At 35.1% G+C, this 138,837-nt stretch overlaps 21 protein-coding genes across 33 annotated transcripts; 11 read left to right on the top strand and 10 right to left on the bottom strand.

The window, feature by feature from the left end:
* Positions 1–12,020: 12,020 nt before the first annotated feature.
* Positions 12,021–20,693, bottom strand: LOC108556190 (hexokinase-1). 2 transcript variants are annotated; one of them, XM_017912185.1, is made up of 10 exons: positions 20,506–20,693; positions 16,463–16,566; positions 14,165–14,318; positions 13,761–13,979; positions 13,111–13,430; positions 12,919–13,031; positions 12,676–12,834; positions 12,458–12,597; positions 12,252–12,385; positions 12,021–12,174 (listed from the first exon to the last, which is right to left on the bottom strand). In XM_017912185.1, exons 2-10 carry the CDS (start codon positions 16,544–16,546, stop codon positions 12,085–12,087), a joined length of 1,413 nt encoding a protein of 470 aa, XP_017767674.1. In that variant the 5' UTR covers positions 16,547–16,566; positions 20,506–20,693; the 3' UTR covers positions 12,021–12,084. The 2 variants fall into 2 exon arrangements, with proteins under 2 accessions (XP_017767674.1, XP_017767666.1); XM_017912177.1 differs by lacking the exon at positions 20,506–20,693 and adding an exon at positions 16,783–16,927.
* Positions 20,694–22,327: 1,634 nt separating this feature from the next.
* Positions 22,328–26,365, bottom strand: nompB (intraflagellar transport protein 88-like protein nompB). The gene is made up of 14 exons (XM_017911814.1): positions 26,228–26,365; positions 26,101–26,151; positions 25,834–26,009; positions 25,552–25,747; positions 25,250–25,467; positions 24,923–25,154; positions 24,492–24,649; positions 24,227–24,413; positions 23,969–24,155; positions 23,762–23,909; positions 23,572–23,683; positions 23,138–23,498; positions 22,874–23,068; positions 22,328–22,497 (listed from the first exon to the last, which is right to left on the bottom strand). The coding sequence occupies exons 1-14, from the start codon at positions 26,360–26,362 to the stop codon at positions 22,382–22,384; spliced, it is 2,472 nt and encodes an 823-aa protein (XP_017767303.1). The 5' UTR covers positions 26,363–26,365; the 3' UTR covers positions 22,328–22,381.
* Positions 26,366–27,237: 872 nt separating this feature from the next.
* On the top strand, positions 27,238–30,893 carry CenG1A (Centaurin gamma 1A). The gene is made up of 13 exons (XM_017911756.1): positions 27,238–27,403; positions 27,545–27,777; positions 27,909–28,050; positions 28,159–28,290; positions 28,494–28,651; positions 28,720–28,862; positions 28,961–29,159; positions 29,243–29,345; positions 29,440–29,667; positions 29,759–29,876; positions 30,072–30,284; positions 30,364–30,508; positions 30,585–30,893. Exons 1-13 carry the CDS (start codon positions 27,238–27,240, stop codon positions 30,759–30,761), a joined length of 2,157 nt encoding a protein of 718 aa, XP_017767245.1. The 3' UTR covers positions 30,762–30,893.
* A 515-nt stretch (positions 30,894–31,408) lies between these two features.
* On the bottom strand, positions 31,409–34,087 carry LOC108555995 (protein zwilch homolog). Its single transcript, XM_017911900.1, has 12 exons — positions 33,959–34,087; positions 33,830–33,884; positions 33,627–33,762; positions 33,300–33,534; positions 33,070–33,234; positions 32,833–33,006; positions 32,546–32,750; positions 32,400–32,479; positions 32,068–32,306; positions 31,738–31,968; positions 31,559–31,671; positions 31,409–31,479 (listed from the first exon to the last, which is right to left on the bottom strand). The coding sequence occupies exons 1-12, from the start codon at positions 34,085–34,087 to the stop codon at positions 31,409–31,411; spliced, it is 1,833 nt and encodes a 610-aa protein (XP_017767389.1).
* A 370-nt stretch (positions 34,088–34,457) lies between these two features.
* On the top strand, positions 34,458–36,431 carry LOC108555896 (leucine-rich repeat protein soc-2 homolog). The gene has a single exon (XM_017911767.1). The coding sequence runs from the start codon at positions 34,599–34,601 to the stop codon at positions 36,429–36,431; it is 1,833 nt and encodes a 610-aa protein (XP_017767256.1). The 5' UTR covers positions 34,458–34,598.
* A 2,913-nt stretch (positions 36,432–39,344) lies between these two features.
* LOC108555853 (uncharacterized) lies at positions 39,345–40,342 on the bottom strand (the record flags this gene model as incomplete). Its single annotated transcript, XM_017911694.1, has 4 exons — positions 39,345–39,446; positions 39,515–39,662; positions 39,723–40,060; positions 40,190–40,342. Coding segments are annotated over 4 exons (741 nt in total), but the record flags the coding sequence as incomplete, so codon positions are not given.
* A 425-nt stretch (positions 40,343–40,767) lies between these two features.
* On the top strand, positions 40,768–41,520 carry LOC108555843 (zinc finger CCHC domain-containing protein 10). Its single transcript, XM_017911682.1, has 3 exons — positions 40,768–40,842; positions 40,993–41,142; positions 41,220–41,520. Exons 1-3 carry the CDS (start codon positions 40,808–40,810, stop codon positions 41,518–41,520), a joined length of 486 nt encoding a protein of 161 aa, XP_017767171.1. The 5' UTR covers positions 40,768–40,807.
* Positions 41,521–42,021: 501 nt separating this feature from the next.
* On the bottom strand, positions 42,022–45,786 carry Mcm2 (DNA replication licensing factor Mcm2). The gene is given in 15 exon segments (XM_017911803.1): positions 42,022–42,150; positions 42,221–42,376; positions 42,459–42,641; positions 42,710–43,009; positions 43,109–43,273; positions 43,327–43,577; positions 43,651–43,882; positions 43,953–44,120; positions 44,191–44,383; positions 44,463–44,674; positions 44,749–44,931; positions 45,005–45,096; positions 45,143–45,279; positions 45,351–45,517; positions 45,715–45,786. Coding segments are annotated over 15 exon segments (2,571 nt in total). The 5' UTR covers positions 45,718–45,786.
* Positions 45,787–46,134: 348 nt separating this feature from the next.
* Positions 46,135–46,638, bottom strand: LOC108555837 (coiled-coil domain-containing protein 115). The gene has a single exon (XM_017911669.1). The coding sequence runs from the start codon at positions 46,636–46,638 to the stop codon at positions 46,135–46,137; it is 504 nt and encodes a 167-aa protein (XP_017767158.1).
* Positions 46,639–47,038: 400 nt separating this feature from the next.
* Positions 47,039–48,209, top strand: MrgBP (MRG/MORF4L binding protein). Of its 2 annotated transcripts, none has more exons than XM_017911888.1 (4): positions 47,039–47,196; positions 47,353–47,474; positions 47,549–47,906; positions 47,974–48,209. In XM_017911888.1, the coding sequence occupies exons 2-4, from the start codon at positions 47,373–47,375 to the stop codon at positions 48,126–48,128; spliced, it is 615 nt and encodes a 204-aa protein (XP_017767377.1). In that variant the 5' UTR covers positions 47,039–47,196; positions 47,353–47,372; the 3' UTR covers positions 48,129–48,209. The 2 variants fall into 2 exon arrangements, with proteins under 2 accessions (XP_017767377.1, XP_017767369.1); XM_017911880.1 differs by having other exon boundaries at positions 47,039–47,200.
* A 278-nt stretch (positions 48,210–48,487) lies between these two features.
* On the bottom strand, positions 48,488–48,939 carry LOC108555943 (40S ribosomal protein S28). Its single transcript, XM_017911837.1, has one exon. It carries the CDS (start codon positions 48,887–48,889, stop codon positions 48,692–48,694), a length of 198 nt encoding a protein of 65 aa, XP_017767326.1. The 5' UTR covers positions 48,890–48,939; the 3' UTR covers positions 48,488–48,691.
* A 1,407-nt stretch (positions 48,940–50,346) lies between these two features.
* Positions 50,347–53,650, bottom strand: LOC108555883 (stromal membrane-associated protein 1). Its single transcript, XM_017911744.1, has 8 exons — positions 53,213–53,650; positions 52,470–52,603; positions 52,202–52,369; positions 51,925–52,129; positions 51,570–51,845; positions 51,203–51,498; positions 50,976–51,125; positions 50,347–50,901 (listed from the first exon to the last, which is right to left on the bottom strand). The coding sequence occupies exons 1-8, from the start codon at positions 53,328–53,330 to the stop codon at positions 50,785–50,787; spliced, it is 1,464 nt and encodes a 487-aa protein (XP_017767233.1). The 5' UTR covers positions 53,331–53,650; the 3' UTR covers positions 50,347–50,784.
* A 1,819-nt stretch (positions 53,651–55,469) lies between these two features.
* Positions 55,470–72,132, top strand: cora (erythrocyte membrane protein band 4.1 like coracle). Its single transcript, XM_017912166.1, has 15 exons — positions 55,470–55,701; positions 63,582–63,749; positions 63,836–63,983; positions 64,058–64,352; positions 64,442–64,780; positions 64,862–65,034; positions 65,150–65,289; positions 66,126–66,212; positions 66,741–66,975; positions 69,189–69,391; positions 69,915–70,022; positions 70,217–70,324; positions 70,812–70,916; positions 71,481–71,690; positions 71,763–72,132. Exons 2-15 carry the CDS (start codon positions 63,591–63,593, stop codon positions 71,940–71,942), a joined length of 2,490 nt encoding a protein of 829 aa, XP_017767655.1. The 5' UTR covers positions 55,470–55,701; positions 63,582–63,590; the 3' UTR covers positions 71,943–72,132.
* A 3,081-nt stretch (positions 72,133–75,213) lies between these two features.
* LOC108555826 (protein phosphatase 1 regulatory subunit 42) lies at positions 75,214–76,632 on the bottom strand. The gene is made up of 6 exons (XM_017911657.1): positions 76,492–76,632; positions 76,120–76,425; positions 75,823–76,057; positions 75,631–75,753; positions 75,429–75,566; positions 75,214–75,341 (listed from the first exon to the last, which is right to left on the bottom strand). Exons 1-6 carry the CDS (start codon positions 76,630–76,632, stop codon positions 75,214–75,216), a joined length of 1,071 nt encoding a protein of 356 aa, XP_017767146.1.
* Positions 76,633–76,825: 193 nt separating this feature from the next.
* Positions 76,826–80,698, top strand: IntS8 (integrator complex subunit 8). The gene is made up of 12 exons (XM_017911827.1): positions 76,826–77,000; positions 77,099–77,516; positions 77,593–77,830; positions 77,914–78,150; positions 78,221–78,466; positions 78,544–78,793; positions 78,876–79,286; positions 79,348–79,602; positions 79,668–79,920; positions 79,985–80,103; positions 80,166–80,515; positions 80,579–80,698. Exons 1-12 carry the CDS (start codon positions 76,883–76,885, stop codon positions 80,696–80,698), a joined length of 3,015 nt encoding a protein of 1,004 aa, XP_017767316.1. The 5' UTR covers positions 76,826–76,882.
* A 350-nt stretch (positions 80,699–81,048) lies between these two features.
* On the top strand, positions 81,049–83,789 carry Mad (mothers against decapentaplegic homolog 1). The gene is made up of 3 exons (XM_017911718.1): positions 81,049–81,803; positions 82,153–83,464; positions 83,542–83,789. Exons 2-3 carry the CDS (start codon positions 82,218–82,220, stop codon positions 83,699–83,701), a joined length of 1,407 nt encoding a protein of 468 aa, XP_017767207.1. The 5' UTR covers positions 81,049–81,803; positions 82,153–82,217; the 3' UTR covers positions 83,702–83,789.
* Positions 83,790–87,854: 4,065 nt separating this feature from the next.
* toc (toucan) lies at positions 87,855–108,443 on the top strand. 3 transcript variants are annotated; one of them, XM_017911980.1, is made up of 12 exons: positions 87,855–87,989; positions 88,221–88,325; positions 94,571–94,781; positions 94,877–94,979; positions 95,414–96,278; positions 96,366–96,799; positions 96,879–96,988; positions 100,984–101,109; positions 102,353–102,442; positions 105,532–105,698; positions 105,814–105,988; positions 106,620–108,443. In XM_017911980.1, exons 2-12 carry the CDS (start codon positions 88,317–88,319, stop codon positions 107,828–107,830), a joined length of 3,501 nt encoding a protein of 1,166 aa, XP_017767469.1. In that variant the 5' UTR covers positions 87,855–87,989; positions 88,221–88,316; the 3' UTR covers positions 107,831–108,443. The 3 variants fall into 3 exon arrangements, with proteins under 3 accessions (XP_017767469.1, XP_017767463.1, XP_017767456.1); XM_017911974.1 differs by lacking the exon at positions 87,855–87,989 and having other exon boundaries at positions 88,044–88,325; XM_017911967.1 differs by lacking the exons at positions 87,855–87,989; positions 88,221–88,325 and adding an exon at positions 94,397–94,474.
* A 1,393-nt stretch (positions 108,444–109,836) lies between these two features.
* LOC108555817 (E3 ubiquitin-protein ligase RNF8) lies at positions 109,837–111,655 on the top strand. The gene is made up of 4 exons (XM_017911645.1): positions 109,837–110,132; positions 110,202–111,054; positions 111,139–111,555; positions 111,627–111,655. Exons 1-4 carry the CDS (start codon positions 110,004–110,006, stop codon positions 111,653–111,655), a joined length of 1,428 nt encoding a protein of 475 aa, XP_017767134.1. The 5' UTR covers positions 109,837–110,003.
* Positions 111,656–112,126: 471 nt separating this feature from the next.
* Ufd4 (ubiquitin fusion-degradation 4-like) lies at positions 112,127–124,179 on the top strand. Of its 9 annotated transcripts, none has more exons than XM_017912057.1 (22): positions 112,127–112,372; positions 112,945–112,990; positions 113,168–113,307; positions 113,377–113,611; positions 113,678–114,018; positions 114,105–115,158; positions 115,348–115,470; positions 116,223–116,616; positions 116,907–116,942; positions 117,138–117,404; positions 117,482–118,942; positions 119,032–119,318; positions 119,483–119,743; positions 119,825–120,032; positions 120,326–120,526; positions 120,688–120,944; positions 121,090–121,248; positions 121,322–121,537; positions 121,614–121,858; positions 121,934–122,501; positions 122,600–123,639; positions 123,721–124,179. In XM_017912057.1, the coding sequence occupies exons 3-22, from the start codon at positions 113,168–113,170 to the stop codon at positions 124,001–124,003; spliced, it is 7,776 nt and encodes a 2,591-aa protein (XP_017767546.1). In that variant the 5' UTR covers positions 112,127–112,372; positions 112,945–112,990; the 3' UTR covers positions 124,004–124,179. The 9 variants fall into 9 exon arrangements, with proteins under 9 accessions (XP_017767546.1, XP_017767537.1, XP_017767568.1 ...); XM_017912048.1 differs by having other exon boundaries at positions 121,078–121,248; XM_017912079.1 differs by lacking the exon at positions 115,348–115,470.
* Positions 124,180–125,289: 1,110 nt separating this feature from the next.
* Mdh1 (malate dehydrogenase 1) lies at positions 125,290–127,501 on the bottom strand. Its single transcript, XM_017911730.1, has 5 exons — positions 127,324–127,501; positions 126,787–126,982; positions 126,248–126,570; positions 125,791–126,168; positions 125,290–125,715 (listed from the first exon to the last, which is right to left on the bottom strand). Exons 1-5 carry the CDS (start codon positions 127,324–127,326, stop codon positions 125,614–125,616), a joined length of 1,002 nt encoding a protein of 333 aa, XP_017767219.1. The 5' UTR covers positions 127,327–127,501; the 3' UTR covers positions 125,290–125,613.
* A 919-nt stretch (positions 127,502–128,420) lies between these two features.
* Sac1 (phosphatidylinositol-3-phosphatase SAC1) lies at positions 128,421–131,029 on the top strand. The gene is made up of 8 exons (XM_017911794.1): positions 128,421–128,519; positions 128,607–128,698; positions 128,771–129,111; positions 129,213–129,324; positions 129,416–129,762; positions 129,842–130,219; positions 130,296–130,463; positions 130,556–131,029. The coding sequence occupies exons 1-8, from the start codon at positions 128,482–128,484 to the stop codon at positions 130,832–130,834; spliced, it is 1,755 nt and encodes a 584-aa protein (XP_017767283.1). The 5' UTR covers positions 128,421–128,481; the 3' UTR covers positions 130,835–131,029.
* Positions 131,030–138,837: the final 7,808 nt, after the last annotated feature.

The following is a 138,837-nucleotide window of genomic DNA, read 5'->3' as shown; positions in this document are numbered from 1 at the left end:
TCCCTATCCCGCGATACGTGAAATACTCCATTTTTCCCCGGTACTAGGAACAGGAGATCGATCACGCTTCTAAAATCGAAAACAGGTTACCGGAGAAACGGCGAAAATCGTAGAGCAAGCTATATCTTACGTTACGTATTACCGACGCCTATGTTGGTACGGACTGTGGCGAAATGGCGGCGGAGGGAGGAAGTACGCGCGTATGTATACACGAGGGTGTAACAGGATAAGTCGTTGGCGAAACGGTGGGTAATGGACAGACACGCCGATAGGTGAGTTGGGCGGTGACGAAGGGTCAACTCGGTGGGCCATGTAAAAACGTGGATCGACTCGCGCTTTCGAGGAGAACAGGTTTTTCACGGTTCGCCGTTTCTTCGCTCGTATAACACCGCTCCCGTTCCGCGCATAATACGTAGAAACCCGCGGAGCGCCTATGCTCGCGGCGGAGCCGTGAGAAAGGACACGGAAGATCGACGATCGCTTGTAAACATCGGGAAGAGTTGCGGAAATTTTCGCACGACCCTGATATTTTACGGCAGACCCGTGCACGTGATCTATACCGCGCCCACGTACCATCCGCGTACGATTATTTTCCCTTTGGCCCGTTGTTTCCGTTCCTCTCCGGCTCGGGCCTCTCCTACACCCGCCATCCAGGGAGAGAGAAAGCCGACGACGAGCTTTCGATGCGATACGGCGCAGCCTATCGCCAGGGAAAAAAGGGCGAAGAGGAGAGAAGAGGAGAGAAGAGGAGAGAAGAGGAGAGGAGAGGAGAGGAGAGGAGAGGAGAGGTGCGGCGTAGCCGAAGTTTAACTTCGTTAAGGGCTTAGACAGGAAGTTCGGACGACGGTATTTGCAGGCTGTCGGGAACACGAACGGGTTAACAAGCCCCGTTGTTCCGAGTTCTTCGCTACTCGCAGCTACAGGGGAAACGCGCGATGGCGGGATCGGAATCTCGGAAAACTCGCGGCGCGAGTTCGCGACACTTGCCACGCGCGTGGTAATCAGAGTCTCGCGTGCTCGCGTTTGCATATACGGTCAACGACGTCTCGAACGTCGTAAATTATCGCAAACGTGGTGGTAACTCGCGATCAGGATGCGCTATAGGTATACGGGTATGCGCGTGCATGGGAAGATCGCATGGGGATAGGTCATGAGAGTGGACGGGAGGTCGGGAGAGGGAAATATTCCGGCGTTGTTTACGAGACGGTTTCCCCGCGGTTGATCTAGGATAGATTCAATTTAGCTAAATCCCGTGGTTCGAGTATCGCGAGAGGACAAAGGGGAGGGAGGGAGAGAGAGAGAGAGAGATAGTGCTTAACGCGCAATCTCTTCATCTAAATGAACCCGTGGCACGAAAATTACCCATTGTAACCGAGGCTATTTTTCTTGCACTTCAAAAGCCCGCGTTATAATGGAAAGAAATTCGCACGAGCAGAGTCTCTTGTGCGATCGCGCGGTGTACGCGCCACGCATACGCACGCACGTAACGCGCGTAGACACGCGTCCACGCCCACACGCGTGCAGGTGTGTGCGCGCGCGTGTATCCTGGATGAGAAAGAAAAAAAGAGCGAACGGGAGAGCGAGGGGGTGGAAAGGCGGGAGAGGGAAAAAAAGGAACGTGTATTTGCGCGAACAATCGTACACCGTCGCGCAAAGAGGAGCCGGCATCGTATACGAGGAATTAAACAATCGACCGATTGTTATCGGGCGTGACGTCTAATAAATATGCAACGGGAATGCACCTACCCGACGGTCTGCTGAACAAAAACATCGGAGGGTACCCCGGAAATTGTTTAATGGCACCGGTAGCTCGGACACGCAGACAGCCTCCGAAAATTTCTACCTCGCGAACACGCGATTTAAAAGCGAGTCTAATTTCTGCGCAAACAATGAGTTAACGTTTATTACACTCGCCCCTCCCCTTCCCATCGGCCGGTTCAATTGACTGCAATTGTAAACTCGTTGAAGGAGGGAGAAAAAAGATGGGAGGGAGAGAGAGAGAGAGAGAGAGAGAGAGAGGGAGAGCGAGGAGGGAAAAGGAAAAAAGGAAATAAGAGACGAAGAGAAAAAGGCTAAAACGTCAATGTCAAGGCTCGCGATCTTTCCGTCGGTTCTTTTTTTTCCTCCCTTTTTTTGCTCGTTAAAACGAGAAACAACGAACCAGCGGCGTTTCTTTTAATGACCTTTCCATGCTGGATACGTAGCGAACACGTGATTAAAAAGACGTACGCGTGTAGTTTTGAAAAAGGTACACGCGCAACTGAACCCATCGTTGCTACTAATTTAAACCCCGGGATCGTTATCCGGGGAACATCGTTACCCAATGTGTTGCTCATAAGGTCACGGATCCCTGTTCCCCGGATAAGGTCAAACGCGCGTATTTTTGGGACATTGAGAGAAACCCGATTATTAATAAACCGGCGGACAAGTATATCGTTTATTTTATCGCGACGCAAATGAACGCGACTGAGTCAGCGTTTAAATCGCTCCTCGTGAATGTTTAACTTGACGCGAAACCTATCGTGATCTGTCAAATGATCGGTAGTAAGAATGATCGAGGAAACGGAGTAAAAAGTAGCTTAGGAAAATGGAACACGAGATGATATTGCAAAACCGATTATACCGATATTTAAAAGCAAAATGGCAAAAGGGGGTGTGATCGAAGCGACTCCAGGAAATCGAATGCGAAATTCCGAATTAACGATTTAAAATTGTTATTTGGGATTTTCTAGATTACACCATTGTCGAGTGATACGATATTTGTTCCGCAATTATCCGAGGCAAGGAAAATTCGCGAGGAACAGGGGGTCGCGAGCGCGAAATAACGAGTGCGGATCGACCCCAGGAAATCGAATGCGAAATTCCGAATTAACAATTTAAAATTGTTATTTGGGACTTTCTAAGCTACACCACTGTCGAGTGATACGTCCAACGATATTTGTTCCGTAATTTTCCGAGGCAAGGAAAATTCGCGAGGAACAGGGGGTCGCGAGCGCGAAATAACGAGTGCGGATCGACCCCAGGAAATCGAATGCGAAATTCCGAATTAACAATTTAAAATTGTTATTTGGGACTTTCTAAGCTACACCACTGTCGAGTGATACGATATTTGTTCCGCAATTTTCCGAGGCAAGGAAAATTCGCGAGGAACAGGGGGTCGCGAACGCGAAGTAACAAGTGCGGATCGAATACGAAATTCTGAATTAACGATTTAAAATTGTTATTTGAGATTTTCTAGATTACACCACTGTCGAGTGATACGATATTTGTTCCGCAATTTTCCGAGGGAAGGGAAATTCCGCGAGGAACAGGGGGTCGCGAGCGCGAAATAACGAGTGCGGATCGACCCCAGGAAATCGAATGCGAAATTCCGAATTAACAATTTAAAATTGTTATTTGGGACTTTCTAAGCTACACCACTGTCGAGTGATACGTCCAACGATATTTGTCCCGTAATTATCCGAGGCAAAGAAAATTCGCGAGAAACAGGGGGTCGCGAACGCGAAATAACGAGTGCGGATCGACCCCAGGCGCGGGTTAGGCAATTTTGCGAGCCTCGATTCAACCGGCCTGCCTCGGTCCCGATTAAGCCAGTTAATCGAGGTCCCACTGTAATTCGTATCCACGTGTTCTCAGCGGGAGAGAAGGAGAACGAGACGACCCGAACGACCGCCGGAGGTCCTCCGGAGCTCGCAGAGCCACCGAACGGAACGCGTTTTCGCGTTCAAAGACGCGAGACCGATCGTCGTCGTTCGAACGGAACGAAATTTCCAAGGGGAGGACAGGAATCGGAAACGAGCTCGCCGAGCTTCCGATCGGCGAAAAATAGTCCTTCGAGGCGACCGATTCACCTGGAACGCGCTTTATTCCGGCCGCGAGCGAGAATAATCGCGCCGGCCACGATATCCTCTAGCGTGCATCGCCAGCTCGCGCCCTCGCCGATCAAGTTCAACGACCGTAAATTTTATTTACGAAAATCCCACAGCCCCGAAGCCCGACTCTGGCGACCGAGCTTCTTCCACCTGCACTTGACACGACTTTAACGCGAGTACCGACGTGTCGGGGGACCGTTTGCCGAGGAAGGCTTAACGAGTCTGACCAAAGACGCGATTCTATAAGACGAAAATGATCGAGATCGAGGATTCCGCTCGATCGACTGGTAATCGCGAGAGATCCGAAAAGGTTGGTTAAGCATATAGGTGGTTCGCGAGGTTACGCATATTGCACCACAGTGGTTCTGTCCCGTGGCTAATTCGAGGATTCGAAGCTCAGTGAGTAACATCGAGTACCCTTTTAGCTTACTCAACTTCGCCGCCTCTTTGAATTTCGCGCGTGTATAAGTCGCAGAGAGAGATTCGTTTTCGGAGAATGATTAGGGAATAATCATTTTAGGGAATTTCTTGGGACCAATGTGTACAATGTGTACAATGTGTACAATGTGTACAAATGTTATTGCATGTATATATGTAACGGAGTATTTTCTTGTGAATGTGAAAATCGGCTGCCTACGGTTTACAGCTTTTCCTGAAAGCTTCACCTGCTTGTGCGAACAATAGATGATAAATGATAAAGTGATAAATGATAAAGTCAGGTACTAAAGAAGAGGATGCTATGTGTTTTTACCTTTACGCAATCGATTTTTGCTATATTTCTGTATACACGTTGGAAATCATGACGTATGCTATCATTTTATCACGCACTGTATTAGTCATTCTGAATTTATTATAGATAATCGCACCACGTGGAACTTTGCACGGATAAAAAAAAACTAGACTATTACACAATATCGCCGTAACATGACAAATTTTATACGAATGAAAAAGTACTCGAAAGTTCATAAATCGACTGTTTGCTGAGTAACTTAACTAGTATTCAAAATTGTTAAACCACAAAGAATTCCATACGATTGGAAAGGATACTCGAAGGTTCGCAAATCGACTGTTTGCTGAGTGACTTAACTAGTATTTAAAATTGTCAAATCACGAAGAATTTCATACGATTGGAAAGGATACTCGAAGGTTCGTAAATCGACTGTTTGCTGAGTGACTTAACTAGTATTCAAAATTGTCAAATCACGAAGAATTTCATACGATTGGAAAGTATACTCGAAGGTTCGTAAATCGACTGTTTGCTGAGTGACTTAACTATTATTCAAAATCGTTGAATCACCTAAAATTTCGTACGAATGCAAAATATACTCGGAGGTTCGACAATCGACTGTTTCATGACTGACTTAACTATTATTCAAAATCGTCGAATCACGAAAAATTTCGTACGAATGGAAAGTATACTCGAAGATTCGCAAATTGTCTGTTTCGTGAGTGACTTAACTATTATTCAAAATTGCCAAACCAAGCAAAATTAATACGATTGAAAAGGATACTGGAAGTTTGCAAATCAACTGTTTCATGAGTAACTTAATTAATATTCAAGATTGTGAAGCCAAGAAAAATTTCATACGAATGGAAAGTATACTCGAAGGTTCGCAAATCGACTGTTTCGTGACTGACTTAACTATTATTCAAAATCGTCGAATCACGAAAAATTTCGTACGAATGGAAAGTATACTCGAAGGTTCGTAAATCGACTGTTTTCTGAGTGACTTAACTATTATTCAAAATCGTTGAATCACGAAAAATTTCCTACGAATGGAAAGTATACTCGAAGGTTCGTAAATCGACTGTTTGCTGAGTGACTTAACTATTATTCAAAATCGTTGAATCACCTAAAATTTCGTACGAATGCAAAGTATACTCGAAGGTTCGCAAATCAACTGTTTCCTGGCTAATTCGACTGTCATTCGAAATCGTCGGGAAATTCAAAAAAGAGGGCTGGAAGCCTGACGAATGGAACTTATCGAAGGATAAAAGAAAGTGGTTCGGAAACGATGGGAGTCCGCGTGAATGAATCTCACAAGTCGTAAGTACGTGATACGGAATCTTAACGAGACTTGTCTAGATGTAACGATTCGCGATGGCCGCGAGAACGTCGAGGTCGCCTCGAATTGAGAAACACTGGGGTTAGCACGGCCACTCGCAGACAGCGAGGCGCACAAGAGGCGTTCGCGCAATAGTGTGTCATTCGAGATTGAATAATCGCGTTTCACGATTCGAAAAGCGCAATCGATATCGCCGGGGTCCGCGAACTTGATAACCGATAACGCGATCGATAGTTGGATAGATAGATCGATAAATAGAAAGTTGCTCTCCAACGAACGCGAGCTTTCGCCTATCGCTGGAATCGAGACGGCGATCGATCGAGATGCTCGATCGAGAGGACTCGAAGTTGTAAAATCGATTTAAAATAGCTGTACGTTCTCAAAAACGAGAGATCAAAATTTCAAATAATTTCGATTATGTTAATCCCGTTGGTACAAAAATTTCGAATCACCCTCTATATTTTTAATTATTTACACGATTACGTAAAATCAGTTCGTAATCGTGGTTCATTATTAAAGACTAGAAATTAAATTGTCTAATAATTTTGACGACTATAACTCAATCTTAATCCGATTGATACAAAAATTTCGAATCACCCTCTATACTTTTAATTACTTACTTACACGATTACGTAAAATCGGTTCGTAATCGTGGTTCATTATTAAATACTAGAAATTAAATTGTGTAATAATTTTAACGCCTATAACTCAATCTTAATCCGGTTGATACGAAAATTTCGAATCACCCTCTATATTTTTAATTATTTACACGATTACGTAAAATCAGTTCGTAATCGTAGTTCATTATTAAAAACTAGAAATTAAATTGTCTAATAATTTTGACGACTATAACTCAATATTAATCCTGTTGATACAAAAATTTCGAGTCACGCTCCACATTTTTAAATACCCATTTACTCGATTACGTAAAATCGGTTTGTAATCGTGGCTCGTTATTAAAGACCAGAGATTGAAGTTTCGCTTCACATTTTTAAATATTTATTTATTCCATCACGTATTCGATTACATCGATATTATTTGTCAAAACGAGTTATAACTCGAGAAATAATTCACTGCGAAGCTTCGAGTGGGACACCCTGTATATACGCACGAGACTTGGCGAGTGCAACTCGCGTAGTTAGCCGTGGAAATGGAAAGCTCGCGAAACTGCGATCCTTTTCCCCACTCAAAGTGCTCCAAGAAAATCTAATTAATCTATACACTTCTATTTTTCATGTCCCGTCGTTAAATGCTCCTAATCGCGTTATTGCAATTATTTACATTTTGCTTAGCGCGTTAGCTTAAAATAGTCCGTGGACTTCGATACACGTACCGACGTCATTGCGTTGCTGCGAGTGTCCAAAATGGAAATTCGAAGCGGAAAATTCGTGTTCGACCCGTGAACCTAAGAACCACGAGATCAGCCGGTGTGCGTGCAAACTTAGGACGAGGTAAAGATGGAAATAAAGACGATCGCGAGCGACAAAAACTTTCTCGCGAATAAAATGCAATCAGCTCTGCTGGACAAACGTATTGTCCCGAAGCAAAACTCGGCCCGGAGAACAATTCGGCCCCGCTCCCTGCCGCCCACTTTTTTCCACGATTTCCTGCGTTACTAAATACCGACAGCGTGACTATCCGCGTCGAATCGATGAATTCGATCGATTGAATTTCGACAAATGTCCATTGTACACCGAGAGCGCTATTTCCGAGGGAACCGGCAGCGCCAGAAGCGACAGCCACGCGACAATGCAACGAAATCGCGTGCCCGCGATGGCAGGCTTGCAATTTCGTGTCATTAGATTTGTAGAGAACCGCAATTCCAACGGACCAAAGCTTTTCCATTTTTTCGCTAACCCGAATTCCCGCCGAATCTGCCTGATTCGGTCCCATCGTCGAGATAATGCTATAAACGATAGTGTTCCGCGGTAAAAAAGAAGATGGAAAATATTTGAACCCGTGCAACTCGAAAACCCGTATTTTCATGCAAAATCTTCGCTTTAGAGAGCAATTGCAATTAAAAATTATTATCATTCCAATTTTTATTTGTGTCCCGATGTGTTATATTGTATATGCACGTTACATTTTATCATCTGCTATCGTGCTAAATTCGGCTTACGAGTAATGTGTACCAAGTGCTCACAACCCTTCAATAACCGAATAAACGATAAACGAAAAGCTGCCATTTTACTTGTTCCCGTGCACATAGAGACGATAGGACTTTAACTCGGATTAAAATTTAATCCTACAAAATTTGGCTCGAAAAATATTTCCGCCATTTTCCATATATCAATCTAAATCGACACATTTCTTTGGAGAATACATATATAATCTATCTATGATAAACAACAGCGTTTAAAATTGAATTTTTTCCACTCTCCAAATCTTTATTTAACACTAAACCTACCGCGACCTAACCTAAAAATTCCGTACTCGACGTTATAATATTTCCTTATTTTTCTTATATTCTTTTAATATTTTTCCTTTCGCATTTTTTCAGATACCTTCTTTTATTTTTTCACATGCCGGTCATTTAACCGATCGCAATAGATTCACCGTTGGAGTTAAAAAATATTCCTTTTCCCACAAAGATTTTTCCAGCGAATTTCCGTTGATTAGACCTCGTTTACTCCCACTCGAAAACCTCGGTAAGTCGAAACTTCCATGACTCGAATATTTTATACATTTTCCCTTGAGGCTCGAGTTACCGAGGTTCGACTATACCCGGTGCTGAACGAAACGGTGTAATGGTAATTTCTACTGGTCCACGCGAGACGACGCGAAAAACCGGAAGCGATTTCGAGGATAAAACAAAAGGCACAAAGAACGCGACAGAAAGATTCTCGAGATCGAAGCAAATACGCCAGGATAAATGAATTTCGTATATTCGTTATTGAACAGCGTTTGAACAGGTGATCCTTTAATTATTTCGAGCGGTGTGCAGCAGCTTCGCGTAATTACATTACAGTTTACCACCAATTATCGTCGTATTGTTCCACGAGCTCGGCATTATCGGACCCACTACAACGCTCGCAATTAACCGGCTCGTCGTGCAATCGGTTTAAAACGATAAACGCGCTGCCGTGCGATCCCGTGACCCCGCCACGCTTTGTAAATGAGAATTTTATTATATACAGGGATTGGCGGATAAAAACGGTAACGGCCGCGTGCCACTGTTGCTTCATTAGCCGATCGGGCACAATAAGAAGCAGCGAGGCAGAGTTCGCAGCCAGGTGACTCACGCGGCGTACCGAGCACGCGAGACCCGATTGCTTTTAAATAGCGATGCATATTATACGCGAGGAAGGTCCACGCGCGCCCACTGATAAATTACGGCCCTGTATAGCTCGCGCAACGCGAGTCAACATTTGCAAACCGCGATCCTCTACTTGCGCGATCTTCTTCTCTTTTCCCCTTTCTTTTTTCCCATTTCTCCTTCCACCTTTTCTATATTATATGCCATTGCTTCGGTACTGCTCGAGCACTGTGTGAAACTTTCTTCGCGAATAATTCATCGTCGGCCGGCGTGATAATATTTCAGATGAAAAAGAGACTTACTTCGATGAATGACGATGAAATTTAGATCGGAGCGCGAGGAACGAAAGACACTTATTCATTATCGTTTCGGAGAGAGAGAGAGAGAGAGAAATCACTATTTCTGAAGGACCGACGTAGACCGGTGTAATTGTCAGAAGCGAGTTCGTTGCCGTGTACGACACCGGCTGACCGCGGCAGCAGTGACGCGCAGGGACGCGCGATCCTCGAAATACGGTTTTCAGAAGTAACGCTGTGCACCCTGAAAAAATGGCGCGCGCGTTGCACCGTGTCGTGTCACCTTGAGACACCAGACCAGTATCGTGGTGCGCGGAGAGCGCGCGGGTTGAACGTGCCGCGAAGAAGAGACGCACAAAAGAAACGGTTCGGAACTGGTTCGGCGAAGTCGAGCGTTCTCGGGTGCGCACGACGTACACCACGAACAATACGATTTTCTAGGAGGAAACGGTGCAGAAGAAGCCGGGATAGGAGGAGGCGGCGATGGGGAAGGAGAAGGAGGCGAAGGAGGAGAAGAGAGGACAGCGAGGAGGGTCGCGGAGCACGTGAAAGGCGATTTAAAGGGAAAAAGAAGGAGGTGGCCTTTAAAAAAAAAAAGAAGGAACATGGCGAACCGGTCGCAGCCTCCATTCGTCAGCTGGGAGCTCAGCTGCAGCCGGGCGCGGTGACCTCGACGGAGCTTCACGGAAAACCGAGTCAATTTGCAAGCAATAACGGTGTCATGCCGCGCGTCGTTTTCATCCGTGATTTAACGCGCTTTTGTATATTCCGCACGCGCCAACACACTTACGTTTGTTCATTTTTTTAACGCCACACGCACACAACGACACACCGGCGAGTTTCTTTCGAACGAGAGACCCGCCGACACTGCGAAAACGCGGTCATCGGTCGCTTTACAGGTGATCGAAAGTACCCCGACCGACTGACAGTTCAACGACATTCGTCTTTACCACTGCACGGGAAACGCGTTTCCCTTCGGAAGCGTCGTGTTAACGTTCCTATCGATATCGATCGCACCTTAGATCCGACAGATTTCGAATTCGATGAATCGTGGCATTATCCGAGTTCGATACGAACGACTCGTATCGTTCACTTACTCCAACGATCGATTCCTGTCTGTTTACCGAACCTTTCATTCATCACTCCCGGTTTTAATGTACACTTGAAAAAAATATATACCGAAACATGTATAATTCCACCATTAACATCCACCTAACAGAATGCCCATCGGAATGTCCGTGACGGTATACCGGACGACAGCTACGAATTTTTCGATTCACTGACAAGTTGTATACGAAGAACGAGATGAACTGAACGATCGAGAGAAATAAAAGGTTCTCCCGGACTGTCACGATTAAAGGTAAAAGAGGTTACAGGATAGGATCGAAGCACCTCTCGGTATCGTAAGAAAACTACGTCTATTTGAGTTAAGCAAAGCTCCCGAGGAGTTATCGCGTTGGCAAGAGGTAATTTGAACGAGAAACGAAGGCAAAGGAAAGGGATTACAGTTTTTAAAAGAAACACGGTAAACCGGTCGGTGCGTCCGTTCATCAGCTGAGAGCCCAGCTGAACCCAGCGGCCGCTGTAACCTCAACCTTTCTAATAGGCTGTATTTCATGAAAAACGATTAACCCTCGATGTCCGCGAGTACTGTATGTAGAGATAAAGCTAAAATACCTGACATTCGACTTTCATCTACGGGCGAACGACGGAACGCACGAAAACACTGGATTTTTGCAGATAAAACTTTTTGAAAGCCCACTCACAATGGAATCTTCCAGTAGACTGGCCGAGCCGGCAAGCCGTTCTCTTTTGCGTGCACACCCACCGTTTCGCGCACTGTCTCGCGTTTTACACCGTTAATCCTTCTTTCGTCAACCGTTTCGACTTTTAGAACATCGAAAGACTCCACGAAGAGGTTTAGCCGTCGTTTCGATCCGTTATAAAGTACTTATTTGCAGCAGAAACGCGGCGGTATGCATACCGCTGACAGTTCGAGCTGTCACTTTTTGACGACCGCGTATGTGCCGCCATCTGATGGCATTACCATCAAACATCACGTAGTTTGAAAGAACCGCGCTCAGATCACCTAGCAACAAGATCAATAGACTAAGTTACAGTAAGTCGAGCAGTAATCGACGTGCCTATAGCTATTCTATTAATTATTTAACAAAAGCTAAATCAGTGAACATAAAACTCTGTCTTTTTTTTTTTTTGTTTTACCGTTCTTGTCCAATACTTTCTGTCTATTACTGTCTCTTTGATTTCCGCGGTTTCAAACAGAGTTCCGCCTAATTTCAAAACTGAAGCTACATAACAAGATAAAATAACTTCACGACTATTTGATTTTTACTTCAACTTTTATTATAACAATCTCGTTCTGCTAGTACAAAAAACCGGACGACCACACGGAACAAAATTACATTCACACATACCACGCTTCATTGTTTTGTACGCCTCTATATTGTATAACTTTCGCAACGGTTTAACGTCGAGTTATATAATACCTCCGATAAAAATTATCGAATTCTAAAACTTCATAAAAGGCTAAATGTCGATCAGTACGACAATATATTTGAAATTTTCAGCTAGTACTAGTTTAATCTTTTCTGCAGCCTTCGTGCAATTGCAGCAGTAAGTGCAGCACCTTTTCCACTTCCATCTTCGGCATGAATCATCTTAAACTGTACAATTGGATTACTCGATTAATTAATCTCGTAAAAGAAACGTAAAAGAACCAAAAACATTTGTAAACGCATACTTTATGATCAGGAGCTAACAATGAAATATACTGTTTCATCCATATTTCTAGTCGAGGATGATGCTTGTAGAGAGATCCATCTACAGCAATTGTGACGTGATCCTTGTCTATTCGTTTTAACAAAACTGCTAAACCTAAACCAATTAATTTAATTAACGATATAATATTACTTATTTACCAACTAATTTTTCCATCCAAGAACTTACATGACGAAACAAGAAGGGCCGCACGATTAGACAGTAATTCACAAACATACTGTACAACTTTAACATCCTCTTCGTCCGGAACGATACCGAATTTCATTAGAATTTCTTTCGTATTCCTATCACCACCGTCCACAGAGTCTCTAGATTTCAATATTTATCGATATTAAAAGTTCTAACAAGAAAAATATGTTATAATGGTCGTCTAATTGCTAGCATACCGCTCAATATCAGATACTAAATCACTGGTGAGATTGCCCGGAACTAAAAGAGATCCAGTTGTATGGTCCTCTGTGAATAGAAGACCTTCTTTGGTTAATTTTGCGAGCACCACTCGCACTATCTCACCCAGGTATTCTCCACTAATATATTTCTCGAACCTGATAATTTGAAAAATTACGATTCAATAAATTTATCAACAGAAAAAATTTTTACTTTTCGCATTTAGGAGAATTGATACTCACGTAAATGAATTTACCATAAGCGAATTCGCATCGTTTTCGCGATCATAATCTGTCTTTATGAAATCTAGAACACCGTTATCTCCAAATGCACCCCACTCGATATCGATAATGACCTTCAATAATAGAGAACAACTGTATAGCTAGGAATCAATATTTGTTCTATATCAAAACAAATCATGAAAAGACAATCACTTCACGTTCTCCGTGTCTCTCAGTCTCCCAGTGCTTGACTCTGTCAGCTCGTTCAAGATAACAAGCGTTGCTACCAGTGCCTAATATAAGTCCAATTGCAGTATCCGGGTCTAAGGTTGATCCTTGCATCAATGTTCCTGTGGTATCGTTCAAAATTGCTACGATTTTCACCTTTATGTCTCCTCGACGATCCAAAGCTTCACGAAGCAGTCTAACGACATCCTTGTTGACAACGTCGGGACAATTGAATGTTTTAGTCCAAGTCACTAATATCCCAGTATCCAGCGAATGTTGAATCATCGGGAAGGAGAAGGTAAATCCTAAAAGATAAGGAATTCCATTTAACCACGTCGTCTGTTTTAAGAAATATCACGTTTGAGATCAAGATAATCTTCCTTTAATCAACGACGAGTATCGACCACTTGAATTCGCAAAATCAATGTAAAACATAATACTTGAAAGATAACACTACAGAGTGCTTGAAAACATGAGATTGTCATGCTCAAATAGAATTTTTGAAGCAATTACTATTATTCCAGAATCATCGGTAATTATCTGTGGGAAACCACAGAGCACAGACTTGGCAATTAAAAGTCTCACACGTGATTCTCTCGACGCCTCAAACGTTATGTACATTGATTCCAATTTACCAAGGGGAAGCTCTACATCCTGAAGACCTTGTGCAATGACGAAATCGCTGACGCATTCTGCTATATAATCAAACAGATGAATCCCTGAGCCTACTCTCAAAGCAAAGCTAATGTGGTATTTCTTCACTTCTTCGCGTATAGGTGTGCCATGGGCCAGTTCCAAAAGAATCAATCGGAAATTTGTGCCTCCCAAATCCAACGCCAAATATAAGCCTTCTTCTAAAAATTACACAGAAATAGATTCCTTAGCACTATATAAAAATAACTACTACAATTTTTCAGCATGTATACGTTACATTTAATATCTTTAGAGACGTCACACGATTGCAACGACTTTTATCAGTCACATATCGCGGTGTAATACTTATCACTAATGGTATTGTAAAAGTAACTGTTTTAACAACCTGTTCCATCGAGAAGTTCCGGCACGTAAGTGTTCTCCATCTGCAGCGACGATGGCTGTTGATGAATTCCTCTATTCATTTCCGAGATGAAAACATCCTGTATCTTCCTTATAGTAGAGGCCGAAAATTGTAGTTGTGCCAATTTCTGCTGGATCTACAAATAACATACATTGAACTATATCATCGTATCATACATGTGATAGTAAATATAAGCATCTGATCGAGACAATGTGGTCGGAAAATTTTCCACCAGTCATAAATCTTAATAATCCTCTGACAAACGTTAAAAGGAATTTTCGTGTCTGTTATACTCTCTGTTACGTGATCTCCAATGGCATTCTAATAAACAAACCAGAGGCGGATACCGCGATCACGCTAGATCGCTGATCGCGATAAAAAAAAAAAGATTAAATTCGCGACAATAGATAACTAGCCAAAGGAATTTCTAATCGAACATTACGATCTCTTGCACGTCCGACAAAACATTTTTTTATGTTCGAGTTTATGTAAGAAAGGTGACGACGAATAAGCATACTATATGAATCGTTTCTATGACTCTTTTTTTCTCTTCCTGTTCTCAGTGACTTCCCGACTATTTTTCTATCTAGTTTGGAGTTCGACGTACGTACTACGCAAGTCCAACGTCGAAAACAGAATTTTTACGATCAGGATAATACTAATATTTCACTTCCTCGAAGGTAAACCGGTTGCATTCACGCAAACATCACCGCTAAAGCGAAACGTAAAAATTCTGGAAATCGATATTAAATCGGCGGGTGAAAGACAAGACAAAATATGCCGATCGCGTAATACCATCTTGTTACACGAAGTAAGCTCGTCGCTATGAGAAGAAAAAATAGCCGGCAACTATTTTGTTCTTGCACGTAAACAGTCTCCGACGTTGCACGCGACAAAAGGTATTAAGCTACATGACAGTTTAAGTGGAAAGAAATTTATTGCTTGTTTCATGGATTGAATTGTCAGTGCAAGAGCCGACGATAGCAATAGATGAAATTATTGCCGTGTCCTGTTCTCGTGACGCTTATCTGTTCTGTATCGATTCGAAAAGATCAGGAAAAGAACCCAAGTCGGCAGTCGAGGTGAAACGAGGGTAAACAGAAATTGACGGTGACATTGTGCGGTCTACTTTAATCAAATGCAAAAAGAGCGTGTGGGTGACTTGCCTCTGTATCTATCAGTGTAACATTCTCTGCGCGAACATTCGTCGTACGTACACATGCGTTATTTGCATTATCGATTGTCACGAAATCCCATTGAAACGAGGAAAGAATGAAAACTTCGATACTTTTAAGCTGGCAATTAATTGTTAAAGCGAAACAATGAGGCCATTAATTATTCGTTTACCATTTGCTCTATCGCCACGCGAAACGGCATATCTTCGTCGATAACTTATTTGAAAATCGTGAACTTTCAGTTAATAAAAATTGCTCACGATAAACTTATGGCAGAGACTACGATAAGCGCATGATTTACGACTGGCTTGCGACTAAACGCGTGACAACCCGTCGAATTCAGTTTTATCGAAACTGCTCGTACGTCTAGTTCTATTGTTTATAAGGAAAAGTACTGCTTTCCCTTCCCGCCTTTGAATTTTTATCAGGCTTCGCGGAAGGAAGATACCCTTGAATTCTCATTGAGATACAGCATAGATATCACGGCGAATTAAACGATTTCTATACAAACGACGAACGGCTTACGTAACTAATTGTACATGTTCAAGAAAGGTGCATATACCAGACAGAATAAATTGCACTTGGTAAGCATTGCTACAGAGATCAGCGTGAGCAAAAGTGAAAGTATGTGTACAGGATCGATCCGTGTCAGTAAACTCTTAACGAGAATGTCGCTAGGTTAAAGACTCGGTGTTCGCCATTTCTCGCATCGGGAATGATTCAATCTGGTTGACATTGATCGGTCGGATATCGATCAATTATACAGAAAGCGAACAGACCTAGCAGGGAAAAAAAATATGTATAATGCTTGGATATTATTTAGCTCTCCGATGACGTTCCGCTCGACAAATTCTTGGAATGGTTACGCGATCAAATAACATTTGTAAGCAATAACCGTGGTAAGTGTTTGAATCATTTTCTATAACTTGGCGTTACTTCGTTCAGCGTCATTCTTATGATCGCGCGCGCGATTATGATGGGTCTCCCAAGTTTCCCCTCTTTCTCACAAAGTTCACTTGGCCAAGAGAAGAATCGCTTAAATAACCACGCGGAATGTCGTATTGGATGTCAAAACAACTAGTATAAACGTTTCGTCTTCGCTTACCTTCCGTTGTCTTATGCCATCCGAAAGTACCAACGGTAGTACCTGTATAGCCTCATTAACAGCATGTTCCGTGGGTACGGCCATGTCTGGAAGATCTTCTTTCTCTAAAAAATAAGAAAAATCGTGATACGATATAGCACTGTAGAACCACGGTACTCGTGTGACTAGGATAGTGAAACACGAGAAAAATAATATAACGCGGAAGTTCAATGATCCAACGATACGTTGCAACGATGTGTAATGACACATAACGAGCGTTTTAAGGTTCACGGGCAACAGCTCCGTTGGAAAACTCACACGCGCGAAAATCCCATAATTACCTGATTATCGCGAACGTTATCCTCGGATAGAAGTTTTTTGAATGAAAGAAGTCACGCTGCGAGACAAACGTGAATGAATTTTTCTGGACGTATGATAAGGTGTACGCGACAAGACGAACCGTCGCGTGGTTCTCCACGAGCACGAGAGACGTTCTGAGAAAGAATTAAAGAGATCACCCCGTTTATTATTACTCGCGTATTTATTTTCCCTCCTTCCGCCCTGTCCCTCGACATTCGTTCACAATTGATAACAACACAGACTCAGTATTAAACGAAAAGTTGAAAGTCCACAATATTTTATAACGTTTGATAAGATCACGTAAACAAGTCACATGAATTATAATATCGTCCCGCCTTCAAAAACTGGTAACCCAATGTTCGCCCCTTGCCTCGTATCGGCCTACCGTATAATACACCTAATGATTTACATCGTACGATTGCATTGCTTAGATTAATTAACACGTTGACTACTGCGCGTAATTTGCTGGATTTGCTTACAGTGCTGTGGAGAAATGGCATCTTAGAATCGTATCTTGATAATATATTACACTATATGATGACGCCATGAAAACAAAATTATCGATACGTATATGTTGTACGTGATCTCATTGCTATTAACCCATTCTGATATTAATTACATTTATAAAACTGCAAACGTGCCTGTTTCCGCGTTTTGCACATTTTTATTGACACGATTGTGCTAATCATGGTGTCTGTCGGCCATCTATGACTCACGACCACCATGGTAATCAACGTGTTAATGATGGCTGCAGTGATAACAAATAACACGTGAACATTACATTCGATGAATTTTGTCATTGCGAAGACAATGGCAGGTGCATCTGAAAAAAAAGTTAACGAGCAATCATACAGTGTGCACGGTCGATAATGTCGATCTAAAAAACAAAGCGGTTGCTACCGCAAAGAAAACACCGTTAGTTAAGCTTACGAGAGGGCAGGGTCACTAGACCGATATCATTGCCAGACGCTAGTTGCTCCATAGGCCATCAAACATCGTAACATTATCTCAATGTTGATTGATAAAGAGGAAATATACGGGTACTTGTGACTCGTATGTACATTCTTTCTGACAATTTCATGATACGCCGTGAATTCATGGCCAAAACATTTTGCACGTGTCACTCTTCTTACAGATGATATCAACCGAATGAACTGTCGAAAAGATAATGAAGAATCATGTGAACTTACAGCATGTTGCAATACCAACGGACAAATGACATTGGTCACATAATTCGAAGAAATTCCATCAACGAGAAGAAATCTTTTGTGTTCACCGTTCACTAATTCATCCCTGTCAATATTCTGATATTCCGATTTCTCCGGCACGGTGAAGGAGAAGTATGACATAACCACTGGTCGCAATTTTTGGATAAAATTCTCCATGCTTTACTTTTCGTGTGCTACGTTTATTTGGTGCAACATGTCGCGTCGTCAGCATACAATAAATACACGCGCATATGAAGTACGCACTGCGCATGCGCAGCCTGTATTGCAAGTACAGTCTTGTGCATAAATTGATCGTTTCGATCAATCGAATTGTTCGTTGAACTTGCTACATGAAACGATTAATTCGATTTAAAAATCTCAACCGTAGAATTATGTAAACATCGAAATATATTGGAGATATTCTCTATAAATAAGACATTCGATGCACTAAAAAAATCAAGATCGAATTCCAGTTTCAGTAGCAATACTAAGGACGTGAAAAAAGTCGAAGAACCCGTTTGGCAAGTAAGATTCGCCGAGCTACGTGTCACGTCTCTAACATACCACTGATGTGTATTATTTTTTTATCTTTCTACTTATTCTCTTTAATTTATCTCTGCATCTATTTCACCTCTATATTTTCTTGTCAATATTTCCAATGTTAAGCATAATTATTTGCAGATAAGAAAAAATGAAACGTGGGAAAACGGGGTGAAGGGAAAGCATATGTTAATTTACAAATGAACAGCCAACAGCCTAATTTAAATATCAGAACTCGCGTTCTAACCGCATAAACGCAAACTCGATTATTACGCCCGTCCTTTCGAGCCTTGATGATAGACGAATTGGTTCGTTTGATCGATGATCGTTTAAGTCTGCTTATTCACGATAGGTTTTTCAATCGCCGGAGGGGGAGAGAAGACGTCGCGAAATAACTACTAGAATATTCTTCAAGTCAGCAAAGTTGCTTCGAACGAAGCTCTATTAAAATCAATTGGATAATTTAGCCACTAGCCAAAGCGACAAAAGGATAATTTAGTCATTTGACCTGACGTGATGATTCTAGTCCATAGTGCAATATGCACACTGGTTACAGAATCATGTTGACCGTCACATTTCAAACGACACCTTCGAACGATGGTATCACGCATATGAACATATCTTATGATTACCTATCGCGATTTATGATCTGTCTTGTGTTATTTTTTATCCATCGTTTCACTATCGGTCTATCGGATTAACGAATGTGACGTAAGTAGAATGTCACGAAGGTTCGACATATGAATTGCGTGCACAACAATCGTAAAGCGTAGTGTTTGTGTAATCAATTTCCTGTAATACTAACACAATGAGCTGCTTTTGACCGAACGCTCTCTGTACATGATAACGGACTACCCTTTCGGTTATGTATGATCTTTACCGCTTGAATTATAGAGCTTCCGTGAATTATGTATCCATTATCACCAAGGTATCGAATAAATCTTAATCGAATAAAATTCCCTCGAGAATTCAGTAGTTCGTCTTTCATTTCGAAACATTGAGACTTATTACCTAGTAACTTAAACAGCATATCGATTGGTGAATCTAAATCACGAAATTTTTTCTCCATTATTAAAGGATAAAATCATTACCTATTTTAACGATACCGTATCGGAGTAAGACACAACTAACCCAGATAACATAATTAACGTAATTCAAATTTTGTAATTACGCGACAAATTTGCAACGGTATCATAAGTCCATGCGATTAATGGGTTATTTTTAAAGACATTTTTGTAGGTACAGATGAGGTTAGTAGAGTGCAACACGTTGGTAGACACGTGTTCCTTGAGATAGCTGTCAATCTTCTCTGTTGATTCCTCAAGTTTCATGTGCATGTGAAGTTTGATGCACTGTGCATACATGTGCAAGGAAAATGAAACAGTGCTACATAATACATGTACAATAATACGGCGAAAGATAAAACACATGATTTTAATTCCTAAGGCATCAAAGATGATGTAATCGACTCGTTGTTACGCGATAAATTTATATTCCTCTCAGCATGCCATTTCGCAAAATTAATTTTCGCGATAACAATCGAACTAGACGATAAAACGTTCATCGAAAATAGGTAATATTTGACGAATGTAACGTGGTACGATACATTATTTGACATCGTGAGTATCGAGGTATAATCGAAACAAAAAAAAAAAAGTGTGGCATGAATATATAAGAAACATGACGATAATAATTTCTGAATGTTAGTAAACACTAGAATACGCGTCTTTACGCGTAAATTATTTCCCATTGCGACAATGACATGAACGTTTGAAACCGGTTACAGAAATAATAGATCTACCATCAATCGACTCGAAAGCGATACATGGTATTATGATGACACCGAAGCTGTTTGAACAAATCAAACATACTCTCTCATTGTCAAAGATCAATGTGCCCGATGCCGCCAACTAGCGCGTGCGCCTTGTTCTAGGAAAATCAGAAACGCAAGCTCACCTTAACACTTTCTACGTACGACTGCCGACTCCCGCGATCGCTCCAGCTTCTGATCCTTTCCTATCCTTTTCTGGATCCAGTTATCGGTCAATGACTGTAAATTTCTCGGAACAAGCACGTGAGTGGGATACCGCGAAATATACTCCGTCTCCAAACAGCAACTGGTCGAGCCTCCAGATCCTCGCTTACCCCACTGCTCGAACTTTAAAACCATATCGGTGCGTATTACGTGCGCGCGTCTTTGTGTTCGTACACGTGCTTACATGTTCACGCACGCGACTCACTACATGTGAATTACACTTTTGTATTTTCGCAAACAGGCTGCTGATAGTCCGTGATGTATCGCGTGAATGCATACACGCATGTTCTAGAATATCGCGTGCATCGATACCACGTGATATTGTAGTCGCGATTCAAACCGCATAACACGAGCATATAAGTAGGGATTTCTCAAGCGTATAGTCGCACTGATAGCTTTTTTCTCTGATCTCTTCTCTGCTTTCAGATAAAAATTTGTTCAAACATACACTTGTCGGAAAAGGATGAAAAAAGTCATGGCTACATAAAAAATAAGTATATATATGTATAACTATTATGCAATAAAGAGTTGTGCAATATAAATTTGGTTAAATGTATGGAAGTTCTGAACGACACGTTTCGAATATCTTTGCAAATTTACATTATGTCAGTTGAATAGAGTTTGAATATAGCAGTAATAAAATAACGTTCGTCTCCTAAACTACATAGGCTGAATAGAGTTTGATTAACCCTTTGCGATCGAGTGTCGGCAAATAGCCTCCCAAGTCTTTTTACCGTTGCGGACGAGTGTCGGCAAGTAGCTGCCCAATTCTGTTTAGAGCTGTTTAGAGACGTATTATGAAGCAGCTCGCGTACATTTGCCTTTCTGAGTGATAAAATACGCATGGTATACTAAACAAATAAATAATGAGAAAATCAAAAGAAATACAATACAAAAAAATTAATGCATTTGCAATTTGTACGTCGCTTGGTGGATCAATTAGTTGATTTTCGTTACGCTAATCCCAAAACTCCTTCAATTTCTGGAACTGTAGAAAGACTGAACGGCCTTTTACATATTATTCGATGAGATGACACAGGAAGGAGTAAAGACTGTCTGGTATGTTCCAATCGGAAAATCAAAGATGGAAGAAGAGAATCAAAGTATTATTGTACTACTTGTTCAGCTAAACGGTGATAATAGGTGATTGCTTCGAACGATACAATACCATGCACAAATATAAAACGTGTCATAAACATAACATAACTAAATGTTTTTCTTGGATTTTATTAAAAAGTTTTAATGTATATTTTCTCTATTACGCGCGTCAATACCTCTAGTTCACAGTGACGCTCGCTTGTCGGGCTGCTCCGACCGCAAAGGGTTAAATTGTTCAGTGTGTTTAAATTTAGATCGTTACAATTGACCGACCCTCATGGTTTCATAATGTATAGCACCATCCTATAGACAACCAACTTGCACTTTGGAATGATAACTAAAAAAAAACATAATTTTATATCAAAACTTGATTTTGAAACGTGTAGGGACCAAGTTAATAGCTGAATTTCTAAATTCATGTTTACGACATTAAAAGAGTAGGTAAACACGTGCGTGAGATTTTTAATACCAGTTTAATCATTGATCTCGAACGTGATTAACTCAAATGAAGAAATATGTAAACTTATATTTCTATTTTTATTTATTTCTTGTATAATTTAATTGCCACAAAAATTAAAACACGTGCAATGTTCTACGTTATACTTGATTTTTGACAAATTTCCACTCTAATTTAACTGGTGTTTACGTTTGTCAAAATAGTAAGATAAATTATAAAAGTAATAAATGTAAAGATTCACATTATTCTGGTAACAGATCATCACCGAGTTCTTCATCACCAAAATCATCGTCTCTCTTTCCGGCAGACGTCATAGGACGAATAGGTAATGGACCAATGGGATCAACATAAGGAGTGCCTATAGAAAGTATTTTATACGCACTTATAATTTAACATTATTTTGTGTAATATTTCATTAAAAATTATTTTAAAATTTGATAGTAAACTACAGATTACTTATACAAGACAAGAAGGAATCATTGCTATATAGAAAGTACAAGAATAGATTGTTCAAAATAGGTAGACTCATCTATCATCTAGTCAATCCATTAGGGTAGTTCAACTATCATCTGTAGATCATTCTTATTAATGTTCATTTCAAATAAAGCTACGTATTTCTGAGACTTTAATAGCTTTAGTAAATGCTCAGTTTGACACACACACACACACACACATACACCAATAACAAAATTTGTTATTTTATTATAATGTCTCCTATTATAAATACTACCTACCTGTTTGCTCAGTCATATCAGATGCCACTTCCATAATATTTTCTGTTGCGGAAACTCGATTGGTCCGTGTAATACCGGCACTACTTAAACCTTGATTTTCTCTTCTATTAAAGGTAGGACTTGACCTACGATCCGATAGTACACTCATTCCAGAACCAGTTCGTGACGATGTCCCACTATTACTTCTTCTCGAACCTGCACATAAATATTAAATATTAGCGCAATGTTATGCTTTATGTATCAAAAAATATACAACATGCGCACCTGGTCTTGCCGATCCTTGTCTATCTTTCAATTCTTTCGCTTTCTCTGCACGCTTTAATTCTGCTGCGTATACGTGCGCTTCTTTTAACCCAAGATCGCTACATAAACGAACCAAAAATTTTAGACATTCAACATTTTCGGGAAACTTGTTATGAATGTCTTGATACTCTAAAACAGCTTTATGAAATTGACCAATTCGCCTTAAACAGGCAGCTACTAGTAATCGCCATCTTGGTTCCTCTGGAGCAAGTTCTACTGCTTTCTTAAAATAAATTAATGCTTTTTCGGCAATTTGCATCGAGACAAAATATGATCCGAGCCAATCGATTACTTCAAAATTGGCAGGAAAAAATCTATAAGACTATATAAAGGCAAATTTTAATATTATTATACAATAAAATGAAATAAAACAAATGTACAACATAGAAATTTACATCACTATAGAACTGATATGCTTGTTGTTTATCTCCAGCAGCATCATGCATTTCACCTACTTTTTGCAAAACTCCAGGATCACATGGTATTATACCAAGTAATTGATTGTACCTAACATAAATTTATAGAATAATCATTCATATTGAAATCAATTATATTTAAAATACATATAAGAAATATTCATAATACCATTCTGCTGCTTGATCTATATCATTCATAAGTTGATATAACTGAGCAATTTGATATAATATTTGTGGATCATGTCTAACGATATTACGAACTTTCCAAAAGCATTCTAATGATTCTTCATACATATCTTGTTTTTTATATACTAATCCTATTAAATGAGATTTTATAAGAAATTTGAAGTTTACATTTTCATGTTAATAATATTACCCAAATTATACAGAGCTTGTACATGACTAGCATCCGCATCTAATGCACATAAAAGAAGTTCTTTAGCAATATTTAATTCACCCTTTCTGATTGCACATGCTGATAAATTAACATAAGCAGCTGCATTATAACTATCTGCATTTCGAGCAATTTCTCCACATTTTTCTGCTTGATCATAATCCCCTTGCTAAAAATATTAAAATTATTATATTTTCAATGTTTTATTCTTAATTAGTGAAAATAAGTATTATTTCTTACAAGAAAATAAATAAATGAAAGCATAGTCGCAGCTGAACTGTTTGCTTTACTTTCACGATTTTCAAACATCTTCAAGGTATCAATAGCCAGTTGAGTTTCCCGATTATGCAAAAATACCATAGCTTTACTTATTTCCAAATCAGCAGCTAATGGACCATACACCGAAGACTTTATAGTATCCACACACCTTTAAAAAATTCGTTTGGAATTAAAAAATAAAAGATGTTATTTCAATGTAATGTATTTAATAGGCTTCAAATTTTACCAAGCGAAACCAGCAGTAAGTGTATCTTCAATTACAGGTGCTATAAGTTTTGCAGCACAAAGAATAGTTCTTTCTGCCTCCGATTTTAATTCCTTTTCTAACTTAGATAAATCATCGTTTTTTAAAATTTCATTCAATATGTTAAAAGCAACATCATCCTACAAAACAAAATAGCAAAGTTAAAAAAAATTAAAATAAATATTTTATTGAAAGTCAGTGATGTACATTTACACTGTGCTCAATGGGTACAATATCAATAATAAATATAATTATTATACAACAGTGTTAGTGCATAAAATCATAAGCTTTTTCTAAATATATATTTCCCAATATTATTTAAAGCTAGAATGAGTAGTTATATAGCTATTGAGTGTGGGCAATATTCAAAAAAGCACTTTATATAGTGATATTTATAAACATGCCCAACTCACTGTACTTATATTATATCTGTCCTCCTGATCTATGTTAAGCTGAACTTCTAATAATTCTAAAAATGACCTTTTCATTTTATCCCTATGAGATAATGCAAAATGACATAAAACAGCATGCAAGCCTGCTTTAAATTCAGCTCTTTCTTTCATGACCCATTCAAAACTATTAGCTGCTTCTTCCAAACGACCCATTTGTACAAATAGCATTCCAATGTTATGCATTATTTTTATTCTGCGAATTATGTACTAAATTAATATTAATATAAATAACAATCATAAAAATACAGTATCTCAACAACTTCTTATTGCAACACATCATTTTATTACCTTAAATCTTTATGAGCTGCTGGTGCTTGATCAAATGCCATTCTATACATTTTAATTGCTTGAGACAATTGTCCCATTTTAACATATATATTTCCCATGTTTACTTTTAATCTAGCACTATTAGTGAACATTCTATTTCTTGTTATAGCTTGATAAGTTGCTATAGCTTCAGTAGACATATTGTTGTTAGTGTATTGAATTGCCAAATTAAAAATGACCTGAAAAATATAACACGTATAAAACATGTGTAATCTCAAGTATATGTTACAAAATACAATTAAAAGACAAAACTTAATTCTTACTGCAAATGTTAAATCTACATTATGATTATCACTAAGCCCAGCTTGTTCTTGTAATCTAATAAGAGCTCTTTCTCTTGAAGAAGCTTCTCTAGCTCTCTCTAAAGCAACTCTTGTGTTATTTTCATATGCTGCTTCTATTGAACTTTCTATTAATTCCATAATTTTTCTTTCAGCAATTTTTATTTTTTCTTCAGGCCTTTATGAATAAATATTAAAATATATTGTTTTTTTAAATTTTGTTACAAATAAATTTAATTTAATTTTCAATTGTTGTGATTTTACGTGTCTTCCTTTCCACTTTCTAAAGGTGGTGCAGGTCCTTTGGTAGAACTACTCATATTTAAAGGATCAAATGTTTGACGATTACTACTAGTATAACCTGCTCCTCTAACAGCAGTCATTGGTCTAACCCCACTAGTAGTAGGTCTCATAGGTACACCGGTACCACTTCTATGAAACTAAAAACATTGAATTCACATATTATCAAAATATAATAAAATACTGATGAAATATAAATAAAATAGAATATAACATAATGCTTTTACTTACTCCAGTTGAAGTACCCAAACGCATAGCACTTCCTGGAATTTTTGGTGTGAACTGTATAATTAAAATTATTTTTATTAATTAAATCTAACTATGTGGTTATATTATACATATATTTATTACTACTTACAATTGATCTTTTTGTATAACTTGTATTGAGTGTTTCTTGAAACAATTCATCTTGTTCAAAGTCTTTAATGCTGTATATTGATGGATAATCATTATATCCATCATAAATATCGTCATCAACATGTATATTAGTCATTGCTAATATTTTCATAAACTATCCTTTTTCTTTATAAAAGAAATCTACATATAAAATATTTATTAAAGTATATTTTGGACAAAATAACTGAATAACTTTTATAACTTCTATGGTAACTTTAATATTTAATACTACTTTTTCCCAATTTTTTTCATACAAAAATCATTTTTAAGAACGTACAACAAATGTCATAAGAGAGATTAATTGATTCATGTGCTAAACCATAAACAAACCTTATCTAGTTATATCTATATGTGAAGTATTAATGAATTTAGTTGCTTTTATAATATTATAAAGTATATTTTATGATAAATGATTAATTAAATAACAAGTTTTATAATTATCAATATAATTATCAATAGATATTAGATTATACAGTTATTTGGAAATAAAAATATACTAAACTGCATTTACATTCAGTTGCATTCTGCAGCAGAATCTAACATTTATTGGTTGGCAATGTAGGCCTTCGTCCACTTTTTGGTCGACAGATCTATAAAACCATGAAGTTTTATATAAGCTTCACGTAAAAACGATATTTTAACAATAAATAACATTTTTTACAAGCTTTCTCTTCCAATATAGTTAAATTATAAATATTTATTCTAATAACTTTTCGTTTTCAATTTGACATTACATTCTAATTTTGTTTCCAAAAAGGCGGGGTTATTTTATGTAGAAGTGCCTAATAACCTGTTTCGTCCATATAATAATGTTGATAAATAGTCGAATTTGACATGTGTTACGTGATAATAAATAAGTTTCAATTCTTGAAATCATGTGGAAACATTTTAATCGTTGATTCAAATACAATACAGTTCAAGGCTGTATCTGTAATGTGATTTCGAAAAGTAATTTAAAGCAATTTTAAGAAAATGACAACTGAGCAAAGTGGACACGATCATTCCCTTGCAATTAGACAAGAAATACAACGTTTTGAAAGTGTTCATCCATCAATTTATGCTATTTATGACTTAATAGATCTTATATCTGATACACACATGGCAAAACAAATCCGTGAACATGTTGTTGCAATTGAAGGTATGATACATATTACTTTAAAAAAGTAATATGTGTGTATATATATATATTTCGTAATATTTTTAAATAGCCTTTTACATACAAAGATAAATATTTGAAATATTGTTTTTAAATTTATGAGACAAAATCTTTTGTTAATAGATTCCTTTGTCAATAGTCACGAATGGACATTAGCTAGAGATGTTCCAGAATTACATTTAGGAATTATTGGTTCATCTGACTCAGGAAAATCTGCTTTAGTTCATAGATATTTAACTGGTTCATTTATGCATGAAGAATCTCCAGAAGGTGGTCGCTTTAAAAAGGAAGTCTTTATCAATGATCAAAGTTATCTCTTGCTAATTAGAGATGAGGGTGGAGTACCAGAATCACAAGTATACAAAATATATATACTATATAAATACACATATATTTATATGTACATATGTTAGGAAACATATTATACAGATCATTGTCATAATATTCTTTACTTTATGATATTTAACACATATATCATTTATTCCAGTTTTCTGCTTGGATAGATGCTTTATTACTTGTATTTAGTTTAGAGAGTGAAGAAAGTTTCTCAATAGTTTGCAGTTTTTATAACAGAATGTGTTCATTTCGAAATATGTCAGAAGTACCAAAAATACTAGTAGGAGTTCAAGGTAATATCTATATATTTCATTTATGCTTATGTTTATAATAAAATTTCTTACATGTTATATAATATATTAATACATTTGGTATTACATTATATTTATTACAATGTATAGATTCAATTAATGATTCTAATCCCCGAGTTATAAAAGATGTTAGACCACGAAAATTGGCATGCGATTTGAGGTGCCCTTATTATGAAACATGTGCTATTTATGGATTGAATGTTGAAAGGGTATTTCAAGATGGTAAATAATTTAAAACAATATTATCTAAATATTTGATAATTTTTAATTTCACTAAAAAATGTTTTATAATATTATAACATAATTTGTATATACTGAGTTCCGAGTATAAGTATCATTTATTTTTATTATACTCTTTTTAAATTATTATTAATAATATATTTATGACTTTGATAAATATTCTGAAAATATCATGCATATTATAGTGTGTCAAAAGATTATTCAACATATATCTGCAAAACATTATCGATGTAATGGACAGCAAGCAATAGACAATGAAACAAAATATCCTGTTGCAATGATTGCCAAAAGTACACAACTTCTAAATAAAGAAATAGAAGCAACAAATTCGTCAAAATTAAATGTGAGTTATTATCTTCATCTAATATGTTAAATTAAAAGGTGTATGCGTAATATTTTATATTTGTGCAGACATCTGATAAAGATGAAGATTCTAGATCATTTCATAATAGTTCTACTCAAAATGATTCTGGAACAATGAGTGATAATTTTCATAATGCACAGAATCAACATGGAGATTTTAGATCCTCAATTTTAACACCAACTACTATCAGGTTTAACTTTTATAAAAATATTTCATTCTTTTAGCTTAGAAGAAAAGAACTTCTATTTTTATTTACATTTCATCTACCTTTCTATTTTTATGATACAGGAAATTTAGAAGAAAGTCTAACATATTTACTCCATCAAAAAAGGAAAAATATAATATGGGTGAAATGGGTGTTGGTAGGGAAATACCTGTAAAACAAGGTTATTTATTTAAACGCAGTAGTAAGTCCTTAAAAGAATGGAAAAAAAAATATGTTACATTATTGGAAGATGGTCGTTTAACTTATCATTCCAGTTTACATGTAATTGAACATAATTTTTTTATAATATGGTGACTTATGTATTATTTAAAAGATGTATGTATATTTATTCACACATATTTCAGGATTATATGAATGATACTAATGGTAAAGAAATATTGCTACAATATGTAACTGTAAAAGTGCCTGGAAAAACGCCTAAAGGTTCTAAATCATCTAATGCTCAAGGTATTTTATTAAAATTTAAATTTAAACTACCATACATTTTATTCCTTAAATTCTAAACAGATTAATTATATTTTGTATATATCTTAATTTTCAGAAGATAGTTTTGAATTTTCTATAATTTCCTTAGAAAATAAGACATGGCATTTTGAAGCAAATAATGCTGAAGACAGAGATAGTTGGATTTCTGCTATAGAACAACAGATATTATCAAGTTTGCAAAATAGTGATGGTGACAAAAAAAACGAAACTGATGCTTTTAAAATGCATTGTATAAAGAACAAAGTGTCAGGAAATGATGCTTGTGTAGATTGTGGAGCACCTAGTAAATAGCTTCTAAATTTATTTGAACAATATTTTTGATTTTATCTTTGATACAGTTCTTATAAAAATTTTCAATTGTAATGAAATTTTAGATCCAGACTGGGCTAGTTTAAACCTAGGTGTATTAATGTGCATTGAATGCTCAGGAATACATAGAAATTTAGGTTCACACATATCAAAAGTTAGATCCTTGGACTTGGATGATTGGTCGTAAGTGCGATAGCTACTTGTTTTATCATATAAAATCTTGTTATCTATGTAATAATAAATATAGTAAAAAATAATAATTTACCAATAAATGATTTGTTTTTAAACATCTGATTGTATAAGTCTATGTTATTAGTATTACGTATTAACAATGTGCATATATGCAGCAGCATAAAATAGCCTTGACATTAATTTTAGCGCAGGTCAGTTAAGTGTAATGTTAGCCCTTGGTAATGATATAGCAAATAGTGTTTGGGAATACTGTCTAAATGGAAAACAGAAACCAAATTCAGATTCTCCTAGAGAAGAGAAGGAACAATGGATCAGATGGAAATACGAAGACAAAATCTTTCTGCCGCCTATTAATCCGAATATTTCTTTAGGGAAACTTCTTATTGACTCAGTTTGCCGGTAAATATTCTTAGATTTCGGATGAGATATATTATTATAAATAATTGTTAGATGACTTATTGTGTTAAATATAATGTAGGGGTGATATGAGAGCATTTACATTATGCTTAGCTAGATGTAGTTACGAAGATATTAATATGCCAGTCAGTATGGAAGATTTAAGAACACCTCTGCACTTGGCTTGTGCTACAGGGAATTTAGCTATGGCACAACTTTTAATATGGGTATGTATTTACCCTCGATTGATTATGGTATATAAATATAATAAAAATTAAGTTATATATTATTGAATAATTACAGCATAAAGCAAATCCACAAAATTTAGATCATGAAGGACGTACTTGTATGTCATATGTACGAGCACTTGAAAGAACACTTGACAATTCATCGGATTCTATGGAAATGCAGAAGCTTCTTGAAGTACTTGAACAAGCTAGTGTTTCTGGAGTAGATGATGTAGAAACTTCTCAGTATTAAAGTTACGTTATGTGTTTACATTATGTACTTATTGCATGCAAGGCCATGCTTTAATTAATGGCTTAGAGTTGATATAACTTTTATTATTAACAGTACTGATACTCAGAAAGACAACCAAAGTATGTTAAATGGGTTCAAAGTATAAAACGGTCTATTTCTACAAAATAGATGATTTACAATGTATGTAACAGTATATATCCTTTTTAATGCTGGCTATAAAGTTCATAAGAAGTTTGACCAGATATTTTAACGAATATAACATACTTTGCATATATATTTGTACATTGAAAAGTAGTTTGAATTAAACACACACACACACATATACACATACAGAGACGCGCACGCGCGCGTACACACGTATATTTATATATATTTAACAAGGTTTAGGTCAGTGAAAGTAATGTTTAATAGTAAATTGGAGTGTACATTATCAATGACTGAGAGTACAAACACTCATAAATCTAGTTATATTTATACACTGAATACATTTAATGTATTTGAAAAATGCTTTTATAATTTTTATTTTATTAATTATGAATTAAACATATAATTACCTCGCAATATAATTGAATTACTTCTAACACCTGACCAACTAAAGTTCCGAATTTTGCGTTGTTTTTTCATTAAAATTTTTTCAAGTCATTATTTTACTTGTATTTATTAGATGAACAGGTTGCAGTTATTACATGATATCCTTCATCTAATATATTTGAATTGTCTAAAAAGAATGTTATAAAAAATTATATGCATGTAAATAACAAACTAAATATTACATTTTTAATCTACAAAATTTTTACCTAATGGATATATGCTTTTAGGAAAAATTGGTAACTGACTGTAATATTTAATTGTTGTTAATTTTGTCAATTTAGACTGAGATGAAAGTGAAATCCTTCGCATACTCGGAATTCTAAAAATAACATGTAACTACAACCACATAGAAAAATGTGTCTTATTAAAATAGTAATAAACTTACTCAGTATTTAAATTACTAATTGCTGAAACAGGAAGTGGCAGAGTTAAAGTATATATTTTGTTTTGATGTAAATCATGATCATTTTTCACAGGTGACATTTCACCAACATATTGTTTGAGAGCACAACAAAATAATGTTCTAAGATCCTCACTTGAACATCCTAAATTATTTTGTATTAAAACAATAAATTCCAAACATATATGAATTTGTACCAAATATATTAATGTTTCTCTAAAATCATACACACATGTGTATACATGTATATGTATACATTTATATACAATAATGCTATAGATTAAATATAATACAATTAAATTTCATTACACATACCTATATGTATTAACTATAAACTCATTACAAGATAAATTTTTTAATTTTTGTTGAATGTCATGTAATTCACCAAATCCTGTATTTGCTAAAATGCATATATAATCTTTGCATAACTTCTTAAAACCCATGTCTATAACATATTCTAATGGTAAACTACCAGATAATAAAGGTGAAATTATTTTTTGTTGGTGTGGATTAGTAATAATCTTGGCAAATTTTGTTGAATTTGTATGGTTGATCTAATACATAATAATTACATACTTATAAACATTTTTTAAAAATTGTGTTTAGTACAATATAAAATAGGTTCTTTCTTAAAATTTATACTGTACCTGTGGTAAACAGTTATTTATTATAATTTCTTCAAGAACTATGTGAATGCATTTTGTCATTTCAAAATAATTAGAATTCTCTGTAAATATTAATATTATTTTATACATAAGCAAACAAATATACTTAAAAAATAATATATACTTACGTATCAATAATTCCCATAAAAAATCTGTAAAATCTAAATTGTGTCTAAATGGGAGACTTTGTACATATTTATGAATTTTTATGTCATTTCCTAAATTTTCCTCATTTAAAAAATTTATTTTCTCTTCCTCAATGTCACTATAATTGTTAGAGCTGTAATCTCCATTTAACAAAAGACTTAAATTGTTCAGTATTATACTATGTTCCTATTTTATATAAGAATTAAAATAATATTACTAAAATTTTTAAATGAAACATAAAAATTCTAGATATACAAATTTGCAATACCTTTTTGTATGGATTTATAAAGTCATGTGGAAATTGCAAAGGAACTGAATTATAATGAGTATTTACATTCTTTCTATAATCTTCTATTATATTCAAATATTGATTTATCAATAATAATTGTTTCCATAATTCTATCATAGAACTATGATTTGTATTTGTAACAATTTGAGCAATCTAAACAAAACATAAAATAATTAGAAAAGATATAAGTAATTGATCATTATTAATTCATTTTACCAAATTATATTTAGATGCTCTTGTATGTGGACATAATAACAAACTACAACTATCTACTTCTACCCTTAAACTCCCTTCAAAATTACTTTTTAAATTATTATCCCAATTAATCATTTCTTCCATTGTTCCAAATAAATCAAAAGTACTAAATGCAGAGACAGTCACCTAGATATATAAATCAAATTATATTATACACATAAATATAAATTATTGAAAAAGATAATACTAACGTCTTGTTCACAAACATGCGAAAGCTCCAAATGTTGTTGAAACATTTCAGAAGAAGATTCGTTAAGAGTTTCAAGAGTTTCAGTACCAGATGAATAAACTTCTATTGTAGTAAACCATTCATCATCAATCATTATACCTAATAATCTACTTTTCTTATTATCTTTGCCATCACAAAGTGCAAGTATTGGTAGAAAAGGAACATTCATAAATTCAACGCAAATATTCAATGCATGACTAAAATAAAGTGATATTGTAACTCATACCATACTGTAATTCAATGAATTTATCATCAAAAATAACATTTAGTATGAATTTTATTGATTTACCATGCTTCTATTCTATTTAATGGCATATATTTTTCTTCTTCTTTATGCCAATTTTGTTTTATTAAAATCATACTATCCTCAAAATCATCTTCTTCATCAAACGAATACTTCAAAGGTGACCCAATGACCTCAAATTCTAAAATAATTAAACAGTTTGTATAATATGAATAAGAAAAAAAAATTGATCATATAAAAAAACTTACGATTTGTTTCATCATTATCGATAGATTTTGAATGATCAACGATAGATTCAAATGCCTTATAAAATAATAAAAATACATTTAATAAAATATCAATCCTTTTTGAAAGGAGATAACAAGTATTCGACTCACTTCTTTATATAATATAATATACGATGCATCTTTGAACTCTGGAAAAATTCGAGTCACATATGATAAACAAATTTTATCAATTTTTATAGACGAATCTAAAATTTTTCGCAATAATTTAAATTCGCTCATTATGGTAATTATTTATAATTCACATCTGAACTTTAAAAAAAAAATTATTTATTCTGCTCTACAATTTCTTGAAAATATTTGAATTGGAATTTTAAACGTACTTGAAATCGTGTTCAAAAATGCATCATAATTTCACATCTAAGCTTTATTTACATGTTATTTTATTGCATAGTACTAAAAATTTCAAATGATTTTAATTTTAAAAAATTGACGTTTAAATAATTTTAAATACGTATCTACATACTGTAAATATAATTAGGAACATAATGCATTTAAAAAAGTATATATAAAATACTATATGCTAGAAGATAATATTTTGTTGATTTTTGGAACGGTGCTAGGTATTCGTTGCTCTAGGCTTCGGACAGCCGTTTCGCGTTTGCGCTACTTGCAGTGGATGACATCGATATGTCAATACTTCTAAAGTACGAAATTTTTAAATAGAGTATAATGTTGTAGATATATAAAAAGATACTCTGAAAATAATCTTTGTTACGATAGTGATTAGGTTATGAAAAAGTCGAATAAATATTGGACAGGTGTGGGTAACATTTCAACAGTGTGTTTGTCCGAGGTAAAGAGGGACCGTGAGGACCTCGAAGATAGTCTTCCGACCTTTTACATGAAGGAACAAGATATTTCTGAATATTTAGAAGGCTGTGGTTTAACCACCTGTACAGCCGGCGATATGCCTGAGGACGTAGACGTCCTACGGGATAATAAAGAACAGGCAAAAGAAAAAAAATTATCGTCCGCGTCCATAGCAGGACCTGATACTAAAAAAACAGTAACTGTCAAACATCCCGAATCGAATAAACCGAAGCCGACTATTAAAAAAGGCAAACCAATACAAGCAGATTTAGACGTTTCTAAAGAATTTATAAGATGTAGAGAAGAATGTTTAGAGCGACTGGATTTAAGTAAATCCAATATTACTCATTTACCTAGTACGGTACGAGACTTGACGCACTTAGTCGAGTTTTATCTTTACGGTAATAAACTCGTAACATTACCGCCAGAAATCGGTTGCCTTGCAAATTTGGAAACATTGGCTTTGAGTGAAAATTCTTTGACAAGTTTTCCAAATACATTAGAAAATTTGAAGTCTTTAAGAGTTCTTGATTTAAGGCATAACAAGTTGAGTGAAATACCTGATGTCGTTTATAAACTGACGAATCTTACAACTTTATTTTTACGCTTCAATCGAGTTCGATATGTAAGCGATAATATACGAAATTTGACGAATTTAACAATGCTGAGTTTGAGAGAGAATAAGATTAGAGAACTTCCTGCTGGTATCGGCAAATTAGTCAATTTGATAACATTTGATGTTTCTCATAATCATTTGGAGCATTTACCTGAAGAAATTGGAAATTGTGTACAGTTGTCTACACTTGATTTGCAACATAATGAACTTTTGGATATTCCAGATACAATTGGAAATCTAATCTCATTAACAAGACTAGGACTTAGATACAATAGATTAACTAGTATTCCAAAGTCCTTGGCAAATTGTAAATTAATGGATGAATTTAGTGTGGAAGGAAATCAAGTATCTCAATTACCAGATGGATTGCTTGCAAGTCTCTCTGACCTGACAACAATCACATTGTCTAGGAATGCTTTTACTGCATATCCATCAGGAGGACCAGCTCAGTTTACAAATGTTTATTCCATCAATCTTGAACATAACAAAATAGATAAAATACCATATGGTATTTTCTCTAGAGCAAAGAATCTTGCAAAATTAAATATGAAAGAAAATCAATTAACTGCTTTACCATTAGACATTGGTACATGGGTCAATATGGTGGAATTAAATTTGGGTACAAATCAACTGACAAAAATTCCTGATGTTATTCAATGCCTTCAAAATTTAGAAGTCTTGATACTTTCAAATAATTTATTAAAACGTATTCCTGCCAGCATATCAAACTTACGTAAACTCAGGGTGTTAGATCTTGAAGAAAATAAAATTGAATCCTTACCTAATGAAATTGGCTTTCTAAGGGACTTACAGAAATTAATTTTACAATCTAATCAGGTAACTACTTTGCCAAGAGCAATTGGTCATTTAACAAATTTAACATATTTGAGTGTTGGAGAAAATAATCTAAACTATTTACCTGAAGAAATTGGTACACTAGAAAATTTAGATTCGCTTTATGTAAATGATAATGCTAACTTACACAATTTACCATTTGAATTAGCTCTGTGCACAAATCTCAGTATTATGTCAATTGAAAATTGTCCACTTTCTCAAATACCACCAGAAATAGTTGCAGGAGGACCCTCTTTAGTGATTCAGTTTTTAAAAATGCAAGGACCTTATCGATCTATGTAACATAATTAAAACAATTATTTCTTCTATGACTTAGATGTCGATTCTTAATAAGAGTGATACAGAAACAGATGATATTTGATACCAATATTTATTAAAATTAAATTCTCACTGTAATGATCTCACATTGCTAAAAATTATATAAATATTATGAATATATAATATATGAAAATGTGCATATATTTGTATTCTCATAAAGTGAATAATGAATAATCATATGTCTGCGATACATTTTCAATATGAAAAAAGAAACATATATATAAATATATTGTAAAATTGGTGCTGACTTGAAAATATGCACAACAAATAATAAATCTACAAGGAAATGAAGTCATAATGAGATATTTTAGATACAGTAATGGCATAAATTATACTCACATTTTATTAATATGATACGTATAATTTATGATACTTCATTCATTTACTTTATTTACTTTATGTATATTATTTAGAGATATTTTAAAATGTAATATATTTTATTTTGCATGCACTGTACTGTTTTACTATTTTATGTTATAGTATTATATTTGTCTTATAATTTCAAAAATTGATTTAGTATTTAATTATGCTATGACAGATTCATTGAGTTTACAGGTTTGTTACATACTGATACCTGAAAAAACTATTTTTAGGTATATAATTATTATTTTCAGAATTTATTATAAAGTAAACTATAAAGGAGTGAGATAATATTATTCAATTAAAGGAATATGATTAAGAATCGGCATCAATGATTTTATGTTTCAGTTACTGCTATTCATTGCCATAAAAACAAAATATTTTGATGACAAAATTGAAACAATCTTTAGTAATAAGTTTACATTGTATCATAGTATGAAAGTATGTATTGTTAGTTCTTTTATGTTATATTGTCAGCTATAGGAGCTTCAATTGTAAGAGATTTTATAAAAAGCCATTCTTCCAAAATACAAAAAGATATCTGTTTATATAATTTAGCATACTGTAATGAATAATGTATTATTTTCTTATTTCTAAAATTAAATGTAAACAATTCATATTTAGGCATTCTGAATCATTAAAGAATATTTTTTTCATGTCTCTTTAATAAGTTGCAATGTTCAATGGCAATTATAAGTTACATTTCATGAAACAGATAAAACTGTTATGACTTTTTTAATCAATTAATTCAATTATAATAATTAGTGCAATTAAAACTTTTAATTGTATCATTAGTATGCTCTCATCAGATGAAGGAGCTGCCAAACATAAGCATACTATAGTTTTAGTATTGTATTACTATAAGATCATTTCTTGCTAAGTTCCATAGGTGCTAACTTCTAATATAATTTTAAAAAGCAAGTATTTTTATTATTCTTAAAACTTTGTTATTTTAAATGCACAGAAATATAGCCCCCATATCAATCATAAATAATTATCTAATATTTAATCATAATATTCTCCCTTATCAAGTATATACAAAGTTATCTGCATATGTTTACTATTGCATTTAAGGCAGTAACAGTTCATTGGATCTTATTTATAGCTAACAATATATTGATTTTTTAAACATGTTACATATTTTTATCCACAAGGAATATAGATATATTACTTTTTTGTTTAGAAACTAATAATGCAATAATAAAAGTTTGATTTATAATCCATTTTATTATGCAATGGCTGTGCAATAAGAAATTAAATAATTAGCACAATTCTACACGTGATAATTGTAATTCAAAATAATATTGTATTAATGTATTATAAATTAGTAAACACGTATCTTTTATTCTTTAGTTAGTATTATTTTAATGTATTGAAAATACTGATTATATGCTTATTAATCAACTGAGATTATAAATGTTGAAACATTGTTGTGTGTAATGTAAGGAAATATTAGTATAGGTCCTATGATTCACAGATTCTATTTCAATTGTATTAAGTTACAATACTTTATAAATGGAAATGCAAAAATATTAATTTTTAAATAATTACTACATGCAATGGAACTTAGCAAATTTTTAATTATAATTCAGCGAAAGTATGTCTCTTCTGTAATTACTCACTGATGTATGTAAATGTATGATTTGTTGTGTGTCTATTTACACAGTTTTTCTATACTAGTTATGTTTCAAATATAATATTATGTAATGTATTTACATTAAACTTTGTCTTTCAAACTTCTACAAGTTGTCCATGAAATAAAGATCGATAATAATATTGCACAAATCAGAATTTACCTAATTTCATGTTAAATTATTTTTCTTTATGCAATACAAATTTTTTGTTATAATATAAATTTTAGACTATTAAATAGTAATTTTCAAGTTATTGGGAATTATAATTATCAATGCAAATTCATATAAAAAACTTATCTTTGTATTATCTATTTTTATGTTATAAACAATAATAGTTGTGTATATAATTTATAAAATATCATACATTTATCTTCTTTTTAAAGAGATGTACAAAATATTGCAATTAAGATATCATTTTCTTTTAACAATGTGTACGTGTATATTTAACACATAAAACTATTAAAGAAGTATCAAAATATGTGCAAAAGTTGCCAAAAGGAGTGCTACAATACAAATTGTTGTGATAAACTGTTCAACAGTTTTAAAATATATAAGTAACACACTATAGTATGATTGGAAAATGATTCAATTTATATGGAAATTTTAAATAAATTACTTCTCAAATTATAATCTTGTTGAATAGTCTATCAAATGCGACATTACGTATATAATTTTAAAATCATGATATTAATGTAATTCAATGTATATGACTATATAGGATGATGTATATTTCTAAATATATGAATACATTATAAATATTTTGGGATTTTGAATTTAATACATAAGATACTTTATTATATATAAGTGTTTTTCATTGTATTACAATACACTGCATTACTTTGAAGATGTTAAATACTTTTACAAATATAGTAATTTGATTCTTTTATGATGAACTCCTTAAATTTTTTTCAAATTTAAGAGAAATATGACTTGGTTTCTTCATAACAAATCGACCAGGTTTTATATTACTTCTGATGTTATAATTCTACAATTTAAAATGCAATGAAAACTATATCAATAAACCATATAACAAATAGTGAGTGTATTATATACTTCTTTGAATTCTCCAATAGTTCTAAATGAAAGAGGTAGATACTTTTTTTCAGTTAAGGTACTACCATGAAAATTATATTTTTTATATAATTTTCTTGCACTTATAAATTCTGCACTCATACATGTACCTGACTTTTGATTTATTATTCTTATATATTTTTTAAATTAATTAACAGTAAATTATTTTCAATTTAATTAATAATAATACCTTATGAGCTTTAATATTTCTTCTGAAAATAATTTTAAATTATCTAATGTATACTTATGACATTTTAAATCTTGCTCTGTAATTTTATTACGAATGAGTATTATCTCATTATTAATAATATTAATTTCGTTTTTTAATTTCAATATTTTGTTATATATATTAATGTTTCTTACATCTTCAGTGATCATCGTATTATATTTACATTCGTGAAATTTATTTACTTCCATAATATGCAAATTTTGATTAAAAAAGAGATTAAAATTATGATTCAAAGAAAAATTCCAAATTTCATTACAAAATTTATCTTCTGTAATCCACACATTATAATTTATATTATCCTGCAAAGTACAATAGTCATAAAATAAATATATATCATTTATTACTAAATATATATATAATTTAATTATAAACATATATTCATAAACAAGTGAATTATTGTTATATTTCTAAATTTATTAACACTTTACCAATTCTTCATATTTTTCTTTGAGTATTTTTTTTCTAAGTTGAAGTACATTATTCTTAGTATCTAAAATATGTCTAATAATTTTAAATTCTGTACTTTTATTAACATATTTTGTTAATTGTAAATCTTGTTCTTCATTGTTTGAAATCATAATTTTTTATTAAAATATCTAAATATATATTCATATTAATTATTAAAAAAATGTATCATTTATTTCGCTTATGACTTTTCATATTTTTTTATACGTCTATATATCATCAACTACGAATATTATTTTTTTTTTCTTAAGAAAATTATACAAATATCTATTTTTTATAAATTATATGTTAAAATTATAAGAAATATTTATTGAAAATGTAAAATTAAAAAATATTGCATCTTTCCTTTTTTTTTATTCTTTAATATTATATATGATACCTGATTGGTAATTTCCGTTAAGGCCTTTTCAAATAACCTACTATACACCATCGAAACCAATTGCATTTTGTATTATAGCGTGTTGGAAGCTTATCTAGTAAAGTAACCTATTTCGTATGTAAACAAATTTTTAAATTTTATTCACCATTGAATATACATCATTAATGGATTAAATATTATAAAGTATGAATATAAATATAACATGAGTTCAAACGGTTTAAAAGTATTAAAGAAAAAGTTAGTATAAAATTGAAATATTTTATGATTTCTATATACGTTTGCTACATTTATTTTTCATGAAAGTTGTATAATTGGAGGATAACAAATACGTAATAATGGATTATCATAACTGGTTTTTAAGTGATTTTTTTATCATAATATTTACAGCAATTCTTACCCACAAACGATACGATGTCAAAAATGTCTAGAAATGGGACATTGGAGTTATGAATGTAAGGGAAAACGGAAATATTTACATAGGTCTTCATGTACGACACAACTGAAGAGAGCTTTAAAAAAGCAGCAAGAATCTAATGGGTAAATTTGTAAAACATAATTAAATTATTAAATGGTAGGATTTCAAAAATCATAATCTTAGAAAACTATATTTACAGTGAAGAGCACAGGAAAGAAGTGAAGAAAAGTCGTTTACAGAAAAAAATGAAAGGAGAATCTAGTAGTTCCAGTAATACAAATTCTAGTGCTGATAGCAGCAGTTCCAGCAGTAATAATGATAGCAGCAGCAGTAGCTCATCTTCAGATAGTGAATCAGACTCTAGTGATAGTGTTTCAAGTAGTAGCAGTGGCAGCAGTAGTAGTAGCAGCAGCAGTAGCAGCAGTAGTAGCAGTAGTAAAAGTAGCAACCGTTCTAACAAATTTATTTTACACAAAAACATCCTGTCTAAACAATTTTAGATAAGAAACAAAAAATCTTACAATAGATATATTCATTTTTTAAATATTTATGAAATACTTTACTGATTCATTTATGATAAATATAAATAAATAAATAAATATATATATATGTATGTATGTATATGTATGTATAACTTCTTTGTACAAAATTAAGATAACTAAAGTACTTATGTGTAACATACATTTTAAATAATAATTTATATAATGCAGCTTGTAATAAAATTTTATTAATATTTCGATACCAATAACCCCCTAATCACATTAAATGTTTGTAAATAAAAAAAGATCATAATTTTGTACTAAAAACATTTTCATAAAATAAAAAATATTTATTATACATATAAAAATATAAAATATAAATATTAAGTATTTAATTAAAACATTATTTTTTTTATTGGATTATAGATTAAAATATAATTCACTGTAAAAATGATATTTAAATAATAAACAATATTATGCTGTAAATAAAATTATCATTGTGTTATTATTTTTTGTATCTCCTTAGTCATCAATACCTTCAGGAAGTGTTTGTATTATTACTCTTCTCTTTGAATCATAAACAAAATTATTTGATTTGAATATGTCACTTTCATAAAATGGATGAAGGTTGAATATATCAATTTGTTTAGCCTAAAATAAAATGTATATTTGAATGCAATAAGACATAACTTTACAAAACAGAAAAATAAATGCTTCATACCCGATCCAATAAATCTTTTTCTGAAATTTCAATTGTCGTAATACGACTTCCGTGTATAGCTTTTTGAAATGTTAAAGTATCTAATGTAATCTGCCTAAGTATATAATATAGAAGTTCACTGTGATCTTTTTTGTATGATAGATATTTCTGGAATGTCTAAAAAAATAATTGAACACTTGTTACAATTTTGATAAAATCGTTATATATACGTATTATGTTTATTAACCATTACACTTACCTGACGCATGCTTTTCATTACTGAATATTTTTGTGTTTCTACAAAACTATCAAGCATCATTCTGATGGCAAGATTAATGTCATTTTCTTGAACGTGATCACGTAAATGAATTTTAGCACTTGCCTCAGCCATACGTAAGATACTTTCTATGTGTCGTACCGTAATTGGTAAACTCCCAGTAGCCTATTAATTGTTAAAATAAATGCTATTATGCCCTGATAATTTTTACATTACAAATATTTCCAACTTACCAAACTTTCTTGTCTCAATTGACTGTATAATTTTGCTACTTTATCTTGATCAATATTTGTTAACTTAGGATGAACATTTTGTCGTGCATATACTATGTATTTTTTTAAAAGATCTTGTGGAATAGATATATCATGTGTATTATCTGTGGTAGTTGTTACTTTTCCTGCATTTGTAGGATGATGTTTAATATGAGAGTTCACAACAAATTTAGCTAAATGCCGATCTTGCATAGGGTCTATTTCATCTTTTATTACACAAAGAATATCAAAACGAGATAAAATTGGTTCTGATAAGTCTACCTAAGTAAGACATATTATGATATACGATGACAAAAATTATAATAATTATTTTAGTTTAAATCTATATCTATTATATTACTTTAAATATTTATATCTTACGTTTTCGGAAAATGTCATACTAGCATCATATCTTCCTCCGATAGGATTGGATGCAGCTATTACTGAACATCTAGCATGAAGTGATGTAACAATTCCTACTTTTGAGATAGAAATACTTTGCTGTTCCATAGCTTCATGAATAGACGTTCTATCTTGGTCATTCATCTAGAAATACAATAACATTTATATTTTATCACTGAAATTTTATATAAAATTACCTTATCAAATTCATCAATAAGACAAATTCCATGATCAGCAAGAACTAAGGCACCAGCCTCTAACGTCCATTCATGAGTACTTGGTGATTTTCTTACAAAAGCAGTTAATCCCACTGCTGAAGCTCCTTGACCTGTAGTAAATACTGCTCTTGGTGCAATTTTTTCAACATATTTTAAAAATTGAGATTTAGCTGTTCCTGGGTCTCCACATAATAACACATTGATATCTCCTCTTACTTTATGCTTATTACCTATATAATTATAAAATTTTTGCTAAAAAACATTCTTAAAATGCACAGAAAGTAATACTAAAAATAATAATACCAGGGTTTTTTGATTCCCCTCCAAATAACGCTAAAGCTAAAGCTCTTTTTGTATATTCATGAGCATAAATTGAAGGAGCAATACTTGCAACAATGCGATCAATAATTTGATGATCTTTACTTAAAGCAATAATACTAGAAATATCTTCTTCGGTTAAAGATTCTACAATTTCTTTTGAATCTTTTACATGTAAGTGGTTAGCAAGAAGAACTGTTGCAAATACAGGAAAACCCTTAAATATGAAATAAATATTAATTAGCTAGAATAAAATGTTTGAAATAATCATATACAGTGCTATTTACTTGTTCTGTATTCAAAGAACCATCATAATTATTTGTATAAATAGCAGTAACATCAACTTCATCTCCTGGTTTACAGCGATCACAGAGATCTGATAAAAGAATACATTCCTTGCTCCTAGGAATTCTACTTTTCTGATAGTTTCTATATATTGTTTGCTCCATATTAATCTGTAATTAATATTATTGTACTGGTATACACTGTATATACAAATAAGATGACTTTAATACTTAAACATACCATAAAAGGTCCAATACTTTGACATTCGGGACATGATCCAGGCTTAACTTCAGTATTTTGATTTTGTACAAAAGGTCCAAGTACATATCCACATTTTGTACAGTCATACTTTACAACAGACAATTGTGGTAATACTCCTGTAGTTGCAGTAACAACTCCTAGAGTACGTACTAGTTGATTCAAATGTAATTTCCTAATTTTTATTATAAATATTATATTACTTTTTTTTTTGTAAAATAAAACATTTTAACCAATGTATAGTTATATTTTACCTAAATGTACGAATTTCTTCTATTAATGGCAATTCTGATATTCTGACATGAATTTCACCTGTAACTCTTTCATAGCTAGGAAATATAGTTAATACCAATTCCTTTGCTACTTCATCAAATATTTCTAACATTTGAAATGGTGCTTCTGGTAAAAAATATGCCAAAACATGCTCTTTGCTAGCAAGAATAGGGAATTCCACAATAAAGCTAGACTATTAAAAGATAATATAAATATTTTCTACATCTTAATATTAACATTGTTACAAATAGTAGTAAAAATTAATACTTGATTACTCTCGCACATATGACGAATACGTTCTTTATACATATATTGCCCTTTTGAGTTAGTATGTGTACGAAGAAAACTTTTAAAACGATTAGAAATTTCAGTCTTAGGTCCTAGCATAGCTACCCAATCTTTAACTGAATGACCTTTAGTATCTTCTAAATTCTCTATAGATTCAACCATCTAGAATAGAAATAAATATTATATGACATAATAAAATATATCATATATGAAAAACAGCAAAAGCAAATCTTACTTCTGCGTCTTCAATTTCACCTGTTGCTGCTTTTTCAGCCATACGTCTTTTACGGGCTTGTATTTCTTCTTCATCACTTTCATCTTAAATACGTAAAGATACTATTATGATATATTTATAAAAGAATATTAATTATATTATTTCCTGCTGCACGATCTCTTTTACGCATAGTAGATTCTGCAGCTACACGTTCGCCTTGAGACATTTCTGAATATTCTTCATCATCCACTACATCTGGATCATATCTATCTAATGCTGGCATGGGACGATAATCACTGAAATATCACGTAAAACTTAATACCATATATACTTCAGTGTATAAAATAAAAATAAAATAAAACATTACGCTTCCATATTGTCCCCAAATAATTCTTCTCCTTCCTCTTCTTCCTCATTAACATCATTATCATTACCCAATAAATCAGATTCATCCTCAAATGGTTCATCTATTTCTGGTGCAGGAGATGTCATTGCCTCTGTATGTCGATCAGAGTGTGCTGGACTACTAGAATCCTAAAGAATATATAAAACATAAAAAATTAATAAATTAAAAAATTTATGAAAATAACATAGAAATAAAAAATAATAATACTATATGATATATTTCATTAAATCTGTTAACCATATTGAATTGGAATTTATGATAATGTATGTATATAATATTTGTCTAAATTTAAAAATCATATGCTTTTTTAATTGTAATATCTTACCATATTTGTATCTAAAAAATGAGACTTTAATGGCAGTTAAACAAATTTGTGAATAAGGATATAACATAAATCTGAAATAACACTTCTTTCTTTTTATTTTGAGGCTTGAACCAAAAATCACGAATTGGCGGGAATTTCTTTTAGATTATACAGTGCAATATACAACAGTCATACCAACAATTCTTAATAAATAACTGTAATTAACCAATAGAGAATGTTCTTTATGAGAAATAAATAAAACTTTTAACTCGCATTGGGTAATTAAATTATTTACATATATTTCCATTAATTACAATTAGTTTACATAATATGAAATTTGCTAATACAGAGATTTACGGGCTTACAGATAGATTAAACAATTTCTTTTACGAAGATGTAACTATAAAGATAACAAAACAAACAGAAGCTTAAATATTATTTTTATTTATTATTGACATTTGTTGAACAAGAATTATGTTTTAAAAAATATAAGGATTGTAATTTATCTATTACAGAAGTAATTTCTGCTTGTAAATTTGCTGCTCTTACGATAAGATAAAGAGATTCTTGAAAACGTTTCTGTGCAAAGCGTAAACTCTTTGGAACTAATATACCAAACCATTCTATAGGGTCTTGAATCTCATTTCCACTGCTATTGAATTTGTTTAAGCTTATGTCAAAATTTGGGATTATTTTGCCAGTTTTTTCATTTAATTTTGTTTCTAATTGAAATAATGTATGTACACTTTCAACATCAACAGGAACCTGTAAAATACTTATATTTTCTTTGCCATGTATATATTTGGCTTTAGCTAATTCAATGTAACCATCGCGTAATGTTCTTTCCATTTGGATATTAATATTAATCTTCTCTTCCATTAACTCTAAATTACGCAATAAATTTGTATCAATAGCTTTACATATGTCATCTATACTTTCATGCATATTGTATGCTATTAATATAAGAGTGTTGAGTTTATTATAATATATAATATTGTGGAATGTTATCTGAAATATACAAACACAAAATATAATGTATGATATGTACCATATTATATACCTTATACTGTAATTTTGTTAATGATAATATTAACTTTAATGCTTATCGATTTAATTCTTACACCTTTGTATACAAACCAAGTATGAAAATAATCCTAATTGTAATTTAATAAGGAATTTATATTATTTTTACAAATTATTTCAAATTTTATAAAAACAACTTGTTTATACGTGATTATAATTCTATATAATACTATATTTTTCTAAAGCAATGATATGATACACGATATTATAAAACTATTAGATTGGTTACATTTGGCTACACTGCTTGCAGTGCTATTAACTCTAAAGAATGTGAATGCTACAAAATTGACATATCGAGTAATCTTACGAATGTTAACAATGGCAGTTAAAGAAAAACAAACAGATGCTTCTACAGATGAAATAGAATGGAATGTTGAAAATGAAATTCAATTATTCTTTGCTATGAATGGACATAAACCCGTTGGTAATATTTAAGTTTGTATGACATTACTATAGGTTATGTTTACATTGATTACTGAAACAAAAACAGTAGTTTATAATTTTATTTAAATTGTACAAGCTTATATAAAAGATATCGTTATTTAATTAGATTTCATTAAACGTTTCTTTTTCAAGGCATTAATAAATATTTTCACATGGTCTGCATATGGGAAAAGTTTCGTGCCGCTATTCACAAGGATGTATCATTAAAAACAATTTGGGAACATTTGGAATCAATGTATGATCTAATGGCTCTGGTACTTACTATTGCTTTAAAAAGTTAATTATAATTGTTTAAAATAATCTTGGAGATCTATTCAAATTATTTTAGGATGACATGGAGGATTTACCATTTCCTAGTCAAGAGATAGATTTTTCTTTACCAGAACAAGAATTTTTGGGACCACTTAAATCTCGTAAAAGAGATGAACCAGAATTAAAGTTAAAAGACAGAGAAAAATTTAAGGAATTCAAAAAAGAAAAAGACATTAAAGATCCTATGAAAAAAGATGCTATTCTTCGTGATATAAAAGGAAGTAAAGATATTGATAAAAAAAAAGAAGAACTTAAAAAATATGTTAAAGATATGGAACTAAAGAAAGATAAACTCAGAGAAATTAAAGATGTTAGGAAAGATTATAAATCATCTAAAGGACGATCAAAAGGAAAGGATGATCTTGAAGAAACAGGTATATGTACATTTGTTTTTTGTATTTCTAAATAATGTTTAAGAAATTAAATAATTGCTTTCTTTAGCATCAAATGGTAAAAAAGAACGTAAAGATTCTGATTCTGGTCGTGAAAGTTTAAAAAGGGGTCCGAAACGACCAACTAGGCAGAGTATGGATAGCACATCTAAAGCATCTTCCAGTCCACGTGATACACCTCCACCAAAACGAAGGAGAATATAACAATTTATATAAAATTATTATTATGTGTAAATAGTGTTTACATTTTAATATATGGACAAAATGTGAATCATATATTTCTCTATGAACTACACAAAGACTTATATAAAAGACTATTGAAATTCAACTTTATAAAAAAATTTTACATTAAACCATTGTAAATATAATATACTCTACTATGTAAGAGACATAAAAAAACATATTAAATACAATTAAAACTTATGTATATAATTTTTTTTATGAAGAATATGAATGTGATAAGATTTAGAATCAATATAATTTATTAAATCGATTTGATATTATATAAATTATATATGAAGAATCATATATAGTGAAAATAAGATAAATAAAACAAAATTGAATACTTTGTTAAATATTAGCCAGTATTTATTACAAAAGTTGTAGACATTTTCATTGACATGGATGTTTTGAACTAAGTTTGCTCATGCTATTGGAATAGTGGGATGATCCCCAGTTTTGTCGATGGAATGAATTATGTAGGTAAAGACCAGACACTGGTAACGATTTTTAAGTGCCAAGGATAAATTCTCCAAAACCAAACTTGTCTATCGAAGTCTTCTTGCTTCACGTTCAGATTCTAGTAAGGTTAGGAGATCACCTTCTCGCACCGGTCCTTTTACATTTCTGATAATTTGTCGGTTTTGTTCACCCAAAAATTCGACTTTTACTTGTGTACATTGTCCTTGTGAACCAGTTCGACCTAGGACTTTTATAACACGAGCTAAAACTACTGGTTTATCCATGTTTGTTTCACGTGGCTTTACTACACCAAAAGACGTTTTACGGAAATGAAAGAATCTTTCACACTTCGCGTTCCAGTAATAAAGATGGCAACTTCCGGTAAATTTCTCCAGAAAAGTTATCATTAAATTTAATTTAATAAATTTTAAATGATAATGGATAATATAAAAATACCTTTAGAGTTAGTGATGTATACATAATAAAGTATATATTTTATAACGATAATAATTATTTAATTATCTTAAACATAAATAATTAATGCTATTACTATAAATGCATAGTAGATGGCGGTTTGAATTTAAATCCGTCTTTAATATTTTAATTACAAAAAAAGAAAAAAAATGAAAAAAAAAAAATAAAAATGTTACATTGCAACTATTATCTAAAATGATTATTTCATGTAACTATAATAGAATTTAAAATATAAAAAAATTGATTGATTGCTCAATTGTTATTGATGCTTTATAAATTATATATTATAAATTTTTTTATATTTCGACAACGTGTATTTGTACTTATATCAGTTTTACAATATGTTAAATTTTCTCGATGCAACAGCAAGACACGAGGCCCAATTGTTTGTGATCACTACAATTTGAATTGCATGATAGTTGGTAATTATTTATAAGAATACGTGAAAAATTTGTTTACATTTTATATCACGCATTTTGTTTTAAACTGCATGATTTAATATAATTTAATAAGAAAAAATTTAATACAATAAAGCATGAACGTGACAGATATGTCCAGAACTTATTGTCAAGTTTCAATGTTTATCATATTATATGACAATAAATTACATAATTCTTTAAACAGGGAAATATGCAATCCTGTTTTACATACAATAATAATTAATTATCATCAATCAATTAATTATAATTAAAATACTTCAGTTTTAAATATATAAAATTTGAAATTATAGGTTTTCATAGTATTTCATGATGATATAAGAATCAAGATGTAGATAATATGTTTAGTTCATTAAGTCTCTGGCATTAGATATTAACAAAACACTAAATTCATTTCCATAAGAAGTATTAATAATACTTGTTCAAGAATATTAAGGTTTAAAATGTTCTTTAATGTATAATCAACGTTGCGGTTTAACGCTCTAAGCAATTACTCAAGTACAAACGATACCACTAATTGTTTAAACACAAACGATTTTTCAATTTTTACATAAATCAATAGTACGTGATACGAATAATACATGAAAATAGCAATCAAATATTGAAAATATTCATTACATTTTGATTGCATATAAAAATTGTAACATTATATTAAGAAATGAATTTTCCTTTAAAATAGTTGAAGTTACTTTTTAAGTAAAGTAGCCTTTAATACATCATTTGTCAAACAACTTTAATACTTTGCGAAAACTGTTATGTATCTGACTTTTCTTTATGTTTCGGGGTAAAAATGAACTATGTTCCAAAATGCTTATTTTACTAAAGATGCTTGTACTTGATTAAGTATAATGAAATCCTTTGCCATAATGAAAGTGGACCCTGACATACATTCATCATAATTACAAAAGCACCCATTTTTGCAAATAATACAATTACATTATCAAGTACATATATACCGTACGTCACAAATAATTCTTTACAGTCAGTCAAAAATTCGTTTTTATTTGTAGTTCTCACTTTTCCAACAATAATGTTGAAAGCTAGCAAAGCTTTAGAAGGAAAACCTTTCGGGTTTAAAATACCGTATGCATTCACGATTTTTCGGAAATGACAGTATTCAAGTACTTTTCGTTTACGTCTGTTGTGTTATGTCCCAGAGCAATTTCCAAACTAATATGGAAATGTAATCATGTTCGATAACGAACGTTCGACACTAGTGTACAACACTGAATGGAATAATCAATCAACTAATAATATCCATAAAACTTTTACTGCCATAAATTGGTAGAAAGCGTTTGTCCCGGAAGTGCAGTAGTAGTAGACTTTCCTGGTGTACTCGAAAAACTAGTGCCACTCAAAGAGAGTTGCGCCATTTGTTGCGGTAACTGAAACGTAAATATATTCGTAATTGTAAACATAGGAACATATATTATGCATTTGAAATGTATCATTTGTATACCTGAGAACCATATACAACAGGTTGTTGTTGTTGCTGCTGAGATGTTAAATTAAAGAAAGGATTACTACCAGGAGCTGGTTGAAGATTTTGTGTTAACATTCCACTCCATCCATTATTACTACTAATATTAGACTGTCCTAATTGCATCATCTAGCAATGCATGAAATAATTAGTTTATTGATAAACAGAGTAATTATTTGTAACGTGCAATACATAAATTAATGTACCATTTGGGATTGCATTGTAATGGCAGGATTAGGTATACCATTCATCTGATTTATCTGGCCTACATGTAAACAATTTCCTAAGGAATTTGATGCCACTGATCCTAATGAAGTCGAATTTACTGTAATTTGATTTTGACTCATAGGTAATTGATTAGATGTAACAGACATCTGGGCTGGAAGTTGATTAAGTTGAGCCAAGGAACTTTGCTGATTTGGAAAACTAGTTTGTTGACCAAATGGTACCACAGTTGGTACTTGTTTATACTGAACAGTAGATTGCTGAGTATACATTCCACCTAAAACATAACATGACATAAATTACACCAATATTTTATACATAGTAATGTTTTTTAAGTAATAAATGTACCAGGAACTCCAAACATTGCTGATTGTTGATTACTCGGTGTACCATATAAGGCTAAAATACTGTCTTTGGACATTTTATTTTTTTCTTGAACTGATGGTGCTGGTTGATCAAAGAAACTCTCATCTTCACTTTTGTTCACAGTTGTTGATGTGTTTGTGGTTGTACCAGAAGTACTACTACATGTTGAAGCTACCGAAGCTGGAGGTGCAGATAAAAAGGAAGAAAATATATCATCTCCAGTACCATTTACATTTGGTTGATTTGTTGCTGGAGCATCTGTTAAAAATTTGTTCATCTTTAAAAATATAAATTTTATTCCATATGTTACTGAAATAAATGTCTAAAAGAAATATACCTAAGCCCAATAAGTCTAAAGTTGAAGAATTATTTGCTCTATTAGGTTTAGGACTGACAGAACTTTTAGGTTTTGGCAACTGAGGCACTACTTCTGGTTTCTTCACAGGTGGAAGTATAGCTTGATTATTAGAGGTTTTAGAATTTTCCTTTTTCCGTCTGCGTTGTCTTTCTGCTTCTTCATCCAGTTCTTTATCCCAATTAACCTATACATTTATTCGAGAATTTACTTATAAATTTACTATACATAAATTAGTAAATGTTTCCTAAAGTATTACCTTCGGTAAAGGTGGTGGTACCCATTCTCTAGCTATATATCTTTTATGTTCATATTTTGCACGAATAAAACTTTCAAGACTACTAACTGTTTGAGGTCTTTGAAAACTATCTGGAAGGTTAGCTTCATATACTGCTCTTGCACGGGAATTACCCATTTGTTGTAAACTCTAAAAGTAAAACATATTGTACTTCTCATTAAGAGTGCTTGCTGTAATTAATATTAATAATTAGAATGTTTGGAACTAAAATATATAATTATAAACATACCACTACTTGTTCTGGTGTCCATGTATCTAAGTTAACAGATTTAACTTTGCTTATATGAACTCCAAGATTTCTATGTATTCCAGCACAACGAATGCATAAGAATATACCTAGATTCCAACTGGCCCATCTTGGTCCTATGAAATAAATAAATGCTAATCTATTAAATTTGTAAATTTATTATATATATAACAAAACTGCAATAAAATGAACATATTAGTACTTAATTTTTAAGCAATACTTAACAATAGGAATAAAAAAATATAGTATTCTATAACTTCATTTACATATAAAATACAAACATCAAGACAAATGAAACTGAATTCAAATTATAATACAATCCAGCAGTTGGCAGAATTAATTTACCTTATTTATAGATATTATGATACATAAAATATGTACATGAAAAAAGGAAAATAATAAATGCTGCTAACATAAAACATTTTTTATTAAAGATTAGCAGAAAAAGAAGAATGTGTACATGAATAAGCAGTGAATAATTAAGAAACCACACTGACATTCACACGTAATCGTTGTCACCTAATGTTTTGTCACGGTGGAATTAAAAATCTATAATGCCTTACTAGATGAAACTAGGTCGTTTTCAAATCAATATCAATGCTTTAGATGTACTGTTACTCACAATACAATTTTACAATGTTCATAAGAAGGGAACAGAATAATGAGGGTTCATCAGTCAAACAGAGACAAGACATCGTTAGAAAATATACAATTGACGCACGAACCTTTCGCATCGCAATCGACACAATACTTGTTGTCCTCATCGCGTAGCATCTGTATCAAAAGATTCTGACACTTCTCTTGTATTTGCTTGGAACGTTCTTTTTCCAGACGGGACGTCATTTCTGTATAGTAACAAAATTCTTCTCTACCAAGTCCAAAACAATGTTTTCTTCTTACAACGTTGAAGACACACGAGAACCGTCAAGTAGTATGCAGTAATGGCCAGCGAACGCCCCCAATAGTTCAATTCGTTATTCAGTGAAACGTCATGTAGTTGAAGGAATTCTATTGGGTTGTACGTTGTGATATCTTAAATGAAATAGTAAGTAGATCGTCAATGATTCTAACATGTATCTTGTGTTTCTATCTATCGAAGACTTTTTACATTATGTAGTTACTATAATCACAGACAAGGTATAGGATAGACCTATCACCCTATGCACTTTTTTGTCCCACGTCATGGGGGCTCTAGAACCCCTCACCACTCTAGTATCATTTCCAACATTACCGATTCAGCACTAAATAAAATACAACATTACTAGTGGTTGAAATTACAATTAAATTTAATTATAAAATAAAAATTAACTATAGGGCATGATATAATTACAAAATATAAAAATCAATATTTTTATAATGTGTGTTTATTCTTATATATATTGCTATCAGATAAATAGTGAAAACGGTAATATTAACTATTTCTTTTTAATCTTTCAATTTTTACATATGTTTCTCACAGGAACGAATTTTTATCTTTAAATTTATTAATTACACGAATGTGATATTTTTGTCGTATTTACTTCAATTTACTTTTTATTTATTGCATAGCTAATACATAATGTTATGCTGCTTTCGTGAAATAAAATTGCACCAGTACAATTAAATTTGAATTATTTCAATATGACTACATTTACATTCTCGTATATACGTTTTCATAATATATTTATATTACGATTCCTTTATTACATTTTTGGTGGTGAGAATGTAAGTGATAGAAAAAATAAGGTTAATTATAGATAAATGAGCTATGCAGTACTTGCAGTCGTTGGATCATTGTGGAATTTAAGTCATTATAACATAAAATACTGCAGCATATAAGAATTTTATACTTCATTTATGATTATAACATATTCCATCCTATACTTCATTTATAATTTCATACTAAAATTTAGTTTTGATTTCAACCACTTTGAATATTGTAATCTTATTCTATGCTGAATCGGTAACGTTGGGAAAGACATTAAAATGGTAAGGTGATCCTAATGCTCCTAAAATATGTGGCACAAAAAAGCAATGGGTGATAGATTTATTTTCTACCCTGTTTGTAATGATGCGAATAAAATTTTTTCTTTTCTTTTATTAATTTTAATTTATAATGAATATAAATATATTAAAGTAACTAACCATGTAATATATGTAAAAGTAACTAATTCTGAATGTAAAAATATTTGTGAATTTGGGTTATAATAATGAAAATTCATACTACGATATACTTTATTTATTTTGTTCCTTTAGTAATATGATTATTAATTTGTACATAATAATTTACATGTGCAAAGGAAAATTACAGTACATAAATATAGTAAATCTGATTTTTAACCCTTTATAGAGAAGCAATTTTAGAATTCAATATGTGATAATTAATTTCGTATTCTGAAAATTATGTTTTTAATATGAATTTTAACTTTCATTTTGAATATTTTGAAATTATTGATTGTCATAATATTATTCATAAAACATTAATGTACGATACTTCTTGGATTTATTGTCTATTTTTGAAAAGTTTCTAACCTTTCAATCTAATATTATAAATGACTATTATGTTATTGCTCTTTTCGATTCTCCTAATAAAGTATTCAACTTTAGCATAACTAAAGTTCTTGTTTCCAATTTCCTATTTCATCGATCGTTGAAAATTCTATTTACCGACCGCTAAAATTACAGCTTAAGTGCTGCTATCTAGCGGAGAAAATGTGTTTAACCTGGGCGTACTCGCTTGATTGCGTCATAAGAGAAACTGATTTTCCTAGGTAGTCAGCCATATTGACTCACGCGTAAGAACATTGAAAGCAGTCCCGTATTCGCTGTGCTTGCGGTTTGAATTAAGTGGTGCATTACTACTACGGAAATTTTCAATCTGAGTTGTATTTTCCATGAACTGTGATCACTCGTTGAATCAAGAATTTGGAAATATCAAGGTACGTAAGCCATAATATTTGTGCTAGTCTGGGGACTATTTGAAAATGATGTGAGTATGGGCCGTGGCCGCATCCAGCGTCGCCCCGCGATTCGACGGACCTGTTTCGTATTCGTAACCGTCGGTGGAATTGGAACGAGAGTTGTTTATGTGCTTATGGTAGGAAGTACTCCGTTACTTGATCGAGAAAGAAACAATTAGTGCTCGAACGCTGTGTATTTTTTTTATTATATTTTTGTCTACGATCTTTCTATTGTGGTGCATTATTTAAGAAAAGATCGCGTCTATATTCTATAGGTAAGTTTACTAGTTTTCTGATTTCATTTATTACTTTTGTGACATAGAGTAAAAAGGTTTTCTTCAATTTCTTCAATAACACTAAGTCTTAAAATATTAAATATAGAATTAGTAATATTTGTACAACTCCGAGTTTAACAGTGATGGATAGGAATGCAAGCCTTTAAATACGAATATTTATTATCATGTAAGAGTTTATATATTGACTCGTATATACTGATTCAATGTTTATTATTTTGTTACGAATAACAATGAATTTTTGTAAAAATTGATACAACATAAAGGACATTTATCATTCACATAACCTACAGTGATGTCAAAGTATGTGATGAAAAGAATAATATTTTATCCACTATTCTATGTATTAGGAAAAGTATCTAAATTATCGATAAATATATTATATTGTATATATTTCAATGAAAAATACACGGAAACATTTGCTTGGCCCGATTGAAAAAGATTTTTAATGCAATGTACTATTATAGTTTTATTTAATTTTTGCATTTCTTCTGATTGCATGTATATTACGTTGTGCAGCATGTGAGGCAGTGTATTGTTTAAATTTGTAACGAAATCAGATATTCGACTATGTATCGATTTTTTGTTCGATGTTTACCCAAAACTATTTACTCATATAGTTATATCTAAAAACTCTGACAGGCATGGAATCAATACATTCAAGATAGAAGGCACGAATGCATTCTTTGCGTGTCGTGTATCATATTTCTTCAGAAAGACTATCATCCATTCCCTTGTGAGCCGTGATACAATGAGACGCGCAGAATCCGCTGGAAATTGCTGTTAAAATCTAGAAATTTATTTCGTTACTGGGTCGAGGATAATCAACGAATTTGAAATAACAGCGTGCCAACTGCAATTTATTTCCATTATCGTATGGTTTCCTCTTTCATGTGTGACCCTGAGGGTAGAGTGCTTTTGCAAAGTATGCCACACGTTTCATATTTTACCACATATATTTCTCTCTTTCTCTCTCTCGTATGACAAATCGAATTAAACAAGGACGTTTTCAATGATTTTATATCTTGGAAAATAATTTGGAACTTTTGAATTATCTGATTCCCTTATCAAAGATTTATAATTCTTGAAATCTATAGTCTAAGATTTGTATATCTCATACATTGATTCTTTGTAGTAAATGCGATTATATCGCTGATTAGTATGAACACATCGTTTACTGATGTGCTAAAATTTGGTCACTTTTCTGGCGAACGCTTGTTACTACCAATTAGGTCAGTTATACACTTTGTTATTCAGATGTCAGCTTTTTTGAAACATGCATTAGGTCAGTTGTGTTCCTAGCTGTTGCCAATGATCGATTAGAGCTTCCCTTTGTTCATTTCTAGTTACGCTTTGACATTCTCGGTAATGCATTCAAACAACGTCTTCGAATAAACATTATGTTATAAATCTATTCTCGTATCTCTGTAAGAGAAGTTGCAGCAATTTAACAGTAAAATGGTAGTAACAAAATTTAGTTATCCTCATCCTTTCGGCTGACACGCAGTAGCGGCAAACGTGTAGATTAACTAAGTTTAGATTCCGGTGTGTATTTAGGATTATTGCCACAAACGGTGGATAGCCGTTAACCAGGGCAAGGAAGTGTACTTGCGAGCGATGCGTAGGGAGGTGTGACGTTGATAGGAGGTGATGCACGACATGACCAAAGTTACAATGAACTTGGGGGAACTAAGCTTACGCGCCAGGGAACACACCATGTAACGTAGCTTTCTCCTATATACGGGTGCGTGCTCATGAACTATGACACGAATACCGCTCGAATATTCTGACCAGTCAACCTCGTTGATCCCAAAGCCGGTGTAGATTTCAATGACTTTGTAAAACGACCGCCCGGTGTTCGTAAAGTGCCACGTAAATAAAATACAAGGTAAACAAATAACATACGATCTGTAAATCGGTTTACGAGTATTGCTCGTTATACGATGTAATCGCTGCCTTTATCAAGCAACGTTATCAATTTATTGATGCTCATGGTATCCGTATCAGGAACTATCCGGGCTAAATTAGAACTTGGCGGGCTTGTAGTGGTAGCAGCGCCAGACGTATCACACCTGTTAACGTAGTAGCAAGCGTGCTCCGCGTGGTTGGCTGATTCACGTAAAATTTAATTGTACGGTTGGCTGGCACTCGCGTACCTGTCTTCCGTAAAGCAATCGCCGGAAGTATCGGCGTTCACCACGCGAAAGAAACTTGGAAGTTGATCGCGACCAAGGCGTGGCTCTGATTGTCACGTGCTCTGCTATATTCTGATTACGGAATCGTAATTTACGGTAAAAAAATTAAATTGTAATTTCGAATTGGGCAGGACTTAAATGGTAATTAAAAAGGAAGTACAAACCTAACCTACAATTAAAGCTTATCATGTTTCTGTTTCGTCGTTTCAGATTGCCTTTGTCACCGGTTCATTCGCTGTTCTGGACATTTTGTAGGTTTCTCCGTATTCACAGAACATAGCTTACGTTCTGGCAACGATTGTACGCGATTAAATCGCGCATGTAATCAACGCGAAACATGATTTCTTTCTTTCGCTTTTTCTATTTTCGTCATGGCCGCTTGGCGCATCTAATCGGCGAACGTATTTTCTCCTCGACGTATCCCTACAGCACACGTAAGTCGAATCGTGTTTATTTTTTACCATCCTCCCTAGAGGACGTGAGTCGCATTTTTGAAAGAGTCAAACACTTTCGTAGCCACAGGAGAAAGACTATGAAATCAGGGACGTGAGACGTTTCTGCGTTTGAAAATGTGAAAGCTTTTCAGAAGCGGGAAACCTGGGATAAATACACCGTGGTTCGAGGCGTGCTGGGAACTAGGAACGATTTAACCGTGAAAAAGCAGAGCGCAATAACGACACGGTGTAACAGCATGGTGGCGTTACGGTAGGACACGGCCAATTATCTCAGTTTACGCATGGAAAAAGTACTCGTAAAAAGCGGCCATTGTTATTGCGCCAAATCACAGTGAAGCTGGAGGAGTAAAACGGAAAGACTGCACGTTTATGACTCGTTTACGCCTGTACCAAGAAATTCCACCTTCTTCGGGAAAGCCTAAGGAATTTGAAAGAAACCGATTATTATGTTTACGTTTTGTTGACATGGTCGAGGTTTAACCCTTTATGCTCGAGAACAGACTCTTAGTTACCACTTGGCAAAGATATCAGAATTAATAGTCGATGTTAAGTTTAAAATAATGCAACGCGATATAGTTTCTATGGTGACAAAAAATGATCAAATGTAAAGGGTTAATCCTTTGCACTCGAGAGGTGAGCCTCAGTCACCATTTCATAAAATTTGGAAGATCGATATTAATTGATGTATCAAATTTAATGTAATGTAACAGTGTGCAAGGTATCGAAAGCAAATAATTCTACAAGTCTATTATTATACAAATTCTTTATTTACTGCTCAAAAAAGTATCGTCAGTTTTTTAAAAGAGAATCCTTGATTTTCTACTCTTCTCTAGCCAAAAAAATTGTCGAGTGCAAAGGGTTAATCTCGTACAAGTAGAAAATTTCGCGTTTTACAAATTTGTACACGATCAATACGACGTTAGCTGTAAAATTGAGTGGCATCGAAACTTGCGCCCATGAAATTGTTCTGAATTCTAAAATGATTGAAATTAAAAATGAGTCATGGTAGTGTATTGTGCGTGACAAGCGGTCGAAGCGGTATTATTATACGTTTCTGTCGTTGACGAGCTCTCGAGCTTTTAATTCCACGCACACGTAACAGATCCCCTTTGAGCACTTGTGAACGAATCCTCGTGTAAAAATACGCAAGGGAGACGTAGCACGTTTAATTAAAGTCCGAATCGTTCTCCGACTCGTGGTCCGACAACACACGGGAGTCACACATTGGCAAACGGGAACGTAATTGATGGTTAATTTTTTCTGTCGCAATTATGAGACTCGAGTGGAATAAATTTGCGGCGCGATCAAGGAAATATACCGGCGAAATTCTCGTGGTAGCTCCGTCTCGACGAAAGAGAGAAGAATCGATGAATCCTGGTTGATGAAATTTTCGACGACGTTTTTATAGCTTTCAGCCCTTTAATTTCACGCATCAAAGAATCCTCCTCACCCTCTGTGTCTGTACCCCCGCTCTTGTCTTCTCGCCCCTGCAATTCCTACCATTGAAACTCGCGACAGAGGAAGACCTACGATGAATGCCGTTGCGAATGCGATGAAAGAAAGGGTTGAACGAGAGAAAGAGATAAATTCGCGGGGAACCCCTTACTTACGATCGGTGGTGCGCGACGCGTCTGCACGACACCCGATAAAAACTGTCCCAAGTGTCTGGGGACTGAATCGACCGTGAACTAACTGTCGAAGCGTCTGCATCTATAAAATACTAGAGAAAATTATCTCCACCCCATCGGTAATAAAAACGAGCTACAAACCCCCTGTTCCTCGTTATAATTTCTACGCGCGAGACCTTACTTTTATCGTTGGCGTTCCTCGTTAATTTCTCTCGACGTTAAATACTTCTGAAACGGGGGTAAGAACTGACCTTTCTGGAATTATTCTTGGAAAGAGAATCGTAATCGACGCGAGTCACAAAGTGCACCAGTGGCGTATTTTCATAACGTTTCGTCGAACACTTTATCACGTCTAAAATCAAATGTTTCAAGATAAGACGAGGGAGGTCGTTCTTTCTCTTTCTTTTTCGTACCAGTTGCACAGCTAGGTCATAGTCGATGTATGTTTCGTAGAAACTGTTACCGGTGCCTACCACGAACGCGGTGGTAAGTTTGGCTGCATTTCAGTAGTCGTTTGTCGCTACTCGTCCGACCGGAAAATTGTCAGCTCGCGAATATCCGACCGCGACGCGGGGGACGTCGATCGATCAAACGCACCCCCCGCGAAGGTTGATCCTTGCCTCTTGTATCTCTGAAAGAACCACCTGGGTTTTCATTGATTCCGGAGACACAATGTCGTTGCACACGCGAAGCGGAGACTCGTATTATGTAGAAGTCGACACGAGGGATTTAAATGCCAGCGTTCGAAACGATCGCGTCCGCTTCTGCTCGAGTTGCAGCAACGTGAATTCATTCACGTGCGATCGCGAGGCACCACCACCGCTAGGTTAATAAACCCCGTCGCGCATGCATATGCAAAGCTGACTCGTTTTCTAATGACATCCTCTGCTCTTCCTGCTCCTCTGCGGGCACGGTTTGCAGAATGATTTCGTCGATTCGTTGGCTTCGTGTAGGCGTTCGATGTAGCATACACGTTGACACTCGATTTACTCGAGTACCGCGACCGGGATTCTTTTAACTGGAAAACTCGAGCCGATGTTGGGTTAGGTCTTTTTAGTTCGTTGCAACGTGAATTTCAGCAAGAGGACCGAACCGAATCTCGGTTTTAATTTCGCGATGGATTTATTTATACGTTTAATCGTCGTTTCTATGATAATTTATTCCTTTGGCGAGACGTAATTTATTTCTGCCGTTGCTACACGTTTTAGACATTTACCCGGAGCCCCATAAATTTGACCCTCGAGGACGAAATGATTCCACGCAGCGAGAATTTCGATCTTTCTATTTTTATCAGCCAGCAACGCGTCTCGAGAGGTATGAATTCATTCATTAAAGACGATAGCTCCTTAATGCGTATGGAGGATGAGACGTGTGTCCACGTAGTTGTCACCGAGCCTGTGTACACGATCGATGTGGGCGTGTGCCGTGGATCACGCGACCCTCGTTTACAATAAGCCCTTTGACACACGACCAAATGAAACCCACGCGTCTTTGAAAGGATCTCGCGACGCCGATGAAAAAAGCGGATTCTTTCAGACCGGCTTACTCCATTCAGCAGGCCTTTAAACTTTCAGCTGACCCGTTAGCAAAACGAGACGATCGACCGGTTTCTTCTACGTGTCTCGCGAATCCAGACTCGACGTTTTAAGTTTCCAATAGCTTCTTCCATATCTGTCGCGGTCTGGAACGCTGTCTGCGTGTCTCTTACCTAGAATTTCTGGAATATCGTTGATCTACTTAGTCAAGGATTAACGTGGTCTATCGTATTAGAGTATATACGTATAATATTGGTCAGTCGCGTCATGGTGCCTGTTAGTCGAGGCATTACTTCATCGGTCTGGCAAAGAACACGGCAAAGGACGTTTGCTTCCAGCGATGACGACATCGGGCTTGTCGAACTTGCCGCGACACGTACCACTAGTTCTATGAATTCCAGAGTAATTTCTACGTGTCTCAAAGATAAATCGAGTCGACTAATGGACAATGAACGAGACGAATCAGCGTTTCCTTGCGTCCCCGTTTTCTCGTATTATTTTTGATATTCTCGATATAGGAAGCGTGCTCCATTTTACATCGGGGTATAAGTTACAAAAGGTGTTTTCTCCTGTCCTTTTTTTTTTCCCCCCTGTTCAGTTACAGCGTTGCGCAACAACACAGGAGGGCGCAGATTTATGTAATTACTCTTTTGTCGGGATCGACGGTTGCGTGGCTATGTAACGAGATATTCGGCCAGAATTGAACGTTAAACCGTGATTTCCGTTTAATGATACACGTAGGTCTCTCCCTTTTGTATGTCTGCTGGTGCATGACTCACTCTGGTCGCGCGCAGCTCCTCAAACTATCGCGAAAACCTCGGGGAATCACTGCGAGTGCGTTTTTCCGCTCGTTCTCTCGGCGAGCTGCACTAATGGTATTTGCAACGACAAACAACGTCCTAGTATAGCTCTGATTCTATGCAATTGAGGTTGAATTGCTATTTGCTCCATGGTATTGCATAAGGGACCACATTCGAGCTATTTCGCCGTTGATCGTCTATTCGAATAGCAGATTCGACAAAGCGTGTCGGTCAGGGTCGCGCCGATATAATTTCGTGGATATTTTTGATTCGCTAAATCGAACCAGCATTTCAACGGATTTTATACGCAATGTCATTACATCGAAACCTTTTTCTATGAATCCCTCTAGACACGCGCTACGATCGATCGTAAAGCAGACATAATATTTTTATAGCAGCTTTATTGCGTCTAATAATAAATAACTCGTATATTTTGATAGGCACGATGTTATAAATATCTCCACTTTATTAGCTTCGTATCGAGATATTATTCTTACGTGAACGTTTTATCTGTCTTTGTCTAAGGGCCAACGACCTGTGATAAATGCACACACGTGCATTCGTTGCACCTAACTATAACTTGTACGTGAAGTTCTTGCGAAATCGTTGGTCTAGTACTAGTACTTTTTATCATATCTCGGTCTCTGTACGCATGCGGATCCCAGACAATTGTGCAAATTTGTGCCATTGGGATCTACTCGTGTGTGCCATTACGATACAACAGTAAATCTAATCTACAATGTTTTCCTGCGGCAAACTGGAGACGTCGTGGACAGAAATGCGTATTTGGCGTGCTTCGGGTGATAATTCACGAACGTTAAATCATCGAAGCAAGAATAATATAAGCTTTGATTAGGAAAAATTTTTATTAGGGATATATCTATCGTGGAAATTTTTCTTCCAATTACTCAGGTGTGTGAGATAATGAACTTCGGAGTATTTCGTAGCAATATTTCTGTTTGTTCTTATACTTTTTCTTAGTTAATGAGATAGGAACCGGGGCGCTTTATAGACGGGGTACGTGTAACTCGAAGAGCTCCGGCAAATATTGATTATTTCTCTACATGGCACCCTCTAGTCTAGACAGGATCTATACTCGAATACACTGAAACAGCACGCGATATTTCCTCGATGTAGTCGAAGATTAAGAAAACAGATTTATTTAGAAGATTATTTCGCGCGCCATCTCTAGCGAGATAATGAACCCGGTGTACAACATGGATTAACACGCGGAATCTTCTTAACACAGGGCTGAAATATGCCGGAGGAACAGAAATCCGCTGGTGGTCAACCAGAAGTAACGGCAGAAAATGGAACCGGAACAAACTCACCAACGAAAAGTCCAGTTAGCAAAGGTAAAACAGCTCTTGCAAGAATCACTTTACTGGATGGAACTGCCAAAGATTTTCACATAGACGTAAGCTATCAATTTTGTTGTTCGTTCTGCAAGAAGAATGAAGCTCGGCGTTCATCAGACTGGATGAGAAATTGATTTTGTTCCAGAGGAAGGCGAAAGGTCAAGAATTACTTGACATGATATGCCAGAGTATGAATCTAATGGAGAAAGATTATTTCGGTCTTATTTACGAGGACAGACACGATTCACGAAATTGGTTAGATCTGGATAAAAGAATCGCAAAATTTGTAAAAAGTAGGTAGATTCTGTTTACACTTATATTATGTGATATCATTATTGCAATCAATTTGTTACTTTTATCTCTGCAGACGAACCATGGAAATTTAATTTCGAAGTGAAGTTTTATCCACCCGACCCAGCTCAATTGCAAGAAGACATAACTCGTTATCAGCTATGCCTTCAAATTAGGAACGACATTATCACAGGACGATTGCCGTGTTCCTTTGTGACTCATGCTCTTCTAGGTTCATATTTAGTTCAATCAGAAGTTGGAGATTACGATCCAGACGAGCATGGCCGCACATATTTAAAGGATTTCAAGTTTGCCCCGAATCAGACTCCAGAATTAGTAGAAAAAGTAATGGATCTGCATAAAACACATAAGTTAGTCTCGTCTATTAGTTAGCTGTCTATTTACATGATAATGGAATTAATTCGTAAAGAACGGTAAAGAAATTTGTACGAATTTTTAGAGGACAAACACCTGCAGAGGCAGAGCTGCATTATCTCGAAAACGCAAAAAAATTAGCAATGTACGGGGTTGATCTCCACCCTGCTAAAGATTCTGAAGGCGTTGATATAATGTTAGGCGTATGTTCATCGGGTCTTCTCGTCTACAGAGATCGATTGAGAATTAATAGGTTTGCTTGGCCAAAGATACTAAAGATCTCGTATAAGAGGCATAACTTTTACATAAAAATCAGGCCAGGTGAATTTGAGCAGTTTGAGTCCACAATTGGTTTTAAACTAGCAAATCACAGAGCTGCGAAAAAGTTATGGAAAGTATGCGTGGAACACCATACTTTCTTCAGGTAAATAATCATTTAAGTGATTTTAATTAGCAAAATAAACTAACACGCACATAGATATAAAATAATACCTACATTTTTTAGGCTCATGAGTCCTGAGCCTGTAAAGAAAGTGGGTTTAATACCACATTTGGGTTCTCGTTTCCGATATTCAGGAAGAACTCATTACGAAACGAAGAAGACTCCTATTGACAGACAACCTCCACAATTTGAAAGATCTTTAAGTGGTCGACGTCCTACATCTCGTAGTATGGATGGTAAAAAGACTTTTGATACTTAACTTTAGACGCAATATACAGCAAGCGCCGTTTTGACACCATTATCGCAAAGTTATCACGTTAAGATTTTGAAAGGTATGTGTGCATTATACAGCGCTAGGAGGTCCTAAACAAGTTGAATCTTATGGTTCAGAACCAAGTAAGAGGCATACAATGAGCTATGAACCTGAAATGATTCCTGACATGGAGCACATGGATCAACGGCCTAGTCCCATTAAAAAACAGAAAGAAAAGGTAAAAAAGGATACACATATACACACATATAAATATATATATATTTGTATATATATATATATTATCGAACATAGTAATAGTTAGTAGAGGATGCATGAAATCGTCATGCAAATTGAAAATTATTCCATGAAAAATCATTTTAAAAGAAATTTCTGCGGTCTACGCTTTCAAACAAAGCTTCTTTTTAAAGATTTTAATGGTATAATAATAAATTTAACTAATTAATCGTCCCGTTATTGTCGTGTAACGATACTTCTTAAGTCCAATCGAATTGATAATTATATTATGAAATGGAGAAACTGTAGAACACCAATTGGTTCACTTAAAATCAGAGAATAACGTATTTCATAAAAAATTCAAGTTAACCATTATGCACTATTGTTTTTTAACTAAACAAACAATATTCGTAGCCAATGGCATGTTGATAAGTTTTGGTATGCCATGTATTAGCCATAGTTGAATGCATTAGATATTTTAATACATTTATTCCGAAATTACCAAATCAATTTAGACAATGCACATGCAAGTTAATTAACTTCGATTAAAAATTACATACAAAAATTTAATATTAGATAAGGCAAAACTAATATCATTTTCCATTCATTTGAAATAACACTTGGTTAATTAACTTGTATATATTTATACGGACTTGAAATATTTTTCTGCAAGAAATTTAGAAATGTGTAGATCTTACAAGACTTTATCTTATAATTATTATCGAAAATTGAACACATGGCATTTGTATGTAATAATTTAATTTCACAAATTTGAATTCGATATTCACATCCTAGTGCTTCAACTATAAAAACTAACTGACACCTAACTAACACCGGTAGCTCACACGCAAAACAAGTGCTGGAACAACATCAGCTAGCAGTACCAGTAGCCTGGAAGGAGAATATGATGCAGATCGTGGCAAAAAGGTATAGAATTTCACCTGGAACATACTGTCATGCATTAACCAACATATTTCTATCCGTATTAATGTATGTGACCATTTGGTGTTTTCCTTTTTTTCGATGCATGCCGCTATTTTTTATTTATTTTTTGCAAATATCATACGGCCATCGCCTCAAAGTTGAATTTTCAAATTGTTTAAAATTTCATTTATTGTGACATCACATGAGCATGCGCAGACGCAAATATTTTAATAAGTTATTTAACTGCGCTAATGCTTATGTTCGCATGTACATAACAATCATCACATATAACAATATATCGTAAGAAATATTCAAGAAATGTATTATTAATCACAAGTAAACTCTTCAGGAAAGTATATTCATCTAATAAGTCAACAACTGATATTTTTTTGAGAGCGCAGACCGTAATTAATTATCCAGCATGAAATATACGTCAAGAGAATGTGAAACATATAGTTGATAATAGCTTAGCAATAGAGCTGAATCGTGCTTATTGCATGAAGCGATGTGTGACTATAAATTTACTTATAGAAACCGGTCGGAGGAATTGCGGTCCTACCGCCCGGTGGTCTATTTAAGAAGAAAAAGGATAAACAAAACGAAAACGAAAAGGAAAATCATAATGATCTCAACAACTCTGATTTAATAAATGAAAGTGCTATTCTTGACAACAACGATATAAAGTCACCCAGTAAAAAAGAGTTGAAAAAGAAAGATAAGGAAACACCAGAAAAAAGAGATAAAGAAAAGAAAGAGAAAATAAAGGTAAGTACAATAAAACTCCATTTACCTAAACCCTTTGGAGGACAAACAGTTGATATAACTGGATCATTCTATAATAGGAGTTTACTGATTCTCTCTACTACCTATAATTTTTCGTTCAATTAATTGGGTCAAATAATCATGTTCAGATAAGTGGATTCAGTAATATTTACTTCTTCTTCTGCTTATGGTAATATTTTAATTATTCGAAGTTGGAATCTCAAAGTTTTCAGTATAAACTTATATTATTGGCATTATACATAAAATTTTCTGAATATTTTCTTCTATGATACTTCTAAACGTTTTCTCATTTCAACGTTTCCGCACTTGCTGTATTTTTCCTTGAATATTTAATACATGAATTCCATTATGTTTTTTCAAACTGTTGATTTTAAATTTTCTTCGAGGTCACTTCCCACTTTTGTCTTTAATTGCAAAGCTTTTCCACACAGAATTAATTCACTAATAGAAATACCAAACACACGTTATTACAAAAACTATAAGTAAATTGTAGATTCTAAAGCATTGTTTTGAGTAGTTAATATGATGTTTGTTTTGCTTTTATCTTTGCTACCTATTGTTATTTCTTCTTCATATTTTATTATTTCAGCTTCGTTATTTTTTACATTAATCATTGTTGATTTTCCACAATTGTACTTTTCAAATGAAAAAAGTTATTGTCTCAGATCGATTGTGAAGCATGATTGTATTTTATTTAATATGTTAATCGATTGTGTGCATTCTAATTATTATAAATGTTCATATAACTGGAATAGCATTCAACAATAGTTTATTTAACATATTGATTGCTACGAAGATTATGATAACATTGATTATAATGATCGGCAATGTCAAAATTAAGTACAACATATAAATTAAATAAACAGTTATTTTTGTAATATGTTTAATATTTCTAATTTTTAAGTAACAATGTAAAATATTACACACCTTCACAATTTTATTTTTTACTAAAATATTTATTTGCATGTATCTTATATGTGCGTATGCAATTTTTTATACCGAAACAAACGATAATATCTTAGTACCGTAAATAAGGTATACAAAATTCGTTCGGCAATCACAAACTGAAATTTCATTCCAATAAATGAAATTTTTTGTGTGAAATTTTTTGTATTGTGTGAGTGATCCAGTTATATGACTCGTTTGTCTCCTGATGGGTTCAGATAAATTGAGATCTATTTAGTTTCCATTCACACAGTATAATCCTTGCATAAGTGATTTAGAATCAGAGGTAAATATAAACCATTTTTTATGAATATTCCACAAGTATCTAATATATCACATGTTTCTGCTTCTTCGCTTGTTTCTGGAATTTTATTTCTTTTTACTAGTATCTCTTCTAGTACCACTAAATGTAAATTGAGTATTTGTTTATTAGAACCATGTATGATATACCATCTTTGATGAAATTCCTTTTTCCACACTCAGAACTTCCTAATTCACAAATTTACAATCTTTGCTCATAACTATACCACAATTAATGTAAATTCCATGTATACTGAATTCAGTTTTTTATTTGTTCACAATTTTTTTGATATAGGATTATCTTGATCTAATAGTTTACTATCCTTAGTATAAATCACAAATCAAATGATTTTTTTAACCATCTGGAAGTGATAAAATGTAATATTTTGATTTAAAATTTGTAATAAATAATTCAATTATGATTGGATAATAATTAATACTTTCTTATTATTATATACTAATAATAACAATAAAGACTGCTGATGTATTCTTATCAATGTTTGATTTAAATGTTATTTTCTGTTGTTTATATAATTTGACAGATATTATATAATTGAAATCAAGAGTAAATTTTAAGAAAAATTTAATTTTTATCCCTTTGGTTTCCTTTTTTTTTTTTCACATTCTATAATTTTTTTCCCTTTATCAAGTGTATAATTACTGCTGTTGGTGGTTGTCAATTTTAAGCTTGAGATGATGCACATCTATCTTCATATGAAAATCTAAATGACAGAAGATTTCTAAATTGGAAAAAATTCCATCTTTCTGTAATCATAAGGTTTCGTATAGTCGATCTATTTTGGAGATTTTGGAGTACTTTTCTTTTTTCTATACTTAGCTTTTCCCTTAAGGATTAATTTGTTCGTCTTTCTGATACAAATGAATTTGATTCTGTGTCACTTTTGTCTATAAATACTACTAGTTCTATATTATACTATACTATTTTAAAGGATATACGGGATACAACAAAATCCATCTCTTCAAAAGCGAAGAAAACTTTAACTTCAAGTACTACTCCAACAATAGTAAAAACTACAACCAAACAATCAGTAGTAAAGGATCAAGAAGGTGTGACACAAAATATAGAAGAGAAAGTTGAAGATCTTACACCTGGAGGCACAGGCCAAGTAACAGTTTCTACACAAATTAATAAGGTGATATAATTTTTAGAGATTAAAACTCTTCAAAATATAAAAGCACATAGCAGCATAAATAATTTCTTTTCCTAATTACAAGATAAAATGGAAAATATTGATAAAAATATAAGATATTCTGTCTATAAAACATGATATCCATTGATCCTTTCATATCATCTTTTTCTCTTTCCTTCAGTACATTTTTTTTTTTTTATTTATATTTTTATTATTATTTTTCCATTTATATTTATTTCAATATTTTACAGTATCCATATCCTTTAGGTAAATTTATATTTATCTTAGCTTGTTAAATTATTTGAATAATATTAATAATAGTGTATTCAGTAGTTTTATTATAGATATTATCATATGATTCTTAAATATTGAGTGCCTGAGTATTGCATGTGTAAACGTGTGTAATTAACATGGATGTAATTTCTACACAAAGAAATTTTTTATCATTTTGAAATTAAAGTATAGAAGATACATTATATATTGCTGCTTTATTATAAGACATTAGTTACCTTGTAGTTGTATTTAGGCAGAGGCATCAGATGATGGTAGAGCTCCATACATGACAGCAACTGCTGTTACTACACGCACTGCTACAATGCATGAGGATCTTGAAAAAAATCAGAAAACCAGTCAGGTTTGTAATATTATTATAAGTTGTTCATCTCTGCAAGAAAAAAGAAAGATTCAGATTACATGCTTTTCTATTTGTAATTTTACTGCATTTATTCATATTTTTATATGCAAATATTGTGAATTATTTCATATATTGTCTGTAATATATTATTCCATAAAATTAGAATTATTTTTTTATATTTTTTTTTATATTAGGTAGAAGAAAAAACTGTAGCGCATACAACAGCAACCAGTGCAACAAGACAAGAGCAGAGAGTAGTAACACAAGAAGTTCGAACAACAAGTCATGTTTCTGGTGAACAGGTAATGATTCATTAACAATTTGAACATATATCGAGCTCACCACTAATGGATGAAGCATGTAAGCATTTATGTAAATGATCACATACCATGTTTTTGGTTCATCCTAACATAAAATCATTAGTATATATTATATTCCATGCTAATATGGTCATTGCACATATATTTAAACAATTCTCTTTAATATTTGTGGAGATACATGTAACATCATGAAGCTTATGGTTTTTATAGTATATATTTAATTTTAAGTGTACGACATTCATTTTTTGTGTAATATATGGATAAATAAGAATCATGCACATCAGCATATATATCACGGTATCATATGTTTAAATGAAGGGATTGCAATTTTTTAGTACATCAGTAATATTTAACTCATCCAGGATATTGGTTGATTAATAAAATTTAACCAATGCTATTATTCATCTAATTATTTTTTTTATTTTTGTAATTAATTTTGCCGGCTTGGTTAACACATTGCATGGTGTAGCTGTTCTCACGAAGGCTCAGTACATCCAGTTCAAGCAGTGATGATTCAGGTACTCCAATTGACCTTGAAGATGATCAACAGGCTTTCTACAATCAATATTATCAGGTAAATCTTTAGGCTTGGTATGATTCTATTAAGAAATTACATTCTTAGAAATAAAATTATGAGAATTTAGAAAATTTAGTTCTGGGGATGAATCTTCACCAAGGTATATTGTTTAAGTATGTTTACTGTACAAAAAATATTTTTAAAGTGGATACAAATCCTTAGAATAATCAGTAGACTATTGATACTAATTTTATCATATATATCTATATATTATTAAAATACTTAAGATAAACTGTATACTTTCCATCAATATTCATTTCATACTGGTACTTATTTGTTGACATCCATGGGAACATAAAAATTTACATTCATAAAATCATTGTAGAAAACTTACTCATTATTTTGATGGTATTGGTTTAAGGTATTAATTATTAATTAGTAAGAGTAACATAAAGCTTATACTACTTTAATAATGCTTTGGTTCTTTAATTGTTTAATGTATTTGTTCTTGTAATATAATTAATATAATTGTACAGTATCAATTCAATATACTATCCTCACATTAGATACATTTTTTAATTTTTTTTGTATAGAATAAAAATATCATTAAATTTAATTTAGGGTGATCCAGCTGGTGTTGTTGAAACTGAAACACATCTTTACAAAGGAGAACCAGAAAATAATGTAACGACAACTACCACAGTACCACTAGTAGCAACTGAAACTAGAAAGGTAGCTGTTGAAAGTGAAGATGGAATGTACAGTGCAACTGGAGAAATAGTTAGTTCTCAAACAATATCCAGTAAAACTCGTACTGTTGAAACGATAACGGTAAGAATTTTAGCGCAATTCTTAATATTTAATGCGCTTGATGATATCAATATATATATATCATAATTTTAGTATAAAACTGAAAGAGATGGAGTTGTGGAAACTCGTGTAGAGCAAAAAATTACTATACAGTCGGATGGCGATCCAATCGATCACGATAGGGCTTTGGCAGAAGCAATTCAAGAAGCAACAGCAATGAACCCTGATATGACAGTAGAAAAAATAGAAATTCAACAGCAAACAGCGCAGTAATTTGTAATAGGTGAAAAATCATTTTTGTAAGAAATAAAGGGCACTCTTTGTCTAGATAACAAAATGCTCGTGATTCTAAAAAAAGACAAAATAAAAAAGATTAAATTGATATGTATTTTAACAATACATAGTAAATGATTTGACTGAGTTTTGCTATTGTCAACATTTACTTAAGTATTTTACCAAATAAAGGGCCAATCAAAAATAACGTTTATCGTGTAATAGTTGGAAAACATTATTTCTTGTAACAAATGTTGCCCAATACTATGAGCTTGAACTTGATTAAAAATCAAGTTATTAGAGAAAAAAGTCAGGGTACCTGGTACCATATATTGCAGTGTTCATATTCAAAGTATGTATTATTTACATACACAGAGACATAAATATATATTATACATATTATGTATACATAGTGATATATGTATGTAAACAAAAAGTAATTTGTTTATAATTATAAAAATATGACAGAGTGCCCTATAAACTTACATTACCGGTTTAAAGCGAATAAAATTATAATATTCATGCCGATGTCTCATATAATAAGCATATTAAGCCATTTATATAAAATTTGTTTACATAATATCCAAGACTTATTCAACATTGCTAACAAAATATTTATAAGCTTAATTTTTTAAAGTCTTTTGCAGATTTTCTGTTGCAATTATAATTTTTTTTAAAAAGAAGTTTGTCTATGAGCCTAATATAATGAAAAGCAAAACAATTAAAAACATCTTAAGAAACGTTTTGACAAGTCAAATATATGTAACTATATCATAAATATGCGTTTGAACTATATGAGCAGTATAATATACATGTATAATGTAATTTTTATGGATATAATGATATAAACAAGTCACTTAAAAGTGAGTATATAGAAGGTAACAGTGGAAGACTTATAATACCTAAGTGAGAAACACACAAAATTTTTTTTATAAGGCTTCGTACGATTTAAATATAGCTTTTCTGCAATAATTCTTTTGTATAGGTTAATTATTTGACATATTTTTTTTTTCTTTTTTTTTTTTCAAATGAATATTACATAATGTTTATTATGTGACAAAGTCAGAGTTCTCTAAGTATGAAATATTAATATATACATTAAAAAAAATATATATATATATATACATGTACACATAAACATTTATGAGTAATTGATGGAGAAAATTGAAATCTACAAAGTTTCCTATAAGTTATAGTATTACTACCAAGCAATGTAAATCAAAGAGAAAATACACATTGTTAACATTGCTATTGTATACATCTTTTATTTAATAATTTAAAAATATGTATTTGGAAACTATGTAGATTTTCTGGAATTATATACTTTAAATATAATAAGATTTATTAGTAATATTAAGATAAAAAATTATATGTATGTAACTTCATACCAAGAGTTATGATGCATTGGTCAGCGTATATGTCTAAATTTAGCTATAACTTCTGTAGTTTTAAGACTACAAGTTCATATAAAATTTTATTTGTTTAATATTTTATTTAATTTTTGTATGAACAACACAGAAATATTGCTAAGAAGGAGGAAAGGCTGATAACCTGAATTTACAGTAAAATTATAAAGATGCAAGTCATACTTTGCAAAAATAAAGCTATATAAATATATAAAGTTATAAATATTAATACATACTGCTGCTTCATATATTTGTGTATGAATAATATATATATATGTATATATATTGTACATGCGGCAATTATGAAGCAACATTAAAATATGCATATCACACTGTAGGAGGCTTGTTTATACCTTTGTTCTATCAAGTATTATTTAAAAACTATTAGTATATATTACACTTACATTTTGCACAAAGCATTTATTTTATGATACTAAACAATATGTTCACATGTTAATGATAAAGAAATCTTTTCTACTTTTTACTTAATACGTAATAAACAAAGAAATATTTACATACATATTAGTTTTGTAGTTGTTTATATTCATTTTGTCTTGTCCTGAAGATTGTGAATTTTTTCAAAGGTGTATAGTACCAGTAGTATTTCATTACATTATATTATATTATTTTATATTGAAGAAGAAATATTAAAATCTTTGTAGAACAAAGGATAACCATAGACCGTCTACGTGCGAATTGCATTTCATCTTATATGTTATATTTTGTTATACGCTGGCAGCTAATTAATTGTTTAAATGTTATGAAATATATTGATTCACTAATCTCATTTTATTTTATAGTGTTAGTTTATACTTCAAATATGCTCAACCACTGTATTAGTTCGTATTTTTTTTATTTATGAGCAATTTTAGAAATTTCGTAGATTGATCTTTATATTTTAATGTTATGAAAGGCAGTAAAGTTACGTTAAAGAAGAAATTGATTTTCTACTTGTACCTTTTACATTATGTAATTGTATAATTTATATATTTGTTTTTTATTGTATCTAACATTCCATGCTTATAGTGACTAACAAATATGTATTATAAATGCCTGTGTCATTTAAAACTTATTTATTCGTTTATTCGTACAATTATATTTATCACAATTTTATATTAGCTCTGCTTGAAGAGGTTGCTACAAAGTGACATACAATGCAGTAGACAAAAAACGATTTCTTCATTACATGCAATTCACGAGCTTTTTGGATTTTAGTTAACATACAAAGTTAAGCTTTAAAGATAAGATATAAATCTTCAAGCAGTGTACAAATATAGTTAATAGTATTTTGTACTTTAATACTTCTGTGGTTCATTTAGTGATAACATGATGATTATAATATTATATACTTAATATTATAGTTCTATGACATAATTATATGATAGTACCTTATGTGTAAAAACGTCGTAACTGTTTAACTATGCACGTTCTGTTATATTTAAATTGAATTATTGTTTTACACGCATGATTTTCAATGTACTTTATTTTAGCTATGAAAATGTTACGTTGATGCACATATGATATAAATGTCGCCTTAGTGCTAGAAAGTTGTACAAAATAATTGTAATTAGTTTGCCGCCAGCTTTTTACAATAATTTGCCATATATTTCTTTTCAGCATTATTTGATCATAGATTTTATTTTTATCTTATACACGACTTTCCAGCATGCAGGCAGTAATTAATAATTTACATAAAAATTATTTAATACGTGATTATAAAAAATTAATCGCAAATGAAAAATATACAATGAATTATAAATAATTTTCTAAAAAAGAATATTAATAAACAAGAAGAATACCTCTAATCCAAAAAACTGGTTTTCTTGTATGTACCATATTACATCAGTAATATGTTAATAGATGATTCAGATAGGTGGCAATTTAATAGCTTCATTATTCAACAAAGGTCGCATACTACGAGAATTTCTTGCCTTAATTATATTACCCCAAAACGGCCTTGGTGCAATATGACCATTTTGTAAAATATTTGAACCTAGTGTAATTAAAAATATTACTTGATTATTAATGATATTTTTACATATATGGAAAATTGTAGAAATAGCTTTGCATATTTAGTTACCTGTTTTCCATAATGGAAACAAGTATGATTCCGTTTTATTAATTGTAGTTGAAATTGTAGTAGGAAATTTTGAATCAGGATGTTGAAATATCGCTCTAGATATTGACTCTTTTAATGCAGGTGGTAAATTTAATGAACCTATAATATACAAAATTTAATTGAAGAATAATGTTTATTATGAGAAAATTATTGAGAACCATACTTGTAATATCTTCATCTAGTGCTGTAGTCAATGATTTTTTGGTATGATGAAGATGTTTTTTTATCTTAAATCTTTTCATGAAACATCTACAGACATCTGATATCATTTTTCCATCAAAAGATTCTGTAAATTAATATCATTTAGAGCCAAATGTAAATGCTAAGAAAGAGGAATCCGAATAAATAAACATACTTATTGTATCATTATTTGCAATAAGGTTTTCTTTGTACCTATAATATTGAGTTACTGGATTGCCTTGTAAGGATAAGTCTGTTAACGAAATCAAGACACTTATACTTTCTGTTAGATCATCAATATCGTTAATAAAATTGTTTGTAGCATCTAAAACTTCTAATTTACGTAATTCCTTAATGCCTTTTAGAGATGTAATTTTATTACCCGAAATATTAAGTACTTTCAAACAGGTCTAAAAGAAAAAATTGCATAAAAAGAATATGCAATAAAAAAGCAATAATGATTCGAACTTACAGATAAAGTAAGTATACTTCGAGGATCAAAACACAATGATTCTCCAAAAGATAATTTTTGATTTTCTATTTGTAAAACTGTTAGGTTTTTCAAGCATTCAAGGCCCTCCACTATCAATATTTTATTATATCCTAAATAAAGTGTTTGTAATTTTTCAAGAAAATTTAAATTTTCTATTTTACTTATTGCATTATGCTGTAGGTATAAATGCGTTAAGTTAGACGCAAAGTGTAAATTCTCTATTATCGAAATATTGTTATTTTGTAAATATATTACTTTAAGATTTTTGTAATTGACAAAATTGCCCTGAAACAATATGATTATACATAAAAATTATATCTAATTGTTATTATCTTAATAAAAATAACTTACAATACTGCTGATAAACATATTGTTCATACGTAAATGAGTTAAGATATGTAATTGATCTTTTTTTACTTTCTTACTGAGTGATTTATTTAATTGCATTTGGGAGTATTTTCTCTCAATATATTCAGCAGTTAATCTTACCATAATTGTAAAATTTTATCAAATAATAACGTAAGTATAAAAAATTGAACAGTGAAATCTGTAATTGATCAAACATTTGTTGAAACGACGCGCCTTTTACACCTGACATCTATATACTTCATTGGCAACTATATCGACCATACTTTATTTTAACGACATCTATGTTCATTTTTAAACTACATTTTATACAGTGGAGGATGAGGATTGCGACTTTTATGGTTTTAAATGTTGTGAAATTAAAAACAATGCGATAATGGATGTGGATTTGTTGAGACCAGGCACTGTACCAATATCTCCAGATACAATTCTTTGGTTTGAGTTTTTATTAAATCCGTCTTTATTGAATCAACACTTATCTAAACCTTCTCCCGGTAAATAGCAATCTAACCTTAGCTATTGTATTTGATGCAAACAACAAAGTAATTTCAAAAATCATTACGTTAATTGTACTTTTATAAAATTATTTCAGATCCCTCTGCAACGGATCTAATAATTAAATTTATGACAATAAACTCAGAACATAAGGAAAATGAAGTAAAAATTGTTGATGCAGAATCAACTGATGCAAAACCTAATACTGCAGTTAAATGGACTCATAGAAATCTTGCTTTGAAAATACTTTCGTTGAAAGTAGCAGCTCATTTAAAATGGGATTTAGATATATTAGAAAAAAAATTACCATTACCAATACAGTTAACATTATTGCAAGATCTTCTTTATATAACGTCAGATTTAACTGTTGAAATACCAATTATACCTGAGTTTACAATGCATCCAATTTCTGATCAAGTGCTATTTACAATTGTTTTATATCATAGGTGGCATATAAGAGCAATCGTTTATAGAGCCTTGAATAACAAACAATCCAAACAACAATTTCTTCATATGTAAAATAATAAATCTATATAATTAATTGCAATATTTTTTCTATAATTTCTTTTTAAGGAATTTATTTTATTGCAGCCCAGGTATTCAAGAATCAACATATGTACCACCTGGTATAGTAGATGACATAATTAGAAAATTAGAAGCTCAAGTGTCTAATAGTATAAATGTGTTAAATAATGTTCTTGAAAGTAAAGATATAAATCCAAAAATGTTATCTTTTGACACTTTCCAAATGTTATCTGAGGATAGCACAGAAATTAAACAAAATTGGGAAAATATGTATCCTATAAATTTAGAAGAGTTTAAATGTCAGGTATAATATATTTTTTATTATTATTATTATTACTAAGTGATATATAATATTTTTTGCATTGTTGATTATTTCAATATTTTTAGATACATTATGATTTAGCAAGATTTCATTTGTTAAAAGAGGAATACCAAGAAGCAAAACGTCATATTATAGAAGCCAAAGAATTGTTTTATAATTTCAATAATTCAGAAGATAAGCTCTACTGTAAAGTTCAAAAAGAATGTTTAGATGGTTGTTGCTTAGCATGTGAAGTACCTATAGAAGGAGTTACTTCTAGTCTTACTCAACAATTGCAAGCATCAATTAAAGATCAATATACTGTTTGTATCAAAGTATTATTTAAGAAATTGACTTTTATATAGAACAATTAATGTTGATTATTTATTTCAGAATATATTGCAAATTCTGCAGGCAGATAATATTTCAAGAGAAATTCCACAAGTATATAGAGATAATTTAGAACTTGATGTACAAGGAGGATCTGTTAATCGAAAAATTGTAGTAGCACGTGATCTTTTACTTCAAATTCAGTGTTTAAATTTGGTTAGAAAAATTTTAGATGGTAATATAATTCTTGGTGATTATGTAACAGAAATACAAGCAGCTGGTAGCAAAGGCATTGATGTATTCTTTTGGGTATGATCATTTCTCTATCATATTAAATTATGTTTACTTATAATTTCATTTTCAATATTATATAAGAACTTTTTTAGGCTCTTGGAAACGTTTTAGAACAAGTCAATGGTACAGATAATAAACGTATTTCTCGCTATCTTCTTTATCTTGTCCATACAAGTAACATTGATGGGTTTGCTTCTAAAATACTTAGTGATCCTTTATATATAGCATTATTTAATGAGGCAGAACTGGATGAAATTAGAAAATCAGCTAGTGTTGAAGACCTTGAATTGCCTGATTTATTACTGAAAAATGATTGGGGTATACCATTAGTAACATATACTCGTTAGTATAGACATATTAATTATTTAGTCCAAAATATTAATTATTAAGTGCCATTGTAATAATGATTTATTATAAATTTCAGAAAGTTCAAGGATAGAAATATTTGCATTAGAACAAAAATTAATACAATCATATGATACTAATGAAATTCACGAAATATTGATACATTTAGATGGTAAACATCGAATGAAACCTTTATGGCATGTAAATAGTTGTTGGGAATTACCTATTCCATTACAAAGTGTTGTAATGTCACTTCCTAGAGGTTTTCTTCAAGATTATTCATATGTATTACTAGCAAAAAGTAGAGAATTAGTAATCTCTAAAGACTTTGAAGGAGCAATTGAAATCCTAAGTGTATTAGAAAAAGAAGTACAACAGCATTCACAAAGTGGCAACACATTATTATTTAAATTATGTAAATTGGTGAACTGGGAATGTTTGCTTGTTGAAATTTGGAGGTGCCTTTACACTTGGCCAGCAACAAATATATGTAAGAATATTTGATTTTATAACTGATTGTTACAAAAGTAATTGAAAACAAAAATTTATAGGTGATACACAAAGTTTAATTACAAGATGTAAACAATGTCTTGGAGCATTACAAGCAACAGATCAAGTTATTCCACGGCAAGAAATTATTGAATATTGTACTGTTTTTCTTTTAAATATGACTGAATGGGATTATTTAACAAGCCTTGAAAAACGTTGGAGTTACTCAGAATTTGCAGCAGCTATTAGTAGTGTTTGTCAAGATATTGTTAAATACAAAGGAGGAAGGAAATTCCCAAGAGAAGCATGGGATATGAGTTAGTTTTAAGAGCGCCATATAGAAAATTCTGCATTGGAATATAATATGAAACTATGTTTTTAGTGTTGGCTGCCTTTTTACCAAGTAGAGATCAACCACAAAAGCGAAGCAACAGTGGTAATAGTGGAACAAGTACCGGTGGTGCTTCAAGAGATGTTATTGCTAGTATTGGGGGTACACTTAGTAGATTACGCGAACCTATGGTTCTTACTGTTGTTATTTCATTATTAGCGCGTTTGCGAAATGTTTTACGAGATGAATCTAGTCTTGAACTACATACACAGTATCTTTCCCTTTGGCCTGCTGGTGTACCAAAGTAAGTTTCTACATAACATAAAATTTACTTAATTTTACAATACTACATAGATATCATTTTACAGTGCAAATTCTTACAACATCAGAAGCATTGGGGAATTATTGTTTCAATTATTAACACAAGCTTTGAAATATTATCCAAGTAATGTTCCTTGGTTGAGATTGATGGGAGACCTTAATTTTGGTATGTACTTAAAGAATGATTATATTTTAAAATGAAAAAAGAAAAATATATAATATCTCTAGTTCTAGGATATTATGAAAGTGCAATAAAGTATTATTTAGAAGCTATTATGGTAGCTAGTGATCTATTTAGTCAACCAGTACCAAGATCACAGATCGACGATCTTGTTTATAGACGCATGATTAAATGTTGCGCTCATTTACAATGTTATACTCAAGCTGCTGTATTATGTCAATTTTTGGAGGAAGTAGATTATTCTTTAGCTTTTAAAATGGCTGCTAGTGATCAAAAAAGTTGTGCTCCAGCTGATGCTATGGATGCATATTATCACTGCATTTGGGATACTACAATACTTGAATATTTAATTAATTTACACACAAAACGCGGTGAACATCATAGGAAACAATTAGCGGTTAGTAATTATATATCATTTACTTAAAGATATGCATATATTTATATAAAATTATGTTTTAAGATCAAAGTAATTGGTTTATTGGAATTAAATTCCAATAATAATGAAGAAATACAGAGGGAAGCAGCAAATATTCGAAAAGCAAAATTTTTAAGAGCATTAGCAAAACAGTATGTTTATTAATAAAAATGTGTATAAAACCTTATATCCTTGTACAATAATTCTGTATCATTTAAATACAATGTTTTTTATATTTACAATTACAATCAATAATTAAAACAATCAAATCTCCCTCCTTTACCGCGTTCAACTCTTACCAATCACAGCTTTTTGTTTTTTACTCTAATCGATCTAATGAAATACGGAACTGATAAAATAATTTTATTACAAACGATACTTTATTAAAGTAACATCATAAAAAATATTTTTCAAAATATAAACATTTATTTGTATATTATAAAGAAGTTTTTTAATACTTTCTAATATATCATCCTTTTCATGTGAGTCATCTACGATCAGCCCTTATCGTTGAATACATTGTCGTTGCGTAGTGCGATGGGTGCATATTATTGCTGTACGTAAACGTATACATAAATTATGTTTATATGTTGGAAACAAAGTGTGCAAAGAAAGTTAATTTTCGACGGAAGGTTATAAGAAATACAGCAATTTGACAAATTGTAGGTAACGTGTAAAACATTGTTAAAAACAGTTCTCATAGAACTGTCTTCATAAACAAGGCGCCATGATGTTCTTGCAACGCCATAATACTGTTATACGACGTTTCGTTCTTTCTATGATAAATATTTGTAATTAAAACTGCATGTGAGGTATGAACGGAATCAGTTCCGTTGTATTTATTTTTTTGCATCACAATAATTTCTAGCTGTTTGATTTTGGTGAGTACGTGATAAAGTTTGTGAGTACCTCCTAAAATTCTGAAAGTTCTCTGTACTATTGCTTATTGCAAATACTCTGATTCTACCACGAAAAGGAGTGAAAAAGATAGAGATTGGAAGATAGAGAAAAGTCGTAGTGAAAGAGGAAAAGAGAGAGAAAGATTATGTACGCTGTGAGTGGCTATACTGTATTACAAGAAAAGTTGCTCAGATATTTATCGTGTTCGTAGAATTGTTGTCATTAAGAATACGATAAAGTCAAAGTGGAAATCGATAAATTCATAGATATTTTTATTTGATTGTGATGGCGAGAAGTTGGCGTCAAGAATGTGGTAACAGGAGTGGGAGATTGTAGTAAAAACAATGCTGGATCGCTAAGCAAGTTCTACGTAAGTATATGTAATTTATTATTAATCATTTAGTGTCTTTTTTACTATATAGGTTTTTTATATTTGTGATATTTAATATCTTATTATTATATTGTATGTTTCGTGTGTTCTGTATATCAGATTTCCAAAATGTCTAACCTCACATGTAACATAATATTTATTTTTTATTTAACCATTGTTAATATGTTTTCAATGTAAATTAAGCGTATTTTAAAAAATTTCATAATGACTTACTAATATACAACATTTGTATTTTAGAAATAAAGTACATTTGTGGAAGATATATCTGTAAACTACACTAGAAAACTTTAAATGTACAAAAATTTGATGGAATTTTATTAAATTACAGGTTGTCACAAAATAGGAACCATAAAAAAGTCATAGGTATAGTTTACATATTACAGTATTTTTAACATGGATGATGAAGAAGGATCATCAAGTTCTGGACCTATGTCTTCATTGAACAGTTTGTTTTCATTTACTAGTCCTGCTGTAAAAAAGTTACTTGGTTGGAAACAGGGTGATGAAGAAGAAAAATGGGCGGAAAAAGCAGTTGATTCATTAGTAAAAAAATTAAAAAAAAGAAAAGGTGCAATGGAAGAACTAGAACGTGCTTTAAGTTGTCCTGGAACACCTAGTAAATGTGTAACAATTCCAAGAAGTTTAGATGGTAGATTGCAAGTTTCACATCGTAAAGGTTTGCCACATGTAATTTATTGTAGAGTGTGGAGATGGCCAGATTTGCAATCACATCATGAGTTAAAACCATTAGAATTATGTCAGTACCCTTTTTCTGCCAAACAAAAAGAAGTTTGTATCAATCCTTACCATTATAAAAGAGTGGAAAGTCCAGTACTGCCACCCGTATTAGTTCCTAGGCATTCAGAATATGCTCCTGGACATTCATTGTTACCATTTCAACAAATAGCAGAACCAACAATGCCACACAATGTGTCCTACTCCTCCAGTGGATTTAATGCTGGATCCACTGGTGGTGTAAATCCAACATCACCTATGTCTTCTGTTGGATCTGTTCCCAGTCCAGGAAGTACAACATCACCAAATCCACAAAGTCCATATGGTACAAATGGATTACCAGAAACTCCACCACCAGCATATTCTCCGCCTGAAGATGGTTCACAACCTGGTCAATCTCCACCACCTGATCCAGTAGCAATGGATACAAGTGGATCAGCTGAAGTAGCTCCAGTATGTTACCAGGAACCACCTTATTGGGCCTCCATTGCATATTATGAATTAAATTGCAGAGTGGGTGAAGTCTTTCATTGTCATTCTCATTCTGTTATTGTGGATGGCTTTACCAATCCAAGCAACAATTCTGATCGTTTTTGTCTTGGACAATTGTCCAATGTAAATCGTAATTCTACTATTGAAAATACAAGAAGACATATAGGCAAAGGAGTACATTTATATTATGTAGGCGGTGAAGTTTATGCAGAATGTCTTTCTGATTCTGCTATATTTGTGCAATCTAGAAATTGTAATCATCATCATGGATTTCATCCTAGTACAGTTTGCAAGATTCCACCAGGATGTTCATTAAAAATATTTAATAACCAAGAGTTTGCCCAATTACTTTCACAAAGTGTTAATCATGGTTTTGAAGCAGTTTATGAATTAACAAAAATGTGTACTATAAGGTACAATCTATATATAATTCATATTTAGGAATATAAATGGTGATAGATAAATTTTTATACATATATATTTGTTGCAGAATGTCATTTGTTAAAGGATGGGGTGCTGAGTATCATAGACAAGATGTTACATCCACTCCTTGTTGGATTGAAGCACACTTACATGGACCTTTACAGTGGTTGGATAAAGTGTTAACACAAATGGGTTCTCCTCATAATGCTATAAGTTCTGTATCATAATTTGTGCTTCATGTTTAATAGCAAGGAGAGAAAATAGTGAAATATAGGAAAAACCTGATGACTCAAGAGCAGTTTTTAATATTACATAGGGCGATAATAAATTAGATATCTTAAGAGATTTATGAAAGTATAATGAGAGTGATAAATGAGAAACTGCTGTTCCAATATGAGACTTTTCTCGTGTGAGCAAAATAAAGTTAATAATATGATTATGAAAATAAAGGATTACAGAAGTTCACAACTATTAAAAGTGATCCTCAATAAAGATTTCAGAAATTACAATGTACACATAAAAGTTGTACAATTTTTTGGCTGTTAAATATCAAAAATATGTGTTACATATATATGAAGAATCATATTTTTCAAATATATTCAATTACACCTAATACTTTATTTTATATGGAAAATTGTTATGAAAATATTTCCTAATGCTATATCACGAATGCTTTATTAAATTGTTTCGAATCTTATACTGAAACCTCTAGTTGAAAGACAAATCAACTACAACTAAAGAAAAGACGATTATTGATCAGTATGCGGGAATGATTCAGGTTTACATTAAATAACATTTTAACATTTACAGTTTTGAATACAATACGCATGCTTCTAAAGCATCTGATTTATGCCTAAATAAACTTTAGACTATTTAAATTTATTACTATAAAGACTATAATCTAAGTGTAATTAATTTCAATTCTACTAATGATAATGCAATTAATATTTCAATATAGACATCAGATGCTGATCTCACGTTGACATTTGAAAGTTAACTGTATCTGATGACATATTGGAATATTAACTTTGATAATGCATATAAAAATATTTTTTGTGCAACGTTCCCTAACATTCGCGTAATGTAAGCCTTTGGATGTAGCCTTATAAGAAACTAATGTGACAACTAACATAGAGTCATCTATTTGCTATTTGTCAGATTTGAGAGTAATATAAGACTTATATGTTAGCTTTGCACTTTTCAGAAGTGTTCACAAATTTTCGGTCTCGACAGAAGCTTATGTATATATAAGAAGTATACTATTATATGGCGTTATGTGCAATTTAAATAATTGGGATTACATTCGGTACAAAACATGAAAATTTTATGAATTGAATTCTGAAAAGTGCCAAAATTGTATGTATATGATGCCTTTCATTTAAACCAAGTCGAAAGTTATTTTTGTTGATCATCAATAGGAAATATAAGTTTTATCAACAGGAAAATATTTACTTAGAAAATGTTCAGTTACGAAAGATACTGCTTGTTTTATATATTTTAATGAATGACATGCGAATTTTATAAAAACAATATTATAATATTGAACGTAAGAACTATGTGTTGTATATATTTGATAATGAGCTGGAAAGGTCATATGAATATTTAGTTGAGATTAAGTAAAATTAAATCATTGGAAAGAGTTAGTTATGCATTGAAAGTTCATTGTAAGCAATGCTCTTGTCTGTGTCTTTCTACGTATTTATAACAGAGCATTCGTTTCGTGATATAGATGTTTATTATATACATCGAGTCTCATCTTGATTTTGCATTAAGGTACACGGGTATTACTGAAGAAGCACAAATCTTGACTTAATGTTACGATCGGAAATACCTGTGATGTATATTCGAATGATCTTCTGGCTTGCTGATAAACTCACGATTATACTTCAAATTATTTTTATGTATATTCTACGTATATTTCAATTATAAGTATGAAGAAAGTATACGGATCATATAACTTCAATTAAGAGTACTTGAGAACTGTGGAACAGATGTCACTGCCGCTTGCTGTTACTTATTTGTCGATGTACCTAGCTGTGATTGTTTGCTACCAAATTTAGCAAATTACGTGTGGGTGATCAACGATAGTAAACGTATTTGCTTTATTGGATCAATGAAGATGAAGATGTGTATTTGAATTTAAAAACATAAATCGTACAAGGAAATATGACAATAACACATGAAAAAAGAGAATACGATCTTTTACACGACGAATAAAAATATTCAATCAAAAGAACATTTATCGTACCACTTACCGTTTTTTCACGATCACCTGTAATACCTATTTAGTTAAAAAAAAAAAAAAAAAAAAGGAAAGAAGAAGGAAAAAGTATTTTTCATCGAAACAACGCTGTAATTGGTATAGATAAAGTCTTCAAATAATGTACACCTGTTGAAAGAGATGTGAATTAATGTTTTAGGTATATCGAGCTTGTAGCACTCGTAACGAGCACAATGCTTTATCGCAATATGTATGTATGAATAGTTACATATGTAACAACTATATTTAGAGCTTCTACTCTTTGTTGGTATCTTTTTTGATCTTTTTTTTTCTTTTGTTAATTGATGCACCGTATATCACAAATCTCGTTTCCAAATCACTTGAGATTGCTTTTTAATTGCTAAGTTTTGCAGAACTGAATAGGAATTTAGTGACTATTACAATTATGCACTATAATGCTAGACTTTATATACTTAAGTACGTACCGCCCAAGTTGTGCCTTGGATGCCTTTTACACAGTATACTTCAGATAAATATTGTAAAATTATGAAATGAAAATTCGCTATAGCGTGTAGTGAAACAAGTGTATTTGCCAAATAGCGCTTACATATTTTTATCGTACGTCATGTGTAAAATCGTATTTCTGCCTGTAATGACAAGTCCTAAATATAAAAATATATTTAATGATATAATAGTTTTAGAAAATGAATATATGTATACATAACTGTATATAAACAGAATTTTGTGATTAGTGAATTGGAAAGAGATTTGTGGTTACTTTAGATGTCAGTCAGTGTAAATAAATTCTTTTAGCTGTAAAAAAACATTTGCAGAATCCATTCCACATTTATCATTTAGACCTGCTAGCTATGGGTCTTCTCTTCAATATTTTCTTTGCGTCTTTTGGGGTGTCAATATCATTGTATATTACTCTAGATGATGATGGTGATAATGAAAAACCTAGCTGTTTATCATAATCAAAGGTACGATATCTTATAAGTTCTGTTACGGAATTGTAAAGATTGTCAACAGAAATTTCGATCGGATATAGTTAAAACACGTTGAAATACATTAATTTCGTTACTCATCGAAACGATATCATTCTCACGTGTAAGAATTTTCGTACATTTTATGATGTAACAACAAATGCTGATTCGTTGTAGCAGTCAACTTTATGATATCGTACAATTCTGTTATCTTTATTAAGATTATGAAATTCTTCAAGAGGGACTTCGTACATGTTAAAATATTATCAGAAAATGTACTATTTCTTCCTCTGTCTATCTTTTCAAACAGAATCGGACTTCGCTCGACGACATAAAAGTTTTCATTTGTACTACTGTATCTGCATTTCTGGTAATTACTGTGTTGTGCAGCTACCGAGTATGAATAAAAAATATTTCCTATCTGTGTATCTATGTGCAACAAAAAACACGGTAGTTTTATTACTTTGAAAATCGATCAATACAATCCGTAATATCCCCGTATTATTCCTAAAATTTTATGTTGCATCTTTGTACATTATAATTTCATTCGAATTAAAACATTAGTATACGATAATTATTACCGACGATCGATGAAGTTACCTAAATTTGAATAGGAAAGAAAAGGGCGGGACTTTTACGCGAGTATTACTATAGGTCAATTCATGCTCGAAAGTCATTGGTCTGTTTATAAAGAGCACGTAATCGGATTCGCTGTTTTTCGTAGAAAGGATAGTTCGAAAGTATTAACGGATATCGTTGCGAGTTTTCCATTACAATGCTGTCACCGGTCTTTAGCATGAAACCTGGTGTGAAAGATAAACAACGAAAATGGATGATTTTGATTTGGTAAGTTAGTTGCATAAAATTTGAAATGTGAAAAAGTGATGCCTGTCCACAATGCTTGTTCTTAATAAATATTTTTGGAAGTAATATATCAACAAAGACGCTATATTTATGGTGTACACGTATATAACATTGGTGGTGTCCATTTCGGAAATAGATACGAATGAGGTAACATCGTAAGTCAAAAAGTCATTAGGTAATCATAATCATTCTTTATTTATCTTTTCCTTGTTTCTATTCCTGTAATTAGCATGTAACCGTATTACAGATCAAATTTCCCTGATTCCCGAGGAACATGTCTCGTTTTCATTGTGGTGGATGGGAAGAGGGAGAGAAAGAGAGGGAGAGTGGAGGGAATTAGAGTAGTCGGCGACAATCGCAGAATGATTTTCGGCGGTGGCGCTTCAGTTGTCATTTCCATTTCCACCGGCGCCACTGCCACCTCGAGTAGTATCTCCGTCACCGGTAATTCCATCCCCTTCTCCATTTCGCGGGTAGCGACGCCTCCACACGGCGCCGATCAATAACGTCGTTCTCGGCGACGCCGGCGTCGGGAGCGTCGCTGCGTGAAGGCATCCGCAAGCAATCGACGTGTCGCCACGAAACTTGTACACGGGTGCGATCGAAAAGGAGCGTCGCGTGAAAAAAGAAAAAACGATTGGGAATGCAACCACTGCATTTATTACCGTTTTGCAGAACGAGCCCTATGTCAAGGAACTGCAGCAGCAACATCCGGACCCGGAACCAGAGTTTTTCGGATTCGAAGAATCTTTAGGATCCACCCACGATACCATGGCTAAGGTGAGTTCTGGTGAAAATAAAGAATTAATAGCTTATCATGTAATTAAAGTGTGCTGTATCGTATAGTTCTTATAATCGTATCCGTTTTAGTTAATTTTAACGAATCTGTATTTAATAATTGGCGAGAAGAACGTGTTATTACTACTCTGTCAACAACTGTTGCTGATTGTTAGAAAAGATCGTTTGCAGTAGAATAACCAAATCAATTGGTTTTCTACTTTAGATTGTGAACAAGTGACCCATGGTAATTAATTGCTGAATTAAAATGTTATCGATACGGTTTCACGATGTATCGACTATGTGGACAGTAGTCGTGGTCTATCTCGGCAGAAAAAGTAGTTTGGCGCCGTCATGATCAGCCGGACTGCGGCACATAGTCGACATTGCTGATGGAGTATGAGGAAAGGACTTATTATTAGCATACAATAACAATCAAAATATTTGCATGCTTACACTGGTAATTTTTTATTAACAATCTTTTCTCTGCGGTTGGAACTTTTTATTCATATATGAAGATTACATGTACGACGGGGAGCATAGTAAATTTATAAATGCGATACGGAGATACACGTGGGACTAATGGTTTCTAATTTTATTCAATTAACAGTATCCAGATACTGATTTATCAATAGATTCAAGTACCGCGCTATATATATATATACACGCATTTATATACAGTTAAATGTATAGAAATAGATGTAACTGTAACAAATGTAATTACAAAAAAAGAGTTTTATTGTTAATCAAGTACAAAATAGTAAGAACCGTAAACACTTATTTATTCGCAGTAGTGCGGAAACCGTGACGATCTGATATAAACATTTACTTGTGCGTTGAAGAAATTTCTTAGCAGTAACCTATTTACAAATGAAACGTGCAACATTATCTCGATTCCATAATATGGGATAGCGCTCGAACCGCGTTTATAATTTTATTTTCTACTTTTTTATGCGACGCCATCGGTTTCAACACAGTGCAGAATATCTATCTACGTGTCACGTTCTTGTAATGCACGGGCGTTCATATAAGCTATGTCATGAATTTTTGTGATCGATGAACAGTGCATACGTGCCTGGTATGGTCAATACACAGTTAATCCTTACAGTCTGTTGAACTTAAAGCATGCCAAAAAGATATGCACATTACAAAGGAACGAAAGCCGAATAAGTTTAAGCGAAACGTATGTAAATAGTTTGGGGTAATAACAATTAACAACGATCAGAATGCATTTATAAATTCATTATGCAACTTTGTACCATGCTCATACTACGTCAGGTTTTCCGGTATTGGAAACGATTTACATCGATCCGTCGATCGATTCGATAGCGATTTTGTAAGGCTATGCCATAATCACGTCCGTCGATCGTTGAACGTCATGTAACCATCATCAAACACGTCAGATGTCTAGATAGAAGAGAAAAGACATGCGAACTGGTTGTAAAAGCGGTGTTTACTGACTGACCCATTATCCGACCAGGTGCTTTCTTCATAAAATTTTCACCGTGTTTAACGGTCCTTTGGAGACGTGCTCGTTTATACGAACCGGTACATGTGCAAATAGACTTTTTCTAACGTGCACCGACTGCAAATTAAGCGATCGCATCGAGACACATTCGAGCGAAAATCGTACGAATCGAATCTCGCGAGTCTGGTCAGCGTGTCCACGAATTTGTTAGACAATCGCAACTAACGCGATTTCGTGCCAACTGTTATCTACGGGGTGTTCATCGTGACGGTCACCACGTGTTACGATGAACACCGTGTAGATAATAGTTGGCACGAAAACGCAGTGAATTGCGGTCAACTGTATTATATTTCTGTCTAGAGGAGCGAGCACTCGTAGATAATATCGGGGTAGCTGAACCGATAATGATCATCGAATTCTATTTTATTTCCGTTCCAACCGTTCCATCCTCATTTGCGATTTTCCACGCGCGTTAAACGTAGACAGGTAACGCGTAAAACCGTTCCTCATAGCGTATCGATGTATCAAAAAGCGAATGTACGGCGTAAATTGCTATTGCGTTTGTAATTAAGAATTATCATAGGAACGACTGTTATTTATTGGATATTTCATCACGATATGATTAGCGATGCAACCGCGAGGAACGATGCGACTGCGACAAATTTGGCGAGAAGAGACGATCGTTGGTTAGACACGAATTTCTCGCGTATATGCGGCATTGCATGAAAATGTACCGACTTGGCCAGTCGGCATGTCGAGGCTAGGGAGAGGCCTTTCAAGGTCCTCGGGGATTTTTACACGGCGGGAAGTAGGAACGGATGTATATAAAGGTCGACGAGGACCGGTCGTGTAGCTATAGAACGAATTCGATCCTAAAATCGATAAACATGTCAGACACAAAGGGATCGTTCGTCGGCATGTAAAACATTTGTACCGTAGAGCACCGTGAAATCCCGGGCTTGCGAAACGCGTCGTGTTCGAATTAATTCCGAACAATCGAAGGTTGATTTTCGCCCGGACGTTTCGCACACTGCGCCGCGAGTCGTATGCGTTTCCACGAAATAAATACTGCCCGTTATGCTACTACGTTTAGATGCTTTTCCGTTACAATGCGCCTCTGTAACTTACGATTATACTTACAACACGTGACTACATTTGCTACATAGTTTCATCAAGCACGTGTGATTCAATGTTATCGCGCGTACAGTGAAAAATAATCGTCGGTGAAAGTTGTCTCTTACGTTTATCTCTCGATTTTATCTAGCATTTCCTTGCGAATTACATTGTTGGAAGAAAAAGCAGAGCGTAGAAATATCCAGGATACCTTGATCGCTCCATAAATAAGAATTTTCCCATTTTCTACGGCTGCCTCGTATCACCGATGGAACTCGGCGTTCTCGGTGCAACCTCGACGAAATGAATTCTATGAGAACGCACCGTTAATTACAAACGTACGATAGAAAAACGTGGAGTGAAGTTCGCAAGTTAAACCGTAGCCTTGTTCTTCTGTTGATGACGTTCACTGTACAGTCCTCGTGTACGTCAGGCACCGTGTGCGCTACGTATACGGATTCACGGGCCGGTGAATGCAGAAACCGTGTGTTTCTGAAGAATAGTAATCGTTGTTGCGGAGTGTCAGTCCACACCGCTCGCGTGGTGAAGGTGTATATGAGGACGGCACGCGTGTATACCTATCTGTTCGCGTATGGTCGTGTATCGGTGTGCGGATGCTCGCGGTGGTGGCATAGGTAGTACCAGGGGATCACCGAGCGAATCCGGAACGTTTCATTGTCGTACACGCGGTTGGCGCATCGCGATCGTGCTGTCGCTATCGATCCGGTCACTTCTCTTTCGTACTTGGAAAACTTTCCCGCGTTTCCCCGCCGAGGGAAATTTCGGTGTCGGGTGGTCGCGCGAGGGCCTCGTTCGTCGTCTTCCGCGATGTAATTCGCCTGGCAAATGCGTCGTATTTACGAATTACTGGAACGGGGTGAATCCTCCTCGTCCCGTGACTCAGTGCACGGAAAGTCGGCTTTATTAATAGTCCTCTAGTGGACTATCCCCGACCAAGTGTTTTTGTGCGGCCAGGGAAAGTGGCGTCGAATCAAATTATGAGGCGGCCAAATAGCCGTGAAGAGGAACGTTGAGGCGATCGTGAGTCGAGCTTCTCTTTCGCGTGACTCTCCACGTTCTCGCTTTTATTCCCGCTTGTGTATCCTACGAATAACCCGATGCAAGCTAGTTAGGTGGTTTGTTGTGTGTTTTGTTTCGCGTGTCGTTGAATTCGGTGTCCCGAGGACGGTGGTTACGCAAGCGAAGATGCGCTAACGGTCGTATGCAGATGTGCTTCGATTGTTCAGCTTTTACAACGAAAGACGACGTAACTGCTCACGACGGTACGTGTACACGTTGTGAACGTAATCCAGGCAATCTGGACGTATTTTTCCGTGTTCGATACATGCCTGATCCGGTGGACCTTCGTCCGTAATCTTATCAAAGCTGTTACCGTTCGAGTAGAATATAAACGCTGCGATCGGGACAATCATCGTCACAGAACACGTTGAAGTTCGCACAGGTGCGGTAATTAATTCTATTCAAATTACGACAAGCCGGAATTATGTGGCTACGGGATCATAACACGCGTCACGTGTGCTTGTCACTTACGTGGTCGCGCACAGTGGATCGAGTAAATTGCAGGCCGACGTTGCCAAACGCTGTCCGCAACTTCGCCTGCTAGCCAGTGAAATTATGCAAAGCCGCAACATTTTTCCTCATCATCTCCCCGTCTCCTTCCTTTCGTTTTTTCTCCTTTTTGTTGCCATTTAATTCGAATTAATGACGACATCCGGCGAACAAGTTAACAACCAAATGCGCAACTGCGTAGCAGCTTATAACTCTAAACGCGGCAGCCTTTTAGAAAGTCTTTCAGCTTGTAGAAAGCGTTTCAAGTATTTTTCATCTCGATGCTGATTTCGCTGATCGGAAACGGGGAAAATGACACTCGAGTAGATTACCGAGCGCATAAGCAGATTTCGAATAGCGAATCGAACCGGTAGTTGGACCGTGTGAACGTTTCTTCTTCCTTTTCTTCGCCGTCTGTTTTCTTCGATGGTGGAGCATTGTGTCTCGTCGCGTCGGTGAGATTTCAAGGATTCACCGTGATTCCGTTAGATCGACAAAAATCTAAGCGAATGTGCTCCTAATTAACACAGTTGCTTCGTCTCGCGTGGCAAGAGATAACGACCGGGTAGGCGGCTCGAATTGGCACAAATTAAGGCCTAATGGAATAAAGTTATGCCCGGGTCTGGCCTTTGCTCGTCATCGACGCTCGTCAACGCGTACACAGGCGTTGATTCCGATTCTCGCCACGTTTCTCCGTGTCGGCGCCGTCATAAAGTCAACACGATATTTAACATACTGTTCGTCTTGTGCGATATATGTATCTGCTCGTTGCCCTCTCTGGCCGTGACATTTTGCTAGATCGATAACAACCGTTTCGCGAATATCGATTGATTCAGGAAAGCAGCGCATTGCAATATCGATGCCGTGTTGTAACCACTAGGAAAAGACGCGTACGTCATACGCGGAGATAGTGACGAAGTTACATTGTATCCGTAACGCGATAACGCATCGTTCTTGTCTAATTTATTCGTGTTCGGATTACTCCACGAAATACTGTCACCCGTTGCTCGACGTGTCGACGTGTGAGAAAGTGAACGTGAAAAGGGACCGAAATGATCCTTTCGATCGGACAATTTACGCGCAGATTTCGCATCGGCGTGTAACGATTCGTAGTAGACTCGCGAGCGATGTAACCCAGTTCTCAGCCGACGACGTCGTTCAACAGGATCGTCGGTGAACGCACTCTGTTACTCTGGTAGCCGGTTCCTTGCTTTCAGTTAGCCATTGGTAATGGTAATACTATTATTAGTAGCGGGCTAATGTAGCTTTTCGTTCTGGCCTGTTACGACCGCTGCATAGCCTAATCTCGCCTGTGCCAGCCTTTATCGGCTCGATCACGAGTAAATACTCCAAGTGCCTGGCATTCAAAGTTTGATAGGAACCTTCGGCTAACGGGCTGTTTGCACGGCACTAGATACACAGAGACATATTATACGAGCGGATTCGCGGCCGAACGATAAACCTAATCGACCACCGAGCAATGTTTTCGTTGGTCGTTAAACAGGTTAAAGGGGAGCGTGTTACGCGTGTTCTTACGACGGCACGAAGACGCGGAGAAACAGGAGACATCGGGTAAAGGTGGCCGCGAAAGAAGTAACGTGGTAGACCAGGGCTAAAATTAAGTTAGCCAACTGCCAGAGAGACACTTCTGATTCACCTCGGGACGAAGGGTTTTATTTGGAGATGGGCCAAGGGCAACGGACTCCCCGTGTTCACCTACGGGTCAAGAATTTCTCTCGACCTTGAAAAATCCGCCATTTTTTCCCGATTTTTCCCGATTTTCCCAGGACCGTTTTAATTGGGCATCATCTTAACCTTTGATGCGTCTCGGAGACACCAGCGTGAACCTACGTCATTGCGGAGCAGTCTTGGTCAGATTTAATTCGATTGCTACAATGCGATTAAGTCTGTCTATATTCAGTTAGCTGAAGCTTCAGGCTATGGAACGATCCAACTAATTAGTGGATAAATGAAGGAATTTGTAACTCTCTCGCTGGAATGTGTATGTCTGTCGACCGGATAAACGGATGCGTGAAGTAGTTGTACGGTAACCCAGTTTTACAGATGCGAATTTATCATTTTGTTGGTATGATTGCAGAACGTAGGGGAGAGTCGGATACCAGTCCCACGCGCGGCACGGCCGTCTTTTTTCCCGAAATCGAGAGTACTTAGTACGCCGACACTTGTACCTGGACATCGACGTTCGTTGGTACTCTCGGGATGTTTGCAGTTCGTCGATGCCGAGGACGAGACCAACAGTCCTAAAAGCAAGTGTGGAACGCGAGCCGTGTCTACACCGTCGATCGAAGGTGATAATAAGAAACCATCGTTTCATGTGCTTACCGTAGAAATAGTTTTCGATGAGAAAATTTAACGACCATGCGTTTTCTTATTTACTCGACAGATTCGGGACACAAGACGTTCACGATATCACCCGTGTGGGATATTGACAAAAATGACGTGCAACAGTTGGTTCATTTTGCCGAAGAGAAGAGCAACTTTTTCAGGTACAGCGTTCTGTTGTTTCCATTATTTCCTACCATATTTCCCGACCTGCTCTTTATCTGTTTGGGTTCAAATTCTGTCAATGACGCAGCTTACTCGTGATCAAAATATTTGCTTTCAGTAATACACGTTCCAACCTTTCGTCCAATAAAATTGCTGGGACGGCTTTTACGAGCATGCACTTTAACCTGACTTCAGTTTTCTATAAAGCAATCGTCGAATAATAGGGATCGTATTTAAAACGCAAATACGCGAGTGCCTGCGAGAGTCAGGTATTGGAAAAATTACCTGTAATTTATCGTTTGAGTCATCGCCGTCATTTACAGACAAATTTTCGTCCCGTCGATCAAAACAAAACATGTATATGGCACCAAGATGGTATCGCTTTGTTTCCATTTCTTATTATATAATAATTTTCTTATCGTTGTATGTACAGTTTGCTCGAGAATTCTCAGTTGAATATGATCGAAGACACCGGTGAGAGCTGCCTCTTGGAATCATCCCTAGGCAATTACAATGATAATACAGTGAACGCAACGCCGCACTATTTGATGCTCAACAAGCAGAATTCGTTTGAACACGACGAAAGTCTCGGTATATTAACTCCCGACCAGATGACCGACTTCACAGTTGCCCTAGAGTGCTCCAGGACACCATCCTGCGAAAATCTTACCGGATCAGCGGGCTCTAGATTGGCGTTAACGCGAGCATCTGCATCGAGACCGTCGGCGGATGTTGAGCCGACCGAAGAAGCTTCCAGCGAGAGAACACCTTCTCCGGAAGAACTTCCGCTTGATCCTAAACCCACGGAGCCTGTCAGAGGCACTGTTCCTATCAGTTTCGTTACATCGGTGACAAGCATCACCAGTCTCGAGGCCGGTTATCAAGGTGACGGTGAAAATTCGAGGCCAGCAAGTCGGGGGGCTGATCCACCATCCGTTGCGCCACCGCCGAATCTTCCAGCTCCTTGTAGGCAAGATCCGATGACGGATTCGGATTTCTTCACGGAAAGCGATGCCGACGCGTATGAGGAAATTGTACGCGGCGACAGAAAGGCTCAGGTAATCGACGGCACTCTCTTCTGCGCACCTGGTGGACGAAGATGCCCGAGTTTTACCGGAGAGGAGATGGATTCGAGTGGAATTTATTCGGATCTCGATAAAAGACAGGACGAGCTTCATGCTCCCGAGGAAGCGGTTGAGGAAAACGAGGATCGTACACCGGATACCATTGATACAGAGGTCGAACAGAGGAGCCAGCCGACACCCATCAAAGCGGACGTTATTATGGATTATTTACAGGCGAGTTTGTTCGATAGTTTTCTATTATATACATATATATATTTATATACATTTTTTGAAATAGCTCGCATAACTAATAATATTTAGGCTCCTGTGAATACTCTGGATGGATCGGCTGATTCTAACGGTTCGGTGAATCCTGTTGAAGTTACGTTGATCGAGGTACAAAGAACCAATGACAATATAAGGTCGAAGACGCAGAACAAGACAGACTCGGTTCCGTTGAAAAAATACAAGATGCCTAAGAGGAACGTTGTCTCAAAAATCAAAGCGATGATCGAATCTGGTCCGAAGGATGAGGCAGAGAAAGAGGCTCGACGTTCGCAAAGATCACCTAGAAAGGGCGGACGATGGGACGCTGTTATGAGTAAAATCGAGGCTGGGAAAAACGAGCAACGGACTAGGTCAGTCAGGAAGGAAGTGAAGTCGAGGGTACTACAGAGTCTCGGTCAACCATCCTCTACGGGATCAACTCAAAAGAAAGCTGGTGATGCAAATAATAACAATAATAAGGATAAGAGGTGAGATACAGATCGTTGACATTTTTACACCTGAAAGCTTTTATTTATATAGCCATGCTAAGAAGTTACGAATTATCAGGAGAATACGTGGCCGTCAAGAAATAAAGTCGCCAATTGAAGAAACTGCCAGAAGCTCTGTTCGTAGCTCCTTGAGTGATCTCAGCACCGGACCTAGCAAGGACGCGCCAAGTAAGTCAACAAATTAACATATGTTTTTAAATGATTGCAAATTAAATTAAAATACAATATATTCACTACTGTTAACGACGTTTCGGTGTTTAACAAAAGGTGCGTAACATGTACTTTAATTTAATTTAATTTGATCAAAGAACCATGTATCGTTTTACTTATGTGCATCTATTTGTTCGTTTATACATTTCACATCCCAAATATATATTTCGATTTACGATTGACAGTGAGGTAGGTTGCGGAATAGTAGTACTCTGAATCGGGACGACAAGACCTTGTGGAGAACGGTGAAGCTTGAATAAATATGACGCCGACTGATTTTGCGATATCGAATTATGTTTGACCGCATACCATATGTTTTGCAAAAAAGAAAAAGGAAAAAACTCGCAACCGCAAAGGTCAAGAAAACCAGTAACCATTTTGCATGATATTAAAAACATTTCAGTCGCCACTTTTTTTTATATCGGTATAACAAATAGAGCTCGAACCGAGAGTGAATTTTTCGTTTAAAAAGTACTACACGTAACGATAATACAGAACGATATCGATAACTCGTAGTAACACGGTCTATCCCTCATTGCAACGGGACACAAAAATACATTAAGACGTTATAAATTATTAAACCCTCATCGCAGATGACAAATAGCCGACCTTGACAATTAGACCCCGAAAAAATCTCTGTTATATCACTACGAACGTGGGGGAAACAAGGCAGATTTCCAAATATCGCATCTCCACCGGGCTTTAACTCGAGAGAAGCGTTGCATCCTTGAAGCTGCCGAGACACAACGGATCAATTTCGGTGTTTAAACACACGTGCCTTTGATTCGTCGCCGAGACGTTCTAGAGCAGACATATCGCGTAGGTGGTTCGTTCCGCATAGAAGGGTGGGAGTAGTCGTAAAAGAGGGCGTAGAAGGGTGTTTTGTATCGACCCGTTCAGAGCATGCGAAACTTAGACGGGAAAAAGAGCGAGGGCGCCGGTGCCCCTCTTCCGGCGCCACTGGACGGTTTCGCTTCCATTGGATGGAAGCAAGGCGCGAGCAGCCGCAGCAGCAGCATCCAGTCGGCAGTCCTCGGCGGACCTCGTGCTCGTTCGGACGCTGTTTATGCACGCGTGTTGCATTTCCGGTCTTCCATCTTTCTCGCTCTTCCTCCCTTTGATCGGTTGGTGCTGCTGTTTCTTCTGTCCCTCTCTCACTCTCGTATCTCTATCCCCCTTTCTCACGATCTCTTACTCTACCCCATTCGGGTCAGCAGTTTTATCGAGGGTATACGCGGAGACTACGTGTGCGCGACAAAAAGGACAGGAGCGAACGCAAGAACGAACAGCCGGTGCATCGTCGTCAGTGAATGCCGCAAGGTGACGGTGCAAAGTGCATCGAAGTTGCGATCGCGTACAACCTCGATCATCCACGAAACTCTATAATTTCTCGAGGTTTCCCCATCGTCTGTTTCTCGTGTCGGTATTTTCGACACCCTTCGACACCCAAGTATATAACACGTAACACCGTGTCAACCGTATTCGCGAACGCGCTCGATCTGACCTGATTTTCTACCCGTGTCACACAAGAGCATTCGCGTTATTTCTCATCCGATAGAAAGAGAACGATCGAAGAGAACAAATCGGGTGTGTACGAGCATCGAAGAGGAGGCTGCTTCTCGAATCAGCAACCCTGTCCTGTGAACGCCTACAATATGTTATTGCACATTCGCTTCGATCGCCAGAGGAATCTGAACCGCAAGACTGAATGCTTTAAGACTGGATTTTACCATCCCCTCTCTGGGACACTCCAATGAAAGTTTCCCAAGATACCGTTACGGAAGGAATCTTTGGCTACGTTCCTGTTTGTACTTGGACAGAGCTAGGCAAGAATAGAAGGATTCAAGGCGATCAGCCTCTTGGTCTAACTCTTCGTATATATTAGCAGCTTCACGACGAAGCTTACGGGTCAACGGCACTAGTGGTTTATTTCCGGCATTGCCTTTCTTCAACTGGCCACCTTATACTTGTGCGTACACGTCCTTCGCTCTACGCTGGTGGTTCTCTAGTGTCCCCACCCTTTTAGACAGGTGCACCCGGCGACCACGTGCGTTCCCAAGGCCGACGACCACCGGTACGCACCCGGTCTGATCTACCACTTACGCAATCACCATCAGAGTCAGATGTTAAACCCACATGGCTGAGGACATCGTTGGTCGCGCCGGTGAAAGATACTCGTTGCACTCCTCGATTCAGGTCGTGGAGCGAACGCGCAACCTGTGATCAAGCCTGCGATCAAACCTGTCCATCGTACTCGTACTCGCATGATTTCACATCGAGTCTCCCGTCGAAACCCTCGTCGAATCCCTCGTCGAATCCCTCGTCGAATCCCTCGTCGAATGTCTCGACTACGACTAAGCTAAGGATCAAACGCGACATTTCGAGAATAACGGTGAAGCGAAAGTGTCGCTGCTCGTGCGAATTGTACTAATTGGTGTCTACCGTGCAGCCAGTAGAGACGTAGCAAATATTCTGGAATAACGCTTCACGAAGATGCCGGGTAGTCGTGGACCTGTACAATGCCAGTGTTTTACGAGCGAGAAATCGACCTGGGTAGCAAGCCTCGCCATGGACACGAAAGACACGACGGGGTGAAGGCGCGCATCTGGTGCCTGTCGATTTCCACCACAGAATGATTTTATTGAGGATGGAAGGGCAGTGAAGCGACGGTGAAAGTAAAGATTTCAAAATGGGGCAGCAAGGATCGAAGGGTAGACCAGCTCTTCGGACGGATTTCGTCAGAGACTCGACGAAAATGCGACTCGGCAGTTTCAAGCGAGGTACGGTCGTATAAATCGAGGTACGGACGTTTAACCCCTCTGAGACGTTCTTCGCGCGTTTCGCCTCAGGACGGAAATACGAATTGGCCAATAAGCCTCTTCTCGTTAATCCTTTAATCTCGTTTCACAAAAGAAAAGGAAAAAGGATGTCCGCGACTATCTACCACTTGTCTTTTTCTTCGTGGTTCATTTAACGCTAGAAAGTTCGAACGACGCGAATACGAGCGACTGGCTCACGGCGTTGCATAGGCATTCAAAAAGGTAGATGGGTCGAACGGTTTCTCTTGAGCGAGTCTAAAACGTTACGGAGAAGGATCAAAGGTACCCTACTTACACACCTTGTCACGGGATTTCTCTTTTACCCTGGTCATCGATCACTGTTGTTTGAAGAATCTTTCAGAAAGTAGTTCGCCTTGTTATATCACACTCGTGCGTTGGTAACTGGCGAAACGCGAACGATTTATGATATATTTCGTAAGCGTGCTTGGGATATGGCGTAGAAATATAATCGCAGCTCGTTTTAATGAATGAAGTAACGGCGCAACGATATCGCGAATAGGAAAGAAACAGGGTGAAGCTTTCGAGTCTCGGAACGAAATCGTAGCGGATTATCGGACATGCTCGAAAAGAATAATTTCTTCGATTTATCGTCGATGTCGATATCGAAGCAAGGTGCAAGGGTATTATCTAGTTATCCGGGCGATATCTGCTATCACGACCGCGTGTGTCGAATATTTGCTCAAGTAGTTTCTTTCGTATGCGAGATCGGCTCGAAATATTATGCACACGGGCTCGTGCAAGCCGTTATATGCAGAAGCTCGTAGGCAACGGCTACGTGCAGCCTGGTGTACATAATAAACGTTTTCTTTTCCTCGTTGGCTTAATCGACGAGCATGGTTCAAACTTAGCTCTTCGTGCGGCCTCGTCCCGCTATATTGCCTCGTCAAGCACGAATTCCGATGATGCGCAAAATGTTATTAAAGTAACTACGACTGACGAGCGAAACGAAATTCCACGGTCGATGAACTATCCGACACGTAATGGTACGAGTTATGGAAACTGCTTGTTTTCGTAATTCCCTGTTATAAATAGGCACGCGAGAACCAAGATGAAATTATCGTTATTCGGTTATTTACATGATATCACGCATTCACTTTTTCATTGTAATTTCAGAGAGATCACCGACATCGGTAAATCCACCGAGAAGACTGGTAGCAAACGGTCGTGGTAGTCAACAGAATCGTGTCAATAGTTTCGACACGAAGAAGAACTGCGTAGAAATTTCGCCCATCAATCTCGGTGAGTGACGGAGGGTCCGGTTTGCGCGCCCTAAATTGTGAGACGAGTTTGCACGTATCGTAGTTCCGCACGTGTGCGTATATGTATATACATAAATGTCTGCTATTCGCTGATTGAACAGAGGAAACGAAAGGTCGAGGGCACCACTGCGTGCTTCCGGTTGGAGACGTAGTGCAACGAAGAGAACGCTTTTTCTCTGAACGCCTGCCTCTATGCAACACGTTCTACTCGTCTGTGTTAACGAGCGAACATATCGACGCGTTCGACACTTTATGTCCGATAGTGAGCTATCTACTTTCATCGTAATGTAGCATTGAAAATATTGGCAGCTGGCCATCTCCGATTTGGCTAATCGATCTATCATGCCTTATCTATCGTTCGTTGATATTCCTGCTCGTTCCTTTGCTGATAATCTCAAATCTTTAAATCTTATCTGATTGATCTATTTTATAAATCAAAAATAACATGTATATCGCTGTATATTTTATTACAACTATTGTTACTAATGTTATTAATACCATAAATTGTTAACAACAATTGAAGAGCACGAGTCATTCGCGATGATACTCGTTCGAGCTCATATTCAAATTTGTATAAAGCCGTATGACGCCGTACCACTGTCGCGATAATTAACCGTGGGCGTAGACCAACGATAATAGCATTGTTTGTCAGTCAGGTCAGAATTGTAACGGTATGCACCCCTTACCGCAATGGTCGGCGCGATTTAACCCCCCGACCGTGTCGAATGCTGCTGAAGTTCCAGCAGTCCTCCCTCGGCTTTAAACGAGAAAACTCCGGCGTGCCACTCAGTCTGATTGTTTGACGGGTCCCGTGCACATCGCTGAAATATCCGGCCTGGGAACATGATTCGTGAACACCTTATTTATAACAGAACTTCGTATTAAGCGATAACGCGACTTGCGAATGTAACCAGCGACCACGTACAGCGATTACGACGAGAAAATAGTTTGTTGAAGACACAAATAGTGCATAGGCCGTACGACCGGATGATCGGGATAAACATGGTTTCTTCGTACTACAGTACATATCATTTTAAATTATTATTTAGTGTGCAACTATTCCTCGCGAGCGAATCTGTTACTTACGCTTGTACGCATGCTCTCTGACGCGCACTTTAAAACGGTTTGCAGCTTACGGTACTTGCAAACTCGATAACACGTCGTTTAAGGCACTGCCGGTGAGTATGTGATGCTCTCGTTAACGTAGCGAATTTTGTTTCCAGAGAAGAGTCCGTCAGCGACGCGGAAGCCGACAATAACGAGGAGATTAACAACTACTGTCCCAGCAAAGCAGCATAGTTCAACAATAAAAGGTACAATGACATTTTCACGCCTTCATCGAACGACGAAGGAAAAACTCTATGGATAATTGGAAATAGCTTTTCACGTTGCTTCAGTGACTGTTTCACCTGGATCTTGACCGATTCGGCATGTCAAATCTCGTAACGAATACCTTAACCATCTTGAGTAACTTATTCCAGTAACTCGATAATCTGTGTACAGTAGAAAGAAGCGCTGTTCGCAGTCTTATCTTCTGAAAAAGATAACACCACGAGGAAACATTGGCAGGTCGTGCTTTCTAATTCATTGACCGCGCTACTCCGACAGTAGCTAGTTTCTAAAAAAGTCCCACGGTCATTTTGCGGTGCGTACGACCGTTTCTCCGCATGCACGAGGACGCACACGTGCGTATCACTCCGTGTTACTCGTCGTTTCGAAGAAAGTCATAGCTTTCACTGGTCCTCCGGACTAAATCCTGCTTCCTATCTTCGCTGAAAGGTGCTGAAAAACCCGGAGGGCATCGCAAAAAACAGGTATCACAGAGAATGAGGATCAAGAGTAGTCGAGCGAAAGTGATTCTTTAAATGGACGGTTTCGATGATAGTTTCGAGAGATTTACATTTTTGCTTTCGACGTGATTTTCTTGTCAACGTTTAGCGCTTGAACTTTTACACGCCTCTACGTTTAATGCGGAGTATATTTATTTGAAAGCTTCCAAGTGCTTCAATTAATCGTTAATTACTATTTCCGATGCATGAACCTTTTTTTGCTCGACGCGCATACATGTTTATCTGGAACAAACTACCGAAGTTGAAGATTACCATCAATGACCATCCGCGTCCTAGAAAACACCGAATTACGGGTCGAGTTTCTACGAGTCACGGTCTTGTACTTCCTTTCATTTTAATTTATTGTTCCATTAATCATTCATGAAGCAATTCACGGTAATATACATCGATAGCCCGGTAAATTGGGGAAATGGATACCCGGGGCTCTCAGCAAACTGATCCGTGTTTAATCCTTGAAAGTATTACGAGGAATACTTTCGAGGAAGTTTCTTCTAAATTTACATAGTTTTATAAGTATCCGATTAATCGAAAATAAGAGTAACGTAGAAAACTTGAAGAAAAAATGACGCGGCTCGGGGGCATCGGTCAAAATATCGATTCTAATATGTCATTACGTTCACGTTACGATATGACGAAACAGGTATTGACGAGTAGAATTAACAATTGTTTGCAAACTCTTCTTAGCGGAAGAGGGCTATCGATCACCGATCATTCGGATCATTATCTTCGAATCACTATATCCATAGACACGTACCTCCGTTTCGTACGAATATAGCTATCTACCACCATGTAAGGGTAACCAATTCCAAATGGTATAGCGAATTTATTCGGAGCACGACGTTTTGTAATAATTCATCGCTCGTTCACCTGGCGATTTTCATCTTCTACAGCCTCACCTTTCTCTATTACTAGAACGAGCTTTTCATCGAAATAGAATTCTAAATTGTCCTCCTTTTCATGTGCCATAAACTTGAACAAATGAGTGATAAATAATAACAGATGCTCTGCAGTTGAATGTTAATTTCTTTTATAACACCTCGATGTAAATTCAGTTTCTTGGAAACCCTTATCCCGAGGAAAAGGAATGAAAGATATTAAAGCAATTATGGAAACGTATGCAGCCATTGTGGGTCATATTCAAGTCGTGTGTACGAAGTGCGTAGAGCGCGTGTCCGGCCAGACACGGCTTTCCGCGTGTCCATCGTCTTCGTATTCTTCGAGGTTGCACCTCGTTTCAAGGTGGTAGGAGTGGTCGACAAGAAGGAAGGAGGGATATATCGCTCCGCGAGGCAGCCTGTGGCTCGTGCTAATTCAGTCGAAGTGCGGACTTGGCCAGCAAATCGTTACAAATTACGATCCCGATTAGGTCTCTCTCATGTTTGTTGCTCCATTATTGTTATTCCATGGTTTCGACTTGTTCCAGTTCACTTGCGTTTTTCAGCTATACCATCGGTTCCGACTGAGCAGGAAAATTCGTTGTGCGACTTTATTCGATTCATGCAATTGAAGAGTACATATGTTTTATTTCAAGAAAAAACTGTGACATGGTCCGAGAGATTGTTTGAACGAAGAACGGACAATTGGAGAGATGTTACGTCGTTAGAGAGATCAGTTCAACCGCGAGATGCGTAGACCGACGTCTAAGTATAAACAAGTGTAGAAATGATAAGTACTCGATATTGCGTAGTCCTGTGCCGAAAATAAGTCCATCCGTTTCGAAGGGTCTTGTAACAGACAATTTAGATGTTCGCGTTAAGGTGATCGTTAAATAGTCATTAGCTACATGGATTTTCCGTGTTTATGGCACAATCGTTGTATAGTTGACCTTAACCCAGTGCGTCTTCATTGACTGGCCCGTGCTCTTGAACGTGTTTTCCACTGGCTGGCTGTTGGATTAAATTCAATCGATTTACCAGCTGCACTTTTTTTTTAGCCTGGTCCAAGGTGCTAAAAAGAATCAGAGTCGTGGTGGTGCGGGGCTGTGGTCGCATCCGCGTGCTTTCACGTATGTACATCAGCAATAATGGGAGGATGAAGCTCGGGTGACGTAGCCAGGCCAAATCGTCGTAACGATTTAATGATCGGTGCATGTGAATTTCCCGCGTGTCACCGCGATAATTGCGTTTTCTCCATAGAACCTCCGCGGCTAAGGGGTCAGTTCGTTGAGTCGAATAGCTGAAATATCCTGAAAAACAGGTAGCTCGACTTTCCAAGACTGGAATAAACGGTTTTCTCTCCTGAAACGAGTTTTCCATACAACTTTCTTCACTCTAGCATCTAAATTTATTCGTATAAGATAACTGGAAGTAGTCGGTTTCGTATGGTATCGGTATGATGCCTGCTTCACCTTTCATCATGATGATCCGATGGACGCCGAAGAATGACCGTGGTCAAAGTTGCTCCTCGTATTGATGACAATGGGATTACTTGATAGAGAAATAAATGTAACGAACCGAATAGTCGTGGCAACTTCTCGGTGGACGAATTGAACTATCTTAGCGACTTTAGCGAGGAATCGTAATGGATGATGGGACCGGTGGCATTGGTTGCAGATCGCGAAACTAAGGAGCACAGTAATAGTTATGTGGTAACAAGAGCGTCCTTAGAGACGAGAGATCAGGCCGCACAAACCGACATACCTTATGATGCACTTCGCGTAAAACAAGCGGAACAAGTTATAGAAGCCCTTTCTATCACCGTACAATATTTGGCCTATGAGGTACTTTTTATACGTTTTACATATATTTCTTTTTTACTGTATCTCTTTACTGTATCACTATTCACGTATTGGAACCAGTTTAATCCCATATTTTAATATTCGTTTTAACTTTCAGTTAGACGCTTTTTCTACTCCAAAACTAAAGAAAGATTGCGAGAACATGAAAAAGGAATGGATGTCTTCGTGCACAGAGATAGAAGAATTGAGGACTAGAAACCTCGGCATTGAAGATAGACTAGAATCAGAGAGGGAGAATCATCGAAAAGCCTTGGACCAGCTTCGTGAAGATCGTAAGCCTTGCCAAGAATTATTTTTGTTTTCTTTTTATTTCTTTTTAGTTCTTCCAGTTTGTTACAATGAGAAGCCAATGTATCCTCCAATACAGACATCGTAACACACGGTTTTTGAAATTCTACAATAATTTCTATTTTTATTATATTTTGATCACAACTCTTTGTTTGTCAACAATGGTACCGATTAATTTTATTCTTTTCAGTGAATTGTAATAAGAACATGTGTACATTATATTTTATACCACGTACTCTGTGCCTGGCACAATGCATTATATGATAATGATATTCTCTTGGTAACAAGCATAATTGTCCTGATGTCGCGGTGAATAGTGGAGCTTTAAAGTAGAGCAATTGTTAATTAAAATCTGCGAGGATGGTATGCCTACGCGCACCTCGGACCGTGCTAAATAATTCAGAGATAGAATTTTCAAAAGTGGCCACACGTACGAACTTCACAAACGCTTAATTTAGTGCCCACGTAACGTTCATCGTAGTTAATTATAGGTTGGCACGTTCGACGGACCTAATCCGTTCTCTCGTTTTCTAACTTTGTTTTTCTTCCGTTTTTCAATTTACCTCCAATGACGTCAATCATGTTAAGAGAAAAATTTGTCTTCGGTTTTCTCAGTGGAAGCTCGACACGCGGAACAAATTGCTACCTTGGAAACGGCCTTGCAAGAGGAAAGACGCATATGTGAAATCAGGTTACGGGATTCCCTAAATGAGGCCGCGAAAGAGCATCGTGCCGCAATCGTGAAATTGCGAGCCGAACAGGAGGCTGAACTGATACGAAAGGAAGGAGAGTTCAAAAGAAGATCTGTCGTTCATGATCAGGGGGCTGCACTCACGGCAGAAGTCGAATCTTTAAGATCGGTGCTAGAGATTAAAAGTCAAGAAAACGCTGCACTGAGATCGGATCTCGATAATATCAGGCGAGAAATCGAGGACAAAGAAGCTTTGCAGCAACGCGCAGATACACTTGAGGCCAGATGCGAGGATCTGAAAGCGCAGCTTCAATGCAAAGAAGCTCTTGAGAGGCAAATATCACACGATAACGAGGTACTACACGAATCGATTCATCAGGTTTCTAAGCAAAACAAGCGTTTGGCACAACGTAATGAGGAACTTCAATGGAGATTGCGTCAAAAAAACGAAGTAGTGACCGTTCTTGCGAACTTGACGCCTAGGCTTTCGCGTTCTTTAGGCCCAGAGCACGTCGAACACCCTCTTTCACCCGACAAGAACGGTCCGCAATCTTCATCCATGGTTAAGTTTATGGTGGAGAAGGGCGATTCAGTTTCATGGACATTGGAAATCGACGATGAATTTTCAAAGGGAGGATCTGATACATCGCCATTGGCAACACCACCCAAAATGGGCAGACAGGAAACAACGACAACAGTATCGAGGCAAGGATCGCTTAGGTTGACGCCTAGAAGGCCTTCCGTGGATATGAGAGCAAGATCCAAGAGTATTTCTGTCACGGATTCCGCACGAGTAGAAGAATCCGCTTGGTCGCCTACGTTTAACTCTACGCCGATTACTCGACGAAGACCTAGAAGCGATCCCTCTTCTTCAGCTTCGTCTACTTCTTCGTCATCTTCTTCTTCTGCGACAGCAGTAACCACGAATTCTGCAGTAGCCGTTGCTGTTGCTGCAGCAGCTGCGGCGGCGGCAGCAGCTGAAGATTGCGGTGCAGGTCAGAGACCCCAAGAAGCAGGTGGCGAAGCAATGATTTCAGAAGAAACGTCTGCCACAAGCAGCGAGGACGAATCGTCCACAAGTAGCGATATTCCTCCATTACCAATACAGTTTGCTTGGGGTAAACCAATTAAGTAACGTTCTCGCGGTCCACTCGCTTAGCACCTAACATTTCAATTGCGAAGGGCTAATATAATTCGATTGGAATAAATTCATTCGGTAATTCCATGATATCTTATGGTAATTACTACAAATATTTCCGAAGATAATATGACACCCTTTTACGAAAATGAACGTTCATACGGTTATTTCAAACGTTGTACGCGCACTTTTTCTATTACTTCTGTACCTGTAACTTATATGTTCGTTCGCGAACAACTGAGAAGTATATCTTTTACCAAAACTACTGAGACAATTTCACTAATATTTTATCACGATCATGTATATTGGTGAAATCGGATGAAGATACAGAAGTTGGTGTTTATTTAAGCATTTAGATTAGAAACGGTGTTTTTATGGTATTGCGATATTTTTTCAAATTGTGACTCTGTGATGCCAGACTTACTATACCGAGTTCTGTATCTTTGCATCGACTCTGCTCTTTCCTTGTTTCAGAGACTTCAGTACACGAGAGATCGCACAATGAGAAGTCGCTTGCTACTATATGTTGTATCGATTTCGTTTTAAATGTATACATATACATAACGTACACATGCGCGCGCATGCACATATATACACACACACGCACACACACACATATATACACACATGTATGTCCTATATATATTTTGTAATTACAAATTATATTTTTTTGCGATCTTAGGTACTAAGAATTTTGTTACATTTTTTCGTTTGTTTTATACAGAAAGTATGAAAATAGAGCGAAATCAAAGCATGTTTTGATCTTTTGTATCTCACTATCGCTATATCCTTTAGATAGAAAAAATGCGCGTAGAAGTTCAATTAATTTCGTTTGAAAATTGTTTGTCAGTTTCAATATAGATGTTACGGGCTACAGGCGATTATGAGCCACGTATTTTTCAGAACCGAATCGAATCGGGTCACTATTTGTTTGATTCGTGACACTTTTACACATGTCCATTTTATAAGGTATGATGCGTTTATATTACGTCTGTACATAAATAACAACGATGTTTATAAATTAATTAGTCTTTATCGCAAATATTGTAAATAGACAACGACCGGCAAATTGATCCTGTCCTCGAAAAAACGTCGATGAGCCATTCACTGTGCTTACTGAAGAAAGCTATTTGTCATTGATATGCAGCTTACCGAACAGTACGATTATTAAGGTTCGTTGCATTAAATGGTTTACTTACCAATGGTTTACTTGGAAGATAATATTAATTAACGTTAAAATTACGATTTTTGTAATGTTAAAATTTATTTTAGCGGTAATACGCTTACGCAAGAATGTATTACATTCATAATACATCTTCGACATAAAAAGAGGAAATTAATAATATTCTTAACGTAAAATATTTTAATTGCCAAATATTGATGAATCGATACATTTATCTGTATCCCTTTTTATGTACAACAGAAAATCTACAGAGACTATGCTATTTCAGGTGCGACTTGTTAACCAACTACTATATAAAAAAATAGTCGGTTGGGTAAAGAGTTGATATTAAAAAAAAGAAAAAAAAAGAAGGAAAAAAGAAACTCCGTTCCATGGACAAGAAGAAAAGTATGTTCGGTAGCAGTAGTGTAGGAATAATTGGAAGGTGTTGAATATAAGAGCAAGCAAGTATTATTCGCCGAGAAGTGTGTTTTCTCTCACTTGTGCTGGCAAATTCTATGTATTATATACCTATCAAATAAATATTATCTGAATTGAAATATAACTTATTAACATCACCATTTCCCATTTTGTAACTAAGCTAGAATTATTCAAAGAAATATCTTATAGTTCTTTAAATATCTATTTAAATATTTTATTTACTAAACAAATTTCTTACTTAAATTGCAACATTGCATTTATGATATATTTCCATATTTATTCAATAATTTTATTTTTAAATATGGAATGCTTTCACATCATGTTGTACAAAATGTGCCGCGAGATGTCGTTTGTATGTGTTTATCTGCAATTTATTTTCTGTTCTCGCGTTGACAAGAAATTCTCTCGAGAACTTTAAATGTATTTTTTGTGACATAGTTCTCTTGTTTGTTAGTTTTATATCCTTATAGCAGTCAACAGAAAAATCAATATAATTAGAAATAGAAGTGCTATAATGCTCAATGCTTCTTTTTAGTTCGTTCTTTTACGAAAGAATAATTTTAAACGATGGAAGGTTCGAAAGTGGCAAAAAGAATAGCACCAGACGATTCCGATGAAAAATTACTCGAACCTACTTTAGTAAGAATTAATAAACGTGGTTGTGCGCCTGATAATATTCACGTGGATAAAAATGAGGTATCATTAAATGCCTCTTCAAATGTTTTCTATTTTGTTAATAACAGGAACTTAAAACTTTTTTAACAGTTTAAAATAGGTCGCGCAAGAGATAATGATGAAATCATTTTGGATACAATGATATCTAGGAGACATTGTATTTTAAGATGCGAAGGAAATGACGAATGGACTATTAAAGATTTTAGTTCTTCTGCTACATTTGTTAATGATGTTCCTCTAACATCTGGTGTCAGTCAGAGACTTTATGACGGGGATATCATACAATTTAGTATATCTGAAGAATTTAAATATATGTTCACTCTTTCTGTTAAAGATGAACATAAAGCTAAAAAGCCTAAGTTAAATGAACAAATATTAGATAATGTTCGTATAGAACAAAAGACATTTGCAGAAAATCAAGAATGTCAGAAAAGAGTTCTTAAAAATAAACTACAAACAAAACAAAAGGAACAGGACAAATTGAAACAGCAATTAGAGCAGCTATTAAAGCAACAAAGTGTCACAAAAGAGGATACTGAAGATCTCAAGAAGCAAATTACAATACTAGAAAGTAAAATAGAACATGGTAATGTTCAAGAGCAGTATTTACAACATATGTATGCTGAATTATTAGAAAAACTGGAAAATGAAAGAATTCAATTTGAAAAAAGATTGAATGATGAAAAACAAAAATGGCAAGAAGCGTTAAATGTAAGTAAACTGGAAAAAGAAATGTTAGAATTGAAAATGAAAGAACAAATGGAAAAATGGAGAGAAGAGCAACAAACTGAATGGAAAAATGTTATGGAGAATAGAGTCAAAGAAGAGAAAAGTATACAAGCCCAATTATTAAATGAAAAGATAGTTTTAGAAGAAAAATTAAAAGAAACAGAAAAAGCTTTGAAAGAGAAAGAAGCTAAAGTAGGGACAATACCGAATAATGGTATAGTTATATAGTATATTTTTCATGATAAAGACATTAAATATTCTATTTAATTATAATAAATTTATTGTTTTTTATAACTAGTTGCAGGAACTTCTGATAATTCCAATGATAGTTGTATATTTTTAGAAATTATGAATGATCCTTCAGAATTTCAAATTGTAGATACAATAGATTTAACAGCTGCTACTCAGCTTACCATGGACACTGAAGGGAAAGAAAGTGTGCTTAATAAAGTTAATGATATAATGGATGAACAGTTAACTTGTAGTATTTGTTCAGAATTATTTGTGAAAGCAACAACATTAAATTGTATGCATACATTTTGTCAACATTGTATAAATTTGTGGAACAAAAAAAGAAAAGAATGTCCAGTGTGTAGAACACCAGTGTCATCAATGAATAGATCAATAGTCCTTGATAATTTTATTGAAAGCATGTTAGAAAATTTACCTATTCGATTTAAAGAAAGAAGAAAAGAACTTGTAGGAGAAAGGAAAGGTAGGTTTACAAATAAATCATTCTTAGATTTATAAAAAAAATATGATTTAAATGACTTTAAAATGTTTTAGAAATGGAGCACAAGAGAAAAATTCATTAAAAAAATTGTCATAGGAAAAAATAAAGTTTAACTTCTTATTGTCATAATTATAATACTCATAATAATAATAATTATAATAATAACTATAATATGTTATATTGATATGTACTCTCTTATTAACTTTTATCAAGCAATGATTATATTTGTTTGTATTAATAACTCTTAAATGTTAGCATTATAAAAATAAGATATAACAGTGAAAATATGTAAAATATGTATGATTTATTTTTGCTATAAACTTTTTAAAAACAAATTCCTTTTTTTATGTAGTAATTTGCGTACATCAATAAATTTAAATCGAAAAAAAATATTATTAAAGGAAGAACAATGCCGCTCTCTGGAGGCGCAATATTAAACGATTATCTGCGCATGCATTTATATAATCGTAATCGTACAAGATTTCATGAAAATCTGCCAGCAATCGTACGTCGACGTGCGCACTTATGAAAACACGACTTTTAGAGAGTTGCGAGTTGTGATACCTAACTATACTGAACGTCGCGTAAATGGCGAAATATATACTACGACACTAGGGTAAAGTGAGATCTTTTTGTGCGGAGGAGTGCTTTATTGGTCCGTTGGTGCGATAAACTTTTCGTGTCGCTAACGGACCAGGCGCGACGTTATTGTTACGTTGTTTTTCACAGTGGAAAACGACACGTCTTTGGAAGGATGGCGACCTGACCCCTTCCGAATAATGGAATACTGTGCACAACGGTACGTTTCTCTGTGTAAGCAGGTCGTATCTACCAAACTATAGATAATTATTTCTTATGCATATTGAATTCATGATGTGCACCTGCACAGCAACTGCTCCTCTGAATTCCCTGAAGGTTACATAGTGTTATTAAGATAGTGTCACGCTTACAGCCGTCGTCATGACAAACTTTTTTCACCTTTCTTCGTACTTTAATGATAAACATAATTTTATAATATCGAATTTATAGCCACGTGTTCTCATTTATTATATTTGCAATTTCATCAATTGTGTTTTATGAATGATTTATGTGGATATTTACATATCCGAATTATTCTAGAAGTTGTGTTTCATTATCCATAAAAAAACTAAGGAGGGAGAATGCTGTCAATGTAATTCTTAATATAGACGTATCATAAGAAGTTTTAAGCATTTATTTTTCTTTCTTTGCATTACTTATTACTTTTTATAAATTAAATATAGTATGTTATATACATATTCTAATGACATTTATTAGCATTATATTTTTAAGTTGAATTAATATTATATTAATATTTATGTATATTTTAACTTATTTTTGTTTTGATTTCAGATTGTTTGTTTGAAATACATTTAATTGGTGCTATAAAACTTACAAGGTAGGTTCTATTATACAACAAACAAATTTGTAAATAAAGGTATATATTTTATGTTGTTTCTTTGTTATCACACAATTAGTAGACATATTTGTTAATTTTATTTAGATAGCAATGAATAATAGGATTTATATGCGTTTGTTATAATAATGATCATTTCTTTCTGTAATTTATATTAAGATGGCTGATGTTGATCCTGAAACTTTATTGGAATGGCTCAGTATGGGCCAAGGTGATGAAAGAGATATGCAGTTAATTGCTTTAGAGCAATTATGCATGTTGTTACTCATGTCTGATAATGTTGACCGATGCTTTGAATGGTATGTTGTATACATTAATATTTATTAATTTAACTATATAAAATTTAACAAGTCTAATTTATATTCTAGCTGTCCTCCACGCACATTTCTTCCTGCATTATGTAGAATTTTTTTGGATGAACTTGCACCAGATAGTGTTTTAGAAGTGACAGCTCGAGCCATTACATATTACTTTGACCTTTCTCCAGAATGTATACGCAGAGTAATAGGAATGGAAGGTGCTGTGAAAGCTATTTGTAGTCGCCTATCTGGAGCTGGCTTAGGTTCCAGAACTAGTAGAGACCTAGCTGAACAATGCATAAAGGTATTGTATTACTTGGTTATTGTCAAATATAATGTTAAAAAATATTAATTTGTGTCATTACCTTAGGCACTAGAACTTGTATGTGCAAGGGAAGCTGGTGCTGTGCTTGAAGCTGGTGGCCTTCCATGTGCTTTATGCTTTATTCGAGAACACGGAGCTCTTGTTCACAGGGACACACTGCATTCAGCAATGGCTGTGGTTACCCGTTTATGTGGGAAAGTGGAACCTCAAGATAAATCTTTATCAGATTGTGTTGAAGCTTTATCAACATTATTAAGACATGAAGATGCACATGTTGCTGATGGAGCACTTCGTTGTTTTGCATCATTGGCTGATAGATTTTCAAGAAGAAACACAGATCCTGCCCCATTGGCCTCACATGGATTAGTTTCTGAACTCTTGTATAGGTATCTCTTTATAATAAATATAATATAAGTATTTATTCCAAGAAAATTAAATACATTACAATCATTGTATTTGTGTTTATCAATAGGTTATCAAATGCAGCTGGGCCTGGTACATCAATAGCAACTACTTCTGGAAATCCAAAAACACCTCCACCTTCTAGTACAGCTTCAACACTTCCTAATCCTGAAGCAAATTCTTGTGCATCTGTTTCTACTATAATTAGTCTTCTATCAACACTTTGTAGGGGATCACCTTCTATAACTCATGACCTTTTACGTTCTGAACTACCAGACGCAATTGAAAAAGCTTTAAAAGGAGATGAACGATGTGCGCTAGATTCCATGAGATTAGTTGATTTATTGTTAGTTTTACTATTCGAAGGAAGATCAGCATTAGGTCGTAATACAAGCGGAGGTCCATCTGGTCCTGTGTTACCACGATTCAGACGTTCAGAAAGCGCTGGAGAAAAATCTCATAGACAACTGATTGATTGTATTCGATCAAAAGATACAGATGCATTAATAGAAGCCATAGACTCTGGAGGCATTGGAGTTAATTTTATGGACGATGTTGGACAAACATTGCTTAATTGGGCGTCTGCTTTCGGAACTCAGGAGATGGTTGAATTTTTGTGTGATAGAGGAGCAGATGTTAATAAAGGTCAAAGATCGTCTAGTCTGCATTATGCTGCTTGCTTCGGAAGGCCAGCTATTGCTAAAGTATTACTTAGGCATGGGGCAAACCCAGACTTACGAGACGAAGATGGGAAAACACCACTAGATAAAGCCAGAGAACGTGTAGATGAAGGGCATAGGGAAGTTGCCGCTATATTACAGTCTCCTGGTGAATGGATGTTACCAAATCAAGAACATAGAAAGCCAGAAACAGAAGCAGAATTTACAGAACCAAAAGGTGATCCTGAAATGGCTCCAATATATTTGAAAAGGTTATTGCCAGTATTTTGTGCAACATTTCAGTCATCTATGTTGCCAAGTGTTAGAAAAGCCAGTTTAAGTTTAATCAGAAAGATGGTGCATTATATTCAACCAGAATTACTTATCGAAACATGTGGTTCTGATAGAATGGGAAGCTGTGGTGCTATGCTTGTAGAAGTAATTGCCAATGTATTGGACAATGAGGTAAACCAACATAACATTTGTTTAATTCTTACTTTTTCTTTTTTAGTTTATATAAATTTTGTAGGCCTTGCAAGATAGATATAAATTAGTATTACGAGATTAATTAATGTTTTAAAATTCTTAGAATTCATGCAGGCAGACAGGCAACCAAACAGACAATGCTAGTGATTTAGTTAAGATTGTTCACAGGAGCTTGAGATAAAAACACCATCACCACCACCTCCGCCTCTCAAGCCGATAATTGGCCCAAAATTACGTTGTCTCGCATCGCGCAAGTCTTCCAGTTCCCTGAACTACATTGTCGATAAGACGGTAACGTCTGTTGTATATTTGCCAATCTCTAATTGAAACGTCCTTTGTGCCCCCTATATGCTATTCGTAAATCCCACTATCTTTTTACTGATCTCATTAATAATTATGCAAAGATTTCATTTATTATTAACATAATGTATTTATGACACATTTCATATAAAGGGTGAGATCTAACAAATATGCGCATGTTTTATACTCCTTTGCTGACAAAATTTTTTGTATAATATCACATTTAAATACCAAAAAACTATTTATAATATAGAGTGGTGATTTTTGAACTATGTGCATTAATATATAGAATCAACGTGCAATTTATTCTTTAGCACAGAATGTGGTATAAGAAGACAATCAGGGTATAAATTTTGTAAATAATAACAGCAAAGGTCACAGATTTTTCAGTGAATGGCCAGTAAAATTGCTATAAACAGGTGTTAATCATGATAGATTAGACACAAAGCTGGTTATCCATTTCTATTGACTGTCTGCCTGCTGCTGATGGGATTAATGGGCATTTGCTTGTGATTTCAATGAATCGCGTAATCGTTTTGCTCATAAATAAATTTGTGCTGTTACATTCGTGCCATACAAAATGACTGAATAAAACAATTATAGATATGTGATATACAAAATTGTGTAGTACTTATTTTATATTAAACTAAGAAAGAAGGACAGGAAATCTTTGTTTGACTTAACTGGACTTTCAATATCAGTAAAAAATCGTATTTAAAACATCTTTATTTTAATCTTAATAGGAGGATGAGGATGGACACTTAGTGGTTTTGCAAATGATACAAGATTTGATGATAAAAGGCAAAGATGAATTTCTAGAACATTTTGCTCGTTTGGGAGTCTTTTCAAAAGTTGCTGCATTAGCTGGACCACAAGAGACTGCTCCAGAACCAGAAGCAGAATCAAATCAATCTGAAGAACAAAGAATGGAAGATGCAAAGGAACTTTTAATTGGAAGAGCTTATCATTGGAGAGATTGGTGTATCTGTAGAGGACGTGATTGCTTATATGTATGGTCTGATGCAGCTGCCTTAGAGCTATCAAATGGAAGTAATGGATGGTTTAGATTTATACTCGACGGGAAATTAGCAACGATGTATTCCAGTGGCAGTCCGGAAGGCGGAACAGATACATCAGGTACGTTATTCTTTCGGTCCTTCTTTTCTTCCTCTTTTTTTTTCTTTTTTTTTCTTTTTTTTTTCTTTTTTTTTTTTTTTTTGATATCGATACGAAATTCATCACCTATGTCTCGTCCATCTTGCCACTGTCTTTCTTGTTGAAGTGTTCTTTTCACCTCCACACGCTCTTCGCGACAGATAAATTGACTCTATTCAGACCACTTCTTTATGTTATATCTTTTTCATTTGTGATTAACTTCCGCGAGGGGAATAGTTTAGTAAATAACTGGTTTTACTAACTGCCTACAGGAAAAGGGAGGAACACAGAGTCGCTTACTACTGAAGGTAGGTACACACATGTTGAACTTTCCTAGTTGTGCACGCTATCCTATCCTTCAGTGTACATCAATTGCATGGAAATTTCTTTATTTCTGCATGATCTAAACATTTTCTGCCACAACATTATTCGATTCATTAAAAATCTTTACATCACTTGTAGTTTTGTTAACTGTATCAATTACTAGAATTTATACTTTGCAGAGAATCGGGGTGAGTTTTTGGAAAAGTTACAAAGAGCACGAAACCAAGTGAAACCAAATTCCGTGAGCCAACCTGTTCTTTCACGTCCTGGTACGACTCGTCTAGTTGTAGGAAATTGGGCATTATCTAGCAGGAAAGAAAGTGAATTGTGCATACACAATAGTGACGGTCAGCAACAAGCAACCATCTTAAGAGAAGATTTACCAGGATTTATTTTTGAATCAAATCGAGGTACCAAGCATTCCTTTATAGCAGAAACTAGTTTGGGTAAGTAATTTAGTCTCTATACAAATATATTCTTCATTACTTTCAATAGAAAATAAATAATTTGTTATTATTTTTAGGGCCAGAATTTGCAGCAGGTTGGGCTGGTAAAAGGGGAAAGAGATTAAGATCTAAAATTGAAGCTATCAAACAAAAGGTTAAAGTACAAGCACAGGATATTTATGAATGTTACTTTAAAGCTGCTCAGGCTCAGCCACGTGGTGTAGTTGCAAAATTGGCAGCCATTGTTAATCAGATAGAAAAAGCTTGTCAAAAACAACAGTCTGGAAATCGAGAATGGCGTAGTATATTACAAAGTGCATTAGAAGAACTTAAAGATTTATTAAATGAAGAAGGAAGAGTTTCTGCATACGAACTTCATTCTAGTGGGCTTGTGCAAACTTTACTTTCATTATTAGCAGCTCCACCAGGACCACAACCACCGACTTTGCGGGCAACTAAGCTTAGAATGCAAAGAATAGCAGTATTTAAAAATTGTTTTCATTCAAAAGACGCTAATAAAGAACATAATTCTGCTAAAATTCTAGTTCATAAATTGGTCTCAGTTTTAGAATCTATTGAAAAATTACCTGTTTATTTATATGATACACCAGGTTCGGGTTATGGTTTACAAATCTTAACAAGAAGATTGCGTTTCCGGTTGGAAAAGGCAGCTGGTGAAAGCTTTTTGATTGATAGATCTGGTCGTAGCTTAAAGATGGAACCATTAAGTACTATACAACAGTTAGAAAACCATTTATTGAAAATGGTAGCAAAACAATGGCATGATCATGATAGATCAACGTTTACGTTTGTTAAAAAACTGAAAGATAGAAATAAGATTACTTTCAGATATCAATACGATTTTGATGAAAATGGATTGTTGTATTGGATCGGTACAAATGCAAAAACTTGTCCTGAATGGGTTAATCCTGGTCAATATGGTTTAGTCGTTGTTACATCGAGTAATGGAAGAAATCTCCCTTATGGACACCTTGAAGATATCTTAAGCCGTGATCCATCAGCATTAAATTGCCATACAAACGATGACAGGCGTGCATGGTTTTCAATCGATTTAGGAGTTTGGATTATTCCAAGTGCTTACACATTGAGACACGCTAGAGGCTATGGTAGAAGTGCTTTGCGAAATTGGATGTTTCAAGCATCAAAAGATGGTATAATTTGGACAACATTGTACGCTCATGTAGATGATTCATCATTGAATGAGCCTGGTAGTACTGCTACTTGGACACTAGACCCATCGCCAGATGAAACATTGGGATGGCGTCATTTACGATTACAACAAATTGGAAAAAATGCTTCTGGCCAAACGCATTATTTATCTGTATCTGGATTTGAAGTTTACGGAGAAGTTACTGGAGTTTGCGAGGATTTGGGACGTGCGGCTAGAGAAGCAGAGGCTGGAGTTCGGAAACAACGGAGGTTAATTAAAGCTCAAGTTCTTCGTCATTTAGTTGCTGGTGCTAGAGTGGGTAGAGGACTAGATTGGAAATGGAGAGAACAAGATGGAGTTCCACCAGGTACATTTATAGTAAAATTGAATTGCTTTATTTGAATGTTACTTTTATCCAATGAATATGTAGACTAACAGATTTTTTTCTTATGTTAGGTGAAGGCACAGTAATAGGCGAATTACATAATGGTTGGATAGATGTAACATGGGATCATGGTGGTTCCAATTCTTATAGAATGGGTGCAGAAGGGAAATATGACCTAAGAGTAATTGGTACAGGCCTTGATACGGATAGTGGAACAAAAAGTAAAAGTGGTAGTGGAGTTCTAAATGGACGAAAATCTAGTAGCACTCCCAGTTTACCAGATTGCACTGATACTACAATGCGTGGTTCGGTAGCTTCAACAGATCAAGCAGCAAGTGCAGATAATTTAGCAGTTAAGGTATAATTTAAAATATTTATTGTTCTGTATACTTAATTTATATATACGTGATTATGTGCGTGTTCTGATTATTTTTTATATAAAGCATTGGAACATGTTACTATTAATTAAAGTAGAAAATCACTGGTTTAATGTAGTTCCAATTTCGTATTTATGATAAACAGCAAACCGTTGAATCGATAGCAGAAAATGTGTTATCGGTTGCTCGTGCTGAAGCGGTTGTTGCTGTGACTGGTGAAGGTGGGGCAAATTCAACGAACGAATTATCCGTTGTATTACATCCTAGGCCTGACACTACTGTGACAAGTGATCTGGCTACAATTGTTGAGAGTCTTGCCCTTAACACTGATTGTCCTGCCAATAGTAACAGCAATCGTGCATCTAGTAGTTCAAAACCATATTTTGCAACCGTGCGAGGAAATAAGGTGTGAAACTTGCATAGTTATTAAAATAATTCTTGTATGTACAATATATATAGCATCTTTAAATTTAAAATACTTTTACAGCCAGGATCAGGTTTATTGAGTCTTGAAGCTACTGAAGTATTAGACCGTGTTAGAGAAGGAGCTGACAGATTACGCAATAATACTAATAGTTTTTTGAGTGGAGAGTTGCTTAGTTTAGTGCCTGTTAGAATCAGTGTGTCGGGTGAACTAGAAGAGAATTCATTGAAGATTAAGTCTGTTCAGAGACACCACTCCGGAATTACAGATGGTATGATAATAATTGTTAATCATGATCCTACTTATGCATCCCATATCTCGTTTTTTCTTTATTTCTTTCTAAATATTTCTAATTCATATATACTCGTTTATTTATTTTTGGTATAAAATAATTATAAAAAGACTAAAAATTTGATTGTTTAATTATAAATACTAAACATATGTTACATCAAAATGTGTATATCTCACTTGTAAAAAAAAGTGTATTCTTTTGCTTCTTTGTTACTATTTACAAATATTTTTTTTATAATTAATGTAAAAATTAAGTGTGTTCCTCTAAACTAGCTGCCAAAGAATGTAGTCGGGACAAAGAAGCTAGCTCATCTACTCAAAATGCAGCAAGTGGATGTCCTGTTGTCGTTACCAATCCTATGTCTGTATCTGTTCCCAACCTTGCTTGTTCTGATGCTAACAATACTTTGGAACCAACAACTGCAACTGGTTTATTGGAAACCTTTACTGCAATGGCGCGAAGACGAACATTGGGTTAGTGCTAATGTATTTTTGCTTAACAGTACTTACATTTTAATAACTTAGTTTTAATAAATTAATAACTTATTTTTTTATATTCAATTAATTTATTTTTTTGTATATGTCTTTGTTAATAAATTACCTATGTAAGTCACTAAAAGGAGAAATTTCTATAGGACCTACAGGTGGGCAACATATTGCTTCCAATTCTAATACTGGTTCAAATTCACGAGGACCTAATTCTGTATCGAGTTTAGTTCGACTTGCCTTGGGTCCTAATTTCCCCGGCGGTTTACTCAGCACTGCTCAAAGTTATCCAAGTTTAACCAGCAGTGGTCAAGTAGCTGGTAGTGGTGTTACAACAACAACTGGACCTGGCTTAGGACAAGCATTTACAATGTCATTGACTAGTACAAGTAGTGACAGTGAACAGGTAAAACTGAACATTCAATAAGATATTATCTAATATTTAAAAATGTTATTTTTATTGACGAACGATATTTATCATGTATTATAAACATAGAATCTAAAGTAAAGTATATGATTCTATATAATGTAATAAGCAGTTATGGCTACAGGTTAGTCTTGAAGACTTTTTGGAATCTTGTGGAGGTATTGCAAGTTCTAGTGCTAGTGGCGGTAGAACTACAGGTGGACCAACTCTTTTAACCGAATTAGAAGATGACGAAGATGGCGTTCTTGAAGAGGAAGAAGACAATGATGAAAATGATCAAGAAGTATGTTGAAAAAATTGTTTTACTTTGCAATAAGAAAATATATATTGATTTTTTTCATCTCTTTCCTTTATAGGGAGATGATGAAGAAAATGAAGAAGAAGGAGATGGTTGTGATGGTGATTATGAAGATGTGATGGTAAGTCGCAATCTTCTGGCAGCATTTGTGGAAGAAGAAACTCCTCAAAATAGTAGGAGACGTGCATGGGATGATGAGTTCGTTTTGAAACGACATTTTTCTGCTCTAATTCCTGCCTTTGATCCACGGCCTGGACGAACTAATATCAATCAGGTAAATTGAAAAAAAATATTAAATAACTCAAATGATTGTAACTATATTATTATTATTGTTATAAAATGTATTATAGACAACAGATTTAGAAATCCCACCACCTGGTAGCGAAACTCAGTCAAATACACGTTCGGGTTCATTGCCAACACCTAGGCTTTCTTTAACACTAAAGGGACCAGGACTTCCTGGAGTACCAGATATTGAACTACCACTTACAGAACCACATGCTAGTATTTTTCAGCAAGTACAAGAATTAATACAGTTGACGGAATTGGGTAGTCGACAAGAAAAGCTAAGAAGAATATGGGAACCAACTTACACGTAACATATTTATTTTCTTGGTTTTATATAATTAAAAATCAAATAGTTACAATTACATGTTGTACCCTTTTATAGTATAATATACAAAGAAGCAAAGGATGAAGAATCATCTGGGAGAGCAACACCAGTTGTGACATTATATTCTCGCAATACAACTCAAAATTCTTCAGTATGTAGTGTAGAAGATGTATTACAATTACTGAGGCATGTTTATGTATTGAGTACTACTCGCGATGATGGTAAACACGTCGATTATGAAGAGTTTGAAGAGTCGTGTTGGGTTCATCCAGATGATTTTACTTCAAAGAAAATTACAAACAAAATAGTACAACAAATTCAAGATCCTTTAGCATTGGCTGCTGGAGCTTTACCAAATTGGTGTGAGGAATTAGCAAGAAGTTGTCCGTTTTTATTACCCTTTGAAACTAGACGACTGTACTTTAGTTGTACTGCCTTTGGAGCCTCGCGATCCATCGTATGGCTTCAAACACAAAGGGATGCTGTTCTTGAAAGACAAAGAGCGCCAGGTTTAAGTCCACGTCGCGATGATGTTCATGAATTCCGTGTTGGCAGGCTTAAACACGAAAGAGTTAGTGTACCTAGGGGAGAGAAACTATTAGACTGGGCAGAACAAGTACTGAAAGTGAGAAGATAATTAAATTGAATGCATACATTGCAATATTATTTGCACTTGAAAGAGAATATTACAGTTAAAAAATTATAATTTTATTACAATTACAGGTACATGCAAGCCGTAAGAGCATACTAGAAGTAGAATTTGTGGGCGAAGAGGGAACTGGTCTTGGTCCAACATTAGAGTTCTTTGCATTAGTTGCTGCTGAATTACAACGTAAAGACTTGGGTTTGTGGTTGTGTTGTGATGATGAAGAATCACCTGACATGGATCAGTCTCGAGTTTCCGGAGATCAGGTTCGGCCACCAGGATATTATGTAACACGACCGTGCGGATTATTCCCGGCTCCTTTACCACAAGATTCTGCAACGTGTGATCGTGCTGTTCGATATTTCTGGTTTTTGGGTGTGTTCTTGGCAAAAGTTTTGCAAGATAATAGATTAGTAGATCTACCATTGTCCCGTCCTTTCCTAAAATTAATGTGTCACGGAGACATCACAAACAATGTAAATGAAAAAATTGGTCTTAGTGGTGTAACTCAAGAAAGTATGTCCTCAAGTATGTCGAGTAGTTTTATATCGGAAGAAGGTGAAGCAGATACAGCATACTCTTCATTAGAACCACCCTCTTGGTATGCTGGATTATTGGATATTGAGGATTTGGTACTTGTTGATCCAGTAAGAGGTGAATTTTTAAAAGAGATACAGACAGCAATTGCCAAACGTAATAGAACGCTTTCCGATGGCCGCAATTCTGCCGACGATGATTCGTCGTTAAATATTACTCATCCATCAGGAATGTCAGTGCCTATTGAAGACTTGACCTTAATGATGACGTATTCTCCAAGTTCCAAAGTTTTCGCGTATGATCAAATAGAATTAGTAGAAGGTGGTACAGAGATTTCAGTTACTATAGAAAATGCAAAAGAATATGCCGAGATGACAATTAATTATTGTCTCGACCGAGGAATTTCAAGACAATTAGAATCGTTTAAATCTGGTTTTTCAAAAGTCTTCCCAATCGAAAAACTTCATGCTTTTAGTCCAGAGGAAGTAAGGGCTATGCTTTGTGGAGAACAAAATCCACAGTGGACCAGAGAGGATCTGCTGAATTATACTGAGCCTAAACTAGGCTATACAAGAGAAAGGTAAAGAAATTTTAAATACAGATAGTTTTAAGTATTGTGCAATCTATTTTACCAAAAATAATAATTTTTGTACTCCTGTAGTCCTGGCTTCCAAAGATTTGTCAATGTTCTACTTTCGTTGACTGGTCCGGAGAGGAAGGCTTTCTTACAATTTGCTACTGGATGTTCAGCTTTACCTCCTGGAGGATTATGTAATTTACATCCTAGATTGACTGTTGTGCGAAAAGTAGATGCTGGTTCAGGTGGTTATCCCTCTGTTAACACCTGTGTTCATTATTTAAAATTACCAGAATATCCTACTGAAGAAATACTTAAAGAAAGACTTCTGGCAGCAACTAGAGAGAGAGGATTTCACTTAAATTAATCTTGTTTCTGCTTAGGCAAGAAACTGCTACGATAATGTAGTCCGAAATATTCGCTCTTAATATGTGCGAATTGAACTTTGCTCTGCGGATTACATTGTGCAATTTATGCACGAAAGCCGAGTTTGGTCTTAATGTTATTTACAAAAAGCTAAAACACTTGTCCAATAAGAATCGGTACAGATTTCCAAAAACAATTTAGTGCATAACCTGGAACGGAAATGTTTACAGTATGCAAAATTATCTCAATGAAGTTGATAAGAATTCACAATGTATCATAACTATTTAAACATGTAATGTTATATGTTGATATGTTTAAATTTGTACATTTTGATGGAAATCTATAATGTAATTAATAACAAATTATTGCTTTACTGTTTTATATTATGCGTTTAAGTTTTATTAATAGTGAACTGATCTCTAAATTAATGTCGTGATATGTAATGTAAAACTCTTACTTAATGTTTAATTAAATAAGTATATGCTTATTTAGTGTTGCAAATAATTATCCGTTCCAGGTATTGGCCATAACATATATTATGAATTTTGCCCAAATACAATAGAAATTGTATTTTCTCAACAAATGTAATTTATGCGAGTGTTTTCAAGTATATTTGCTGTCCTTGTGGAACAAAAACTTTACAGTTCCTCATTTTAGAACGAATGTTCGTATTGTCTTCTTTGTGAAATATTGTCGTGCTTGGAAAGTGATTCATATGTAAAAATAAGAAGAGGCATCTTTGATGAAAGCTTTTACTTTCTTTATCAAAATGCCTCTCGCATATATAGAGCGTTATAAAAACGCATAAGATGTGAATCAAAATTGACTTGTGCAAAGTGCTAAGTTTTTATCAATCACAATGAAAACGATGTTTTTTAGCATCTAGACCAATTTTCACAGCTTCAAATGTTTGTTCTTTTAACTAAATATCAACTTATCACCATGTTTATAAAGACGCGTGGGTGTCTGAATATAATGTCACGAGAAAGAAGATATAAAGTGTTTGAAAGCATTTCGATGGAAACGTTCTGAAGACTTGGCAAGCTGAGCACTCTGCATCTTTGTACAATATGCTACTTAATGCTCACTCAATAATTATAATTATAGGCGGAAGTCAGTATACTTGTAATAATAGTGTTTAGAAGAAGATATGAAAATAATATAAATGTGAAAAGATTGATAATGATATCGATATGAGGAATAGTTACTATTACTGTAATATAAATTATTATTGATTCTTGGGGAAAGAATAAAACAACAAAAAAAAAACGTTATAAAGTATAACATGTTTTTTAACATAATTTGTTACATGTTTTATACAGTTTACGAATATAATCATATGTATTTAACAATTCCTGTACCAGTTAAAAAAGATATATAGACATCTCATTAGATTTTGCATCATGTATCATCAATGCATACCACCAATATATTGTATCTTATACATTACTGATAGATTGTACCATGTGAATGTCATTTTTAGTTTCATAAGGCTATTATAGCCTATATATTACATATCACAATTTATAATACCAAAAATTTTTATTTCACTTTTTACAGTTTCGCTAGGGCAGGTAAGTCACTTCCAGAACCAGAATTTATTGATCGTAGTCAATTTTTGTGTAGCACTTTATTTGCTTCTGCACGTTCTTCTTCTAATTCCTTGGCTGTGATATCTAACTTTGACCTAGCAAAGTTACTAATTGAAAGTCCCTAAAAAATTAATGTAAATTAATTTTTTGTTTTCAAAATATATTTGAATATAAGACATTAGGAAGAAAAATTTACTTGAACAATTTTGTACTGTCCATTTTCTACAGTAACTGGGAAAGAGAACACAATATCCTTTGGAATTCCATAACTGCCATCTGATAGCACACCCATGCTAATCCATTCACCTGGTTTAGTCCCCACCCACCAATCTCTCATGTGATCTCCAGCTGCTTTAGCTGCTGACATAGCAGATGACATTTTTCTAGCAGCTATTACAGCTGCACCACGCTTTTGAATTATCTCCACAAAGATATTATTCAACCAGTCTTCATTGTTTATCTCTGTAGGCACTGATTTAGTGGAACCTTCAAGAGTCACAGTAGCATGAGCAGTATCAGGATATTGGGTTGAACTATGATTACCCCAGATAATAACATTTTTTACTTTATCAACCTATTTACAAATGTGTTATTTATTCAATTTTGAAAAGTATATGAGCATGTATGTTTAATATAAGTTTAAAATTAATTACCTGTACATTCAATCGTGATGCCACAGCTGCTTGAGCACGATTCTGATCTAATCTAGTCATAGCAGTAAAATTTTGTTTTGGAATAGATGGTGCGTAATGAGAGCAAATCAAAGCATTTGTATTAGCAGGATTGCCAACAACTAGAACCTTAACATCTTTTCGAGCATATTTGTTTAGAGCTTCCCCTTGAACTTTAAAAATTTCTACATTAGCTGCTAAAAGATCTTTTCTTTCCATTCCTTCTCTTCGGGGCATTGATCCAACAAGGAAAGCTGCAGCTACATCTTTGAAAGCTACAGCTGGGTCAGCTGTAGGAACAATTGCTGCAAGTAAAAAGTTCATACAATAAACAAAATGTAAAAAAATATGTACATATTTTTTATTAAAGTAAAAGAATGATGTAGAAAAAATAATATTATTATATGATCTAATGAATTTTATCTAATGTACAATATTTTTATTACAATATTTAATTTCAGAATGCTGGTATATTTTGTTATATCGTTAATAGTCTTTTAACTATAAATTTTTATTTTTACCCTTTAAGAGTGGGAGAGCTAAATCTTCTAATTCCATAACTACTCCATCTAATACTTTCATCATAACTGGAATATCTAGTAAATGAAGATTAATTGGTTGATTTGGTCCAAAAACCATACCAGCAGCAAGCTGGTACAATAAAGAATAAGCAATTTGTCCTGCTGCTCCCGTAACCACCACCGTTATTGGTTCACTCTAAAACATTTAAAAAAACATGAATTCTATTTTACAAACACTGAGTATTCAAAATTGAACTATAAGTATTGCCAATTATAAATGTAATAATAAATTTCTAGAGGTTATTTCATTTTGTGCTTTTATATTTCATTAAATAATGATTCCATTAATACAGGTGGTTAAATACTGTAGACTACATTAGAATAACAAATTAATAATAAATTAAAAAGTGTTAATACTTTATAAAATTGTTGAAGGTCAAATGTAGGTTAAACAATTATTACTCAGAATATAAAAATTAAAAATATTTTGCATTACTTTTGTAATGTAAAACGATTAATATATTTTTTCAAACTTACCATTTTTCCAGCGCTAATTTTTTTGAATGATAAGCTTTTTAAATAATAGGCCAGACAATAACTGTCGAACTCTCCAGCAATACTAAGGTCACTTAGAATGATTGGTGTAATAACAGCGACTGGACTGGAGGATAGATTTGAATTCGAATGATAGTTCTGGAGATCGTGTTTTAATAAAAATCAGCTTTAATTGATAAAAATGTCGTATTATTTAATTTATAAGTTGCATTACATGTACATAAAGAATATAATTTTCTTGTTATACAGTTAAGTTGGAATTATTATACAAAAATGTTAATTTTTATAAAAAAATATATGTGCAAACTAAATTTCGTTGTTTCTTCTCATGTATACGTACAAACTCGTTTGCAATTAACAATAATAACTTAAACAAGAAGCTTAGAATAATTTAAATATATATTTCCGTCTTATACTAATGTCAAATACATACTTTATAGATAAAATTTTGTTGCATAATATTTACAGGTATCGTGTGGAAATTCAAAAATTTAGTTGAGTAAAGTATCCAATCGAAACTCAATCTACTTTACTGCCATCTATTTAGCAATGTTACAAAGTCAATAATGTACGTTTAAATTTTAAAAGAATGATTGGCGATCTAAAATCTAATGATACTGTGATATATAATTTGAACATATCAAATTTTTATATGAATTCTTCTATTTTTTATTTGAAAGTAGTTGATTAATTATAATCTGTATTTTAAGAGTTATTATTACATTTGGTCAGGATATTATACCAAATCAGAATTTTGAATATTTATTCATTGGTGTGGTGTTATCTATAACACGAATAGGAAAATGTTGGCTACTATGACGACCTAAAATTTCAACATCTGCTGCGGTCATGCAGTATCAGCACTGTATAGTGGATCGTGCCGCGAGGGATAGAAGGGACTAGATAAGTGCGGAGGTTACTCCGATTTTGACACATTTTGAACATGTTAATTCAAATATTAAGTTGACAACAGTTTGACAATTTGTCTGTAGCTAAGTTTACATGATAACCTACTTCACATATATGTACAGACGGCAATATTTATTAGCATTGTAGTTTATTTTCCTTGTGTTGTTGTATTTCATTTTTTGTTAATTTGTATCTTCGTAATACGCATTGCAGAAGTTATTTTGTAGCAGTATGAAGCTACATACAGATGTATATGACAAATTATATTTGTGAGTACTTTTTATATAATTATAATTACTACTTGAAAAGCCATGTGTTGACATTTTTATTAGATTGATAATTAATTACTTTTTCAGATACATAACACCTGAAAAGTTCTATGTAGAAACTATTGGAACTAGAGTGTTACTTGTAGTAGATAGAGTGAGTCAGCAAATTTATACACAAGGTAATTAAAATTATAACTTACAGTTGATATAATTGCGTGATAGATTTTTTAAACACTTTATACATCAATTAGTTGGTACAGCTGGTCAAATTCCATCAAGTGCAAGCCGCAGGAAAATATGGGGTATAATAGGAACTATACGGCTATTAGCATGCCGATATCTTATAGTGATAACAGATGCAACAGAAGTTGGAACTATAGCTGGTCATCAAATTTTTAAACTAGTTTTAACAGAAATTATACCATATTCCAAGTCTTTGCTACATCTCAGCGAAAAACAAGTGCAAAATAATACAACATATATAGAGATGATCAAATCTGTATTAAGTACACCTTATTTTTATTTTAGTTACACATATGATCTTAGTCACACAATGCAAAGGCTTCATAATACTCCACCTGAATTTTTACAGGTTATTATTAATTATTATTATTGTTTGTTATTATTACTTGTTATTATTTCTATATAATTATTTGTGTTTGATTATTTCAACATATTTTTTCTATTATATAGATGCCACTTCATGATAGGGCAGATCCCAGATTTATATGGAATGCTTACCTTCTACAAGATCTAACATCAAGACCTGAGCATTATAAATTCTGTCTACCTATCATTCATGGATGTATCCTTGCACAATAAAAAAAGAAAGAGAAGTAAAATATATTTCTCTTACAGTTTTAGGATATATATATTTTCCTTAACTGTTCCTTTAGTTGTGTCATTAAATACTATTACTGTAACTGGTAGTACATCGTTTAATTTTGGTATAGTATCTAGACGTAGCGTGCACCGTGCAGGGACAAGATTGTTTTCGCGTGGTATAGATTCCATTGGTAATGTTTCTAATTATGTAGAAACAGAACAATTAGTCGAATTCAATGGTCATCGTATGTCTTTTGTACAAACGCGGGGTTCTATTCCATTATTTTGGAACCAGGCACCAAATCTAAAATATAAACCTAAACCACAATTGAATATTCGTGAAGATCATCAAACTGCATGTGCACGACATTTTGAAACTCAAATATTTCATTATGGAAAGCAAATTTTGATTAATTTGGTAAGTCGATAAAAGCAATTGTAGAAAATTAAATTTGTACCATTGTTAATCTAATTCTGATATTTTAATTGTTATACAGATCGATCAGCGTGGTCCAGAAGCTGTACTTGAAAAGGCATACCGCAATGTAGTACAACGAATTAATAATCAAAACGTTCGGTACGAAAGTTTTGATTTTCATGCTGAATGTAGAAGATTAAGATGGGACCGTCTAAATGTCTTACTCGATCGATTAAGTCACGAATTAGAACAAATGGGTTACTTTTTATTGTTAGAAGATGGAACACTGCTGTCAGCTCAAGATGGTATTTTTCGTACCAATTGTATCGACTGTCTTGATAGGACGAATGTTGTTCAAAGTATGATTGCAAAGAGAGTGCTTAACGATGTGTTATCAAACTTGCAAATTCTTAGGAGAATCGAAGATCATCCTAGTGTCGAAGAACATTTCAAACGGGTAAATGTATTATTTTAGTTATGCTTTCTTTTTTATTTGAAATTTGTGTATATTATTTTTAATGTATTGGTTCTAGATTTGGGCTGATAATGCAGATATAATAAGTATCGAATACTCAGGTACTGGTGCACTGAAAACAGATTTTACTCGAACTGGAAAACGCACTAAGTTAGGCGCAATGAGAGATGGCTGGAATTCAATAACGAGATATTATAAAAATAATTTTACCGATGGTTATAGACAGGTATGCATCTTTTACCTATAAGCTTTATTTGCAATCTCTTACTGGTATACCTCATTACATATAAGAAGTTATATTATATTCATGTATAACAGGATTCATTGGACTTGTTTTTGGGCCGTTATATCGTACAAGATGGTGAATGTACGTTAATCCAATGTCCTCTGGACTCGGAAAAAAATTGGTGTTATGCTACATTCCCTGTGGTACTTCTCGTTGCATCATCCATGCTGGTTGCTCATATAATCTTGCCTTCGAGATACACTACTGAAATTTTGTTGTATATGCTATTTTGGGGTGCTATGGTAGCCGGTACATTTGCAACTATTATACATCACGGCAAGCAATACGTGGATAAACCTAAATTGCTTTAAAAAAGTTTTTAGGTGTAGGTAGCACATATCGTATAATATTTTTAAATTGCAAAGTTTTAAAAATTCCTTATTATTTTTCACATTTAAATTTTTAATCGCATCCTCGTATAGGTTTAAGAAAATCACAAGGCAATTTAATATTTTTCGTACGTGTATTACTGCATTTTCCAGTTTTGGAAATTTTTGTTTAACATTTTATAGGTGGGGTAAGTGTCGTAAAATTGGACAGATGTGTTCTTATCAATGTATATAGATGGATAATGTAGTTAATTCTTTTTAAATCACGATATTGTTAGTACTACGGCATTTTTTAAATAGGATAAGGTGTAGCTTATGAGGAATCCTACTTGTATTTTCTTCAGTTACTATAACTTGACACGTTTTAAAAAATCTTGTAAAGTATTGTAAAAAGATTCCAATTTTGAGCAACATTTGCTCGTATATAAAATCAGTTCGCATATAGCGTTGATATTTACCGTCCATAGATTGCCTGCAGTTACTCACCGTTTGGTCGTTTATTTTAAAATCTTGCAGGTGTCAGGCGGTATGTTATATCTATTTGCAATGTAAACAAAATTGATCGAAATTAATAATAAATTAATATTGATTTCTATCAATAAGAAAAGAAAACAGGTTTTAAGGAATATACAATCTTGACGATTGTTTGTAATTTGTAAGTACTAGAAGACCTAGTCAAAAAGCGGATTGCATTCTAAGACATGCAAAGTGTTATGTATTCCGACGTTTTTGTAGGCGTATAATATCGAACCAAAGTATGTAATGTTTATAAAGTTGTAATGTATCATAAGTCTGTAATAATCACCAGTTACAATTCCATGTAGTTAGACTAATAATTGTAACAAAAGATTGGGGGACATTCTGGTAAAGAAATATTTTTTAATATTTAAGAAGTAACTTTCATACTCAGATACCTATTCAATTGATATCTTGGAACGGGTTTGCGTTAATAAAATTTTGTTCTCTTGCAAACACGTTTAACGTATCCTTATAGTCAGGAAAATTAAATCAACCTCCATTTTAATTTATTTCATTAGTGATTTATTTATGAATCGGATGATTTTGTAACGCGAATATTGATTTATTAATTAAATATGGATCCATATCGTCTTTAGTATACCAATTAGACAAATTCAATTATAGTTAAAAATTGTTACTAATATTAAGGTAAAGATGCGGTGTTCAATCTATTTGTTTCTTACGTCGATATTTCTTTCTTTTTATCTTTATTACATTTGTAATATTATGAGATCTTGCCAAATTTTGACGCTTATTTATTATAAAAAAAGTTGTTAATTTTGAAAGTTAATGGTTGTAAAGATAAACTGCATTTTATAAAAATGCCACTGTCATATTCTATAGATGGTCCTTCTTTTACTTACAGGCTCCTAAGTATACATTTTAAAAGCGAGAAATTTTTTAAAGGAAAATCAAGTACAATCGACTGTCTTATACTTCTTCGTCTATATAAACCCACGATATGTAGGATAATATGTACTTTCAGGAAGCATAATTAATTTAGCAGTCGAGATGTTTACCTAAACAGGGAGAATTGCTCTATTGTTCGTGGTTAGATTCGTGACACGTGTTAGTTTAGGGAATGGGCGAGAAGCCTGAAATTCACCCGTGTCGAAGTGTAGGTCGATCTTTGATAACAAGGATGTTTATTTACTTCCTCGATTAAACATAACTTCGATTATCGCAAAACTTCACGAATATACTTGAAATTTTCGCGCATACGAGTCGATTATTCTACATGGTCGATTGTAACAGCCAGACACGGTAAGCAGACTCGATTATACGATTTTCTTGGTGTCTTTTAACGCTAATGGCAGGACGGTCGGGCGTCCGTCGGCCTCTCGTTTATTCCTATTGACAGAGACGTGGAGGAGGGGAAGGAAAACAGGCGGGCGACGTCATTTCCGAACCGAGGTGAAACTTTCCGTGGCTTTGAGCCTTTGACAAACGGTCGCCCGTAATTGGATTCGTTTTATAAAGTTCCAACGAAACGTGCAGCTTTCTGCTATTAATTGGAGATGGTAAGCGGCGCGCTGCTACAGCGGCGAGGAGAGTGCGGACTCGAGGTCGACGAGGGTGATTAATTTGATTCAATTACAAACCGACGGCAGATCCAGGGCATCGATTTTATTACCATTTCTCCTCTTCTCTTGCATCCATAGGATCTTCGTGTTCGGCATGCGACGAAGAAAGAGGAGAGCCACTACGAGCGCTGCTGTTCACTTTGCGTTCACTTTCCGTCCGGTGTTTCATCTAACCTTCTTGCATTCGATGAAAATCGATTATCGACGTTCGAGGTCGAGTATTTTTCATTGTCACAAAATGTCCGGTTGTAAACTGCGCAGAGCATTTTATATCGCTTTTTTTTTTCTTTCTTTTTCATTTCGATCATCTTGACTGTTCGAGCGAGTGTCGAATTAAAGTGCAATTAACGAATTAATTATGGTCAAAAGCAGAAGAGGTTCAAATCCGACATTTTGATCAATTTGCCTAGAATCGAGTGGGATAACGAAAATCCGTTTGCGCGTTTGAGATTATCGAAATCGCTGCAGGTATACGAGCTTCATGGCAGTTACGAAAAGGGAGAGAGGCGGCGAGAAGAATTTCGTAACAGCGTAGGTGTAGGCAGTGCTCGGTTTTACACCTGCTTGCGCGTGGTGTTGTAGATCGTTCGCCGGTTTGCATCCGTGGAAAACGCGGCTACCCGCCATTATACATGCTTCACGCCCCTCGAGTGGAAAGTGATCTGATAGCGGATTTTTATAGCGCGCGAGGAGAGCTTTCCAGCGGCGCGTGATCTATTCTTTTATGCCAGAGTACCGGTGGAAATTTTTCGAGAAATGCATTTTCAGCCGAGTCATCGTTTTTCCAACGTAATCGCCCAGTTCCATTTCCGCCCCTCTTTCTCTCTACGCGGTAACCGCCGTTAGCTTATTTACTCATTTAACAATTCTCCTTTCAGACGTTAAGAATTCGATGATGCCGTGTAGTACCACGTTAAATCGTAACATCAGCGGACACCGCCATGGCAATCTCCATCTTCGGCAAACACGCGGATACGAGGATGTCGGACGATCCACGAGGGAAGCCATTTCTGGCGCAGTGATATCTCCGCGTCACCCGTAGGTTCGCGGTTTCTGTAAATCTCGCTTTTGGGCCGCGCAATTTGCCGGCTGGAGCGTTTTGTGCGTCGTTTACACGGCGATTGCCCGATTGGCAAATCGTTGCGAACATATTTAGGGGTGGTCGCGCGTACAATGTGGTCGTTGTTCGCGCGTGTACAAGCGGATGCATGTAGGATCGCGCGAGTATGCGGTGTACGTACGTCGGTTACGTAGCTACTTACGGTAGCTTCCGTGATACATGGAGGTCGCACCTAAATTTCCCCTGGGAGTCATACGTCTCTCCGACCTCTCGGCAACCCTCTCTATTTGCCCTGTGTCTCTAGTCCCCTCTACACCGCTCTGCTCGCGATCTTCGCGACTATTTCCGCTTCCTCCTTTTGCATTCTTCCCTTGCTCGCGACCATCTCACCTCTCGCTTCTCTTTCCTTCCCCTGTCGCCTGCTGCGTCTCGCCGAACGTTTACCGGCAAAGATCAAACGACTCAGGCTACCGGGGAAAAGAAGCTGGCCTCGCTTCTTCGTCGTTCGTACACGTTAAAATAATTGAACGGGAACGGATTCCGTCTGCCGGCTGTCATCGAGATGCCTCCTCTGCTTGGCGTTTCAATTTCAATTTCTTTACTCTCATCGGCAGGTAGATTCGAGGCGATTGAAGTTCGTTACGCGGTGCGTCTGCCGACGAGATAGGCACGGCTTTGATCTTCCCGTTGCGAGTTTCCAAGCGAGATCCAGACGCGAGCTGACCATCGAAAGGAGGATGCTTGGATGAATCCCGTGGATCTCACCCTCGGCGTCTGACGAAGTTAAACGAAGGAAACGAAGGCGGATTAAACGCGCCGCGTCCTCGAGAGATATTAAAAGCCGCGATAATAAAGCTGTGTCGCGTTGATCCTATACATCCGCCGTGTCGCCCTGGTTTTTAATAAAAATTACCCCGTCGCGCGTGTGGTTCGAGGCGTCGCACGCTATCGCAGGGTTCCAAGATTGCGCGCAATTTTTGCGGGAATGCGTCTTACTGGAATTATAACGCGCCGTTTCGCGCATATACGTTATCGTAATGTCTAATAAAACGCGCGATATCGCGGCGGTCCGGGGCTGGCGTAGCAGGTAGCAGGGTGGACGATGGTTGGAGGAAGGGTGGAAAGGGCGGAGGGATGGCCGTTGCAATTTTTGGAGAAATATCGTCGCGGCTCGCGTAATTTGCGTCGATGGGCCACATCTGGCCCGTTGGGCGTGCGTTGTGTACCTCCGGAATAATAAATTGGCCCGCGAGCGTTCTGTGCCAGAAGCGACGCGCTTCTTCCAGGCATGTTCGCGACGAGCTTAAAGCGGTATTATTGAAATTGCGCTCCGCCGCCGTGCAGCTTTTAATAACCCCGTCCCCCGCCGGCGCCGTGTGATATCGTCGGATATTTTGTCGGGGAAATGGCATAAGCGGCGCGAACTCGCCATTCATTCCGCACGAATTTTGCAATTACGGTATCGCGACGTTCAACCGGATGATTAAATAGCGAATCAGCAACTTCTCAGATTCGCGCCGCGTTCAATCGCAGATTGAAACGGTATCGATTGGTCGGTAACGGGAAGCGAGCAGCCGGTGTCCGCGCGAGTTCGCGAATTAGCGGAAATAGCGAGTCGTTCCTTTAAATGATTAAAGCGGCTACGCGGTGGTTCGTTGATACGACTCGCTTGGCATTCAACGCCCATCAATTCCGTGGCATGATCAAAGCGTGACCCATGGATTACATTTTTCAATGAACGATAACGATCGTCGAAATCGGGCAGATAGGGGGAAGAGGACGGAGAAGAGTAACGGGTGTGCACGCGTTACGCTCGTTCGCCAAGTGGCACTCTGGTCGCGTGGAATAATTCCGTGGAAGAAATTTGCAGCCAGGACGGGCAACCAGGAGGAAGCTTCTCCCAGGGAGTATTAAAGTTTGTCGTCTGTTTAAAAATTAAAGTATCTCTCGAAACAGCGAGGGAAACTAGAGGGAGGCCGATTGGCGCAGTGAGATGTACGGTCTATCTTTTTAAACAGATATCGCGGTGTGGATTTCTCGAACCGTGTCAACTTGGATGCTCCACTCTGCCGATTTCGTCTCTGCTGCGCTGCTCTGTGTATACAAGCACGATTACCGACCACTTAACGCGACGGAGTTAAAACGCACGCTGCAAAAGAAGACGATTAAGGTAAGATCGCCGTTGCGCCATGCGATCTTCGAGAAGCTTTTGTCCGTCGATGGATCGGCGGGTTTTAAAAACAGGGAATCCCCTCGTACACGAGATTCCACCGGCAGACATTTCGTTCCGTTCGAGTGTCATTAACGGGAAGTAGCTTAGCCGCTCGTTCCCGCGGCTAGAATGGATTTTGCAGCTCGAGCTTGTCTACTTTTACGCGTATCAGCTGCGACTGACACGGACGAGAGAGGGTCGATCGCGCGATGGATCCGTGCGGACGAGCGTGTACACGGAGCGAGAACGACGGAGGAAATGGTCATGGGGCAGCGACAAAAGGCGGGGGCGGGAAGCAAAAGGGGGTGGAAAACAGTGCAACAGGGGAAGAAGGCCGGTCGTAACGACGAATAGAATAGGGGTATAAAACGTCGCGAGGAAGGCGCGTTTGGTCTCCCGCAATTTCCTCGGGATCGACGAACCCAGCCAGCCGGCTTATTAACTTTTATGAGGGAACACCGGACGGACGAGTGGGAAAAGGAGCGGCGAAACGGGACGGAGGGTAGCGGCGTGACGAAAAAGAAGCCACCGTGCGCCATTTGCAGCTCGCGAAAATATTCCGGCCGCCCCCTATTCCACGGGAATACACCGGGGAGCTTTTAATTCTCCTACGTTACCGCAATCTAGACTACAGCTGCTTTCTACAGGATTTGCCAGGAGAAAGAAAAGAAGGAAAGAGGAAAAAGAGAAGGAAAAATGACACGTTCGCATGAGTACGCGTTTCGATGATGTTCCAACTTCCGGTTACAGCGTCTGCTTTAACGATTTCGCGTTTGTATCCTCCGGTAACCGTTCCAGTTTCTCGAGTGGAAGGCGCGAGGTGTTTGAAAGGTGGCACGAAAAGCGAGGTACGAATACATCGGGGAGAAAAAAGCGAAGGAAAATGTGCAGGCATGGATGAAAAGCGGAAGCAAAGTGGACGAAAAAGTTGGCGGAACGGTAGAGGGAAAATCTTGACGCCATGGAGCTTTGCGTAACGCGGAACTGTGAGCCGTAATATCGAGTCGATTCTTTGCCTATGCTCGGTTCCTACGTTATCGCGAATTGGATACGCATCGACGCGACATTTTTCGCTCGAAACGACCCATAGAAACGTACCCGACGACGCGTTAGCTTTTTCCCTTCAGGTACTCTCGCGCCGCTGTTTCGCCTGCATATTTTTTTCCCCATTTCTTCCCCGTCCGCGGAATCGGGTGGTGCAGGAGGAAAACGCGGACGCGAACGGGCGGAAGCTATTCTCGTTAAATTCACGCGCGCGCCTCGATTCCGAACGAGAGATCTCCAATTATGTTAGGTATTCAGGCGAACGATTTCGTTAGTGTTTGATAAACAGTAGTTAGCAACGAGTCCCGATAAAATCTGCCGAATCGTGTCGACGCGATCGTGCTTTTAAATTAAAAGTCAATATAAGCACGCCGGTTCGCTCGTTCGTTCGCATCGCGGATATCCGATCAATTCGTACGCGCATTATGAACGCGGACCGCGGAAATTTGCGCGTCGGATTAACGCAATACCCTGCTTTTTTTCTTCCTCTTCTCGTTTCCGCCTCTGCCGCAGCCCTCCCTTCGCCCTTTTCCCCCTTTTACCCCTTTTTCCTCTTTGCTCTCACCCTTCGGTTTCCCGTTCTCCTCTTTCCTCTCGTGTATATACGCGCGATTGTTTCGCAGCGACGAAACGCTGGTAGATTAGCACGTTTCGTGGGCCGACCTTTCGGCGGCGTTCTTGTGCCGGTAATTTGTAGGCAATCTTGCCCAGCTGGCTGCAGAGCGGTTGCCTGCGGCGGGTTCATGAATTAAACAACGCAAACCGACCGACACTCGGACCCTGTTTGTACCTCGGTTTGCACGTGGCGCGCGGCTAAAAAGTGCCGGACCTTTGCACCAACCGTTTCCTTTCTTTCAGTCTACGTCGATGTTCCCTCGTCCTGGGAACCTGTCCACGAAGGAAGCTAGAACGAGGTCCGGGAGAAGAGAAAAGAGACGGAGAGGGAGAGAGAGAGAGAGAAACGTGTATAAAGAATGGAAGGAAGGCAGGACCAAGTTCAGCCAATTACCTTAGATCCTGCCGGCAGCGTTGTTGGTCCATTCGAGAGGCTACAATTTTCTCCATTGTTGTACCGCTGGCAACCGAAGACCGTCGGCCATCGAGTTGCCAGAAAATTTGTGCGTCGTGGGAACAAACCGGATCGAGAGGTTTATCGTGTTTTGGCCGTGCTACAGGGCAGACAGCGGTAGGCATCAATTTCCAGCCACGCTCCACGACGGATATTCGCGGCCCCGTATCGTTTATTTTGATTTGCTGGATTCGTTATCGGCTGCCCCGGTTGCGCCGAGGGTGCTCGGGATTAAGAGATTTCGACGTGGAATTTATGGCACGGGCTTCTTCGCTGCTGGGACTTCATAAATACAGCGCCAGGTAGTTGGGAGCACGACCCTGTTCCGCAGACGGCACATTCGTTTCGTTGTCGTTAGTTCGACTTCTATTCTTCTCGCAGTCGCGTTTATACGGCCACTCGGACGGAGTAAAGGGCGTAAAACATTTTGCCTGGCGCTTTACGCCTGTGTTTTATGGCGGGTTATCGATTGCAGAGGCGGGTCCAATAGAACCGCTC

This window comes from Eufriesea mexicana, unplaced genomic scaffold (genome assembly GCF_001483705.2).
Source record: "Eufriesea mexicana isolate 0111107269 unplaced genomic scaffold, ASM148370v2 scaffold474474858, whole genome shotgun sequence".
NCBI classification, from domain to species: domain Eukaryota; kingdom Metazoa; phylum Arthropoda; class Insecta; order Hymenoptera; family Apidae; genus Eufriesea; species Eufriesea mexicana.
This window is presented reverse-complemented; position numbering and strand designations above follow the sequence as displayed.

Excerpts from the sequence above, each read along its gene's own strand:
- LOC108555843 (XM_017911682.1), top strand. The coding sequence starts at position 40,808 with ATGAGTTCAAACGGTTTAAAAGTATTAAAGAAAAA. Across the intron at positions 40,843-40,992 it reads TTAAAAGTATTAAAGAAAAA|CAATTCTTACCCACAAACGA; the intron begins GTTAGTATAAAA and ends TAATATTTACAG. Across the intron at positions 41,143-41,219 it reads AAGCAGCAAGAATCTAATGG|TGAAGAGCACAGGAAAGAAG; the intron begins GTAAATTTGTAA and ends CTATATTTACAG.
- LOC108555943 (XM_017911837.1), bottom strand. The coding sequence starts at position 48,889 with ATGGATAAACCAGTAGTTTTAGCTCGTGTTATAAAAGTCCTAGGTCGA.
- IntS8 (XM_017911827.1), top strand. The coding sequence starts at position 76,883 with ATGGATGTGGATTTGTTGAGACCAGGCACTGTACCAATATCTCCAGAT. Across the intron at positions 77,831-77,913 it reads TAGAAGAGTTTAAATGTCAG|ATACATTATGATTTAGCAAG; the intron begins GTATAATATATT and ends CAATATTTTTAG. Across the intron at positions 78,794-78,875 it reads ACCATTAGTAACATATACTC|AAAGTTCAAGGATAGAAATA; the intron begins GTTAGTATAGAC and ends TATAAATTTCAG.
- Mdh1 (XM_017911730.1), bottom strand. Across the intron at positions 126,571-126,786 it reads AGCTCTCCCACTCTTAAAGG|CAATTGTTCCTACAGCTGAC; the intron begins GTAAAAATAAAA and ends TTTTACTTGCAG. Across the intron at positions 126,169-126,247 it reads CATCACGATTGAATGTACAG|GTTGATAAAGTAAAAAATGT; the intron begins GTAATTAATTTT and ends ATTTGTAAATAG.
- cora (XM_017912166.1), top strand. The coding sequence starts at position 63,591 with ATGCCGGAGGAACAGAAATCCGCTGGTGGTCAACCAGAAGTAACGGCA. Across the intron at positions 63,750-63,835 it reads CCAAAGATTTTCACATAGAC|AGGAAGGCGAAAGGTCAAGA; the intron begins GTAAGCTATCAA and ends ATTTTGTTCCAG. Across the intron at positions 65,290-66,125 it reads TTAAAAAACAGAAAGAAAAG|CTCACACGCAAAACAAGTGC; the intron begins GTAAAAAAGGAT and ends TAACACCGGTAG.
- Sac1 (XM_017911794.1), top strand. The coding sequence starts at position 128,482 with ATGAAGCTACATACAGATGTATATGACAAATTATATTT. Across the intron at positions 129,325-129,415 it reads TCTACCTATCATTCATGGAT|TTGTGTCATTAAATACTATT; the intron begins GTATCCTTGCAC and ends CTGTTCCTTTAG. Across the intron at positions 130,464-130,555 it reads TTACCGATGGTTATAGACAG|GATTCATTGGACTTGTTTTT; the intron begins GTATGCATCTTT and ends CATGTATAACAG.
- Mad (XM_017911718.1), top strand. The coding sequence starts at position 82,218 with ATGGATGATGAAGAAGGATCATCAAGTTCTGGACCTATGTCTTCATTG. Across the intron at positions 83,465-83,541 it reads ACAAAAATGTGTACTATAAG|AATGTCATTTGTTAAAGGAT; the intron begins GTACAATCTATA and ends TATTTGTTGCAG.
- MrgBP (XM_017911880.1), top strand. The coding sequence starts at position 47,086 with ATGTTAACAATGGCAGTTAAAGAAAAACAAACAGATGCTTCTACAGAT. Across the intron at positions 47,201-47,352 it reads GAATGGACATAAACCCGTTG|GCATTAATAAATATTTTCAC; the intron begins GTAATATTTAAG and ends TTCTTTTTCAAG. Across the intron at positions 47,907-47,973 it reads GGATGATCTTGAAGAAACAG|CATCAAATGGTAAAAAAGAA; the intron begins GTATATGTACAT and ends TGCTTTCTTTAG.
- toc (XM_017911967.1), top strand. The coding sequence starts at position 94,442 with ATGAAGGAATTTGTAACTCTCTCGCTGGAATGT. Across the intron at positions 94,980-95,413 it reads GAGAAGAGCAACTTTTTCAG|TTTGCTCGAGAATTCTCAGT; the intron begins GTACAGCGTTCT and ends TTGTATGTACAG. Across the intron at positions 96,989-100,983 it reads ACCTAGCAAGGACGCGCCAA|AGAGATCACCGACATCGGTA; the intron begins GTAAGTCAACAA and ends TTGTAATTTCAG.
- LOC108556190 (XM_017912185.1), bottom strand. The coding sequence starts at position 16,546 with ATGGCCGTACCCACGGAACATGCTGTTAATGAGGCTATACAGGTACTA. Across the intron at positions 12,835-12,918 it reads CTTATGGTAAATTCATTTAC|GTTCGAGAAATATATTAGTG; the intron begins GTGAGTATCAAT and ends TCAAATTATCAG. Across the intron at positions 12,598-12,675 it reads TTAGTATCTGATATTGAGCG|AGACTCTGTGGACGGTGGTG; the intron begins GTATGCTAGCAA and ends ATTGAAATCTAG.
- CenG1A (XM_017911756.1), top strand. The coding sequence starts at position 27,238 with ATGACAACTGAGCAAAGTGGACACGATCATTCCCTTGCAATTAGACAA. Across the intron at positions 28,652-28,719 it reads CAAATTCGTCAAAATTAAAT|ACATCTGATAAAGATGAAGA; the intron begins GTGAGTTATTAT and ends ATATTTGTGCAG. Across the intron at positions 30,509-30,584 it reads TGGCACAACTTTTAATATGG|CATAAAGCAAATCCACAAAA; the intron begins GTATGTATTTAC and ends GAATAATTACAG.
- LOC108555995 (XM_017911900.1), bottom strand. The coding sequence starts at position 34,087 with ATGAGCGAATTTAAATTATTGCGAAAAATTTTAGATTCGTCTATAAAA. Across the intron at positions 33,535-33,626 it reads TTAAATAGAATAGAAGCATG|TCATGCATTGAATATTTGCG; the intron begins GTAAATCAATAA and ends ACTTTATTTTAG. Across the intron at positions 32,307-32,399 it reads TAAATAACTGTTTACCACAG|ATCAACCATACAAATTCAAC; the intron begins GTACAGTATAAA and ends ATTATGTATTAG.
- nompB (XM_017911814.1), bottom strand. The coding sequence starts at position 26,362 with ATGACTAATATACATGTTGATGACGATATTTATGATGGATATAATGAT. Across the intron at positions 25,155-25,249 it reads GCAGCTCATAAAGATTTAAG|AATAAAAATAATGCATAACA; the intron begins GTAATAAAATGA and ends CATAATTCGCAG. Across the intron at positions 23,910-23,968 it reads ACAAGCTCTGTATAATTTGG|GATTAGTATATAAAAAACAA; the intron begins GTAATATTATTA and ends CTCATTTAATAG.
- LOC108555883 (XM_017911744.1), bottom strand. The coding sequence starts at position 53,330 with ATGACGTCCCGTCTGGAAAAAGAACGTTCCAAGCAAATACAAGAGAAG. Across the intron at positions 52,370-52,469 it reads GGACACCAGAACAAGTAGTG|AGTTTACAACAAATGGGTAA; the intron begins GTATGTTTATAA and ends TTTTACTTTTAG. Across the intron at positions 50,902-50,975 it reads CTGTTGTATATGGTTCTCAG|TTACCGCAACAAATGGCGCA; the intron begins GTATACAAATGA and ends TTTACGTTTCAG.
- LOC108555826 (XM_017911657.1), bottom strand. The coding sequence starts at position 76,632 with ATGGTAAGATTAACTGCTGAATATATTGAGAGAAAATACTCCCAAATG. Across the intron at positions 76,426-76,491 it reads ATATGTTTATCAGCAGTATT|GGCAATTTTGTCAATTACAA; the intron begins GTAAGTTATTTT and ends ATATTGTTTCAG. Across the intron at positions 75,342-75,428 it reads GTTTCCATTATGGAAAACAG|GTTCAAATATTTTACAAAAT; the intron begins GTAACTAAATAT and ends TAATTACACTAG.
- Ufd4 (XM_017912048.1), top strand. The coding sequence starts at position 113,168 with ATGGCTGATGTTGATCCTGAAACTTTATTGGAATGGCTCAGTATGGGC. Across the intron at positions 116,617-116,906 it reads AGGCGGAACAGATACATCAG|GAAAAGGGAGGAACACAGAG; the intron begins GTACGTTATTCT and ends AACTGCCTACAG. Across the intron at positions 117,405-117,481 it reads TATAGCAGAAACTAGTTTGG|GGCCAGAATTTGCAGCAGGT; the intron begins GTAAGTAATTTA and ends TATTATTTTTAG.
- LOC108555896 (XM_017911767.1), top strand. The coding sequence starts at position 34,599 with ATGAAAAAGTCGAATAAATATTGGACAGGTGTGGGTAACATTTCAACA.
- LOC108555837 (XM_017911669.1), bottom strand. The coding sequence starts at position 46,638 with ATGCATGAAAGTATAGATGACATATGTAAAGCTATTGATACAAATTTA.
- LOC108555817 (XM_017911645.1), top strand. The coding sequence starts at position 110,004 with ATGGAAGGTTCGAAAGTGGCAAAAAGAATAGCACCAGACGATTCCGAT. Across the intron at positions 111,055-111,138 it reads AGGGACAATACCGAATAATG|TTGCAGGAACTTCTGATAAT; the intron begins GTATAGTTATAT and ends TTTTATAACTAG. Across the intron at positions 111,556-111,626 it reads ACTTGTAGGAGAAAGGAAAG|AAATGGAGCACAAGAGAAAA; the intron begins GTAGGTTTACAA and ends AAAATGTTTTAG.